The sequence below is a fragment of the Cetorhinus maximus genome, chromosome 4 (genome assembly GCF_964194155.1).
Source record: "Cetorhinus maximus chromosome 4, sCetMax3.hap1.1, whole genome shotgun sequence".
Taxonomy (NCBI): Eukaryota; Metazoa; Chordata; class Chondrichthyes; order Lamniformes; family Cetorhinidae; genus Cetorhinus; species Cetorhinus maximus.
In genome coordinates, this window is record NC_135882.1 from 49,864,112 (window position 1) to 50,007,707 (window position 143,596).

Sequence of the window (143,596 nt, forward strand, 5' to 3'; positions counted from 1 at the left end):
TCTGCTATCACAGGCTCCATCAGCTGCTGTCTTTGATGTGCTCACCAAATTGTGACATCAATTCGAACTGCGAGTGCATACCCATCTAGGTGAATGCATCTACACGGCAGAGGATGCAGGGGAAAGATGTGACAGTGTACCCTCTGAGGTTTCAACACCCTCTTCCTCAGAGGTGGACTGCAGGGTCACAGATGATGGAGCAGGCCAACCCTCCAGAACACAAAGGTTGTTCGAAGTGGCCCTACAAGGACATCTGCAGTGTACCCCATTAAAAGTCAGCATTCTTCCACAAGCCATGTTGCAGCCAACTGGGGTAGCATTGCAAAGGAGCACTTGGCCAGGCAAAGGCACACAGAAGACAGGCATTTGGAAATGCACAAGGGTTATCGTTGATTTTGTATGCAATATGGCATGATTTCAATTGTAATTTTGTTTTGGAATGTTTGTTTTGTGATGACTTAGTTTGCATTTTGACTGAACGGATATTGTATCCTGAACGGATATTGTATCCTCAGTAACAGAAATAAGATAAGGTGTGGGACTGTTAATGAATGGAGTATTGAGATTGTGGTTTCTGGTATCACAGTTGGACATGTCCGATCATGGACAGCCTGCCAGAAAGGGGCTGTGTTGGTTGCTACCTCCCTTTCCCTTCCTCCCCGCCCCCACCTACTGTTCCTCAGCTGCGCAAGAATGCCAGATTTCAAATGATTGCAACAATTTAAACTACAGGAGAAAGGGTGCTGATTGATTGGCAAGTCGACTCTGATTGGCCGAAGCATTACCATGGAGAAAGCAATGGGGAACTAAAGACTCTTCAAGCTCCCGGGTAATTCAGAAAAGGCACAAGGCTTGAACATATTCCTTTTGTTTGCAGAGAACGGGTCCCTGCATATGAATGTATGCCACTTCTAGCAAGTGTAAATGAGCCATGTTACAGCTCGGCTGATTATCTTAAATTGGTTGTTAGTGTAGCTGTTAGTGCCTGCAGATTGTTCAGCAAGTGCTGCCCAATTGCAGAATCACATCTAACAGTAGATTTTTTGGGGGAGTTTTGCAGACGCAGGATGGCTGACTGTAGTCCGTACTCACTGCCTATTACAAACAACCAGAGGAACTTGTTGTTTGATTCAGTCAGCCAATCGTTGGGATGTACGGCATACATATACCTGGCATCGCACCATCACACAACATTACTCAATTGTGTGATAGGCAGAACGTATTTTTGGACTGACGGCAGCATGCTGTTAGTAGAAAACACCACTTGCGTAGCTACTGCGTAGTCGCAGCGTGAAATGGCTTGTTTAACCTGTTCAAATTTTTTAGATACTTTGCCTTTCTAGGGTAATTTGAAGTAGACCGGGCACTTTTCAGGTCTGAAAGTGGCAGCCGTTTGGTCTATTTGCAAGTTTGCCCAATACACAGCAAACAATTGTCTGATCAGGTGTCATCGTCCTGCAGGATAACTTTGATGCGCTCTATTTCTGCATCAAGCTTGCAAGGTGAGCAGATGGCTAGGGCCCTATTTACAAAATTGATGATAAGGCCTTTCTTATAGCACATGGAGTTATATGAATTCCAATGTGGACATTGACCAGTGAAGGTAGGCTTGCGGTGGACAGTACTAGAGAATCCATTTTCTCTACTTGATTTCTCAACTAGCATGCCATTAGTCCTGACATGGATCATGACAACTGGATCTTCCCACTCCTGTTCCACCTTCCTTCCCAACCGCATTGACATACCTCTCACCCTAACACCAGGGACTTACGATTGTGGTTAGAGAAGATGCTGTCTATCCACCTAATTATTGAATCCCCTATAGCTACTATATATCTATTTTGCTCCTCCAGCCTTTGTGCAGCCCTTCCATGGTGCCTGAGTCAGCATTGTGGCTATCCTCCACGCAGTCTTTTTCCTTATTCTCACAAGCATCAAGTACACTATAGGATAGGACTAGCGTCTGTAGGATCTTCTCCTCTATCTCCCCTTGCTTTCCCCTACTCTGCTGACTGGAATAAGAACTTAAAAATAGGAGAAGAAGTAGGCCATACTGCCCATCTATGATTCAATAAGACCATCACTGAATTTCTACATCAATTCCACTTTCCTAACATATCCCCTATTCCTTGAATCCCTTAGTGTGCAAAGATCCATTGATGTCAGTCTTGAATATATTCATTGACTGAGCATCCACACTGTCCTGCTGATGAAAGGTAATTGACCTGAAACATAACTCTGTTTTTCTCTCTCTATAGATGATGCCTGACCTGCTGAGTATTTCCTGCATTTTATGTTTTTACAACCGCTCATCACATGCAGTCACTTTCCCTTTTATTCCTCAGCTTCCCACTAGGTTACTGTTAACTTTAAATTTCTGCACCGATGATGTAATCGAACTATTGGTAATCAGATTGCTGGTAAGCCTTTTATGTGGCACTTTATCAAACACTTTTTGGAAGTCCACATTACCACAACAACTGAATTACCCTCATCGGCCCCCATCAAAAAACCCTATCAACTTAGTTATACACAATTTGCATTTAACAAAACCTTGCTGGCTTTCCTTAATTAATCCACATTTGTGAAAGTGACAGGTAATTTTGTTCTTTATTATCATTTCTAAAAATTTTCCCATCACCAAGCTTAAACTGACTGGCTTGTAGTTGATGGGCTTATCTTTCCAACCTTCCTTGATCAAGGGCATAACATTTACAATTCTCCATTCAACTGGCAAAACTCCATGTCTAAGATTATGGTTGAACCTCCACAGTTTACACCCTTTTCTCAGCATCCTCCAATATATCCAATCCAGTCCTGGTGACTTATCAACTTGAAGTACAGCCAGCCTTTGTAATACTTCCTTTTTTATCAACTTTTAGTCTATCCAGTATCTCAACTACCTCTTCTTTTTAGTATTCATTTATATATTTGTTATTAATAATTTAATTCTGGACATAACAGAATCACTTGAAACCTTGATTATAATTTATTTTAGCTTGATTTTAGATTAGTTTGTAATCAATTAATTTTGCATTGTTTACTTACTTCTTTGCTTTAGTACCTCTTAAGTCTTATTCATAGTTTGTGCGCCAGACTTACAGTTAATGCAATTTAGATCCTTTTAACATTGGCTTGCTCTATTTAGTTCATTTTAATTTAATTCACTTTACTGATTATGCATTTACGTATTTATGTTGTTGCTGTCGGCCCTTGGTTTAAATCATTTAGCATTTCCTTCCCCCTCTGCATCAAATTCCACCCTCACTAAACCTGTGTTGTTACTCTGTTTAGCAAGCCACTCCATTTGGCAGATTCATCCAACTTTCACTCAGCTCTGTGATTAAAGCTCTTAATTAGGAGCCTAAATTAACACGCAGAAGTCACAGCCTGATTACTTCATCGGCGCCAGAAGTTAAACTTAATAGTAACCCACAGAGAGGCTGTGTGGTATTCCTGGCAGCAGATCTGAGGGGAGACGTGCCACCCCCACACCCTCCCCAACTCCTTAAAAGCATCAGGACTTCTGATTTTAGAAAGATTTTGCAACTGCAGCAGCACCCAGGAGGCTTTGGTTGGCTCCAATTTCCACATAAGATTTTTTAGTTGGACTATTGTCTTACAATATGCCTGTCTGTCCCCTCAGGTTCCTGTCTTGCCACTGTGGCTGGGAAGAACTGATTCTGTTGATTTGTTACATTGGTGAAAGTTTCCCTTTTTCTTTTCTCTCCATTCCCTATTAGGATAATTTGGGATATAGGAATTGTCCCTGGGGAGGTTTGGTGCTGATCTAGATAGTTCACTGTGTAGTGCCTGTTGTTAGAGTCATAGGCGAAACAATTAATGTAACCCACCCTCATCATCTTTCTCCCAGAATCAAGCCTATCTGCCTCAGAGTCTTGCAATGCTGGTATAAAACATTTTCAGACTTAGCTTAGTGATAGCAGCTCTCTCACCTCTGAGGCTTCAAATCATTCTCCAGGTACTTGAACACAAAATCTAGGCTGACAGTACAGTGTATTTGGGGAGTGCTGCACTCTGGGTGATGCTATCTCTTGGATGAGACAATCAATGAGGTGCCTTTGCCATGTCAGGTGGACGTAAAAAATCCCATAGCACTATATGAAGAAGATAGAGGTCATTGGCCCTGATGTCCTGGCCAATATTTAACCAGCAACTCACTGCACTAAAAAAAACAAATTACCAATTTATCAATATCATATTACAACTCATTGTTTGAAGTAAACAAAGAAAATGAAACAGGGAAACAGTCCAAAACTGATCAAGTGGGCTGCTTTGTCCTGGATGGTGTTGAGCTTCTTGAGTGTTGTTGCAGCTGCACTCATCCAGGGAAGTGGAGAGTATTCCAACACAGAACTGACTTGTGCTTTGTAGTTGGTGGACAGGTTTTGGGGAGCCAGGAGGTGAGTTACTCACTGCAGAATTCCCAGCCTCTGACATGCTCTTGTAGCCACAGTATTTATATGACTGGCCCAGTTAAGTTTCTGGTCAAAGTTAACCCCCAGAATATTTAGGTGGGAGATTCAGTAATGGCAATGCCATTGAACATCAAGGGGCGATGGTTAGATTCTCTCTTGTTAGAGATGGTCATTGTTTGGCACTTGTGTGGTGCGAAAGTCACTTGCCACTTACTAGTCCAGCCTGAATTTTTTTAATATATGTTCTTTCATGGGATGTGGGCATGACTGGCAAAGCCAGCATTTGTTGCCCATCCCTAATTGCCATTACAGAGAGTAGTTAAGAGCTAACCACATTGCTGTGGGTCTGGAGTCACATGTAGGCCAGACTTAAAGTACATTAGTGAACCAGATGAGTTTTTATGACAATCGATAATAGTTTCATGGTCACCATTACTGAGAATGGTTTTCAATTCCAAATTTATTAATTGGAACATCCAGATTCATTAAATAATGTTGTCCAGGTCTTGCTGCATGTGCGCATAGGTTGCTTCAGTATCAGAGGGGTTGCAAATGGTACTGAACCTTCTGCAAACATGAGAGAACATTCCCCTGTTCTGACCTTATGATGGAGGAAAGGTCACTGATGAAACAGCTGAATACAGTTCACCTGGGACACTACCCTTAGGAACTCCTGCAGTGACATGCTGGAGCTAAGATGATTAGCCACCAACAACAATAACCATCTTCCTTTGTACTAGGTATGACTCCAGTCAGTGGAGTTTTCCCTCTGATTCACATTGACTTCAGCTTGGTTTGGGCTCCATGAGGCTACACTCATTCAAATGCTGCCTTGATGTCAAGGGCAGTCACTCTTCCTTTACCTCTGGAATTCAGCTTTTATGGTCCATGTTTGGGTGAGTGGCCTTGGCAGAACCTAAACTGATCGGTGTGCAGTTTAGTAAGTACCTCTTGATAGCACTGTCGACAGCTTCCATTGCCCTGCTGATGATTGAATAGGCTGATGGGACAGTAATTGGCTGGATTGGATTTGCCTGCTTTATGTGGACAGTACATATTCAGGCAATTTTTCGGATTGTTGGGGAGATGCTTGTGTTGAGCTGAACTGGAACAGCTTGGCTAGGGACGTGGCTAGTTGTGGAGCACAACTCTTCAGTACAGGCAGTCCTCGACTTTACGATGTTCAAGTTATGACGAATGGCACTTACGACGTTTATGACACCCTCTTTTGACTTTCCCATGTCGGTTTTGACTTTACGTTGCCACGCCAGCAAACAAAGTTCAAACCTTCATACGTGCACATCAATGTTCTGTGCCGCCCATGTCCCTGACTCCACATGTTCCGATGCATTAGTACAGTACTGTACTATATTTCTATATGTAATTTTATCTTATTATGTGATTTTTTATGTCAAAACGATTGCTATTTACACCATAAATACATTAATGTTGATATATTACTCGTCTATAATTGATTGAATACAAAATTCTGGGATATTTTGGTTAAAATAGGGTATCAGACCTTGGTTCAGGAACCAATCCCCCATTTATAACATCGCTCTTAGGGGAAAATCAGTTCCGAGTTACAACGTTTTGAATTAAGGTGCTGTTTTCAGGAACCAATTGTGTCATTAGTCCAAGGACTGCCTGTACTACATCCCAGATGTTGTCAGAACCCATGGGCGGAATCGTCCCGGATTTGCACTAAGAGCGGTAGCGGGTGGGTAAAACGATGTTTTACCCGCCAGCTGCAATGGCAGCTTTTCACTTCGTGTTGTCCCAAACCTGCCGCATTAAACCCTAGGTCTAGCTAGGCGCTGACCAGCGATGGCTTGCTGTGGCTCTTCAGCAACATATATGGAACCACCAGCCATCCCTTCTTCCAAAGGGCGCTGCTCCTCCCTCTGCGCAGCCAGGTGCCTCAATCACTCTCTTCTCCATCGTCTTCGCTCTCTGTACGCCACGAGGCATACAGCTAGTTCAGCAGGCTCCATGATCTTGATGTACCCCTCCTGCAGGATGAAAGAGGGAGGCGCGTGGGTTAGCATGGGTGTACTAAGAACCTGCCTTGGTTAAACCTGAATGCCCTTTAATGCATCCCAGAGAGTGTTGGCCACCTCTTGGATGGCCAGAGATTAGTGTCCTATATGGCTGCCCGAAACCCCACCTTCCTCCGCCTCACTCCGCCTGACCAATTGGTGGCAGCTTTGCCCATTGGACTGCATGCTGTGCTCTCAGCTCAGGCACAGGCATTATCCTAACCCACCAGATACATTCTCCTAACCAGCAAGGCTGCACTGTTAACTTGAACCATGGGGGAGACTGGTCCAAATCGGGATGATGACATTACAAGGGGCTGAAAGCGCCTCCACCAGTGACTGCTCCCTGGCCAGCTTTAGCAAGGAGATTGTACAATGTGCCCAGTTGTCCAACTGTTCTGCAGTCCACTAAAATGCTCATTAGTTTGCAGTCTATGCCTGAGGGGTGAAAAGTTCAGGAGCATTTGGTGGCACTTTCATGCCTCTGCATTGCTTGAGTGGGTAGATAAGCTAGAGGCCCGACTCCAAGCATGTCAATGTGGCTGCGACTGAACTGTCTCAGCTGCAGAGGGATGGTCACTTTATACAGGTTTTCCTAATGCGTAGCCGCTTCCCTTGGCCCCAACCGCATGTGTTTGTGCGCTACCTTCAACCGCAGGGCAGCCTTTGCCTCCACCCCCCAAAGTCACCTCAACCGCAGGGCAATCTATGGCCCCCCCCCCACCCAGTGCGCCTCAACCTTGAAGTCCAACAGGCCTCCTTTGAGTGCGCTCCGCAACGTTACTGTGCGCTCACCTCCGAGTTCCCCTCAAAGTGCAGCCCGTGAAGTGTACGCCTTGAAACACGTCAGCTATGATTGCACGCCGACGTGGACAGACAAACCAGTGAAGGGTTCTAGCGGGTTGGGCTTATAATGATATGCTGATGTATTACAATGAGGTTCCTGACATCCAATGGCAGGAATCGCAGTCCGCCATCGACAAGCTGAGCGGACAATCACAAACTGGTTTCACAATGTTGTGAAACTGATTTTTGACCTTCTCACCATGTTGCCCGCTCATGGCACCAAACTTGCCTGACACCAATGGGCACAGACAATTCCGCCCCATATATTTGCTGTATCTGGTGCATTCAGCTGGTTCTTGATATCTTGTGGAGTGAATCAAATTGACCAAAGAATGGCACCTGTGAAGCTGGGGACATCATGAGGAAGCGGAGGTGGATCATCTGCTCCGCACTTCTGGCTGAAGATGGTTGCAAATGCGAAGTGCCTCAATAATGGCCACGTGATTTTCTCTGTTTCGAGTTCAAAGACAGCATTGCTTTCTCAGCAAGAGTCTTTATTGAACTGATTGTAAGACGGCAGCTTACAGAGCTTCCCTCGTGGCAGAGGTCACATGACTGCAACAAGCCAGGTAGGACACATAGTACTGTTGCATTTCAAAACCCAAACATCCCTTTTTCTTAATGAACAGAAGACACATTTGCATGCATGATCATGAACTGTGAGTTACACAAATTACCCAATATACACCCACTGTTAATGTATTAACAATTGTTTGCTCTGCTAGTTAGTCTCTGCTCCTGCATTGCACTCATGGTCTTTAAATTATGCAGCTCTCTTAATGATGGACGTGCGTGGTGTCATTGACTATTCGTCTCAGTGATGTCCCTTGTCTGGAGAGTCATTCCCGTGGTACTTGTTGCTATGGCAACTGTTGTTGTCCTATTGCCATTGGTAGGGACCCATGGACCTGAGATTGTACTCAGTACAACTGGTGAGATCCCTTCTCCTTGACCAGCCAACTGTAGCAAAGGAACAGCTTTGCTAGTTGTGCGTATATGCCTGCAGTTGCACTGGTATGTTTGGTCATTCACTTCCACTGTGTATGATTAAGGTGACAATTTCTCTGTGCATGTCCTAAGTTTCCACGAGGGCTGACTCCTGTTGTGAGTGTTGACGGTTTGTACCCTGACTGGCTCTCCAATGCTCAGCTCTGCCAATGGTTTGGCAGTCTTGTCAAAATGAAATTTGGCTTTCTGACATTTCACTTTGATTTTTTCACTCATGCCTGTTACTGCTTGTGGTTTCAGTAGCTTTTTTGCTATTAGAAGAATATTTTGGTGTTGCATGACATTAGTCTTTGGACTAAACTACATTCCATGCCTTCAGTCAGTGTGTTTCTCCACTCGAGGATTGCCTTGTATACATCTGTGCTAGATTTGCTCGATTTCTTGATGATTCCTTTGGCGATTTTCACTGCTGCTTCAGCCTGTCCATTTGACTGGGGATAGCTTGGAGATGATGTGTAGTTTTAAATTTCCCAATCCTTTGTGAATCGGCTGAATTCTTCACTCGTGAACTGAGGGCCATTGTCACTCATCATAATGTCTGGAATGCCCGAACAACTGAAGTGGGCTTTCAGGCATTCTACTATTTCTCTTGTCATCCTTGAAGTCAGCTGGTCTAACTTCCTGTAGTCAGAATAGTAGTCTGCAGCAACAAGACAATCAGTTTCTGCTACATTGAAAGAGTCTACTCCCAGCTTCATCCATGGTCTGTCTTGGATGTCATGTGTCATCAATGGCTCTCTAGCTTGCTTAGCTTGGTACTCATTACAAGCATTGCACTGGCCAATGTGGTCTTTAATTTCATTGCTCATGTTTGGCCAGTAGGGCACGGCTCTTGCGTTCCTTAGACTCAATTCAATTCCTTGATGGCTTACACGGATACGCTTCACCATCTCTCCTCTCATCTCCTTAGGGATAATGACTTTATTTCCTTAGTACACGATGCCATCTTGGACTGTCAATTCATCTGGTTATGCCCAATATGCTGTTGTGACCACAGGTGTGTCCTTGATGCTCTCAGGCCATCTTTCATCACTACTTCATGTAGCGCTTGGAGAGTTGCACCGTGTTGAGTAGTTCACTTGATTTGAGCAAGGCGCTTGTCTGTCAGATTCAATGTCCCTGCTGGGTTGATGACTTCCAGATCATGTCAAGCTGCTGCTTCACATTGAATCTGGAAGATTTTACATTCTGTTATAGCATCCTCAACTTTCTTCATGGGAGTGCTGCTCTCGACAGCATTTCTACGATGTACATCTGTTTCCCTTGCCTTTATGTCATGTCCAGATTATATCTCTGTAAATGAAGTAACATTCGTTGCAGGTACTTTGGAGCAGATAGTAGCAGTTTGAGAAAAATGTTTTGAAATGGTTTGTGGTCGGACTTCACTGTTACCTTGTCTCTCCCAAGCAGGCACTCTTTCTTGATCTGAGAGTAGCGTCATTCTGTTTGCGTTAGTGCCCTGGATGCAAATGTGACTGGTTGTCCTTGCTGCAATAGGGTCACTCCAAGGCCTGTCTCGCTGGCGTCAGACTGCAAGGTGACTTCCTCATTGACATCATAGCACTTCATCACTGGTGTCATCACTAGTTGCTTGAGTTTAGTGAATGCTGCTTCTTATTCTGTGCCCCAATACTACTGCACATCCTTGGACGAGAGCTTGCGTAATAGCTCACACTCTGACAACAAATTAGGCAAAAATTTTGCTAATAGTTCACAAATCCAACAAATCCTTGCACTGCTTTCACATCCATTGGTTGCTGCATCGCTGCTACAGCCCTCACCTTGTCAGGATCCAGGCAAAGACATTTCTCTGTCAGTGCATGACCTATCGACTTGACTTCAGGCATTTTCAGTTACAATTCTTTCTTGTTCAGCTTCAGGTTCACCTGGCGAGCTCTCTCTAGCAGTCATATTAAATTCTGATCATGGTCAGCTATGGCTTCTTCCATTGTGCCTCCACAACCATAGACTAGTAATTCATCCACTATGGCTTCCACTCCGGGAAGATCACTGACTGTCTCATGTCTGCATTGAAACTCTTCTGGGGCCGTGGAAATGCCAACCGGCATACGCAACATTCTGTATCTCCTGAACGGTATCCAGAATGTGGTTAGACAGCTGCTGCTTTCATCCAGCTTCACTTGCCAATAACCATCCTTCACATCTAGGGTAGTAAAGATCTTTGCCTTGGCAAATTGTGGAAAAATTCCTTCAATGGTTGGCATGGGATAGTGTGATCTCTTCTGTGGTTTGTTTAGATCCTTTGGATCTAGGCATACTCACAGCTTTCCAGGTTGTTTCACTGCCACCATGCTGCTAATTCAGTCTGCAGGAATTGTCACTTTCTCGATTACTCCCTTCTTTTCCAGCTCTTCTATCTTGTCTTTTAGGCTTGACTTGAGGGCAGCTGGAACTCTTCTTGGCAAATGCTGAATTGGTCTGACACTCTCATCTACTTCTAGATGATATTCTCCAGGCAGACATTCCAACCCTGTAAACACATCTTCGTTGTCCTCCAGGATCTGTTTGGCGGTCAATGCTGCAACACATTATAAACCTCTGTTGGCACGTTCAGGGTTACCAGTCCAAGCTTTAGACTTGCTTCAGCTGAGATGAGTGGCTGGTGCATTCCATCTATGGTTTGGAACTCTGGATCTTCATTCTTGCCATTGCATTGGGCTCTCAGACTAATTCGTCCTCTCAGTATGAGTATCATGCCATCATACAGCCTCAGCCTCACTTTCGAGGACTTCAGTTTTGGATTGTCATGTTGAGCCACTTCACACAGGTCTGTGAAGATCATGATGTTGCATGACGCACCTGTGTCTATCTGACACTTCTTGTTCGCTTGATACTCTCTTTCTGTGGTCATCATTGTAACAGTCACAAACCATTTGTCATCTATAGACTTGACTGAACCAACCTGTTGTATCGTGTATAGTTCTTCATCAGACCTGTCTGCTGATATCTCTCCAGTGGCCATCTATATAGGCTTGTTTTTCTCCTTTCTAGCCATACACATGTATGTGAAATGATTCAGCTTCTTGCAGTTAAAACACCGCTTTCCCCATGCTGGGAATTCCTTCTTTTCCTTTGTATGATGTCCCCTGCAGTATTTGCATCTTGTCCTTTGTCTGTGATTATTCTGCTATTTCAGCCTGGAATGTCTCTCAGCATAATGTATCTCCTGCTCTGTTCTGCTTGCTGTAGCTGATGTTTTACAAGTTCCACATTTCTACACATGTCTATCACTTTCCAAAATTCCATTTGCCTTCTTAATTACTTGCTGCACCTGCATGATAATCTTTTGTGTTTCATGCACCCAGATCCCTCTGTGCTGCACTTTTTTGGAGTGTCTCTCTATTTAAATAATAGTCTGCCTTTTGATTCTTCCTACCAAAGTGCATGACCACATACTTTCCTACATTAAACTCCATCTGCCAAGTTTTTGCCCAATCACTCAACCTGTCTATATCCCCTTGCAGATTCCTTATGACCTCATCACAACATGCCTCCCACCTATTTTTATATCATAAGAAAATCTGGATACATTACACTCTGCCCCCTCCTCCAAGTCATTAATATAGATCATGAATAATTGAGGCTCTAGGACTGATCCTTGTGGCATCCATTAGTTACGTCTTTCCAACCTGAAAAAGACTCATTAATCCTGGCTCTCTGGCTTACGATTATGAGCTGATCCATAAAACTAAACCTTTTTTTCAACACCCCCATAAATTTAAAAAGGATAGAAAGTGGGAGAGTGAAAGGAAGAAAGTAGCCAGGGCAAAGAATGGGTACCTGGGAATATCTTGAGATCTCCTCCCCAGATCAGGAAGGAAGATACTGAGGGTGGAGGTCAAACTCAATGGCCTATGTATTTCCATTGTAATAAAGAGAATCAGGATGAAGGTATGGAACTTGGGGAGAGGGACTGCGAGGTTCTTGAGCAAATTCCTCTCTGGCCAGGGGGGAGGTACCAGAGTACTGGAGAATAGCTAATGTGGTTCCGCTATTTAAGAAGGGTTGTAGAGATAAGCCAGGGAACTACAGACCAGTGAGTCTCATGTCAGTGGTAGGGAAACTATTGGAGAAAATTCTGAAGGAGAGAATCTATCTCCACTTGGAGAGGCAAGGTTTGATCAGGGATAGTCAGCATGGCTTTGTCAGAGGGAGGTCATGTCTAACAAATTTGATTGAATTTTTTGAGGAGGTGACCAGGTGTGTAGATGAGGGTAGTGCAGTTGATGTAGTTTATATGGATTTCAGCAAAGCCTTTGACAAGGTCCCAATGGGAGACTTATAAATAAGGCAAATGCACATGGGATGTAGGGTAATTTGATAAGGTGGGTTCAAAATTGGCTTAGTTGTAGGAGACAGAGGGTGATAACAGAAGGCTGCTTTAGTGACTGGAAGCCTGTGTCCAGTGGCGTACCACAGGGATCTGTGCTGGGTCCCCTATTATTCATCACTTATATAAACAACATAAATGAATATGTGGCGGGTAGGATTAGTAAGTTTGCAGATGACACAAAGATTGGCCAGGTGGTTAACAGTGAGGTTGAGTGTCTTGGGCTACAGGAAGATATAGACGGGATGGTCAAATGGGCAGATAAGTGGCAGATGGAATTTAACCCTGCAAAAGTGTGAGGTGATACACTTTGGAAGGAGTAATTTGACAAGGAAGTATTCAATGAACGGCATGACACTAGGAAGTTCTGAGGAACAAAGGGACCTTGGCGTGTGTATCCATAGATCTGTGAAGGTGGAGGGGCATGTTAGTGGGGTGGTGAAAAATGTATTTGGGACTGTTGCCTTTATCAATCGAGGCATAGATTACAAAAGTAGGGAGGTCATGTTGGAGTTGTATAGAACCTCGGTGAGGCCACAGCTGGAGTACTGTGTTCAGTTCTGGTCTCCACATTATAGGAAGGATGTGATTGCACTGGAGGGGGTGCAGGGGAGATTCACCAGGATGTTGCCTGGGATGAAACATTTAAGTTATGAAGAGAGGTTGGATAGACTTGGGTTGTTTTCGTTGGATCAGAGAAGACTGAGTGGTGACCTGATCAAGGTGTACAAGATTATGAGGGGCATGGGCAGGGTGTATAGGGAGCAGCTGTTCCCCTTAGTTGAAGGGTCAGTCATAAGGGGACACAAGTTCAAGGTGAGGGGCAGGAGGTTCAGGGGGGATGTGAGGAAAAACCTTTTTACCCAGAGGGTGGTGACGGTCTGGAATCTGCAGCCTGGGAGGGTGGTGGAGGCGGGTTGCCTCACATCCTTTAAAAAGTACCTGCTTGAGCACTTGGCACGTCATAACATTCAAGGCTATGGGCCAGGTGCTGGTAAATGGGATTAGGTAGGTAGGTCAGGTGTTTCTCACGTGTTGGTCCAGACTCAATGTGCCGAAGGGCCCCTTCTGCACTGTGTGATTCTGTAATTCTGTGAAAGTGGGACACATTCGTTTGGAATGCTTGAATAAGGGTGCTACATTGGCAGTTTTCCAATCCTCTAGGACTTTTCCAGAATCTAAGGATTCTTGGAAGATTACTACTAGTGCATTCACTATCTCTGCAGCTATTTCCTTTAATATCCCAGGATGCAACCCATCAGGTCCAGGTGACTTATCGGCCTTTAGACCCATTAGTTTCCCTCATACTTTTTCTCCAGTGATTATTATTGTATTAATTTCCTTCCCCCCCACCCCCCTTTTGCCCCATGATTAATTAGTATTTTGGAAGAGCTTGTACAAATATAAACATCTCCACACTAGGTTCTACTCTGGAAATAAGTCCTTCCTCACCTACTGGTGTCTCTTTTTTAGCTGCCAACATTTTCAGTTGGAATTCTCTCTCTCTCTCTCTTTTTCTCTTTCCTCCTTCTCTATCTACACAATTTCAATTCCTTTTCCTGTTTTCTTTCTCTCTCCTACCTTTCTACCTGTTCCCTTTTAAAAGCCATTTCTCTGTCCTTTGCTTCTAATTCAAGATTTTTCAGTTCCTTTGCTTGTTCAAATTCAAGGTCTTAATTTGTAACTGAAGTCTCGCTACCTCCATCTGTGACTCACTAGTGTCAGGTATCACTTCTCACTGTAGATGCTGTGCTACACTTATGATTATATCTGATTTCCTAGTCCCCACAGTAACCCCAATTTTAACTTATCTGCCAACTCTGTTAACTTACTTTTGGTTATTTGTTGCAACCCAATCAGAGTTATATCTTTTACTCCCAGACAAGTCTTGGCAATTGCCAAAGCCACCTTGCAGTCTCACCACTTCTAAAACACCTCACCAACTCCTGAATTCAAAGTGCTTCTCGTACTTGTAACTTAAGGTTTACCAATTCCAAACCAATCAAGGGATTATAAATTTTATCCCGCCAAGAACCCCCAATTGTTATAACACAGCAGTTTGTTAAGGCTGAGTTATTTAAAATCCCAGAAGGAAACTTTAAACAACTGTCATAACCTATACTTTCAATTGGTAAGTTTTGAATTGCAGCTCTAAATTCAGGAATAAGACCACCAGTTCTTGAGAGGTTTTTATATCAAACTAAATGAGACTTTATTAATTTACAACAAAGTAAACACATACACATGGCTACAAATTACTACTATCATAACTTTTAACAAATTCCCAAATTAATCTCCGCTAAGGCAACAATAACCAATAGGCTTAACCAGACACCAGGCAAAGCATTTTCACCTTACAAATTCAAAATGAGGTTCCTTTCAATTTGATTCCTTTGCAGACAGTTGTGGGCTTACAGGCTTTGATCTTACATGTCTCTGGCCTGTACGCTCCGTTCTGTTACACCCAGCCTTCCCTTTTGAATGTAAACTTTCATTGTATCACCAGGCCCTTTGAACCCCTTTCAGAGTACCAATTTTATTAGTAATATAAACATTGCTTGGTGTCTCCTAGCTAGATGCAAGATTTCATTCCCACTCTTGAATGCTCTATTGAACAAAATGCAAATATACTCTTTACCTTTCTGTTTACATCTCAAAACTACTATACATCAAAGCACCCAGACTAGCTGGCTTTATGCCAATTAACACACACACAGACTAAACCTCTTTTTTTTTAAAAAATCTAATAACTTTATATACATGAATATCTCTTTGTGACATACACACAGTTCCATGCCAAGTTGGTACTCACTCTTGGGAAGCACAGAAGATCATTGAACCATTTTCAGCACTGGATCCATGCGCAGCGCACAATATCATGCCCGCTCACCTGGGCAGCTACCTCCGTCCAGGTGTTCTTTGTATGGTGGGGTGGCCTCCTCTTGCCACCCCACGGAATGCCCAGCACTCACTGCTTCCACTAGAGCATACAGGTACTCGTCAAAGAAACGGGGGGCAGAATGCCCACTGGCATTGCCTTCCCCCATGGTGTGCCTACTGAGTGCTGAGGCTATCACTCCTGCCAAACATACGATCTTGCTCTCTTGTGTTGACAGCTCCCTGAGTCTCATCCTCAACTCCTGGCAGCCTTCAGGGAGCTGCCTGTGCTCTTTTAAATGCCCCCTCCAGGTCACCATTGCACCTGGCGCCTGCCATGCTCCCACTTCCACCGGCAGGTCCGAGCCAATGTCTGGGTGCATTTCACGCTGGCCAGCACTTAACTGGCCAACCAGCATGAAATTGCGACCAGGCTGCGATGACAGACAGGAACGAATAACACATCTGGGTCCAGGCCCACCGAATGCACAAGCACAATGTGCGTAAATTTCAGGGCCTGGTTTCTGTTATGATGTCACCATACAATTTGCCTGACTATCCCCTCCCTGTCCAGCCTCTGTGGCTGATAATAACTGATTCCGTTGATTTGATGTGTTGGTGTAAGTTTCCCTTTTTCTTTTCTCTCTGTTCCGTCTCAGGAAAATTTGGGATATAGGTATTGTCTGGGGGGAGGTTTGGTGCTGGTAGCTGACTGTGTACTTTCTGTTGTTAGAGTCACAGTTATACCCACCCTCATCGTCTTTCTCCCAGTATTGGGCCTATATCTGCCTCAGACTTTTGCAATCAAGGTTCAGATTACATGGGGACAGCAGGCGAATTCACCCTCGAAAGCCCCCAAATAGCCTGGGAAAATTCAATCACGGAGGAGGCCAATGAGAGAAAAGTCAACCCTGGTATGTGGAAGTGACAGAGGAGCTGCTCTTCCAATCACAGGTTGATTCTCTCCAGTGCTTGCTGCTGATAAGTTCACTAGTGAGATGCAATTGGTGGCACATGAGCCTGGGCACCAGGACAGCGACCTGGCCCGCCCCCCCTTTGCCCCACACAAAGTCCCACCTGCAGCACAGAAAGATTGGGTGTTGAAGCACCACATCTGCATCACAAGTAGAGCCACTAATGCCACACTGAAACACAGTAGTCAGATAGCTCCAGGTGATCCAGTTACAATGGTTAGGGTTAGAGGATATGGGGGCAGATGTGAGTTAGGTCATGGGTTTTTTTTAATTCATTCGTGGAATCCCTTAATTGCCGTTGAGAACTGAATGGCTTGCTAGGCCATTTCAGAGGGTATTTAAGAATTAACCACATTGTTGTGGGTCTGGAGTCACACGTAGGCCAGACCAGGTAAGGACGGCAGATTTCCTTCCCCAAAGGGCCTTGGTGAACTAGATATGTTTTTACGACAATGGTTTCATGGTCATCATTAGACTTTTAATTACAGGTTTTTTGTTTATTGAATTCAAATTTCACCATCTGCTGTGATGGGATTCGAACCTGGGTCCCAGGAGCATTACCTTGGGTCTCTGGATTAGTACGCCACCGCTTCCCTTGCAAGATTTTGTCTCTCATCAGCATTCAGGCCACCCCTCTGTCTGCAGGTTGGTATGGACCGCCAAGCTGTATATCGCTCTGAGGATGGAGTGGCTCCGCTGCAGTCACTCTGACAGGCAGCGCCTCCACATCCGTCCCGGGCTGATCCCATGTCTAACAGGCAGCGCCTCCACATCCGTCCCAGGCTAATCCCACGTCTGACAGGCAGCGCCTCCACATCCGTCCCGGGCTAATCCCACATCTGAGAGGCAGCGCCTCCACATCCATCCCGGGCTGATCCCACGTCTGACAGGCAGCGCCTCCGCATCCGTCCCGGGCTAATCCCACATCTGACGGGCAGCGCCTCTACATCCGTCCCGGCTGATTCCACATCTGAGAGGCAGTGCCTCCACATCCGTCCCGGGCTGATTCCACGTCTGACAGGCAGCGCTTCCACATCCGTCCCGGGCTGATCCCACGCCTGAGAGGCAGCACCTCCACATCCATCCTAGGCTGATCCCACGTCTGACAGGCAGCGCCTCCACATCTGTCCCAGACTGATCCCACGTCTGACAGGCAGCGCCTCCACATCCGTCCCGGGCTGATTCCACGTCTGAGAGGCAGCGCTTCCACATCCGTCCCGGGCTGATCCCACATCTGAGAGGCAGTGCCTCCACATCCATCCCGGGCTGATTCCACGTCTGACAGGCAGCGCTTCCACATCCGTCCCGGGCTGATCCCACGCCTGAGAGGCAGCGCCTCCACATCCATCCTAGGCTGATCCCATGTCTGACAGGCAGCGCCTCCACATCTGTCCCGGGCTGATCCCACGTCTGACAGGCAGCGCCTCCACATCCATCCCGGGCTGATTCCACGTCTGAGAGGCAGCGCTTCCATATCCATCCCGGGCTGATCCCACATCTGAGAGGCAGTGACTCCACATCCGTCCAGGGCTGATCCCACATCTGACAGGCAGAGCCTCCACATCCGCCCCGGGCTGATCCCACATCTGACAGGCAACGCCTCCACATCCGTCCCGGGCTGATCCCACATCTGAGAGGCAGCGCCTCCACAACCGTCCCAGGCTGATTCCACTTCTGACAGGCAGCGCCTCCACATCCGTCCCGGGCTGATCCCACGCCTGAGAGGCAGCGCCTCCACATCCATCCTAGGCTGATCCCACGTCTGACAGGCAGCGCCTCCACATCTGTCCCGGGTTGATCCCACGTCTGACAGGCAGCGCCTCCACATCCATCCCGGGCTGATTCCACGTCTGAGAGGCAGCGCTTCCATATCCATCCCGGGCTGATCCCACATCTGACAGGCAGCGACTCCACATCCGTCCTGGGCTGATCCCACATCTGACAGGCAGAGCCTCCACATCCGCCCCGGGCTGATCCCACATCTGACAGGCAACGCCTCCACATCCGTCCCGGGCTGATCCCACATCTGAGAGGCAGCGCCTCCACAACCGTCCCAGGCTGATTCCACTTCTGAGAGGCAGCGCCTCCACATCCGTCCCGGGCTGATTCCACTTCTGACAGGCAGCGCCTCCACATCTGCCCCGGGCTGATTCCACAGCTCTGATGTTCAATGTCTAAACGTTGTCAATCCATTTCTATCCCCCCCTCTCCCTAACCCCCTCTCTACCTGCCCACTTTCATTTTATATACATATATTAAAGAATACTGTTGACTTTATCTTCACCTCAGCTTATTTGTTACCCCTCATGTGTTTTCCGGATGGGGAGTTATTTTCTTTTTTTTAACAAAAAATTAATAAGTATCCAATCCACTGGAAGTTTATCTGTGGGAGAGATGTCTCAGGTAAATTGAGTTTCTTTTGATGCCCCCCTGCCCCCATACCTCCCCCGCAACCCCCCCACCCCCGCACCTTCACCCCTTGACTAACTGTAACTTGCTTAGTTCTCTTTTAATTTCTATCTGATTGAAGGCTCACAAATTTGTAAACAAAAATATATATTAAATTATTTATCATTTAATATATTTATCATTCCTGGCGTTGTTCTCAAATTCAACAATAGTGATTCCCTCCAGGTCATGCCAAAAAAACTGTGAATACTAAATTGGACTCTGTCCTGGTTTTTTATGTATTGACAAGTTTGTGCAACTTCAAATGGGTAAAAACTTTCATTTTGGAAATGGAGTATGGGAGATTTATTTATAATAAATTAATATAAAGTATCTTATTTATCATTCCAAACTAAAAGATTGAATAATTATATCTACACACAGTCTGCGGTATTTGTGCTACCTTATCTATCTAAAGAAGGAAACCAACATACTCAATCTAAAAAAAAATCATCATAAATTACAGAAGGTAATTTCTGAACTTCCTCAGAGTGGCAGTCAGAGTCTGATTGCCACTCAGTGCCCAATTACTTATGCAAAATGTTTTTTCGATACTATCTCGCCTGACCTACCGACTCAAGCTGGGCAAGATCCAGGCAGAGTAGCGCATCCTTGAGGCTCAGCGTCAAAGTGCAGGAGAGTTAAAGTGAAGAGGCCACATCATCTTTTTGATGGCACTAGCTGCCGCAAACCAGGTAAGTTTAAAGGTCCATTGAACTTGTTGGTCTTCCAGTGCAAAGAGTTGTCCCCGGCCGAGTGTTGCAGACTGGCACATTCCAAGATCCAGGACTATGTGCTGAGGGTCACAGTAAAGCTTGGTGCAGCCACCACAAATGCGCAATGGGGAAAGGTCGCTGTCTAAGACCTTTCTGCCATTGTGCACCGAGGGGCTGGGAAAGGTGTAGACCCCTCGGGCTGTACAGCTCACAAGGAATGTATGCATTGAATACTAATTGTATTATAATTGTATTGAACAACTTAATGTATTTTGATAACTCCAATATCACTGCACTGTCTGACTGTCTGTAATGACCATATTGAAATTACTGTAATATTCATTGATTGTATTGAAGCACCTCGTGATCCATGTGTAAAAGTTGAATCGGATTGCACTTTTTGTGATGGCGATTTAGAGATGTTTTGTAATGTTCTTCCAGATATTTTATGAATAAAGTATATATTTTTTAAAAAGTAAGTTTAAAGGTCTATTGAATTGACAGGTCATGGAGAAGTTAAGTGTCTAAGATAAGCAGGTAGAAATGGGAGGGTTGGTAGGAGTAATTGGGGGCTGCGGGATCGCAGGTTGGTGAGGTTGAAACTCAGAGGCGGATTTGAGGTCGAGGGTGGAGGTTTGGGCCTGCAGGGGTGGGGCAGGGTTCAGGATCAGGGTGCGGAAGTCAGGGAGGTGTCGCAGGTCATGGGGAGTGGTCAGACGTGGGAGGGGTTTTAGGTCGGGGGGATTGCAGGTCGGGGGAGATTGGGGGTGAAATCGGAGGTTGGGTGGGGATCTGAGGTTGGGAGGCATTGGAGGCCAGTGGGTTCGGAGGTCAGGGGTCAGAGGTCATGAGGTTAGAGGTCAGGATTGCAGGTTGGGAGGTCAGAGATCAGAGAAATTTGAGGTTAGGGGGTTGGAGGGATCGCAGGTTGGGGGGAGATCTGAGGGCTGGGGGGATTGGAGGCCGGGGGGTTTCAGAGGGCAGGAGGTTGCAGGTCGGAGGGGGTTCTGAGGTTGGGGAAAGCGCAGGTCGGGAGATGGGTCCAGGGTCTGGTTGTGCCTGTTGTGGGGGGGTGTAGTCAGGCCTTGGGGGCAGGAGGTGTTGGGCCTCGGGGGGAACGTGAGGGTGTCAGGCCTCAGTGGGGAGGCTGTTGAGCCTTGGGGATGGAGGGTGCCGGGCCTCAGGGGGTTTGGGCCTCGTGGAGAGGGTGTCAGTTCTCAGGGCAGGGGTCAAGCCACGGGGGATGGGGGTGAGGGTGTGGAGGTGGGGTTGGGCCTTGTTGGGGGAGGGGTGTCGGGCCTCAGGTAGGGTCAGCTCAGGTTGGGCCCACCATGGAGGGGAGGAGACCCTTGTGGGGGAAATCATGTGTGGGGGGAATTAGTGGGAGATTCCTGGGGGTTCAGGGGGTGGGGGATTCCCATCGGTGTGGCAGTCAGGGTGTGAGGGAGACCCCTGGAAAGTTCAGGGAGGATTGAGGGAGTCCCATGAGTAGGGTAGTCGGGGGTTGGGGAAGACCCCTGAGGTTGTCGGGGGTGGGGGGGAGGTGTGGGGACCCATGGGGGTTGCTCTGTGTCTGTACAATAGTTACCCAAAAGTTAGAAGTCGTTTTAATTCTTTTAACCTTTTCTGGGTAACTATTGATGTAACACAGGCGGAAACATCTGAAGTTTGCATTTTTGATGCTTCCCAATGCAGGGCAATTGCCCAGAGGAAGTTAGTGCTTCTGGACAATTATGTACAAACCTTACCTGGGAACTTCTGAAGGGGATTCCCCAGCGTATCTTCATGTACCCCGCCAATGAGACACTGGGGAGCTTGAAAATTAAGGCCCAATGTTACTACATGACTGCATCACCTAATAAAGGAGTTAGTGAGAATGAAAAAGGAACCCCTGAAAACCAAAAGAAGCCCATGAAAAGTTCAAAAGTAGACCTCAAGAAAGCCTCAGAAAAGCTGTCGAAAAAATAAATATCTTGACCGTGGCATTGCCTCCCTGGCGGTAGTGCCTTCCCTGGCCTCTGATTGGTCCCTGATCCAGGGGAAGGCCTGACACTGTCCAGTTAAGTGCCTGAGTAATTCTTAATTCGGCAGGCCTTCCCTAAGAGAGGTGATACGGGACTCTCGCCAGCTCTCCAGCCTCCATTAAACACTGCCCTTACTGAGGGAAGAATGGTCCTGGCTTGGAGGAATAGAAGGTTTCAGAATGTTTTATTATCCTACAGATTACCCAAACTGCTATGGGGTTTGTTGGTACCACATGGCAGCAGTGCTTGGTCTCATATATTTTTCCATGCGGCCTCTGTATTTTCCATATGGTATTGGGTGTAATAGAGGGCAAAATATGTCCCTGGTTTTCACTATCAACATAGAATTTCCATTTGTTATTTTTATGCTTGCCACACATTTGGTGGAATCTTGTTCCCTCCCCTGTGGCAAGTATAGTGGTGGTGGGGGTATTTAATCGGGCAGGAGGATGGTGGGTGGGGCCCCTGCCATCTTCCCGCCTCCACTCCAATTAAGTCTGGGGTGAAAAGGCCTACGCAAGGCCACAATTAATGCCCACTTAAGACCCTCATCCCATCGCTGTTGGTATTAACCCAGAGTGGGGCAGGAGGGCTTACCGTGCAGGGGGAGCACAATAAGCAAACCCTGGCGTATTTGCTTGGGAGCTTCTGGAGAGGAGGGAGGGGGTGGGGTCCCACGCTCAAAGGCATTCAGTGCCCAAACAAGGGACCCACCATCGGGAAAGGGGGTGGCTCGCTGAAAGCCAGACCCCTGCCTTTGCTGCCAATCCCCCTCACCCCTTTCCCCCCTCCTCAGCTACCCCCACCCTGCAACTCTCTTCCCACCATCACTCACCTGTGCCTGGGCCATTTCCTTGATCCAGGACCTCAGGTGGGTGTAGTACCGGCGGCAGCCACCACCTCCCTGGTGTCACTGCTGAGTACAGACAGATGGGACATCCGCCCCCCAGGGTTAAATGCCTGAGTGGCACAAGATGCTGCCAAGGGCCTTCCTGAAAAGGGGCACTGCGGGGTTTTCTCCAGCTCTCAAGCTGGCTGCCAACCAGCTGGTGCCCCCCCGTCACCTCCACAAGATCCCACCCATTGACTCTGTACTGTGCACAAGAGTTTGCTGATATCCAAATTAAGATATAAAGTAAAAGAAAAATAGGAAATTGCAAATGATATTGATAGATTAGTGTTGTTGACCAATAGGTGGCAGACACAGAGATATATCATTGGCGCAGTTTTGGAAACTAACAGGACTGTCCCCTAAATGGTGAGCGTGGAGGAAGAAAGAGAGTGAAGAAGTTATAATGATTTTGTCAAAAAGTACATTGATTAGGCCATAGTTATCGATTGTGTGCAGGTCGGGTACGCCATTTTAGAAATGACATTAAAGCTGCAGAAAGCACATTGCGCGATACATCAACAAGTTGGTGGGGTTTGAAACTACAGTTATGAGGAGAGACTTAAGATACTGCGACTATTTCCACTGGTGCAAGGTAAACTAAGAGGAGATTTAACATTTAAAATTAATCTTGGTATTGATAAATAAAGAAGAACTTGCATTTATACAGAACCTCTCACAACCCCCAGACGTCTTAAAGAATTTCACAGCCAATGTGGTAGTTGTAATATAAGAAACACAGCTGCCAAGTTGCACATAGCAGTGCCCACAAACAGCAATGTGACAATCGTTAGACAATTTGGTTTTGTGATGTTGGCCAGGATAAACCCCTGCTTTTTCTGAAAATAGGGGTATGGGATTTTTTAAAAACTTTTTTTACATCCACCTGAGAAGGCAGTCAGGGCCCTCAGTTTAATGTCCCATCTGGAAGGCAGCATGAACAGTGCAGCATCCCCTGAGTACTGCACTAGGCCGTAAGCCCTGATTTTTTTTTGCTCAACCTCTGAAGTGGAACTTGAACCTTCTGACTCAGAGGCAAGTGTGCTAGTGTGCTACTAACTGAACCACGGTTGACACTAGATTGATCAGTTGAAATGTGAACAACTAATTCTTCTGCTCGAGGCGGAAGTAACCACAATGGAGTGATTTAAAGCCTTAACCAAGATCGTAAAGGGAAAGCTTAGGACAAAATACCATCATGCAGAGGATCCTTGGAACATGGAGAATTTTTCCATAGAGAGTGCTTGAGGTAGATACAGGAGCCTCAACCACAGTGTTGGGACAGCACACATTTAAGTACATCTATGAATGTACCTAGTCATTGGAGCAAACCATGGCTCAGCTGAAGACAAACACTGTAGAATCCATATAGGTAAAGGGCATCGCCACAGTACCTGTGTCTTATAGGCAACAGACAGCCCAGCTTCCAGTGATCATAGTGACAGGTGAAAGACCTTGTATCCTGGGCTCAGACTGGTTACAAAAAATTAAGCCCAACTGGTCTGAAACATTTCAAGTGAGAACAGGAGGAATTCCTGAACTGCTAAGAAAACACAACAGTGCATTTTGTGACAAATTAGGATAGTTAAAAGGCTTGCAAGCAAAAATATATGTGGATTCTCAGGCGAAAGCCCATTTCTTTAAGGCCAGACCTGTGCCTTATGCCCTAAAGGAGAAGGTGGAAGCAGAATTGTGCTGGTTACAAAGCTGGGCATCATCCAGCCAGTCCAATGTTCGGAATGGGCAGCGCCCATAGTCTCAGTGGTGAAACCTGAACAAACTATACGCATTTATGGGGACTGTAAATTGACCATGAACAAGGCAGTCAAACTAGATAAATATCCTATCCCAAGGATAGACGACTTATATGCAAAGCTAGCTGGAGGCAAATCCTATACCAAATTGGAAATGAGCCATGCACACCAACAGTTAGAGCTGGATAGCATGTCTAGAGCGTATGTAACCATCAACACGCACAAGGGCCTGTATCAATATATTCACCTGCCCTTTGGAGTATCATCTGCATGTGCTATCTTCCAAAGGACCATGGAACGTCTTTTGCAAGGGCTTCCCCGAGTAGTAGTGTACCTAGATGATCACAGGGTCAACTGAAGCCAAACATTTGGCCAACCTGGAAGAGGTGTTAAGAAGATTTTTGGAACCCGGTGTACGATTGAAGAAAGAGAAATGTACATACCAAGCGCCAGAAGTTACTTAAATAAAAACAGAAAATGCTGGAAAAACTCAGCAGGCCTGGCAGCATCCGTGGAGAGAGAAACAGGTTAATGTTTCGAGCCCGTATGACTCTTCTTCAGGGCCAGAAGCTACTTATCTGGGTCACCGGGTAGATGCCATGGGTTTGAATCCAGTAGAAGAGAAAGTTAGGGCAATAAAAGAGGCGCCCTCTCCGTCCAATGTAACTGAGCTCAAACCTTTTTTGGGTATGATCAACTATTATAGCTGCTTCTTGCCAAACTTGTCAACTGTGTTAGCACTTGTTGTTTAAAAAGACTCATCATTGGTCATGGAATTCACAACATGAAGAAGCCTTTGTGAAAGTTAAGAAGTCATCATGTTTACTGGTACATTACGACCTGTCAAAAGAATTGGTATTAACATGTGATGCGTCTCCTTATGGCGTGGGAGCTATGATATCACATAGGGTGGAAGATGGATCAGAAAGGCCAATTGGCTATGTCCTCAGAACCCTACCTGCAGCAGAGAAAGTTTATTCCCAAATAGAAAAGGAAGGTTTATCAGTGGTATTTGGAGTGAAGAAATTCCACCAGTACCTGCATTGATGACATTTCACTATTGTGTTGGACCATAAACCAGTAATGGGTTTATTCAGTGAGGATAAAGTCTTTCCACCAATAGCATCAGCAAGAATTCAACATTGGGCTTTGATGTTATCTCCGTATGAGTATACTTTTATGCACCACCCTGGCTTACATATTGCAAATGTGGACGCACTCAGTTATCTCCTGTGACCAGATAGCATTGTATATGCCCCAGTGCCACAAGAAGTTGTGCTTGTACTGAATTTCTTGGATTCTTCACCTGTGTGTGTGAAGAAAATTAGAAATTGGGCGAACGGAGATCCAATTTTGTGGAAAGTCCAAGACCTTGTATTGCAAAGGTGATCAAATTCACCAGTGTCTGAGGAGGTGAGACCATTCCATGCCCAAAAAACAGAGTTAAGTTGTCAAGACGGAATCTTGTTATGGGAATCAAGAGTCCTTGTCCCTTCACAAGGTAGAGAACCAATCTTGACAGAGCTTCACAGTGCGCAGCCAGGCATATCAAAGGTGAAAATGCTTGTGCAAAGCTATGTCAGGTGGCCAGGCATTGACAGTAACATTGAAATCATGGTCAAGCACTGTCTCCATTGTCAGCAACAACAGAGGTTGCCTGTTTCAGCTCCACTGCATCCGTGGTAGTGGCCTGGTTGACCCTGGGTTAGACGACATATTGATTATGTAGGATCATTCTTAGGTACCATGTTTTTATTGATCATAGATGTGCATTCTAAATGGATGGATGTATATGAAGTCAAATCACAAACATCGAGCCCAACTATTGAAAATCTGCGTCAATGTTTTGCTATACATGGCCTACTGGAAGTCATCGTATCGGGTAATGGTAGAGTCTTTACTGGTGCAGAATTCCAGAGATTCATGAGTTTAATGGAATCAGACATATTAAAACAGTCCCATGCTGCCCCTCATCAAATGGTTTAGCTGAAAGAGCAGTGAAAACTTTCAAATCTGGAATGAAGAGGTTATCTGAAGGTACTCTAGAAACTCGACTTTCCCGCTTTCTTCTTAATTATTGTACAACGCCTCATTCAACTACGGGTTCAAAACCGTCTGAATTATTGATGAAACTCCGCCTACATACAAAGTTAAGTCTGGTATTTCCAAACTTAGAGGGGACGGTAGAGAAGAATCAGAGTAATCAAAAATTGAAGCACGATATTCATAGCAAAGATCGAAGATTCAATGTAGGGGATACAGTTTTTGTGCGGAATTTTGGAAGTGGACCTTATTGGGTTCCTGGTACAATTGTCTCAGAAACTGGTCCCTTGCCTTTCCAGGTGGAAGTGGAAGACAGAATTGTTCCAAAACATGTACATAATCTTAGGAATAGAGAGCCATTCCAACAACCTGCTATTCCGCCTGTGATTAACGTCGAACCATTAATCCCTGAAGTGACAGATCGGCCTAGAATAGACATACCTGATGTCTCTGTAGAGTTGCCAAACCCTGAACTGCCACTGGTTCAAGCATGTAGCTTCTGAAAAGCTCTCTGTAATAAAGTTATCTGTTTCAAGTAGAAACCTATCCGGCACATCAAGTCATTCCAGTTAAATTAAGAGAAAAGGTTGCATAAATTTGGCTTTTATTCTTATGAGTTTGATGATTGAGGGGTGAAATAATTAAGATGTTTAAAATTATAAAAATATTCACAGGAGTAGATACAGAGACACTTGGGCCTGAACGTCTGTGGAGAGGCAATCAGAGGCTGGATTGCCATTCCGCTTCTAGTTTCCTATCTGGAAATCCAGCTGATCCTTTCTCACCCAACCTTCCGACTCATGCCGGACGAGGACTATGTAGGGTGGTACGCTCCTGAGGCCTGTAGTTGAGGGCTGCAGAGTTGGAGGTAAGGAAGCCAAGCCCCCACTCGCTGCCGTAATGCAAGTAAGTTTAAAGGTCCAGCTACTTTCAGCAGCTAAGGCGAAGGTAAGTTTGTAAGGTAAGTGGGTAGGATTGGGGAGTGAGGGGTCAGTTTGGTGGGGGGATCAGGGTGGGGCCAATTAGTCGGGTGGCTGGTTGATTGGTGGGGGGTGGTCAGTTGGGAGGGGTGGTCGGTCAGGGGGGTCAGTTGGTCAGGGAGTTCAATCGGGGGGTCAGTTGGTTGGCGTGGTCAGTTGGTTGGTGGGGATCAGTTGGTCAGTTGGGGGGCTTGGTTGGTTGGTGGGTGTCGGTTGGTCAGTGGGGGTGAGTCAGGGGTTTGGTCGGTTGGTGGGGTTTGGTTGGTCGGTGGAGGTTGGGTGGTCAGTGGGTGTTGGCGGGTGGTTCTTCAATTTGTGGACTCTAGACGTAGGACTTGGTTAGTAGACACACTGTAGTCATATTCTGGTGCCTGCTTTGTACTAGTTTATTAGTACTACATCGAAACAGGTTACAGAGTAGGCATGTAGCTCCTAAGCATGATTCCAATTTCTCTCTCTCTCTCTCTCTCAAGTCTAACACATGACTGACTGGTGTCAGTAGTACATCATCATCTACATCAAACATTAGCATATTCCACCTGTGAAACAAGGGTGTGAATGCTGCTCAGCTGTGAGAAGCAAGCTGACTCCTCTAAAAGGACAACAGAGTCTTCATATCTTAAGTCTATCAACTGGAAAGACAAATCATCCTCTAGGACCTCATCCTCCAATAGGTTACTCAGTACTTTCTTCTTTCTAGGAACAGCCAATTCAGGTCCAGCAGGTCTCCATGGAGATGTTCACCGTTTGCTGCAATGCCTTCTGTATCCATTGCCTCTGGCCTTACTTCATGAAGAACTGAGAGATCCATAACTTCAATCTATGCCCAGGGTCTAGTGGATGGTGTCGCTGTGAAAAAAGGGAACTTACTGCTGATTGTATAAACTTCCTCAGTTCTGAAGGCTGAAGTTCCACTGATTCTAAATACAAGGTTGAAGATTGTTGCATGAAAGTCAGTGAGTCATTCAAATGGTGGGTATCATCTAGTTTTTCTAGGATTCCTTGAAGTATGCCAACAGTGTCACTCAATAGGGATGTACGTTGATTGTAAAGAACATAGAGAGAATCAATGATCTGTTACTCTTGTTGTGAAGAGGAGCAATAATCCAGCCTTTGATTGGAAGGTCTAGCCTGGACTTTGTAATTTGAAATCTGCTGGATGAAGGGTCATTGGCTGAAACCAGTCGAGGTCATGTTAATATATTAACAGCAGCTCCAGTATCAATTTTAAAGATGGTATCGAAGCTTTGAGCTTGCACTGTAACTGATCAATAGTCTGGACTAAGACTATCAACTTCCTCTAGGAACCCTGTAATTTCGTCTTTATCTTGATTTCCTATTTCTTGAATGGAGTGCGTTTCATAAATATTTTCTTGTTTTCTACTTCGATTAAAATTGTTGGATTTGCAGAAACACTTGAAATGTACATTTTTTAACTGCACTGGAAGCATTCCACGCCCCCTGCTGGGCAGTCTTAGTATCTATGTTGGTTTTTCATGCCGCAACTCAAGCATCTCAAAAATTCGGCCTGCCTCGCATACCGGACTGCTTGATCCAAAGTAAGGTCACCTTTGGTCTGCAGAAAGTCAGAAGGTTTTTCATCTCGAGCACCCATGACTTTGCGATCACGGATTAACTCGTCCTTCAGTGCCCTGTATCCGTGAGGACTAGCTAGGTGAAATAACTCAATCGATTCCCTTGGTCATTGCAACCACTGGAAGTCTAGGTAAAGTAAGCCTTTAGCTCAGTGGTAGTGCTCTTGCCTTTGAGTCAAGGAAGGTGTAGGGTTCAACCCTCACTCTGGAAATTCCTGCTGAGCGGAGACCTCCAGCCCTGATTTCTGCATTGACATCCTGCTTGTGTCCACTGAGTGTGGGTAGACCTTCTCTTTCTATGGGCTTGTGGAATCCCATCACACTGTAGAGGATGAACCATCCTATTGGCTGGTATAAAGACAGCCATCACCATGGAAGTAGCACTCATGGCCTGTCAGAGTGTTGCAGCATAAGAATCTTTCTACTATTCCATTTCAAGTGGAAGAATATGAAGATAGGACAACAGCAGCAACTCGATGTCCAGAGACAGGCTTTCTCTCAAATTAGTAGTTCTCTATATGGTATGTTGATCTATTGTACTGCAGTTGCTTTCGTTTGTATAGTGCCTTTTTTAATCTCAGGACATTCCAAGTATTCCGCAGCATTTTTGAAGAGCTGTCAAATGCTGTAAAGTTTCAGTATAGTGTTCATTTAGAATTTATCAGGTGTGTTTTCCCAATTTTTAAAATTTAAAGCCAATACTTTCAGTTTAAAGTTCATTCTCAGGCAGTAGATATTGCTGACAAGGTCAGTATTTTTTCCCATCCATCTTATTGAGTCACTGATGATATCACGCATGTGATAGCGGCTTGCTACAAGTATTTAACCAGCCTGATTGTCATGTCAGGCTTTCCGTAGTCATGTGACTATACCATGAGGCTGCCTCTGGGGACCGACATCTTAAGGCCAGTCCAATAAATACATTTCACTGAGTACACACTGAAGACGATTGCTTGAAACATGGTGTACAGAATTACTGGCTGCAGAGAAAAAGGACAAAGGAAACAGACAGCGGCGGCAAGTAAAAAATACTAAAAGAGTAAACAATGGCTGCAGTAATTTTTCCGATCCCATCTCCAGTCCAATTGAAAAATGATGCATGGCAAAACTGGCAGTTTTTTCCACTCACAATGGCAAAACTATGAGTTAGCAACAGACTTAATGAACAAGCCTGAACCAATAAGAGTAGGCCCACTGATAACACTGCTGAGGAAGGACTGCTACAAAGTGTATACCACTCTGAGTCTAACAGACGAGGAAAGAAAAAAGATCAGAGGTTTTGAAAGCCTTGAATGCATATTTTGAACCCTGAGTAAATGTTACATGTGAATGTTATGTCTTCAATGTGAGAGTTCAGAGTGAAACCATTGAACGATACATGATGGCAGTAATGCAGCTGGCAGAATCATATGAATTTGGACAGCTAAAAGATGAACTGATTAAAGATAGATTGATCAGGGATGTGAGAGACCCCTTGATGGGAGCAAGGCTACTAAAAGATGAGAAACTGACACTAAAGAAAGTGGCGTGTATCGAAATGCAGAAGCTGTGAAATGTCAGCCAGAGCACATGTATGTAAGAGCAGACCAAGCGATACATTATGCTGAGAGACAGTCCAAACCACAAGAGCTGAGCAATCGTAGAAAAGGGGTAGGATGCAAATACTGTGGAGGGCAGCATGCACAGGAAAAGAAGGATTGCCCAGCACAGGGAAAGCAGTGTTTTAACTGCAAGAAGCAAAATCATTTTGCACACAAGTGCTTGGCCAGCAAAAAGAGAAACAAGCTCATCCAGATGGCCAATGGAGAGATTTCAGCAGATGAGTCTGATAAAGAATTATCCACGATACAGTAGGTTGGTTCAGTCAAGTCTATAGGTGATAAATGGTTTGTGACTGTTAGAATGATGACCACAGAAGGAGAGTATCAAGCGAACAAGAAGTGTCAGAGATACACTCATGTGTCATGCAACATCATGACCTTCACAGACCTGTGCAAAGTAGATCAACATGTGATCTGAAAATTAAGCCCTCGAAAGTAAAGATTGAGGCTATATGTTGGCACAATACTCAAACCGGGAGGACAAATTAGGCTGACAGCTACTCATCTCAGCTGGAGCAAGTCTAAAGCTTGGGCTGGTAACCTTGAACATGCCAATACAGAAAGAGCAACAACAGACCCCTGGAAAAGGGCAGAAAAAGACCCCAGAGAGTGGGAAACAAAATACTCCAGAGAGTGGGAGACAGAGACCACAGAGCGAGGGAGACAATATTCAAGTAAACAAGCAGATGGTTGTTGACCACATCAGTACAATGAAATGCACGAGCAGAAGGTAAATGTTCCACAGGAAAATGTTCACCTCAGAGTTGAACTGGAAGAGTTGAAGAGCAAGATTCCATCTAAGTATATACCTTTAAAATCCCACGATAAACTGAAGTCTTCAATGAACCAAGCTGCACGAGATCTGACCAAACAAACTTTAGGGACAACACAAAGGTACCAGGAGGAAAGAATGACCCACAATTCCATAGTTGGCAACTCAAAGTGGGAGTTGAAGAAACTCAACCAGATATACAAGTGAAACAGCAGGCATATATGCACAACAAGCAAAGCTGCTCCTTCACAGCAACTAGGCAGTCGGGGAGAAGAGATCTCACCATCTACACTGAGTACAGAACTACCATCAATCCCAGAGTCCCCAACAACTGCAATGGAACAACAACAGTCACCAAGTGTTATGATATGGCAGGTGGTAATTGCCGGGCTGACCAAATCCCAAAGGGAAACTTGGCCAAGCTATCACAATGATTTGCAGTTCATATTTTTATGATGGAAAGGTATGTGTGCTGAAGTCAGAAATAAAGATTCCGCTATCAGTTTTGGAGATTTTAAATATTGAATTAAAACATTTATTAACAAAAGAAAAGAAAACTTAAAGACATAAGATTACAGTTACAGAGTTAAATTTAGTCTTACAACATTTTCCAAAAGATGTCTACTTGGCTAGAACCCACCCTTTTCCAGGCAACAGTCCCTATAGATTCTTAATCTATAAAACATCCAGTAATATTACTGCAAAGCACCCACTGTTGTTATAGGGGTGGTATTTCATAGGGCTTATTTCTTCCTTTCACTCAACAATGGAAATCTAATGCTTGTAACAAAACCTTGTTTTCTGGAACAGCCAGACATTCCTCTGGGGTGGCTAAAGGCTGCTTCCTTCACAGGTCTACCTTCGCACAGCGCACTCTTCAAGATCTCACTTGGCCACGCCTGTACAGCTTTCAATCCTTTCTTAATTTTTTTTTGTCTTTCATCTTTAAACCCATTGTTCTTAACTTTATTTGGAAGTTACCTTTCCCAGAATATAAAAATCTTTCATGTTGTCTTTATGGCCATTACTTTTGGGAAACATAAACTTAATAACTTTGCTTTATTCATTTATAATCTCTGCTAGTCGTAAAACTTCCTTTTTTCTCTCTTTGAAATTCAACAGCTAAAAATTCAGCTCCTCATTTATCTCCTATTGCAAATTCCCATTCATGTTGTATTTACTTGTATCCCATCTTAGCCTGCCCATTTCCACTTCAAAATACCCGCTTTTACACCTAACCCTTTGATGATTTAAACCTTGCAGTCTGACTGTTTCAGTTTAATTAAATTAGTCTCACACACATACACGAAACATGCACACAGCCCCCACAAGCCTGCTTCACAGTATCCCACAGTAAAATATGAAAAATTATATTTTCTTTACACCAAGGCAACAAGGACCACAGGAACAACACTCTCTGGACAAGGAACATCACCCTGACATACAGCCAATGGCAATGTGCACATGGACCATTAAGTGACTGACTAGTAAAACAAACAGCTGTTACTGCATGAGAGCAGTGGGTGTGTAGCGGGTAACAGGATCGTGTATGTAAATGTGTCTTTTGTTCACCAAGAAAAGGGGGATGTTTGTATCTTTAGTTCAATATAAAAGGGGGGATGTTTGGGTTTTGAAATGTAACCAGTCTGCTTGTCACCTCAGGCTTTCCATAGTCATGTGACTATACCATGAGGCTGCCTCTGGAGGCAGACATCTTAAGATCAGTTCAATAAACACCTCTCACTGAGTACACACTGCAGAAGACTGACGACCTTATACTTGAAATAACAACTGAGTGTCTTGGCTAGGCCACTTTAAAGAGTGAAACCTGTTCGTGCAGGATTGGAATCACATACCGGCCAGATTTGATTAAGGAGAGCAGTTTTCATGCCCTAAAGAACATTAGGCCTTTATGACAATCTGTTGCTTCATGACCACTTATTGATTTTTTTTTACTGCTAGGTTTCATTTTTAAACTGAATTAAATTCTCAAGCTGCCATGTAATTTGAACCAGTATTCTCTGGATTTGTACTCCAATGGCAATACCACTAAACTACTGCAGTTGTCAGATAGGGATTTGCATCTTTTGTGTCATGGGTTAATTTTTTCTGCCGGTTTTGATAATGCCCACGAGGGAATAGATGATATTGGAATCATTTGATCATTCTACAGATTATCCAAACTGCTGTGGCAAACCAGAGTCTGACTATTGGGTTTGCCGATTTCATGTATGCAGCAACAGTCTCAACACATGTTTCCAGACAGTCAATATATTCTACATTGCATGGGTGTAATAGAGGGCAAAATGTGTTATGGGTTTTCTTTATCAATGTAGAGTTTCCATTAGTTGTTATGCGTACCATGCAGTGATTCTGGTCATTCCACTGGAGCAATGCTTAACAGGAGATTAAATAGAGGTTTTTAAAATTAATCATGGTTGTGATAGGGTAAAGAGAGAAAGACTGTTTCTTTAGTCTTTAAGAGGATAGTAACCAAGATTTATCAATTTAAAATCTGTGATAAAATCTAAGATTGCAAGGGGAAAGGTTCGGAAAAAATGTCTTCATGCAGAGGGTTATTGGAACATGAAATAATTTTCCATAAGAGTGGTTGAGACAGAGATCATTGCATCTTTTAAGCAAAAACAGGATATATTTTTGAAGTCAAGCCAGATACAGAACTATAGAGAAAGGTGTTTAAAATTTTAAAGCCATTCAATATTGTATATATAGAGTAAATATTTCCTCTGGTGGGATAACCCAGAATAAGGGGGCATAATTTTGATATTCCAGCCAGGTAATTCAGGCCTGAAATCAGGAAGCATTTCTTCACACAAATGGTAGTGGAAATCTGGAACATTCTCCTCCAAAAGGCTCTGGCTTCTGGGACAATTGGAGCTTCCAAGGTCAGATAAACACAAGCTAGCTTTTAACTGCAATTAATTCCAAGCTTGTTTACTTCAGGGTTGCTTATCAGTTTCTCAATCAGATGCCCCCATTTTTCTACTTATAACTTATATTCTAAAACATATAAACCATGAATTAGACTTTTGCAACACCTCCCCCCCCAGGAAGAAAATGAAAATGGGTCACCAATGTTATTGCTTTTTCATTAATCCCCGTTAAAATATCACAGTATCTATCTTAGGTGGTACACAGTGCAGCCACTGTGCACCGGTGGTGGAGGGAGTAAAGGTTTTTAAGGCAGTGCATGGAGTGCCAATCAAGAGGATGTTTTGTTCTGGATGGTGTCGAGCTCCTTGAGTGTTGCTGGAGCTGCCCTCATCCAGGCAAGCGGAGAATATTCCATTGCACTCTTGACTTGTGCCTTGTAAATGGTGGACAGCCTTTGGGGAGTCAGGGAGTGAGTTACTCGCTACAGGATTCCCAGCCTCTGACTGCTATTTATAGTCTAGTTCAGTTCTGATAAATGTAACCACCAGGATTTTGATAGTGGATTCAACAATAGTAATACCATTGAGTGTTAAGGGGAGGTAGTTAGATTTTCTCTTGTTGGAGAGGGTCATTACCTAGCACTTGTGTTGCACAAATGTTACTTCACAGCCCAAGCTTGAACGTTATCCAGGTCTTGCTGCATTTTGATTCACGAATGCTGGACGTTGTGCAACCATTCCCACTACTGACCTTATGATGGAAGGAAGGTCATTGATGAAGCAGCTGAAGATGGTTGGGCCTAGGACACTACCCTGAGGAACTTCTGTCCTGGTACTGTGATGATTGGCCTCCAACAACCACAACCTTTGTGTTAGGTATGACTCCAACCAGCAGAGAATTTTCCCTCTAATTCCCATTGACTGCAGTTTTGCTGGGGCTCCTTGATGCCACACTTGGTCAAATGTGGCCTTGATGTTAAGGGCGGTCACTCTCACCTCACCTCAGCAGCTCAGCTCTTTTGTCCATGTTTGAACCAAGGCTGTAATGAGGTCAGGGGCTGAGTGACCCTGGTGGAACCCAAACTGAGCGTCAGTGAGCAGGTTATTGCTGAGTAAGTGCTGTTAGATAGATCTGTCGACGACACCTTCCATCACTTTGCCTATGATCAAGAGTAGATTGATGTGGCGGTAATTGGTAGGATTGGACTCATCCTGCCCTCTGTGGACAGGACATACCTGGACAATTTTTACACATTGTTGGGCAGATGCTAGTGTTGTAGTTGTACTGGAACAACTTGGCAGGGCACATATAGTTCTGGAGCATAAGTCTTCAATATTACTGCTTGGGTCAGGGCTTTGCAGTATCCAGTTGCCTTCAGCTGTTTCTTGGTATCATGTGAAGTGAATTGATTTGGCCAAAGATCCACGTTTGTGACGCTGGAGACTTCAGGAGGAGGCCGAGATGGGTCATCCACCTAGCAATTCTGGCTTAAGATGGTTGAAAATGCTGATGTGCTGGGCTCCCCCATCATTGAGGATGGAGATATTTGTGGAGCCTCCTCCTCCAGTGAGTTGTTTAATTCTCCACCACCATTCATGTCTGGATGTGGCAGGACTGCAGAACTTTGATCTGATCCTGCTGTGGGATTGCTTAGCTCTGTCTGTCGCATGCTCCTGCCACTATTTGGCATGCATGCAGTCCTGTGTTGTAGCCTTACCAGGTTGCCACTCATTGGTATGCCTGGTGCTGCTCCAAGTTGATCCCCACCTTGTAATGTTAGAGTGAGGGATATGTTAGGTCATGAGATTACAGATTATGGTTGAATAAAATTCTGCTGCTGATGGCTCAGAGATGCACACAGATACCCATTTTCTGCCACTAGATTTGTTTTGAATCCCCCATTTAGTGCAGTGGTAGTGCCACATAACACGATGGAGGGTATCCTCAGCATGAAGGCAGGACTTAGTCTCCACAGGACTGTGTGATGGTCACTCTTACCAATACTATAATGGACAGATGCATCTGTGATAGGTAGATTAGTGAAGGCGTGGTCCTGTTGGTATCTGCCTCTTGTTGGTTCCCTCACAACCTGCCACAGGCCCAGTCTGGCAGTTATGTCTTTCAGGACTAGCCCACCACAGTGCCTAGATTGATGCCGGGTGGTCCATTCAGTTTTGTTCCTTTTGGATGGTGGTTTGGTGCTACCGAGTCTCTCTTGGTGATGGACATTGAAGTCCCTGACCCTTGCCACCTTCAGTGCTTCTTCCAAGTGAGGTTCAACATGGAGGAGAACTGATTCATCAATTGAGGGAGAGCAGTGTGTGGTAATCAGCAGGAGGTTTCCTTCCCTGAGGCTGGACCTGAACCCATGAGACTTTGTGGAGTTCAGAGTCATTATTGAGAACTCCCAGCGCAACTCCCTCCTGACTATATATCGCTTTGCTGCCACCATCTCTGCTGGGTCTGTCCTGGGATGGTGATGGAGGAGTCTGGGACATTGGCTGTAAGGTATGATTCAGTGAGTGTGACAATGTCAGGCTATTGCTTGATTAGTCTGTGTCCCAGGTGTTAGTGAAATGTTAGTAAGGAACTTTTTGCAGGGTCAACTGGGCAGGGTGTGCCATTGTCATTTCCGGTGCCTAGATTGATGCCGGGTGGTCTCTCCAGTTTTCTTCCTTTTTGATGGCCGTTTGGTACAACTGAACGGCTTGCTAGGCCATTTCAGAAGGCAGCTAAGAGCTGCCACAATGGGATTTGAACCCATGTCGCCAGAGCATTAGCCTGCAGGGCTTCTGGATTACATGTCCAGTAACATTACCACTACACCACCATCCCAACTCAAACCCCCTCTTACAAAGACATTATTTTCTCAAGTTATCTCTGTCAAGTCTCTGAATGAAATCACCAACTTTGTTCCAATTAACGATGAATTTTGTGCAGTGATAGGACTGGGGATAATGCTTACCAAAGTTATCACATAGTCACAGTCGTCAAAGGAGAGGATTACAGCCAATCAGGCTCTGCTGGAATTGTATTCAGTCCCCAGAGGTGAAAGGGCATTGTGTTAACTATTTAAACCAATTCTCTCATTGCTAAGTCTGGTTGGTTTTGATTCTGTAATATTTATTTCTCCAAATTGAGTGGCAAGAATTAGCATCTCAAAACTAGAGATAATTGCATAGTAGGAACTGTTTGCATAACTGAACTCACCATGAGTAGATCAGTACAGGAGTTCTGTCACAAACAGGACAGATCCGCAGCCAGTGAACATCACAATGTATGAGTCAGTAATGTCGACTTCCATACAAGTGAAACAGCTGATAACAATGGCACCTGACCTTGCTCTAAGAATGGATGGAGCAATATTTAAACTGAATGTGCAGATGGGAAGCAAGTTTTGGTTGCCAAGGTAATTTCATTTCAATTTTGACCAGTCACTCTGCAAAATCATCGAATCAGGACAAATGGAGGTCATTGTATAAGGGGTTAATTCCAATGCTGTGATATGCTAATGAGGCATTGCATGATCTTGCTCTCTCTCGTAGACCTCGTGGCAAGGAAAACATAGTAAGAGATGTTCCAATAAAGTTAATGTTTTCCTTACCTCAGCAGATTCTGTAAATATTCTGTGTTGACCAAGAATTCAGCTTATCCATCTGTTCCAGCTCTCTGAAAGGACAATTCATTTAGACACCCTCCCCTGCACTTTTAACAGATATAAAGCAACTTCCTTTTTAAAATCTATTATGAATTCTGCTTTTGTTACTCTTTCAAGCAAGATATTCTGGGGTAGAATTTAATTTTCACTGTTGGGAAGTAAAATGGTGGTGGTGGATTGGCTGCTGTTATGGGCCCGTTATTGGCTTCAATGGAAATAAGAAAATAAAAATTCTCTGAGTGGTTTAAAAAAGTAATGTAGGCATGGTCAATGTTATCTCCTGGACTGAGTTGGCACGCCTGAGGGAGCGGGAGAGGAATTTTTTTTGAATGTCTTAATTCCACCGAGAAATGGAGCAGTTTGCTATTTTTATCATTCTGCATCAAACATTTCCAGGTCAGGTGTATGATGAGTCTCAGCCTCCACAGCTGGCTATATGTTCCATCATATCTTGTCAAGATTGTCACAGTGGCAGTGTGCTGCTTACCACACCTCAGGCTGAGCCCCTACTCTTCTGGCACACTCTCCCCCTTTGAGCATCTCACCATGTTCCACCCCTCTCACCTCTCATTTAAAATCATAGTTCTCTACTGCACTCCCACATACGATAAAAATTTTATCATTGAGACATCTTCACTGCTTTCCTCCCTCAGCCTCTACACCCAATGACTCTCATCCTTGGTGATTTCAGCCTCATCGTGGTCTCTCTCCACTGGGTTCACTGCCCTCTTACCCTTCTGAAATCTCTCCCTCCATGTAAACTCCCCAACATATTTTCACTACCACCCCTTTAACCTTGCCATCTCACGTGGACTTGCTAGTCCCATTCTGTCAAGCCCAAGGCATTTTTGATAACTGGTTTGTATCATTCTCCATCCACATCCCTCATTCGCCCCCCAACTCTACCTCTTTCTGTATCTGCCCCTAGAAAAAAGCTGCACTTTCAAAATCCCAGCAGTCTAGCCTTTGGTCCATTGGTCCCTCATTGGGCACAATATTTCTTCAGCTACTGATTTACTCAACTGCATCCTCACCGTTGATATCCTAGTCAGGAAGAAAACCATTGCTCTCTCTCTCACCCTGGCCATTCCCCCAGTGCAGCCCTTATCTCTGCTCTCTCAAGTCCAAAGGAGCAGACTTGATAGGATACGGTGGGCAACTGGTTTAGCCATCCACCACCAGATCATCGTGGAATGCAAAGATAACCCCCAGCTTCTTTTCTCTACTGCAAACAGCCTTCTTAAATCCCTCTCTCCTGTCCCCTCCACCCCCACCTTCAACAAAAAGTGTTATCACTGAGTCTGAGACCATCCGATCAGCTGCTTTGTCCATTCCCCCCCTTCTATTATCCCACTGGGCCCAACTTCCTCTAAAGCTCCCCCTGCCCTAGCCCTAGCCCTGTACTCACATCTTTCTCTACTTTCCTATATCCCCTCACGCCCTCTCCAAGCTCCGCTACCTCGATCCTATTCTCGCTAAACTGCTGATCATCTGGTCCTGGTTTCGTTTGTAGTCGATATTGTTAACAGTTCTCTCTCTTCAGGTGCTTTCCCTCTATCCTTCAAATCTGTCATCATCCCTGTCCTCAAAATACAATCCCTGACTCCACCACCTTTGCAAACTACCATTCCATCGCCAACCTTCTTTTCCTCTCCAAAGTCCTTAAATGTGTTGTCACCTCCTAAATCTGTGCCCAGCTTTTCCGGAACTCCATGTTTGAACCACTCCAATCCAGTTTATGGCCCTGCCACAGTACCAAAATGACCCTTACTAAAGTCACAATTGATATCCTATTTGACTGTGACAAAAACTATTCCTCCCTGTCCTTCTCAGCCTGTCTGCAGCCTTTGGTCCAGCTGACAACACCAACCTTGTCCAATATTGCTCCACTATTATCCAGCTGGATGGGACTGTTTCACCTGGTTCCATTCTTATCTATTTAATCATAGCCCGTAAATCACTTGCAATGGTTTCTCTTCCTGGTCCTACAATGTTGTCTCTGGTGTCCCCCAAGGGTCTAACCTTGGCCCCCTCATCAAAAGCTGTCACTCAGTGACATCATCAAAAAGCACAGCATTAGTTTCCACATGTGCGCTGACAACACCCAGCTCTACCTCAGCACCACCTCTCTCAACTCCTCCACTATTGCTAAATGATGAGATTGCTTATCTGACATCCAGTTCGGGGTGAGCAGACATTTTCTCTAATTAAATATTGAAAAGCTGTTGGTTTCAGTTCCCACTAGCAACTCCAGTCTCTTGCACCAATTCTGTATTTCTTGCCAGCAACAGTCAGAGACTAAACCAGTCTTGTTGCAACCTTGGTGTCATATTGACTCTGAGATGAGCTTCTGACCACATATTTGTGCCATTATTAAGTCCACCTATACACAGCTCCTGTAAAATTGCCTGACTTTACCCGTCTCATCTCACTTGCTGCTGAAACTTTCATTCATGCCTTTGTTACCTCGGGACTTGACTATCCCAATGCACTCCTGGCTGCTCTCCCACATTCTACCATAAACTTGAGGTTATCCAAAACTCTGCTGCCCCTGTCTTTACTGAGGTTGCCCAAGTCATGTTCACCTATCACCCCTGTACTCGCTAATCCACATTAGCTCCTAGTCAAGTAACATCTTGATTATAAAATTCTCATCCTTGTTTTCAAATTCTTCCATGGTCTCATTCCTGTCTACCTCTATAATCTCCTCAAGCCCTGTAACCCTCCGAGATATCTGAGCTCATCTAATTCTGGCCACCTGAGAATTGCCAAATTTAATCGCTCTGCCATTGGTGCTGTACCTTCAGCTGCCTAGTCCTATGCTCTAAAATTCCCTTCATATACTTCACCGACCCTCTACCTCACTTCCTTCTTCAAATCTACATCTTTGACCAAGTTTTTTGTTATCTGACCTAATACCTCCCTATAACGTTAGGTATCTTATTTTGTTTTATAATTCTCCTGTGAAGCATCTTGGGATGGTTTTGTCACATTAAAGGCACTGTACAAATGTAAATTATTGTTGCTGACCCTGGATTCTGCCATTCCCAGAATATTACATGACTGTGGAGTGGGGGTTTTGGTCCAGTCATGATGCTCCAAGCACGATGAGTATGGGGAAGGATTGATGAGCCAAATGTTCTTTGCCTGTCTGTATATTAGTTATTTTAGTTACTGACTTATTGACTGGTGGAGATCACATCCCCATTTACTTTACCACAAACCCTCATAATTTAGAACCTCATCTATCAGATCACCTCTCTTCTTTGTTCTAGTGAAGAGTCCACAGTTTCCCTCATCTCTTTGCATGACTAAAGCCTTCCATCCTTGGTATCATCTTAGTAAATCTCCCTTTCTATGAGCTAAGATTCTTCTTAAGATAGGGTACCCAAAACAGGGTTACATTCCCAGCTTCCTTGCTCACTACTGCTGCCTAAATCCCAGCATTAATTTAGTTTTCTTCCTTTGTACCTCTCCAAAAGACAGGGTACTATTAGTATGCAGATTGGAATTAAACATGTTCTTCAGCTGGGGCCAAACCTCATTCTATGTAGCTCACCATTGTCCCTGGCTTTTACTCTCCATGCATTTACCATAGAATGACATGGGACATACAGCACAGAAATGGGCCATTTGGCACAACCATTCCATGCCAATGTTTATGCTCCATTCAAGCCTCTTCCCTTCCTTCCTCATTGAACTCCATCAGCAAGACGCTCTATTATCTTCTCCCTCATATGCTTATCTAACTTTCCCTTAAATCAGGGTGGCCAAACCCTTTGGCCAGAAAGGTCACATCTGAGTATGGAAATTGTATGGAGGGGGCTGGTCTTAAACATTCAAGAAATGAACAATTATAATAAAGATAAATTTTGGTACAAATAAACACAAATTCTTTATTATAATAATATTCTGATAATAATACCATCATAGTGATGCATTATATACAATAACAAAACCAAACCAGGCTGCTTTTTCATGCCCTCTTGGCTTAATGTGAATAATCTTTACAATGGCATCAAAGTCCGGTGTCACCCTTCTCTCTCTCTCCACACATGCTGCCTGACCTGTTGAATACTTCCAGCATTTTCTGTTTTTATTTCAGATTTCCAGTATCTGCAGTATTTTATATTTGTCTTGCCAATATAAATACCACTTTGCTGTGCAACAATATCGGAGTTGCAAGAACCATCAAGGGATAACCAGAAAACGTGGAGAGAAGGAAAGGCATCTCGGAGGCAGTCACCACATCTTGTGGGGAGTACAATGATCTATATCCTCTCTGCCTCTAATTCCTAGAGCTGGGACTTAAAAATCTAACAGCACATTTTAAAAGAGCTGTTACCAAGTGAATCTATAATTAGTTCCTCATCTGTTAGGGAACAAGTTCCTCATTTTCAATTTTATCAAAACACAAAACCATAACTTAAAACCACGTACTGCTGACTTTCTATTAAATTCATTACCCTTCTTTTAAATATGTAAACCATAGCTGTACCTCTGGCAGAAACAGAAGATACTTTTTCAACTCTAATTTTCAGAAGTGCATAAACAAACTAATCACTGAGTTGTATATCTCAAAGTGTTAAATGGGATTGCTAATGGAGACCTTCAGCCATACATATCTTGGGACTCGTTGCAGCCAGCAGTATCTATACTTCAATATTTCAATCCCTTGTCCGCCAGCAGAATTGTAGATCAAGTTTTTGCTGGATCTACAAATCTGCTAGCCTCTGGTTCTTTTGCTAAGTACCTTAATTCTATGTCCTTTGGTTATCGGCTCTTCTGCTACCAGAAATAGTTTCCCCTTTTTTATTTGATCAATATCCTTCATAATTTTGGACACCTCTATCAGAGTGACCCTTAACTTTCTCTGCTTTAATGAGAACAGCGAATTTTCTCATCTCCCCACTTGACTGAAGTTCCGCATCCTTGGTACCATTGTAAATGTGGCTATAGGAATTTAGAACTTAAAAAGTTGACAGGATGTACACACAGATGCAAGGTTATTTAACAGGTTTTAGACATATAACCATTCTAGTGGATGAAGGCACTCTTCAGTGTATTACCAATGCAGATTCAAATCCGGACTGCCAGCACCCATGGCACCAGACCTCAGCAGGAAACAGTGCCTTCAGTGAGGGAATGAAAAAATAGGGAATCAAAACTATATGAGAGTTCACGTGGCTTTTCATAAGCAGTGTTCAAACCCAAGTGTAAAATAAGCTGAAGTTTTGAAATTACAGTTTAAATACGTGCAAAACCAAAAAGCAAATCAAGAACTGCAGCGGTTCAAGGCAGCAGCTCACTACCACCTCCTCAAGGGCAATTAGAGATGGGCAATAAATGCTGGCCTAGCCAGTGATGCCCACATCTCATGAATGAATAAAAGAAAACTACAGTACTCTAATAAGTAATCTTACATGTACACTTAGCTTGTGCTCACTGCTTCTGACTGCTTTTCCATGTGCGTTCACGCCTTTAACGTGGCAGCTGCATACTATGGCGATGGTTTGATTGACAGACACAATGACCAAAGGGCAGGCTGAGCAGGGGGTTTGGCGGGGGGAGCTAATGGGTGGGGAGGCGGGAGCGGAACCCAAGTTCGGCCTCAGTCATTAGGTTGTCCTGAACCAAGATACTTTTTTGAAAAAGCACTGAGGCGGGCGGCCTCATTGGGATTCAGGGGACGTATGGCTGGGGATGTGTTTATGGGTGTAGTACAGCCTTCCTCACCCCCCCTCCACTACCCCCCTTAACAGGTTAGTTTGAGGCTCTCAGGTGAACCTCACTCTGGGATGGTGGTGCTGAAGGCGGGCCCAGGATTGGAGGGTGAGAGGGAGGGAGGCGGAGACCTCTCCACAAAGAGGATGAAGAGAGAGGCAGAACATTCCAGCATCCTGACCTTCATTTCCTTAAATAAACCGAGTAAAAGCACCACCATGCTGCTTCTTGTTTATTTATGGCCGCTGCCTAATCTGTTGCCTGCAATGATGTAATGGAGTAAAATACTAGAACTGTGCATAGATGACACTGGCAACAAACACAGCCTTTTATTTTCACTGTTCCTGATGTCGATCAAGCAGGAGAAGTTATGGACTGTACTGGATGCACACTGCGTTCACTGGGGCTGCAGCTACACACCGTAGTTTGCCCACATTTGCCTTAAATGCATCTATACTATTTGCCTCATCCACACCCTGTGGCAGTGTATTTCACATTCTTACCACTCTCCGGATGAAGAAGTTTCTTCTACATTTTCTATTTTATTTCATGGTGACTATCTTCTATTGCTGGTGGTGGAGGAAGGGGAGAGTGCAGGGAAGAGGTGGGGGCTGTTAGCTCAGTTGGCTAGATGGCTAGCGCATGGTTCAGAATAACACCATCAGCATGGGTTTGATTTCCATTCCAGCTGAGGTGGACTTGGGACCTGCTTCCTTACCCTGATTCTGAAGGCAATGGCAAACCACCACTGACAACTGCTAAACAAACAGCTCAGAATGAAATATCAGCAGACAACAAGCCAATGATCTGCCTTGACTTTTGTGCTCACACCCTGCAGTGGGACTGGAACCTGGAACTTTGCAATTGAGTGCTGCCAACTGAGACACAGCTGACACCAAGGACCTGCATTTGGGCAAAGCACTCATCCACAAATGATTAATCTTAAATTGATGGGCTCTAGTTTTGTTCTCCCCTCGAGTGTCTGCTCCATCAAAACTTTTCACAATTTTAAAGACCTCACCCCTTAAACTTCTCTTTTTGACAGAAAATAGAATTATTTATTGTTAGGTATAATGTCCAGTTTTGGCATCATCCTTGTAAATCTTTTGTGCTTCTATATCCTTTTTATAATATGGTTATCAAAACTGCTCACAGCACTCCAAGTGTGGCTTAGTCATGGGTCGATATAAGTTTAGAACATCTTTTCTACTTTTCAATTCTATCCCTCTAAATAAACCCTACTGTTTGGGTTGCTTTTTTCAATAGCCTGATTGACCTATTTTGCTAGTTTTAGTGAATTATGTATTTGTACTCCCAGATCCTTTGCTTCTTGACCCCATGTAGATGCTTATTTTTGAAGTAATATATGATCTCCTTATTTTTCTTACCAAATGTAATATCTCACGCTTATCCATCTATATTGAAATTCATTTACCAATTATATGCCCATCCTGTAAGTTTATTATTAATATAAACTAAGATCCTCTTTATCTTCTTTACCACTGTCACATACCGTGCTGGTCAGTTCAATGATATATTCATCAGTATCCCAGATGTGTTGTATCCTTCTCCTATTCCCTTTCCTAAATTTCCATCAAACAACATCTGCCACTTGTCAGCCCATTCCCCTAATCCATACAAATCTCCTGCTTTGTTTCACTTGGTTCATGTTATCTTCAGCTTCCTCTTTCCAGTCATTAGAACGTAGAGACCATTTCAAATCCTAACTTCATCACTAAACCATTACATAACCAATAATAAGTCCACACTAATCCCCCCTCACCATCCTCAAACTGCTCCATCCACAATTACTTTTTGCTTCCTCTAATTAATTCAATTTCTGATGCACGCCACGTTTCCCACACCACTCCACCAGCTTATGGACCGCATTCTCTCACATCATTGTGTGAAAATTTGTGCTAAAATCTACATGTAGAGGGGGAAATTTTTAACCTCAGCCAAAGAATGAGGTCAGCAATATGAAGATGGCTCTCCTTTAGCTGGAAGTTTTGCTGCATCCAGAAATTCTACTGGATATGGAGAGAGTGGCAGCAAACCTACGGTTAACAGAAGAGCCAGAACCACGTGTTATCAGCATGTGCAGTGAAAGCTGACTTCATGCTTCCCAGGTGATGCATATAAAAGATGAGTGGGGCACTGGTAAGATGGACTTGGTAGGAGTGGTACAATGAAAGCGTAATAACAAGGAAGTGCAATATGGTGGAGAGATGTTTATGGAGGATTAAATGGTTGATTTCATCAAAAACAGCAGGGCATTCAAGGAGATGTCTCTCAAGGCCTAGTCGTAGCCTGGCAGGATGTTGCTGGTGACATTGGTCAGTATGGCCGGTTGAGATTGGCAGCAGGATTGTACAGCAGGGGCATAGCTTTGTAGTCTAAAGGCACCTGGAAAACCTACCTGATATAATCCTTATTAAGCAAATATCAAACTAATTGCCCTACCTTGCACAATTTTTTTTTAACTCATTCACAGGATATGGGCTTTGCTGGCTGGGCCAGCATTTATTGCCCATCCCTAGTTGCCCTTGAGGTGGTGGTGATCTGCCGTCTTGAACCGCTGTAGTCCATGTAGTATAGGTACACCAACTGTGCTGTTAGGGAGTTCCAGGATTTTGACCCAGCGACAGTGAAGGAACGGCAATATATTTCCAAGTCAGGACGATGAGTGACTTGGAGGGGAACTTCCAGGTGGTGGTGTTCCCATCTATATGCTGCCCTTGTCCTTCTAGGTGGTAGTGGTCATGGGTTTGGAAGGTGCTGTCTAAGGAGCCTTGGTGAGTTCCTGCAGTGCATCTTGTAGATGGTACACACTGCTACTACTGTGCGTCGATGGTGGAGGGATGTGAATGATGTGGAAACAATGACAAGTTCAGTGGCTGCTAAGTGATATCCAAAAAATATTTTCCTGGAGCTTGTGATGGAATAATAGTCATGAGCCTGCCAAAGTAATAGCCAGCATTGCTATGGATTGCACCACTTGAAGATGATTTGAAGCCTAAAATTAGACTCACTGCTTTATGAGTGTGCTTGGCATTTAAAAAAAATACTTTCTCCCCCAGTCCAGTACTTGGGTGGCTTCATAATCGAACACTGCAGCACTTCTATTTTGTGCAATAGTGGGTTTCCCCATGGGAATAAAAGGAGCAAGTAAGAGAGAAATAAAGGACTGCCTACCGCATGAATTTTCAGCAGAAATGTGGCCTCCATGACTGAAATGAAGCAATTTGTTTTGTTTTTGTCCAGTAGCTCTCTATTGTGTTTAAATGAAAGGAACAGTTTCAAAAGTAACTTCTCTCATCTTACCTCAAACCATGTTGCAAAGTTTGTCAGTATTGGCTCAGATTTTGCAGTAGTGATGATGGCAAAACTGTCAGCATTTGTCATATTTACTTTGAACTTAAAGTAACTTATGAGGTTTGTTCATGAGCAATTAAACACAGAAATCTATATGTTTTCTGTCAGTGATTCTATGCTCCTCCAGAGGTTGCTATGTTGAGACATCCCCAGAATGCAATTATTGGGAAATCTCTGAATTGACCAGAACTTTCACTCTTGTCACTGTAAAAACTCAAAAAAAACCCTTGTTGAATGAGGCGCAACTGGGATTTTCACAGCATACTGTCACAATTATGCCAAACAGCTTCTAACTTAATCCTATGTGGATGTTCCAATCATTTATTTTTCTATCTGCAAATTTTAACATTAAGTGAAGGAATTCAATAGTTTTTACTTCCTGGTTTGCTGTCTGTGAGAATACTTTTATGTGACCGGCTGCTACTGTTTTTTATGCCATCGCTCTGCTGGGCCCTTGGGGACCCTCCCCACTCCCACAACTAAACAGCGGATTCAAATTGATGTTGAGAAAGGAAAGAGATTGATGGATCTTTGATGATAGCTTTTTTCAAGGTCAGTGGTGAATGCCATTTCTTCATTGTTGAACAGGAATTTCAATGTTTCCATGATAACAGCCTTAATAGAGTAGAGAGACTTTGTGATTGGTTCAGTTATGGATATAACAAGCAGTAATAAGCCTCTGCTATTTTGTGGAATGAAGAGAAGAGTGATTTGACTGAGGCTAAGTCAAACTGATTGAAATCTCCACAGAAAGACAGCTTAGCTCATGTAGTTAGTAGCAAATGCAAGAAAATAATTTCATAAATAAAAGAACAGTTTAACATATAGATTATGAGCTTTGACATATTTCCTTGAAAGGAGAAAGTAACAGTTGTACTGTAAATCTAGAACTTTAAACAAATTTAAAGGCTTCTAATTCCTGCCTCATCATTTAGTGGCAGAACTAACAGCTAGACACTCAAGTATGACAATACCTTCTATTCATTTAACACCTGGTAAGCAGTCTTCCTAACACTTTTCCTTGAATAGTGTCATGGGAATTTTTAACATCCATCTGAGGCTCGATGGGGCCTCGGTTTAACATCTCATCTCAAGTCAGTTCCTCTGGTGGTCAGGAATGTCAGTATTCAGGAAGATCAGATTAGATTATCCATTCAAATTTCTATAGTGGAGCTTGAAGGAACAATCTTCTGAATGCTACCACTGAGCCAAATACTTTAATGGGAGGTTTATTTGTGGTTCCTGCTACTCTTGAATCTGCATCGGCAGATCGGTCGGCATCAATGACTATATATGACAGTATTCAAGGAAAAGCAGAGTAGTTCTCCCAGTACCCTGACAACATTACACCCTCAACCAATACTACCAAAATCAGATTGCTTGGGTTATGCCACAGTGCCACTTGCATTAGGAAGACTGCTTACCAGTTGTTAAATTAACAGAAGGTATTGTTATACTTGAATATCTAGCTGTTAGTTCTGCCATTAATTGTAGTAATTGTAGGGTAAAAGAAAGGGATGCAGGCATCCATTCCAGCATGCCCCATGCAGTCCACTGTGTAAAAAAGGCACCATTGATAGCTGAAATTTGGAGACCAAAAAATTTGAGGTTTAAGTCCCCATCTGTACTGAGTTAGGTCGCCATTGGGGCAATGGCAAGGACATTATATTTGGTTTAAATGCCCAAGATTAGGGAGGAGAAAAGCTCACTACAGTTCCAATTCCTGCTGCACCACTATCCCCTTGGCTGTCAAGTGCATGTGTGTGGATGGCAAATTAAGAATAGGATCAGGCTTAGATCTAATAACACTAATGGTCTATTTACCTGTCAGAACTCACCTTTAAGTCTGCTTGATGGAGGACAGCCAGCATCCATTTAATCATGCCCTAACAAGGAGTCAACGTCTTAAGAAGAAAATTCACAAAGAATGAGCTCTATTAACCCAGACAAAATATTGGTATCCTCTTCAGTCAAACTTTGGCAATAGATAGCACCTCAGCTGGACTGTTAGGTATCATACTGGGAATAGGACTCAAGAATTTCTAATGAAATTTGATGATCCTTAAAGATGTCATCTAGCACCCATGTCTAGAGCCCATTCTACCACAGTCATTTTGCTGTGTTGCCTTTGTGGATTAAACTGCTGTAACCCTCTTATGCTATAGGGCAGTTATGTCATCAGCAAAGTCCAAATCGGTAAATTGACCATCATTGATCCATTTCAATCCAAGATTATCCTCTAGTCAATGGCGACAACAAAAAGAGGGGAAAGGATACAACCTTGCCTGACCCCAGATAGCTCATGGAACTAGTCACTATCACCATACTCTGTCCTAACACAGCATCTGGAATTCTCAGATCTCAATCAGCAATCAAGCTGACAGAGTAGGACTCACCATAAACACCAAGAAAACAAAAAATATGATGACATGAATCCACCAAACAACAGATGTTTATGTTAATCAAAACAAAGCTGACATCATGTAGGACTTCACCGATGTGGGCAGTCCAATTAATATCCAGAGAGCCGTAGACAAAGAACTCAATGAGAGATAAGGTAAAAAGCTTTCCATGAAAATAAAATTATTACTCTGTTTCGGTTGGACATGTTGACTGTGAGGTCTACTAAATACTCCTTAACGCAACATTTACCTGTTTCAACAGCATTCATGGCATTCAGTGTATCACCTATTTTTCCCTCTCCAATATGTAGCACTTCACACTTGCCCACATTATATTCCATCTGCCAATACATTGTTTATACATTTTACTCAATTAATTTTCTAATTCTCAGGCTGCCTCCTCAGATTCAGGCATTCTAGTTTAGTATTGTCTGTAAATTAGATAAGCTTGTATTGAGACTCTTAAATCCAAGTTGTTAACATACATGAGAAACATGTACTGGTGATAGACTGTCCACCAATATTCATTACAAGCCTACCAACTCCCACAGCTACCTCGACTACAGCTCCTCACACCCCGCTTCCTGTAAGGACTCCATCCCATTCTTTCAGTTCCTTCGCTTCCGTCACGTCTGTTCTGATGATGCCACTTTCAAAAACAGTTCCTCTGACATGTCTTCCTTCTTCCTTAACCGAGGTTTACAACCTTCTGTGGTTGACAGGACCCTCAACTGTGTCCTGCCCATCTCCCGCACATCCGCCCTCACACCTTCCTCTCCCTCCCAGAACCATGATAGGGTGCCCCTTATCCTCACTTATCACCCCACCAGCCTCCGCATTCAAAGGATCATCCTCCGCCATTTCCGCCAACTCCAGCATGATGCCACCACCAAACACATCTTCCCTTCGCCCCCCCCGGCAGCATTCCGCAGGGATCGTTCCCTCCTTGACACCCTGGTCCACTCCTCCATCACCTCCTACACCTCAACCCCCTCCCACGGCACCTTCCCATGCAACCGCAGGACGTGCAACACCTGCCCCTTTACTTCCCCTCTCCTCACCGTCCAAGGGCCCAAACACTCCTTTCAAGTGAAGCAGCATTTCACTTGCACTTCCCTCAATTAGGTCTACTGCATTCGTTGCTCGCAATGCAGTTTCCTCTACATTGGAGAGACCAAACGCTGACTGGGTGACCGCTTTGCAGAACACCTTCGGTCTGTTCGCAAGCATGACCCAGACCTCCCTGTCGCTTGTCATTTCAACGCTCCACCCTGCTCTCATGCCCACATGTCCATCCTTGGCCTGCCGCATTGTTCCAGTGAAGCTCAACGCAAACTGGAGGAACAACACCTCATCTTCCGACTAGGCACCTTACAGCCTTCTGGACTGAATATTGAGTTCCAACACTTTTAGATCATGAACTCTCTCCTCCATCCCCACCCCCTTTCCGATCCCCTGCTTTTTTTCCCAATAATTTATATAGATTTTTCTTTTCCTACCTATTTCCATTATTTTTAAATGTATTTCCATCCATTGTTTTATCTCTACCTTTTAGCCTATTTTGATCCCTTCCCTTCCCCCCACCCCACCCCCACTAGGGCTATCTGTATCTTGCTTGTCCTGCTTTCTACCCTTAATTAGCACATTCCTTAGATAATATCACCACCTTCAACACCTCTTTGTCCTTTTGTCTATGACATCTTTTGGTTATCTCCACCTATCACTGCCCCTCTATCCAGCTCTACCTGTCCCACCCCCACCTTAAACCAGCTTATATTTCACCTCTTTTCTATTTTTACTTAGTTCTGTTGAAGAGTCATACGGACTCAAAACGTTAACTGTGTTCCTCTCCGCAGATGCTGCCAGACCTGCTGAGTTTTTCCAGGTATTTTTATTTTTGTTTTGGATTTCCAGCATCCGCAGTTTTTTGCTTTTATCTGAGAAACACTCAACATTGAGGCACTTCATTCAGCACTTTGCCCGTTCCATTACTTGATGTAACTCCTCCATTGCCTGTCTCTTCCTACCCTAACGTTTTACCCAAGACTCCACGACTTTAAACATAACGTAGCAGTCTGTGAAAAATCATTTTTGGAGATCTACGCCATGTCTAGTTGAGATGTCAGGAAAGTTAGGCACAATCCTTACATTCAAAGTCCACGTCGACTGCTGTTGACTAGGTTACCATGTAAGTAATCTTAAAGTTTGTGCCAGATAATGGGTTCTATTTTAGCTGGGATTGATAGATACGGTTTGCACTTCTGTTACTTGTATCTGTTTTGTTTCTCAACAGGATTTCCAGAATGGCTGTTAATGATGTAGCTTTCTAAATGCGTTTAGTCTCAAACTGAACCTACCAGCATCATGAAGCAAACTTCATTAAACTGCTAAATGATTTCACGAGGCATCTGATGCTGAATAATGTAACCAAAGGCTAAAGTGAAGAACACATAGGACATCCCTTTATTAGTTTTTTCTGAATTTAAATGAAAACTTTTGACATTGATGTATTTTTTCAGTGAAAAATTGCACCAGTTTTCTAAGAATTAAGGCTAAAACAATATTTTTTTCTACATATGAACACTGAAACTTAAACCATAGTTGTCGCATCATATAATGCAATACTGCTAAAAATGTAAGTGAGACAGTAGCTTTAATATTGCTCATTCTTAAAGAATTACTGTTAAATAGACACTGCAACCAGGTTATGAGTGTAGCGAGAGACTTTAATTGCATCACTGCTGTTATAGGTTAAGATAACGCTTTTTCTGTACGTAAACAATCGCAGGAATACTAAGTTTTAATATTCAATTATTGCTGTTTCAAAAACTGAAAAGACTCGAATACTGGGAAGTGTTACAGTGTAAGAATGGTATAGCTATTTGTTGCATAATTCACAAAATGGTAAAGCTGATCAGATGTCCTAAATGAAATGATTAAAATCTTTTGTCTATAAATGCATCATACTTTCACTTATAAAATAGCCCAGTAAGCCCTTTTGTTTAAAACTACAGAATAAATTGAGTGCTCTGTGAGGCCCATTGCACAAATTAAAACATACAATAACAAAAGGCAACAAAGCAGGCTGCATACATTTACATTAAAGACTCACATATGGTTAGTGATACAGTATTTCAGGGAAACAATTCTCTTCAATGGAGATCGTATTTTAACTATTTTTGTGACTAATTTCCGGATTTTTCAATGAGATTACACTCAAATAATTAGTGTTGGTTTTGTTATTCTCTTCCTGTACAATGCTCTCGTGAGAGTCCATTTCGTGTTCTGACTTCTCGTACATGATAGTAATAAGTAATTCTGTTATTTCTTCTATCTAGCACGATCAACTTTTCAAGAGAACACTAATCATGGAATAGTGTTTTGATGAGGATGAAATTAAATAGCTGGGCACTTGCACATTAAGAGAAACTGTATATTTTTTCAACTGTAGTTAGCTATAAGTATAATCACAGATTAACTTAAGTCTTTGTTCTTTTGTTTCCTATGCTTTTTCCCTAGAAACATTCAAGTTCCAAATAGCAAATCAAAATGACAAGGATGTTACTTCCTACCATGATAAAATATTATATAAAAAATAATTTTAAACCTTGGGTACAACAACAAAGTCAAAGCATACAATCTGAACAAACATTAGTTTTAAACAGATACACATACTACTGTGGAAAGCACTCCTTAGTTCGTTTGTTGAACTGAATCTTAAACAATTAACTGTAACTCATAAATGCCAAGGCACCACCATTACTAGTTGGTGAATGTGTGCTCCTTTCACATAAAAGATAGGACCGCTTTTATATCTTATATTCAAATAAAATAACCATTGGATGGTTCAAGTACGCCTGTAACAAAACAACTAAGTTTTACCTCTTCAGATGAAAAACTGCATGCTATTTTACAAGCTGAAGATCAATACACAGGTCAGGGCTATTGCAATCTACTTGATAATTGTACAGCAATGCAAAAATAAAAACAAGAAATTATTTAGTGCAAAACTTCCCCTTCCAAATAGAACTCAAATTCAGCAAGCACCCAGTGAACATGAAGCTGCTGCCTGATTTAATTTGTATCAAAAGGAACAGCCACGGTTAAGTGATTGGTTTGGTTAAAGAGAATGATCCATCTGCCACTTCAAACCATGGCGTCCTTGTTGCCACTTCACGACAATGTCCAAGTATCGACTGCAAAAACAGAATAATGGGCAGTTTGAAATCTGCTTCATATTCTATCCTTGTTATATTGTTATATTTGTTGAACAGTGGTAAAATTAGCTCTCATTTTCAGCTCAGCAGTCCATTTTCACTTTCTCTAATGAATTGCTTATTTTTCCCAAAGTTTTTTTGATGCGTAACGCAGTGAGCCGTGCAGAGGGATTTTGGTACCAACACTCCTTCATCAGCTTGGCAAGAGCAGACAGGGTCTGAAACAAATGAATGAGAATTGTATTATATAATACAGCTGTCCTTTTACCACAAAACTAAGATGCAAACCATTTTTCAATAAAACTAAAGCTTAGTCTAAATTTGCAGTACGTATACATATGACATTGTTATGTGCATCGAAACAGTGTCAGTTTTCACAACGACTTCACGTGGAAAGTTAAAAAGATTCTCATTTGTTGGTCTTGTCTGTGTTTTTTTCTGCGTACCCGAACGGAGAGTCGGGGGAAGGGGGTCTGTGTACCCGGACGGAGAGCGGGAGGGGTCTGAGTACCAAACAGAGAGCAGGGGGGCCAAATAAGCTTGGTAGCAGTCTACAGAAGTGCTTGGAGTAGAGAGGAGCACTCTTGCTCCTCTATATTGTGCCAAAAGTACAAAAAACTGATGCAAAGTAATTGACCTGAAATGTTAACTCTGTTTCTATCACCACAGATGCTGCCAGTGCTGCTGGGTATTTCCAATATTTTCTATTTTTAACATTTATCATCATAAAAAAACTTTCTGTACCATTTCTTTAGTGGTCTCCAGCAATCTGTTTAAGGTCTGCTGTAGTACGGGAAAAATTAACCGGAACATGCTAGGCGCATGTTCCACCTAGATTTTGCAAACGAGTCCAAAACAGGGACATGTTCCCTTTTTGCAAATTAAATTGATCCAACATTAATTTCAAATGGCTGCCAAGGATGGCACAGGAGGTCAAAGGTAGCTGAATCAAGGGAACCAAAGCTGATCAGTAGGAGGATCAAAACAAACCTTACTGAATGCACTTCCTTTGGAGTAGAAGTTGAAATATAGGAGGCCATTTGGAAGAATCAGAAAGAAGGGAAACTTCGGTTTCAGTGAGATTCCATAAATGATAATGAGAAAGCAAAAGATGAAAGAGAACATCACTGAAACTCGAGAGGAAATTATGAATAGTGCATGTGGCTGCCCTCCATCTCGTAAGATTATGGTTTGCACCTTGGTGGCCAAGTCTGTGTTAAGCATTAACTGGTGTGGCTCAAGAGCCCAACTGTGGTATGGCAGCCTCTGTTGCATTTTGCTGGTCTCTGTTTTCTCTGTAGTCTCTTCTCAGTCAGCTGAGCTTTTTGTTTCTGCTCACCTCTTCTACTGCCCTTCCAAACAGTCAGCTTCCAGAGGTCACGGCCAACAGTGACAGTCTCCCTGTTGTCAGTGTCAATGTTGCCATCTTCATACCTTGTTTGCAGGTGTCCTTGTAGCAGAGGTATGGAAGCCCAGGAGATCATGACCCAGTGGTCAATTCACCTTACAGCTGGTCTTTAGATATACAGCCGTCATCTATCCAATGAGCATCGACGAGCCAGTGCAGAAGTCATTGGCTTAGCAATGGGTGATGGAATTAGCATGCTCCAGGACCTCTGATTTGGTGACCATATCCTGCCAAGAGTTGCCGAGGGTACATCTGAGATAGCAAAAGTGGAAACTGTTCAGCCTTTTCTCCTGCTTAGCATATATTGTTCAGGTCTCACCACTGTAGAGGGATCTGCTGAGGATGCAAGCTTGGTAAACTCAGTTTGGTGTTCTCAGTCAGGTTGCTGTTGTTCGGCACTCTCTTACTCACCTTGGCCATAACAGATGCATTGCAAAGCTACAGGTGTTGATTTCAGCATCAGTGACAGATTGCTGGTGATTTTGGAGTCTAGCTATGTGAAGCTATTAACAACCTCCAGTGTCACGTTGTCAATGTTGATGGATGGTAGTATGAAAATATCCTGGTCAATTTGTCGTCCTGATGTTGATAGCTAAGATTCTGTCCATTTGCCACTGAAGGTGTCTCTCAGTATGGAATTCTAGTGCAGCATCATTTGCGTAGAGCAACTCAGATGAGGGCTTGGCACACCGTTGTCTTGGATTTCAGGCAAACAAGACTGAACAGCTTTCTATCAGTTCTGGTGTGTTAAGTAGACACCCTCTGTAGATGACCTGAAGGCATATGACGGCAGCAAAGAGAAGAATATCCCTGTTTGATCCCACTGCGGATCTCAAAGGGTTCCGATGGCGCCCTGTCACAGCTGATCTTAACCATCATGTTGTCATGGAAAGAGGAGATCCCATTGAGCAGCATCAGAGGGCAGCCAATTTTCTCCTGCATCTTAAATAGACCACCTCTGCTTACATGGTTGAATGCCTTGGCGAGATCAATGAAGGCAATATATAGTGGTCTCCTTTGTTCATGGCATTTCTCTTGCAGCTGCCAGACTAAGAAAGTCATGTCAATTGTAGGCCATCCTGTTCTGAAACCACACTGGGATTCAAAGTAGATGCATTCAGCTCAGCTCTGCAGTCTGGCAAGGGCAACATGGGAAAATACTTTTCCCACAATGCTCAGCAGGCATATGCCTTGATAGTTGTTGCAACTGCTGAGATCGCCCTTGTTCTTGTACAGGGGAGAAGCTACTGCAGCTTTGCTGCAAAGCATTACCAAAACACTGGAAACAGCATCTATGAGTGATAAGCCCAACTCGAGCAGCACAGGGATGTGTGTTATGGGCTGTCTTCGATGGTGGGAGGGAATGTTGTGTCTCACTAGTCAGCTGGGACACCATAGAAAGCCTGCCTGTCATGGCGGAGCTGGATATTGAACCAACAGCAAAGCTACTGATTTGGTTGCCATGGGCAAAGCTCCAGGTGTTGATGCTATACCGCCTGAACTCATCAAGCATGGGAAACCAGTGCTTCCTCAGCATCTACACAGCAGGGAGGGCACAGTGCCCCAGGATGTGCTTGAATAGTGCATATTGACGTGAGAAGAGGATACGACAGAGTTGGCAGGTACAGCATGATCAAGAACTCTGGAATGAAATGGTAAATTAATAAATTATATTACACGATAAAGGGTATTGAACTCACAGGGTCCGAGAACCATCTATTGGGGATATTTGGTCTTTGCTGTTCCACACATACAATCTTTCGCATATCTTCAAAACTAGGGTCATTCGGTACCAGATCATAGAATGGAGGCTTATATTCTTCCGCAATACCTGAAAAAGCAGGAAGAATTAAACTTCTAAGCACATCTAATTTGGATGACACAGTGCAAAACTATCTTAAATAAATGTGACAACACAAAAAGGATCAAGATGGGTGATGTCCAATGCTGTGCAGTTCTCAAGGTGGGCGTTGCTCCTGGTTCCCGGGGTTCTCAAGTTAGGTGAGGCGCCAGGATCTTTTGGTGGGTGAGGGGCGAGGCCCCAGGGTTCTGCCGGTGGGTGAGGCTGCTGATCCCGGGGTTCTCAAGGTGGGCAAGGCTGCTGTTCCTGGGGTTCTCAGGGTAGGTGAGGCCCATGGGTTTTCCCAGTGGGCGAGGCACCAGGGTTCTCCCGGTGGGTGAGGCCCCAGGTCCTGGGGTTCTCAGGGTGGGTGAGACCCCAGGTCCTGGGGTTGATAAGGGTGGGCGAGGCCCCAGCCTTCTAAAGGCAGGTGATGCACCAGGCATCTGACCCCAGGGTTCTCAGCGGGCGAAATCCTGGGGTTCTCAAGGCAGGCAGTGCCCTTGACTCCGGGGTTCTCAAAAGGGGTGACGCTCCTGGCCTCAGGGTTCTCAAGGCAGGTGATGTTGTGGTCTCAGGACTTTTTGCCGGACATTGCTTTGTTTAAAGCTGTGCCCAAGAAATTTCTGTACCACTTCTTGTGGTGATAATGGTTAAGCAAAAACTCTTAAATATTTGTATATTTTAATCATATACCAGCAGACAATGTCATGCTATTGGCATGTTTGAACATTTGGAAATTAAAATATTCCTGAGTCAAAGGTTCTTAGTCACTCAGTTCATCTGCACCAATACAGCAAGTTCAAATAGACTTATGAAGAGGTACATGCTAGAGCTAGAGTTCCCAATTTGGGTGAGAGGGGATTCATTCTGTTTAACATGCTCTTTGATGATGTTGAGCCTCACCAACAACAGTTGCAGAAAAGTCCACAGTCTAGTTAAGAGTTATTCTCTAATGTTTTGTGAAGGGTTTCAGTCTGAAGCAACACCATGTTTTTTCTAAGCCATTCTAAAGAATTGTCCAAAGATGTTGCATCACAAAGCTGAACAGGTTGAGCCTACAGCCATTGGGGTTTAGAAGAATGAGAGGTGATCTTACTGAAACATACAAAATCCTGAGAGGACTTGATAGGGTCAATACCAGGAGGATGTTTCTGTTTGTGGGGGAGACTAGAACTAGAGGACACAGTTCAAAAATAAGAGGTCTCCCTTTTAAAATAGAGATGAGAAGAAACTTTTTTCTCTGAGGGTCGTTAGTCTGTGGAGTTCTCTTCCCCAGAAAGCAGTGGAGACTGGGTCATTGAACTTATTCAAAGCTGAGTTAGGTAGATTTTTGATAGACAAGCGAGACAGGTAAATGGAGTTGAGGCCACCATCAGATCAGCCATGATCTTATTGAATGGCGCAGCAGGCTTGAAGGACCAAATGACCTACTCCTAAGTCCTATGTTCCTAAGTTGGCACCACTTATTTAAATATATGGACAGCTGCCAAGTGAAGAACAGGCACTTCCATACAGCTCTCTAAATGACTTAGTGAGTTTAATCATTGAGTGGCTGTTCTGCTCAGCATAATCATACAAAACCAAATTTGATTTGAATTCTGTGCTGAGTTAGTTGATCTCACCAGGGCTATGTTAGGAATATTAAAATTGAACTTGGATAGGAAGAAAATTGGGCCAGTATTTCAACTGCTGACTCCAACTAGAAATGAACAAGTAGGGACAAATAAAGTTTGGGCTCCAGGATTCCCATTTCTGACCTCTGTATTTTAGGCTCACTTTTGTCCTGGCCAATATTTAACTCTCAACCAACATTATTAAGACAGTTTATCTGGTCATTATCACATTACTGTTTGTGGGACCTTGCTAGGCATAAAATGGCTGTTGTATTTTCTACGTTACAACAGTAGCTACACTTGAAATGTAATTCACTAAGCTATAAAGCACTTTGGGATATCCTGAAGATATGAAAAATGCTACATAAATGAGAGTTTTTCTGCATTCAGTCTTCAATTAAATGCCTATCCATGCAGTCTGCAGATGTGCACATCTTTGTAGCCCTTGCTTTGCATTTGTAGATGCATATTCCTGAACTTAGGGTAGCAGAGTCATTTGAGACCTTGGGATGGTACCTCCTTCTCTTTTCACCACAGGCCCAGATAAGGGTCTCATACTCAGGGTTACGAGCCATGGCCAATGGTTGAACCAGCTGAATTTTCAGTGGTGATGGCAGAAGAGCCAGAACCTTGAGGGACAATGCTGCTTACAAGCAGAGAATCCTCTGGGAAGAGGATATTTTTAGACTCGATTCTAAGTCTACCAGAAACAGCTTGCCAGTAAGATTTTACAATATTGAGCAGGCTACTAAATATACTGCAACTCTGGGAACTATATAAAGGTTAAGCTTCAACAATTTTTAAACATGAGATTATTTGATTTACTTAAGGCAAAAAGTTATTTCAACTAATTTACTTTTCTTGAATTCAACTTGATATAGAGGTCTAGTCTTATAATAGAAAAAGGGACTTGCAAGAATAATAGATATAGTAATGCTCACCATTACTGAATGTCCTCCTAGTTACTTCCCACAATACAAGCCCAAATGCCCAGATGTCTACACGTTTGTAGGCATCAAAACAGTCAACCTGAATAGATTCTTCAAGTACTTCCGGCGCCATATATCGTTTCGTGCCCACTTTAGGGTTATTCCCAACATCTAGCTGATTGTTTGTTTGTGAGTGCATCACTGCTAACCCTACAAAAACAGACATTAATTAATACAGCATTTTTGCCAAATTGTTCTTTTCTTTTAAAGTGAAGACTGTGCAGGACTAATACTCACCAAGATCAGCGATGCAACAATGCAGGTTCTTTTTCACTAAAATATTTTTGCTTTTCAGGTCTCTGTGTGCAATTGCAGGCTTTCCCTCAGTTCCAAAAATTTCATTGTGGATATGCACCAAACCATTGGCTATAGACAAGGCAAAATTCAGGCAAACTACAGTGTCCACTGCATTTCGTTGCAGATAGTCATAGAGTGAACCGTTCTCATGGTAATGAGTGATAAGCCAAAGCTGAGTGCTAGAATTCCTTGACGTCATGTCTGAAGCAATGAAACCTAAAAAACAAAAGTCAAAATTGATAACTGTGATTGCATTACAACACACACATTACTTTCCCAACTCTTGGAGAAAGGTGCAACGAGGGATGTAGAACAATATATGCAAGTCATTAATGTGAAAGGTATCGAAAGAAACAAAAAGCACATAGACCAATGTAGAGTACCTTATTGCATCCCTATGCTCAGAACACTTCTTTAGTTATTTGGCAGCAAAACAAAGATGGCAAAATGCAAAGTCTTCTTGCTTTCCTCATTTGCATTTGTTTAGTTGGATATTTCATCTCTTCTGTGGCATTTATTTTCTTTTTATAATTTCTCATTGTATCTCTATACCTGTCCTCTATCGCTTTTTTTTAAACTGACTCCCAGCCTGGTTTCCAATTCATGTACCGTGACAGTGAAAATAGCAGTATTAACTTAATGAAGTAATTTACATAAGTAGTATCATTACTATACAAAGGGCCTATATATGATATATAAAGATCAAAATGTTAACTGAAGATTCTGTTCTCTTCTCATCCTATTTTTCTCTTTATCCATGCTACTTATTTTAATTTCACTCAATTCTCACATCCTTCGCATTTTTCCTTCCATCAAAAAAAGCAAATTTTTCTAACTTGGAAGATTGCCATATTGTAGGTGTTGAGGTTAATCCTTGATGCATATTTACACATCAAGACCAGACCATGTCAGTATAATAAATATTAACACTCTGAGCCAAGCAGTGACCAGATAGATAAAATCAACTGTTGCACTTGATTTTTTTTTATTACTCTTTAATTGTCAGAATGCTCCCTTCTAATATGATACATGTCATTTGTGTTGCACACTTGTTTTTGCCCCCCTTCAACTGTTTTCAGCGAGATGAACATGGAACATCAGTGACTGCACTTTCCATCTCTTTGAAGATTATGCATGTTCGAGGAAGGTTCTAAACAGTGTCATCTGGAAGTGACCTCTCTCCATCCTTACCTCTACTCATACACCTGTGCTGGTGGCTGCAGCCTTTGCTCATATCCTTCCATGTACAGAGCATTTTAATTTACCTTAGATTCATTTATTACCCTTCCCTATTTCAAGCTTTGGAAACACTATGGGAAACAAAAGTACTGCTTTACAAGTGCTTATAGAAGGCTTGTTGATTACAATGAAGCCACACAATGCTAAAGGAAATATGGCAGATTGTCTAGGGAATTTGGTTAAAGGATAGAACACAAATTAGTGCTGAATGCATGATTTTTTTTTGGGCTGAAAAGATGCAAATAGTGGAGTTTAGTGTTGGATTCATTATTGCTCTCTTCTGTCTAATATATATTCTCCTTTGGTTTTATAATGGTAGGTTTTAAGATATGGTTTGCCCTGTTGCATTTTTATTGCTCTAAGTACTTGCACACAGAGTGCTGTTGCTTTGTCTTTCCAAAATTTCTACAGTGTTATTATGTGCTTATTTTTATGTCTTTATCTTTTTTTTATTCATTCATGGGATGTGGGCATCGCTGGCTAGGAGCAGCATTTATTACCCATCCGTAATTGCCCTTGTTCAGAGGGCAGTTAAAAGTCAGCCACATTGCTGTGGGCTTGGAGTCACATGTAGGCCAGACCAGGTAAGGACAGCAGGTTTCTTTCCCTAAAGTTGAAGTTTTCTGTGAAACCAGAGTGAACCAGATGGGTTTTTACAACAATCGACAATGGTTTCATGGTCACCATTAAACTTTTATTTCCAGATATTTTTACTGAATTCAAATTCCATCATCTGCCGTGGTGGGATTTGAACCCAGGTCCCCAGAGCATTACCCTGGGTCTCTGGATTTTTAATCTAGCAACAATACCACGATGATCGCCTCCCCATCTGCTTACTGGTATGTTTCTTTTTAGGCAGAGGTTCTTTTGTGGTGTGGTGGGATAGGTATAGGTCAAAGTTTTCATGCTTTGTGCACAGAAAAATTAAATTTTAAGAGATGGGGTTGCACGAATATCCTGTGCTGCATACTGTATTCTGTTGAATGCCTGCAGAACCTTGAGGATATTTCTTCTACTACAGCCTGTGCTCAGGACCACGGTGTACCAGCTGGCCTACTACTAAACTACCAAAGTTTTGCCTTTGTTTTATTGTGTGCAGGATTGCCATTATGTTTAACAGCACACCATTGTTGTGATTGTGACACCTTTTGGTTTCCACTGTTTAATGACACCTGCACTGTGGCTTAGATTTCAATGACTTCAGCTGCAACAGATGCAAACATGCCTCCAGTACTCTTCACAGATGCTGCCTGACCTGCTGAGCATTTACAGCATTTTCTGTGTTTTATTTTTTTCCAAATGGAAGTAACTACCTAGTAGGTGTTCTTACAGGTTGGTGGCCAGGTAGGTGTCATTTCTCCATGGATATCCATCCAAAACAACAGACATCTCTCCTCCAGTTTTGCTTGTTGCCTTACTAAATTTTACACGGACTATCATGAAAACCAATTTGGATTCACATTTTTCATTAAAATCAAAGGTCTATATAAACAATTTCTCACCTAATATATTCTCGTGACGAAGAAGAACAGTATTATAAATTTCAGTCTCCCTAAACCAAGATTTCTCGTCTCGCGATGAGAAGATTTTCACTGCAACATTTTCTCCTTGCCATTGACCTCTCCAAACTTCTCCATAGCGACCCTTTCCTGTTTCAGATGGGAAACAAGGAAACTTTAGTCTTTTGGATATATTTTGTGATGCTGAAATTTGGCTTGTGTTTGGATAAGAATCATACTTCCTTTGAGCTCCTTAGACTGAATCAACAATTTAAGGTGAAGATGTTAAATCAAAAAATTACAGCTATTTTTTCATAGAAATGTTGTGAACTTGCCAATTCACCACACACTTTTCTTGTTCTTAGCTGAGCTCAATTATGCTAGAAATAAAGCTCAATTCCACAAAACATCTAGATGATCAGAATAGCAGATACTGAGTAAAGCAAATAGCATGTTTAAATATGGGAGAGCAAGTGCAAAATGGATACAAGGCAGTGGAGCTCCAATCTTTATTTGAGAAAAGAAACAAGCAAATTGGTCGCCAGAGATATTTGCATTGTAGCAGTTTCTCAAATTTGGCACAGCTGTTTTACCATATCTGCAACTTATACACCTATTGTACCATACCTAGACCTATTACACACACAATATGATACACAAACTTGTTGCCAAATCTAAGCATGATTTATGTATTTTACCACGTAAAGATCCTTTTAAGGTTCTGGACCACTCTGGTATATTTCACCCTGCTTCATGATATTATGCTTTAGTGTTGTTAACTGTTCACCTCCACTGAAGATTTCTTTTGAGATGTGGTTTTTTAAGAATTAGAAATTTGCAACTTCTGGCTTCACAAGCATTTTGCATTGGCTATCTGGTGGCACCCTTAGCTTTGATTATATATATTACCATTATAGTTTTCACAATGCACGATCAATTTTTGTCTTTGTTGCTGTGTTTTCTAACAGGCTCTTCAACGATTCATGATTTGGGGATATGCGGGGAAAAAAGCTTCCAGTTTTATTTCAGTGCATTACAGACTCACCTAGTAAGTAGGCTGTTAAAATATTTACAGTTCAAGCTTTATTATTTTAGCTTTGAGCAAACCTTGCAGTTTGCTTGCTCAACTGCTCTGCCCACAAGATTCTTCCGTACTGGGCAAGGAAACCTTAGTGTAAATAGTTGTCTGCTAGGTGTTTTACTTTACTATCTGCATTATATCATTTGGCTTTTCAATGGTTAATGTGTTAAAAGTTGTTTCATGTGTGTAAGCACACATTTCCCTTTCCAATTTGATATTTTTGGATTTATTCTCATCAGATAAAAGTTTCTTATAAGAATGGCATGCTAAACTAAAATTAGACATTTCTGCAAACGTTTGGTTGTCTTATGATGATAAATGAAACCTTCAGACATGGTTTGTTAGGGGAAATTCCTGTCTCCCGGGTTGGTCAGTTGTGTAGGTTTTCAGCTGACCTATTGTAAAATTAACCTTTTACAACTCGGCTTAAAATTAATCTTTTACAATGGCAGCTTAAAAAAAGTGGACAAAAGCCAGCTTTCTCATTAGTCAAATGCCCACAATATGCCCTGCCAAGGCAATCTGGTGAAATGGGCTGCTGATGGGCAAGTACATCATCAACAATCTCCAAAAAGACAATACAGCTTTCCTAGGGCTAATTCCAGCAGATAGATTGAAACATCCACATTCTTGTTTGCTTGGTCACCATTGTCAAATCACCTATTTCAAGTAAACATAGTTCAAGTTTTGTTTTCCTTTACCCACCTACACATTCCATCAATGTGATCTGTCTTGCGACTGTGCGTTGTACTAAAAACGGCAAACCTGACCCACTGCCTGATGTACGGGAGTGATCAAGCAAATCCTAAGAATGAAGAACACAAAACATGATTAATGTAGAATGTTATGTGCTGGTTCTTTCAATGGGAATATTGTTCATAGACCACCATGATGTAGTCACCAAAAGAGATAATTGAATGGAAAATATGATTTCTTCCTAAAACTAGATACTTGCTTGATCCTCCTATTCCACCTTGTCAAAAGTGATGCAGGAATTATATGGCACCACTAATCTCGGCACCTTAATTAGCTGATTTTGCAGGAACGTTGAGTACAGTTTAGTTTACCAGTTTACAGGTAAGTGTGCAAGGTGTGAAATGTATGGGTCTTCATCAAATTCCAGTCAATGCAGATTAGAAAACTAGTATTAGGTTACATTATTCTAATTTAGAATACCAGTTATTAATAACAAAGATATTTAACACCTAGCTGTCTCACCAGACTAGGTGAAAAGTCAGGTGAAAGAGCTAAGTGCAAAGTGACAGCTGTAAGTGGAAACTATACAGTATGTAAGAACTTGGAAGGCAAAGCACTGTAGATTTCTTGGAAACATCTTAAAAATCCACAATTTTTCTAAATAAATCTACTTATTTAATCAATTTTAAAATGCTGTTTTTAAAAATATTATATTGAGATAGTGTTGCCTCCAAACCCTAGACAGACCTGTCACAGAAACTACATTATTGTGCTGCAGAAGCTGGCCTTGAGATCTGCAGAATTCCAGCCACCTGGGGTAATGGTTGGTTCATTATTAATGCCAAAGGTCACGACCTTCCTGGCTGACACAAAATCAACAGAGTTAATTGTCAAGTGAGGAATTTAAAGCTACGGAGTTCATTAGATTATTTTCCCATTGCATTTTCTTAGAGATGTAATGGAAGAACTTTCTAGTAGAGAAAGTTGATACAGCTGCTATGTGACTGTGCTCTAAGCTTTAATTGAGCTTTCCAAAGTGAAATGTACTTAGTTTAGCATTTTTGGGATTTACTGCACAGTTCCAAATTATTAGCCAATAGTTCCTGATGGTCAGTGATTGCATACCCATGCTCATAGTCAGGGACTGTAGCCCCCATTTGTGCCTTTGCTATGAACTGAAAAGTCACATAGTTTCAGCACTGGGCTGAATTGGTATGAACTGAAAAGTCACATAGTTTCAGCACTGGGCTGAATTGCTATGCTTTGAGGAACAACTTCAACCAGATCCAGAAATGCTGATTTCAAAGCCATGACACGGGAAGACAGAAAAACCACTCACTCAAAAAGACAGCATCTGAAAAGTATGCCACTGTGTAATAACTCGATCATTCATGAACCATTTGCTAGCAATAGATTTTTCTGAAGTTCTACACTGGAGACTGGGCCCCACAGATCGTGATCCTTCTTAGCTGGAAATCTGAGAAACTGAGCGTATATTATAAATGCAGTTTAGTTATTCCTTTTTGCCATAGACCCAGAATTTCAATCTCAAGGAACTGAACATTACTGCACTAAACAGCATTTCCAGTATTCAAAAGAACAGAAGGTTCAGTGTGTACAGTTTTAATAAAGAATTCAGAATAAATCACCATCTTGATTATTAGACCTTTGAGCAAGGTCCACTCCATATTGAATGGGACATAGCCACCTCATGATTCCTTGGAATAAAGTTTTATTTAAGAGTTTATTTACAGCAGTTTCTCAGAATGGTGGTTTGGAACCTGGGTCTGGCTCTTGCAGCCATTGTATTAATGCAGATGCTGATGAGTACATGAACAATTATGTAGATTTAGCCTCCAAGTTGTTGTTTTGGTCCTGTCAAAACCTGGTATCTGGCACCATGCTGACTCGGGCTATTATTTTGAAGGCTTAGGGCCTTACTCTGCCCAGTGACAAAACCTTTGGTTATCACTTTCCATTGTTGCAAACTCTCAGTCAGAGATTAAGTACATTGAAAAGGTGCTTGTGTTGAATCCTGGTGCTGAAAATGCTTGCCAATACTTAGAACAGTGTTTGATCCAGATAATTACCCATGATCCCAGTAAACTTCGACTGCATAAGAAATGGGATGAATGCTAGCAAAAATAAATTTACTGAATCTGCTTGACTAATGTGGAAAATTTCATAGAGAACAGTAGCTAAATCAGACAGTGGAAAAAGAATAAACTATTACAGGAAGTAGAACCTTTGACATACAATCTGAGAAAGCTACATTGGTGGCATTTCAAGGCCACCTGTATTCAGAAACATGTTCAAAAGATATCTCCAAGAGGCCCTTTCCAGTGGTGATCAGGATTTAAGCAGCAGGTATCACACAATCACAGAATCTTAACAGAAGGAGGCCAATTGGGCCATCATGTCTGCACCGGCTCTCCAAATGAGCATTATGATCTAGTGCCATTGCCCTGCCTTTTCCCCATACTCCTGCACCTTGTTTCTATTCAAATAATCACCTAATGCCCTCCTGATTTCCTCTGTTGAACCTGCCTCCACCACACTTCGAGGCAGTGCATTCCAGTCCCGGACCACTTGTTGTGTGAAAAAGATTTTTCTCACGTCACATTTGCTTCTTTTGCAAATCACTTTAAATCTGTTACACATGGACGAAGGGGCCATGGCTGAGGTATTAAATGAATACTTTGCATCCGTCTTTACCAAGGAGGTAGATGCTACCTAGGCCATGGTGACAGATGAGAAAACTCTGTCACTAGAAGGATTCAAAATTGATAAGGAGGAAGTGTTGAATAGACTGTTGGCACTTAAAGTTGACAAGTTGAAATGCATCCAAGGAAATTGAAGGAAGTGAGAGTAGAAATTGCAGGGGCAATGGCCATAACCTTTCAGTCTTCTGTAGACTCAGGGGTGGTGCCAGAGGACTGGAGAATTGCAATCATTACACGCTTGTTCAAAAAAGGTTGTAAGGATAAGCCCAGTAATTACAGACCAGTCAGTTTAACTTCAGTGGTGGGCAAGATTCTAGAAACAATTATTTGGGACAGAATTAGTAATCACATGGAAAAATGTGGGTTGATAAGGAAGAGCCAGCATGGATTTCTAAAGGGGAAATCGTGTTTAGCTAACTTGCTGGAGTTTTTTGAAGAGGTAGCAGAAAAGTTCGATGAGGGTAATGCTGTTGATGTGGTGTACATGGACTTTGAAAAGGCATTTGACACAGTGCCACACAACCAACTTGTGAGAAAAGTTATTGCTCATGGAATAAAAAGGTACAGTAGCAACATGGATACAAAATTGGCTGAAAAATAGGAAGTAGAGAGTAACAGTCAATGATGTTTTTTGGGCTGGAGGAAGGTTTGTAATGGAGTTCCCCAGGGGTTGGTATTGGGACCATTGCTTTTCCTGATATATATTAATGATCTAGATCTTGGTGTGTAGGGGACAATTTCAAAGTTTGCGGATGATACGAAGCTTGGGAGTGTTGTGAACTGTGAAGAGGACAGTGTGGAACTTCAAGAGGACATAGACAAGTTGGTAAGTGGGCAGATAGGTGGCAGATGAAGTTCAATGTGGAGAAGTGTGAGGTGATGCATTTGGTTAGGAGGAACATGGGCAGATAATATAAAATAAGGGGTGAAATTTTGAAGGGGATGCAGGAGCAGAAAGACTTGGGTGTATATGTGCATAGATCATTGAAGGTGGCAGGACAGGTGGAGAGAGCAGTTAATAAACATATAGTATCCTGGGCTTTATTAATAGGGTCATAGAGTACAAGAGCAGGGAAGTTATGCTGAGTTTATATGAGACCCTCGTTAGACCTCAGCTGGAATACTGTATACAGTTCTGGGCACCATATTATATGAAGGATGTGAGCACTTTTGAGAGAATGCAGAAGAGATTTAGAAATGGTTCCAGGGATGAGAAACTTCAGCTATGAGGATAGAATGGAGAAGTTGTGACTGTTTTCCTTGGAGAGGAGAAGACTGTGCCTTCTGGTTCTCAATCCTTCCACCAATGGGAACAGTTTCTCCCTATCTACTCTGTTCAGACCCTCAATTTTGAATGCCTCTATCAAATCTCCTCTCAACCTTCTCTTCTGCAAAGAAAACAGACCCAACTTTGCCAATCTTTCCACGTAACTGAAGTTCCTCATCCCTGGAATCACTCTTGTGAATCTTTTCTGCATCCTCTCTAATGCCTTCACATCCCTGCTAAAGTGTGTGCCCAGAACTGGATGCAATGCTCCAGTTGAGGTTTTATACAGATTTAACATATGCTATTGTACTCTATACCCCTATTGATAAAGCTCAGGATGGCATATGCTTTATTAACCATTCTCTCAACCTGTCCTGCCATCTTCAATGATTTGTGCACACATACACCAGGTTCCTCTGCTCCTATACCCACTTTAGAATTGTACCTTATATTTTATATTGTCTCCCTGCATTCTTCCTAACAAAATGAATCACTTCACACTCCTCTGCATTACATTTCATCTGCCACTTGTCCACCCATTCCACTAACCCTATGTCCTTCTGAAGTTCTATACTATCCTCCACATGGTTCACAATACTTCCAGCCTTTGTCGTTTTGAAATTTTGAAATTGTGCCCTGAGCCAATTTTGTATCCATGTTGTTACTGTCCCTTTTATTCCAAGAGCTCTAACTAACTTTGCTCACAAGTCTGTTATGCGGCACCTTATCAAATGCCTTTTGGAAGTACACCATTCAACTTCATTACCTTCATCAGCCCTCTCTGCTAAAAAAACTCAAGTTAGTTAAACAGGTCTTAACAAATCTGTGCTGGCTTTCCTTATTTAACCTGCATTTTCCCATATGACTATTAATTTGTCCCGAATTATCGTTTCTAAAAGTTTCCCCAACATCAAGGTTAAACCGACTGGCCTGCACTTACTGGGTTTACCTTTACACCCTTTTTAAACAAGGGTGTAATATTTGCAATTCTTCTGTCCTCTAGCCCCCACCCCGAATTGCATCCTATTCTGGTAAATTTTGCGACAAACCAGGACAGCAACGACAGACAAAACAACCAGCACTATCACTGGGCTAACTACAAAAATGATTAGTGTCTCCACACTGTAGTCGATTGGAAAATTGTGGCCACTGCCTCCACAATTTCCACTTTCACTTCCCTCAGTATCCTTGCATGCATCTAATCTGGACCTGGTGTCTTATCAATTTTTAAGTACAGACAGCATATCCAATACCACCTCCTTATCAATTTTACACCTTTAAGTGTCTGAAACTACCTCCTCTTTCACCATGACCTGGGCAGCATCTTCTTCCTTGCTGAAGACAGGTGCAAAGTATTCATTAAGTATCTCAGCCATGCCCCCTGCCTCCATGCGTAAATCCCCTTTTTGGTCCCTAATCAGCCCCACACTTCCTCTTACCACCCTTTTATTATTTATGTGTCTATGAACACAATTAAACCTAAGGATTTCATTTTACAAAAAGAAAATGAAGCTTGTTATGCTCTTTGAAGCTTATTTCGAAAGCATTTGACATTAAACACTGCCTCACCCATATTTCCCGTATTGAAGTTTATAAAAACAAACTTTGTTCTATGCTGTATTCCAAGGAGCTAATTGTATACTTTCGTAGTTAACAGCATTCTATCCTGCAGCTGCAATCTATACACTCCTCACATTTAAACAACACCCATTTGTTTCAAAGAATTCCAACAATTGATTGGAAAAAATTGATTACCGCAAGTGTGCTATCTCCCACATTGGAAGCTATAAGGCCATCAATTGCTCCATTTTCAGTATCACGGGCATGTAACCGTTGCATCCTATTCTGGTGAATTTTGCGACAAATCAGGACAGCAACGACAGACAAAACAACCAGCACTATCACTGGACTAACTACAAAAATGATTAATGTCTCCACACTGTAGTCGATTGGCTCTTCTTCTGGCGCTGAAACAAAAAATAAACAAAATTAATGAAATAATCCACTTCATTCTGTCACAGTTTGCAGGTAGCTTTAATGTTTTTCTTAAAAGAAAGAAAATTTCTCTCAAAGAGCAGACACACATTCACATACATATGAGGAGATAATTTTATGTTTCAATAATGCTTTAGAGAAGTTCCTTGAGGGATTTGCAACAAATGAGGAAGTGTTAGAGTTAACTGCAATCATGGTGTAAGAAAACGAAAAGCAAGGATGAAGGAATGGGATCTGGGCTAGGGTTCAAGATGGGTTGTATCAGACTGGTTACTGTCTACTTTATTTTATCTTCTCATAGAAAGTGGGCATCGCCAGCAAAGTCAGCATTTGTTGCCCATAAGATAAAAATAAAAAACTACTGCGGATGCTGGAAATCCAAAACAAAAACAGAATTACCTGGAAAAACTCAGCAGGTCTGGCAGCATCGGCGGAGAAGAAAAGAGTTGATGTTTCGAGTCCTCATGACCCTTCAACAGGGTCTGTTGAAGGGTCATGAGGACTCGAAACATCAACTCTTTTCTTCTCCGCCGATGCTGCCAGACCTGCTGAGTTTTTCCAGGTAATTCTGTTTTTGATTTGTTGCCCATCCCTCATTGCCCTTGAATTGAGTGGCTTGCATGGCCATTTCAGAGAGCAGTTAAGAGTCAACCACATTGCTGTGGGTTTGGAGTCACAGACAGGACAGACTGGATAAGGGCAGCAGATTGCCTTCCCCATAGGACATTAGAGAACCAGATGGGTTTTTATGACAATCGATAGTTTCATGGTCACCACTTTACTGAGACTAGTTTTCAATTTCAGATTCATTAATTGAATTTAAATTCCACCAGCTGCTGTGCTGGGATTTGAACCCATGTCCCCAGAGCATTAGCTTGGGTCTCTGGATTACTAGTCCAGTGATATTACTACTATGCCACCATATTACTGTGAACCCAAGTGTAACTAGTAATGTTTCAAAGTTCATCCCAAACCAGGATAACATACATGATTTATGGACCAGTATTTGAATCATCAGCACACAACATATTATGAAGTTGAATCCAGTTGAGCATTAGACATATTGAACATACAGGTCCAGAACATAGGCACAGGAAGAAGCCAATAAGCCTTTTGAGCTTGTTCCACCTTTCAGTTAGATCATGGTTGATCTGTACCTCAGTTCCATTTAACTGCCTTTGATCCATGTTTCTTGATACAAATCTGCCAAAATGAAACCTCAGAATCAACTGCTCTTCAAATAATTCTCCAGTTTCCCCACAACATAATCCACGTGACCCACTTCTGCTACTTCTTGAAGCATGCCCATCCCACAAAATTATCACCTTCTGTAGAAAGCAGTTAAACCTAAATTGTGCACTTTCCCTCTTCTAAGCTGAAGCCCACATCCAACAGTTCTCGAGTTTGCTTATCTGTTATGCCTACTCTGTAATAAGCTACAGCAAATTTCTCAAATAGAAGGAATGATTTCTTACCTAGCGGTACCTTTTCCATTCTTTGATTGAAGACATCTTCAATCATGTAAACACACTACTAGAGTAGGCTGGCACTGACAGTCAGGTCCTGTCTACTCTCAGTGTGTGTGGAGTATGCCAGAGAATGAAGAAATGAAAAATACTGCTTTGGACTATAAGACAGTTTTTAATAATTTTATAGATAGGTTAAAAATATGCATATATAGAAAATCACACTTACAAAAGGAACAGAGGGGAAAGACAAAAAAGGCAAGTCCAAGTCTTATAAATGTTTTTGCCATTATAACATGGCCAGGCGCATGAATATGGCATGAAAACTTACCAGTTCAGATTTTAATTTTCACCAGTAGTCTAAACACATCCATGCAATAGAGCCATAAGCTTAGTTATATGTAACCTTGGCTTAGTTGGTAGCAATGTTGCCTCCAAGTCAGATGGTTGTTATTATTCCAAGTTGACATGTCAGTGCAGAGCTGTTGGGAATGCACTACTTGTTGGGAGTGCAGCATTGCCTTGTGGATGAGTCCTTAGATCAAGGTCTCACCTGCCTGTTCAAGTCACCATCAATGCTCTCATGGCAGATTAAGAGTATGGAGTTCTCCTAGTGTCTTGGCCAACATGGCCAACTCAACCAACATCAGCAAAGATTCGGCATTCATCGCAGTTGCTGCTTGTGAGATCTTGCGTTAGGCAAGCTGGGGGCAAGTTGGCTGCCACATTCACCAAATAACTGCACTTCAAATGTCATTATTTGGATATATTTGTTGCTTCCAACAGTAAACAGAAAAATAAATTAAATAGAATACAAAGTTTTTTTTTACATTGGAGTTCAACTTTTTTCTTTAATTGTCTGTCCTCTATAATTTAAAACATAAGAAATGTGCACTAGGAATTGTTCTTACTACATATTCTTCACAAAAATATTAAATGTATATTATTTATGTGAAAAAAGTTAACAAATTAATAAATGATCAGATTCAAACAATTACAATTAATAGGTATTAAAATTTAACCAGCCAGTAAGTTGTAGTATGTAGGACAGAAAATTCCCAAAGACCAAAGCAGCCAATTTTGCAAAGCTTGCCAAGTTAAAGGGAAACGTACTGGAGTATTAGAAGAAAACTAATGTGATCACAATCGAAGCACACACAGACAGAGTATGATCGCAACCAAAATGCATTATACCCTGCTAACCTCTCTGCAGTATTTAATTTGGTTGACCGAACCACCCTCATTCAATGCCACTCAGCATTCTTCTCCAGCAATGGCTTCTTTTACCCATTACCCACCATTGCCCCTGAAGATGCCAAGGAAGCCTACTTGCTTTTTTCCTTTTTCCAATTCCTTGTTGCTCAGTGGCTACATAATTCGCAGAGGATCTTCTTCCACATGTAATCAGGTGACAACAGTTCTACACCTACAACTTTCTGTGCCTCTGTAGATTCCAGTTCTTTCCCTGGCCACTGCTTCAAGCTAAACCAGACTGTTTGTAGTCTCAATAGCCTATTTAACTCAGAACTGAGGTTCTGACTCCATGTAATTCTCTTCACAAAGACACTGTACTTCGATCTCTGTACCATTGCCTGTCATAATGCCTGCTTGAGCAAATCTGCTGCTGTTCATCCATGACCTCATCTCCAGACTCAACGATTTGATGGCTCTCCTGGATGACCTCCCATTCACCACCCTCTGTATATTTCAGCTCATCCAAAACTCCGCTGCTTGTAACCTATATTTGCCAATTTAATTGACAGCTCTATCACTATTAATCCTTTAATAATCTCTTTGAGCTATTGATCAAACTGTGAATTTACAACCCTGCAATGTGATGATTATATGTTGTGGAAAGCAGCCAAACACTAATAATGCCTTAATGATAGCACTTCAGGTTATGTAAACAAACAGTTATCGAAACTGCAAGAACAGATTTTTTTCCCCAATTCTTGCACCGAGGCAGGCAGCTTTCTTTTCAATGTTTAAAGGGCCTGGCAGTTAAATAACTTGACAGTTCTACAGACCTTATCCGCCCTACAAGAACATTTACAGCCTCTCTGAAGATTCGTAACTCCCACAGTGCAGGATAAGGCCTTTGCTCCAGGGAAAATGGGGCCTGTTTTGACTCAGCATTGAGTTCAAATGGCCCTGCTGAGTTTGAGTTTCCCACATGTGGAAGTCATGCCATGCTCCCTTTCCCCCACTGGCAAAATGGGGGTGGGAATTCCAGATCTGGGTCCTGCCTACCATTTTTAAAAATCTCTGGCGTCTCCACTACTCTGCGAAAATGTGCCTAGTGTGTCGGTCTACAAATAACTTATGGCAAAAGTGAAAGCTTGTGGGATCTAAAATAAAATTAATTGGGATTAATCAGCTGTGTAATATGTAGTTAACAATTAGTTCTAAGTGAACATGTGTGACCAGTAGAGATAATCAAGTATCAGTCTTGAAATTCTTGCTACAAAAATAGAAAGTGCTTGAAATACACAGCAGGTCCGGCAGTGTCTGTGGAGAGTTAACATTTTAAGTTGAATATGACTCTTCAGAACCTAAGGTAGAAATGTGATGGGTTTTATGCCATGGAAAAGGGGAAGGGGAGGAAGAACTAAAGAAAGGTCTTGGATAGGGCAGAGGGCAGGAGAGATTAAGTGACAAAGATGTCATGGAACAAAAGGCAAATGAAGTGATAATGGTTGTAGTAAAGAAACAAAGCATTGTGAATGGCAGAATGATGAGCAGCTCTGTCAAAAAGCAAAACCATGAAAAACAAGATGCAAACCAGCACATGGCAAAAAAGGGAATCAAAATGGGTGACAGAGTTCATGGTCTGAAATTGTTGAACTCAATGTTGAGCTCAGGAGGCTGCGAAGTGCCTAATTGGAAGATGAGGTGCTGTCCCTCGAGCTTGCATTGAGCTTCACTGGAACACTGCAACAGGTTGAGAGTGGAAAAGCGAACGTGAGAGCGTCTGAAATTCCAGCTGTTCATAATTTGAGATTCTGAGAAATTGCAAGTAGAAGATCTAAACCTTCAGTGATTTGATACTATGGCTTTTGCACATGCCCTCACCTGCACTTCTCTAGTCTTCCACAACTGATAACTACTCCAGTTAGACACAGTTAGTGTAAAATCGAGATAGTTGCTCATTTTGCAGAATGTCACTGAGCAGTATAGTAATTCCTGACTATCTTTTTAATGTTTCCTATAACCTATCCAACAATAAAATTATGCTACACAATTGTGAATGTTCATTCTTGATTTTTCCTTTCTGGTCAGTCTTCAGCTGTAAAACTGACCTGTAGCTTAATTGGGGTTATGAATACAAATGTTTTTTTTTAATAAGAGATTAAGTACTTTAGGGGACCAAATGTATTGAATGGGCTTTCATGAATAGGAGTGTTTGCTTATTACAGTGAAAGCTATAATATTTAGATCTTTATTTTATATCATCTCAACTTGGCTCCAGAGGTCAGCCTGTATGGGAGAGTTGGCATGGGGGTGTAAGGGCAAAGGGTGATGGGTCATAGTTTGTCACTAAGTTGGCATAGAGACTGTAAGGGCCAGGGGGATGGGTAGGGGATCACAGGTTAGCATGAGTTGGCATAGGGGTTAAGGGCCATGGGTTGGTATAGAGGTGTGAAGAGTTGTTGGGAGTCATGGGTTTGCATGTAGAGTATGAAAGGCATTGGGGTGGTGGATTGGGTTGGCATAAGTTGGCATGTATGGGCACAGGGAGTGAGTGGGGGTTGAGAGGTATGAGGGGTAGAGAGCATAACGTTTAACAAAACAACTGGGATGAAGTTGCAGAGGCAGGCGTTTTAAACAGCCTGCCTTGGCACCCCGTGGCTGCCTCCAAAGGCTGCGGGCCTGACTCCATCCTGCACCTGCTTCCTCTGGAGCTAAAATCATGCCATTTGGGGCACTTTTTGCCAAGGCAGGTATGCCAAGGGGGAAACTTCCCGACTTGAACTACCCACGTTGGGAGTGAAAATCCTGCCTGTTATCTTTTAAAGAATAAGTGGCTGCAAAATTCCAAAAGCACCACTCCCGTAGATGGTACTATAGGTCACATTATGTGTCCAGATCTTTCTTCCCCCACCTTCCCCCAAAAGTTGACGTGCGTAGTTAATTACAGCAAGTTTCAGGCTGTGCAAACGCCTAAAACTTCTGAGGCAACTGACAAAATTAGAATAATGCATGAAGTCGGGATGTGAGATTACTAAAATGAGAGAAGTTCCAGAGGTACTGTGATACAAGTCTCACGAAGTAGAATGTCATCTTTTCCACCACCTCTACCCACTTCCAAGATATTTTTTATTCATTTATGGGATGTAAATGTCGCCAGCAAGGTTACATTTGTTGCCAATGCCTAATTACCTATGAGAAGGTGGTGGCGAACCACCTTCATGAACTGCTGCAGTCAGGTGATTAAGGTACATCCACAGTGCTATTAAGAATCCTGTTCCAGAATTCTGACCCAGTGATAATGAGGGTGCAGTGATATAGTTCCAAATCAGGGGGACTTTCAGGTGGTGAAATTCCGATAAGCCTGCTGCTCTTGTCTTTCTAGGCATAGAGGTCGCGGGTTTAGAAGTTGCTGTTGAAGGAGGCTTGATGAATTTCTGCAATGTATCTTGTAGATAGTACACACTGCTGCCATTGTGCGCCAATGATGGAGGGACTGAATGTTTAAAGTGGTGGATGGAATGTCAATCAAGCAGGATGCTTTGTCCTGGATGGTGTTGAGCTTCTTGAGTGTTGCTGGAGTTCGACTCATCCAGGAAAGTGGAGAGTATTCCATGCTGACTTGTGCCTTGTAGATGGTGGACAGGCTTTGGGGAGTCAGGTGGTGAGTTATTTGCTGCAGAATTCCCAGCATCTGAACTGCTCTTCTAGCCACAATACTTACAAGGCTGATCTAGTTATGTTTCTGGTCAATAGTCCTGGACCAGACCCCAAGTTCTTGGTACGATCCAGTTAGGCTCCCAGCCCGCACATACGCAAAACTCCCGATGCCTGTTGGGACTAGTTTCCGGCCCCGCTCCATGAGATGATGTTGGATCTTGTGACATCATCCCCTTGGGAGAAAGAAAGCTTCACCATAGTGAAGGTTTCTTAACAATGGCTTTACAATTTCTTTACAAGTACTAATCATATATTTCTAACAAATACCTTATCGCACACCATACAGATAAGCTTTTCATTTTGTTCCACAATTACATATATCGTATTATAATGGTACAAAGGTTTAACCAAAACAAAAGCCAGTACATGTAACAAGTAGGATTATCAGGGTTTTATCATAGAATCATTACACAGAATCTGCCTTTTCTCCTACACCCTTTCTTTAAACTCTGAACAGAATACCAATAATTATATGGCGTTTTTCCCCATAATCTTTTCATGGTTGATCAAAGGTAGTGAGGATACATTAAAGTTTTCTTTAGAGACATCTTCATCACAGCCAGCGTGTATTTCTATTCTGTACCATGGATTGTCAAGTTTTCTGGTGTAACTGTAAACCAATACAGTGGCGGTCTTCCCCACTTCACATATGGATGCATATTAGTCACGTTATTTGATACAAATGATTTTTGCATAGGTTTCTCAACTTTAAAACAGAAATACATGGGGGTCTTCTTCTTCTCTTCTGTTGATGGAAACATGCCTTCAATGAATCCTTTAAGTTTGCTACAGAAAGCATCTATGTCTGATTGGCAACTACCTTCCAAATTATTTTCCTCGCCCACTCCCTCCATAACGGATTTTGTTATTTCATTTCACACCAGAAGAATAAACCTGCAGAGGGCGATTTCCTCTCTTTACTCAAGTCATTTTCTAGTTTATCCAAGAAATGTGCCACAGCCTTCCGCACGTGTTCATATTTTTCTCGCTGATGCTTATTTTTTACAATTTCATCCGAATATTTCCATTCAGCTCAGTAACTGCTGTGGTGAGTTCAGTTAACTTCATTTCAGAGTTGTCTGCGGAACCCTTATATAAGTTTAACAACTTCACATTCCGTTCATTTCAGAATCTTTCCTCCATGGTTACTAACTGCTCCTTAAACTTTTTCAATTCACTCATTAGATCCTTAAGCTGTTTCTTCAAATTTCCCTAATCTGCTTTTAAGCTCTGGATCTACTTTTCCATACTGCACATCTTATCCTTTTTGTTCTTCAGATTGCGTTGAAGTTCAAGAATTTCATCGCTCTTTTCACAACGAAGTTCATCAGTCTTGATTTTTAATTCTGCATTCAACCTGCTGCTCTGATTCCTGGGAAAGCCGGCCAGAACAACCGGAAACCCTCTTCTAAAGGTCATAGTCAGCTGACCTAGTGGTCAATCTCGCAAAAAGCGAGTTCGCTAAGGCTCAGATAGTCTACCTAGGACATGGTGGGTCAAGGACAAGTGCTTCCCAGAGCTGCAAAGGTACAGCAAATTTTCCCATCCCCGCAACAAAACAGGAAATAATGAGATTCCTAGGGATATGCAGTTTCTACCACAAGTTCATCCCTAACTTCAGTACTACAGCTGTCCCACTAACAGACCTCTTACAGAAAAAAAGCAGAGGTAATGTGGACAGAGAGATGCCAAATAACCTTTGAGAAGTTGAAAGCCATTCTATCAAACGAACCAGTGTTAGCAGTTCCAGGCTTCAACAAAGCATTTAAAGTAGCCATTGATGCTAGTGACCTTGAGGTAAGGACTGTCCTATTCCAAGAGGATGAATTAGGTATACCAACATATCCAGCTATTGGGATTTTCTGGGCTAGCCTCAATATTTCCCCTTGGTACTTAGTGGCACCACTACCTGGTGGATCACTGCCCACTCTTCGTCTGCAGGTCTATGAGGTGGTTTCCACTTCTTCATCAGCACCCAATTTTTAAAATAATAGCACTATATGATTCCCTCCGTACTGCTTCGGTTTGGGCAGTCTGTGCTAACTTCTTTAGCGCTGGGCCGGCTTGCTGAGCCACAACCAAGAAAAACCTAGTAATTACATCTTTTGGGTCTTGTAAACTTCCGAAAAAGGTTTTGGATAACCAGATAGCGGGGTCATCTGCCTGCAGCGCTTGTTTGGCTTCTTCTGGTGGGGCTGTTTGGCCATAGACTGGGTTACTAAGCAGTCACGAAAAATGCCAGGAACTTTCTCCTGCAGCTGCTCTGTCATCCTGATTTTGTTTGGCTTCTCTAACACTAACTCTAACTACCATGTTTGATCCCGCCAGGTCATTGCCAAGGAGCAGGTTGACCCTGTCCACGGGTGACAAAACTCCCACGATCACCGGTCATGAAATAAGGTCATACTCCAAGTGCATCCTGTATAAAGGTATGGGCACATACTCTCTCCCCCCCTTGATATCCTTTACCAGTACTTTGGCCTGTATCACTCTCTGGTTGAAAGGTCATGCCTCTCCTCAGCAGTAGAGATTGGCTGGCCCCAGTATCCCTCTGTATGACTGTGGGCTTACTCGCCTCACTCTGGGGAAATGGGGACACCTTTCCTGCTGACCACAATATCTTTGTAGCTCTCAGGGACTCAGCTAAACTCAATAACACTCACAGAGGCGTATTTACAGGGACTTGCTGCTGCAGTCAGAGCCATAACCTGGTCTGCTATGCTCTCTTCCTGACTCTGCATAGGGCCTATATGCCCCAATAAATCCTATGACCTTTCCCCTTAACCTCCAGCAATCAGCACGAAGGTGTCTGACATTATTGCAATGGAAAAACACAGGCTTCTGGGCCTCGTTCCTTTTCTCAGCACATCCTTTTTCACCTGAGATGGGGTTCCTGTGTTTCCATCTGTCCCCTCTCTCCCAAGGGTGCTCTGCTTCCTATCACTTTCCCACTTCTCATCCTTCTCAGGTTGTTGGGGTGATTACGGAGGCCTTTGGACAAGTTCATCATCATCAGTCAGGGTCACTCCCTGCCTTGACCTTTTAGTTCCCTCGGGTCCCTTCATAGAACCATAGAAAAGTTATGGCACAGAAAGAGGCTATTCAGTGTCTGTGCCTGCCATTAAAAGAGAAAAAAGCCAGTCGCTCATTTTTAATCCCACTTTCCCGTACATGGTCTGTAGCTTTGTAGGTTACAGCACTTCAGGTGCATGTCCAGGTACCTTTTAAATGGGCTGAGCGTTTCAGCCTCAACCACTAATTTAGGCAGTGAATTACAGATGCCCACCACCCTCTCAGTGAAAAAGTTTTTCCTCATGTCCCCTCTAATCCTTCTACCAATCACCTTAAATCTATGCCCCTGGTAATTGACCCCTCAGCTCTAAAGAAGTCACACAGACTCGAAACGTTAACTGTTTCTCTCTCCACAGATGCTGCCAGACCTGCTGAGCTTTTCCAGCATTTTCTATTTTCATTCTCATTTATTGAGTATTCCCTTGCTTTGCTTGGCCTCCCCAAATGCATTACCTCACAATTTTCTGGATTAAATTCCATTTGCCACTTTTTCGCCCACTCATTGATATAATTCTGGAGACAACAGCTATCCTCTTCACTATCAACTACGTGGCCAATTTTTGCGTCATCTGCAAATTTCCAATCATGCCTCCCACATTTAAGTCCAAATCATTAATATATCCGACAAACAAGGAGCCCAACACTGAGCCCTGTGGAACGCCACTAGAAACCGTTCTCCATTCGCGCAAACATCCATCGGCCATTACCCTTTGTTTCCTGTCACTGAGCCAATTTTGGATCCAACTCACCACCTTCCCCTGTATCCCATGGGATCTCACTTTTCTGACCAGTCTACCATGTGGGACCTTGTCAAATGCCTTACTAAAATCCATGCAAACAACATCCACTGCACTACCCTCATCAATCTTCCTTGTTACTTCCTCACAAAATTATATTAAGTTAGTAAAACACAATCTTCCCTAACTATCCCAGATCAATTGGTGCCTTTCTAAGTGACTGTTTGTCCTGTGTCTAGAATTGATTCCAATCAGTCAGACTGACTGGCCTACAATTTTCTGGCCTATCCCTTGCACCTTTTTAAATATTGGTACAATGTTCACAGACCTCCAATCCTCTGATGCCTCGCCTGTATCTAGTGAGGATTTGAAAATGATGCTCAGAGCATCCAATTTTTCCTCCCTGGCTTCCTTTAACAACCTGGGATATAATTGATCCAGGCCAGGTGATTTATCCACCTTCAAGGATGCCAGTACCTCCAGTACTTCCTCTCTCATTATGCTTATTATATCTAATATTTCGCGCTCTCTCTTTTTAACTAGAATATCTGCATCAACCCCCTCCTTAGTGAAGACAGAGACAAAGCACTCATTGAGAACCCTGCCTACAATTTCAGCATCAACGCACAAGTTACCATGTGCATCTCTGATAGGCCCTACCCTTTCCTTAGTTATCCTCTAGCCCTTAATGTACTGGTAAAACATCTTAGGGTTTTCTTTGATTTTACCTGCCAATATCTTTTTGTATCCTCTCTTTGCTGTCCAAATTTCCTTTTTTACTTCACCCCTGTACTTTCTATACTCCTCTCGGTTTTCTACAATATTAAGCTTTTTGTGACTATCATAATCTATCTTTTTCTGCTTTAACTTACCCTGTATGCTTCTGGATAACCAGGGAGCTCTAGATTTGGCAGTACCACCCTTTTCCTTTGTGGGGACATGTCTACACTGTGCCTGTCAAATTTTGAATACCTCCCACTGATTTGACACTCTTTTCCCTTTTAGGAGCTGTATCCAGTCCACTTTCACCAGTGCACCTCAACTTTCTAAAATTTGTCTTCTCCCAATTGTCATGAAGATATTAATGTATATATTACTGGAAATTATTTTAAATGGGACTTGTAGTAGGATCTGTGTCTGTGGGTGAGAGCGTGTGTAGTTTAATTGGATTAAAGCCAGCTAGTCTGGGTGCTTTGATGTATAGTAGTTTTGAGGTGTTAAACAGTAAGGAAGTTATGGTCGAGTGCATTTGCATTTTGTTGAACAAACTATTCAAAGACTCTGGGTAAAGCCTTGCACCTAGCTAGGAGACACCAAGCAATATGTTTATATTACTTATAAAATTGGTACTATGAAATGGGTTTAAGTGTTAGAAGGGGTGGAGTTCAAAGGGCCTGGTGATACAATGAGAATTTGCTTTCAAAGGGAAGGCTAGGTATATACAGAAAAGTGTTTTGTGTGTGGGTTAGAGGCATGCTGCCTGTAAGCCTACAACTATGTGAAGGAACCAAATTGAAAGGAACCTCATTTTGAATTCGTACAGTAAAATGTGCTTTGCCTGGTGTCTGTTTAAGTCTATGGGTTATTGTTGCCTTGGGGAAGATTACCTGGGAAGTGATTAATTTGGGGATTTGTTTAATAGTTATAATGGTAGTAATTTGTAGACATGTGTATGTGTTAAATTAATAAATGTTTAATTTAATTTATATTAAAAAATCTCTTGCGGCTTGGTAGTTTTCATTTCTGAATTCAGAGCTGCATCTCAAACATACCAATTGAAAATATAGGTTTTGATAGTTGTTTAAAGGGATTTTAAATAACTCAGCCTTTTACCAACTGCTGTGTCAGAACGCAATTTAGAACTTTTACTCCTTTTATCTTTATCCTTTTCCATAATGATGCTAAATCTAACTGTATTATGGTCGCTATCTCCAAAACGGTCCCCCACTGCTACTTCATCCACTTCTCCAGCTTCATTTCCTAAGACTAAATCTAGAATTGTGCCCCTCTCATTGGGCTTGTTACATGCTGGCTGAAAAAGTTCTCTTGAATGCAGTTCAAGAATTTTGTGTCCTCTGTGCCCTTCGCACTGTTCGTATCCCAACTGATATTAAGGTACTTGAAGTTTCCAACTATTATTGCCCAGCTCTGAAGAGTCACACAGACTCGAAATGTTAACGCTGTTTCTCTCTCCACAGATGCTGTCAGACCTGCTGAGTTTTTCCATCATTTTCTGTTTTTATTACTGCTCTATTGTTTTTGCACTCAGAAATTTGCCTACATATTTGCTCTTCTAACTCCCTTCTACTATTTGGGGGGGTCTATAGTACATTCCTAGAAGGTGGCTACTCCTTTTTTATTTCTGAGCTCAACCCATATGGCTTCATTTGATGCTTCATTTAGTATATCATTCCTTCTCACAGCTGTAATTGTTTCTTTAACCAATAATGCTACGCCCTCACCTTTTTATATCCCCCTCTCTATCGTGCCTGAAAACTCTATATCGAGGGATGTTGAGCTGCCATTTTTGCCCCTCTTTAAACCAAGTTTCCATTATATCGATGATATCATGCTGCCACATATCTATTTGTACCCTCGGCTAATCAATTTTATTTGTTATACTCCTTGCTTTTACATATACACCATTTAACACTGCCAAATTCCTGTGCTGTACACTTTTTAACCTGTGCTTCTTCTGTCTTTCAGAGTCAGTCACTAACTATCCATCACCCGTTCCCTGCTCTGAATTTGCCCTCAGGTTCTCAGCCCTCCTGCCAATCTAGTTTAAACCCCACCACTCCCCAAATTGCACCAGCAAATCTCCCTGCAAGGATATTCATCCCAGTCCTGTTCAGATGCAGACAGTCCAGCTTGTACAGGTCCCACCTTCCTCAGAACCGATCCCAATGCCTCAGAAATCTGATGCTCTCCCTCCTACACCTAGCCACGTGTTCAATCAGCCAATTCACCTATTTCTATACTCACTTGCATGTGGGACTGGGAGTAACCCTGAGATTACTGCTTTAGAGGTCCTGCTTTTCAATCTCCTTCTTAGCTCCCTACAGTCTGCTTCCAGGGTCTCATCCTCTTTCTTACCCAAGTCAATGGTACCAGCGTGGACCACAACCTCTGGCTGATCACTCTTTCCCCAGATGAATGTCCTGCAGCTGCTCCTTGACCGTGACAACAGGGAGGCAACATACCATCCTGGAGTCACGTCTACAGCCACAGAAATGCCTGTTTGTTCCGCTAACTAACAAATCCCCTATCACTACTGCTCTTCCGCTCTTCTTCCTCCCCTCTGTACAGCAGAACCACCTGTGGTGCCACAAACTTTGCCCTGACTGTAATCCTCTGAGGAACCAATGCCCTCACCAGTACCGAAAACACAAAACCGATTGGTGAGCGGGACTCCTGCACTACCTGCCTAATTCCCTTGGACTGCCTAGCGGTCGCCCATCCCCTTTCTGCCTCCAGGCTCCTAAATTATGATGTGACCACTTCTCTGGATGTGCTCGTCACGTAGCTCTCAGCCTTGCAGATGCATCACAGTTACTCCAGCTGCCACTCAAGTTCTGAAGCCCGGAGCTCAGGGTTCTGCAGATGGTGACACTTGCTGCACATGTGGCCACCTAGGGCACCAGTAGCGTCCATGACTTCCCACATATTATAGGTTATGCATTCCACATGACTGAGCTGTCCTGCCATTGCTTCAATTTACTTCCCTTATGTTAACTCTATTTAACTTTGGTTTACTTATGCTACTTTATTTCACCTGGCCTTAACTTTACTTTCCTGTTGCTTGTGTTTCTTACTGAAATCTGAGTAGCTCCTTCTGTTAAGAACATGTGTTTTTGTGTTCTTCCAGTGATGTCACTCTTGGAAGTTTCCAAAACTCAGCCCTTTCCTGCAGCTTTTCAACTTCTGGTCTCCTGCAGGCTGAGAAAGATAGGGAAAGAAAAAGAAAAGAGCACCTCTCTCCCCTCCTCACCAAACTCTCAGCAATTCCACTCTGTAACAGTGTACTCCATGACAGGGCACTTAAACCTTTCTTATTTATATTTCTGAGATTCGAGCCAGATTGGGCCAGTTCTTTAATTTGCTGCTTTTGTTTTTGTTTTGGATTTCCAGCATTCGCAGTTTTTTGCTTTTATCAGTTCTTTAATTTGCTGCTTTCACCTGCTCTCCAGCAGAGGGCTTGATTTGCTTGACTAACCCTGCCCAAGCCTCTAAGAAACTTAAACTTAAAAAATAGTAAATTTAAGTAAAATGCCGAATAGCAAGCAAGCAGATTTTATAAAAGATTAACCCTTAAAATTTAAAATTTCACTCCCTTCTCACCAAACTCACAGCAATTCCACTCTGCAACAGTGCACTCCTATCCTGACTCTTTTTACTGCTACTGGCCGGGCTTTGGCCTTTTCAAATTCAAGTAGCTTTTCCCTAGCCACTTCGACCCTTAGGGTTCTATCGCCCCCCCTGTAGGGCCCCGGAACCTCTCTAGGTTCTCTGTGGCTCTGCAGATCTCTGCTGGCATTCTCCAGCCTTTTCAAGCACTCTGGACTATCTTGGACTTTTTTGGGGGTATTCCCCTCCAGCCTGCCTCGGCTACCTCTACCTCCCCATGCAGTGCATGTATTCTTTACTCCCTTTCTTGCTCTCTTCTTTGGAAAGCTTCCTCTTTCCACTTTTCTTTCTTCACCTCTCTCCCTTGCTTGAAAGCTCCAGCCCTCTCTATTTTAGCTGTAATTTCGTTAAAGCTAGGCTGCCTGTTGCAATTTCTCCAGGATCACAATCTAATTGTTTGGCCAAGAGTTTTAAAATTTCAGATTTCCTGGCTTTTGGGTGAAACTCTAACTTCTTAGCTACACTTTTCTACTCCTCGAGGGACAGAACCTTTAAATTATCAAAAGTAATCTCCACCTGTTCTAGAAAGGTACTGGCTTCGAATGTGGACATTTTAGCACTTTAATATTGTAAACTCAAGAAAACCTCCATAGCAGTTTTTTCTTTAATTGCACCTAGGGAACAATTTACTTTCCTCACTCCAATTCTTATATGTCTGTGGGTTCAATCTCAGACTCAAGCCCCCAGATTTGTGTTGCGATCATTTGGGGGGGGTGGGGGGTGAAATGACTCCCCTATTCTCCCTTCTAGGTCTGACCATAAAAGGGTTTTTTTGTGAATTTATAAAGGGTGCGCTTGTCGATACTGCAGGACTCCCACTATGTACACTTGCAGATTATAAAGAGTTAGTCAGACATGTTTTATTAGGTTAAACAAGGAAAAAGGTAAGTTCACTGAAACCATCTCCCAAATTAAAAAAAAACTAGGTAAAGTGCAACTACCATTCATACACTTCGCCTGGGCTCTCACACACACACACACACACACACACTAGTACAGATGGCAGAACAAGAGGATGGGCTTAGGATTTTATTTTAAACAGTTCATGAAGATGATTAAACAAAGGAGTATATGGTTAGCAGTTCTTTGGCTGGTCACAATGCGGTAATTCCATGTTGCAGCCCTTTTTAGTTATCTTCCTCGGTGTTGTACGGAGTAGATTTCCATGTTTTATTGCCAAAAGAACTTGGCTGGCAGGTTTCTCTTCTCAGGCTTGTTACTTTGCAAATCCAGGCACAATGCTTGCGAGATAGAGAGAGAGGGCAAATAGCTTCAGCTGCCTGTTTCAGTACAGCATTCTTGATCTCTTTCCTGCTTGATAAAAAATTCTCTGTTGGCTGTACATTCCAGAGAAATTCTATTAATCCATATCTGCTGCAGCCATTGTTTTAGAACATGTAATTGCAGTTTGATGTCTTATCTCAGAAACGTTTGCAAATATGGTGCCTTTCACCCTCCCCAGTGGGTTGTGTCCTTTTTTTCATTCCACTTGATGGAATGTAAGATGGTTTCAGTTTTACTTTTAAAAGTCCAATCAGAAGAAAAGTTAGAAATTGCATCTTTAAAAAAAAAAATACATCCTTGTAACACCACCTTTTCAAATGAGATAACTCTCAATGAATGAGATATCTTTCAACTCTGTCTTCAGTGAATTTAGGCACTCTGTAAAGACTCTTTGTTACATCAAAGCTCTGAGTGAGACTCAACTCCTCACCTGAACTACTAAACTCTCTTTCACCCTGTAATTTAAGCTTTCCTTTCGCCAGTTCATGCTTTGAGTTCTTTCTCTTTTTCCTCCCTTGCTAACTCCTCCCTCTGGAGTTCAGGTTCAAACTTTCACATTTCTCTTCCTTTTTCCAGTTCAAGCTTTTATATTTCTCTTCCTTTTTCCTCTTTTTCTCTTCCTATCACAAGCTGCTTTATCTGAAACTGAATCCTAGCTAATTCAAGCTATATATACCTGTGTCAGGTTTTTCTTCTTCTAATTCCAAATGCCATGCTATCACCTCAATTATTCAGTTTTCTTAACCCTTCTTTAAACGTATCTTCAACTTTTCTGCTAATGCAATTCAACTAGCCTTGGTTAATTGTTACAAATCACTCATAGATAAATCCCCCCTCTCCAGAAAATTCATAGCAATTGACAATGCCATTCTGCTTTTTAATCAGTATAATAAAATTGACCATGGAAATCTTATCAACCTTAACCTCAGCAATTACCAGCACTTGGATTTGCCTGTGGACTTGAAATCCCGAACAAACCCCCAATTTAAGTTATGATGCTAGACCAGACCCCCGAGGCCTAGGTGTGTTCCAGTTAGGGATCAATAACATTTTGTTTAAAGGAAACAAAGTTTACAATGCAAGACACTTGCTCAGAGAATAAAGCTACAAGATTCCATGGGTTTTGAACGAACAAAAATAAACTTCACTATACAAGGTCAGAAAAGTAAAAACATTTACAATATCTTTCTTATACTTCAACATTCAGGGTTAATATGAGGTACATGTGAATTAAAAGGCAAACTGTAGTGGAACATACCACACTGCACAATAAACGGCAGATACGACCAAGACAGACTTCACAGATTGCTCAACAACCCATCCAGATGTCAGTAAACACTGTGAATCAACCAATCTCGCTGAAATGCTATCTCTCTCACGAGACATTCCAGTCTTTAACTTCGAAGATTTATCCTTGGGATTCCCTCCAAAAGTTGCTCCAACTCAGGCAGTGTCAACGACGGCCCAACTTGTGGGGTTTCAATTTTGTCTCCCAAGACTCTGTTCCTTTGAATTCCTGAGTTTGCATTTCAGCACTAACTCACAAGCACAATTTCAACTCTTTGGCCATGCCGAGCAGAATACTAGTGCTCCAAAGGGTTACCTTCGCTTCAACAGCCCACAACATGGAGTCACCAACCTACTGCTGCTATCTTTGATCGCCAGGGCTTCTCCTGAGCCCTTGTCAATTGCCAGAGCTTCTCCTGAGCACTCTCCACTTATGGTCTGCCAATCATGGCCTTGCTTGAAGCCTCTTTCTCTGTTCTTTTTTCTTAACTGGGACTTCTCCCTGGGACTCTTTCCGCTTGTGATGCCCCGCTCCTCATCACAGCACCGAGGTTTTCGTGCCTTTTTATTGTGCAGACACTCGGGACCCGTCCTCAGCCGAAGTAGTACAAAAACGCCAGAATGCGCATGCGCCGCCTACAACCAGCCCGCACATGTGCGAACCTCCCAAGGCCTTATGGAACTTGGGAGCTCCTGGTCCCCACCCCATGAGAAGATGAGTTGGATCTCGTAACAATGGTGTATGGCTGGCATGTAATGCCATTGAACATCAAAGCGAAATGTTCAGATTCTCTCATGATGGAGATGGTCATTGCCTGGTGCTTGTATGGTGCAAATGTTACTTGCCAGTTAACAGTCGAAGCTTGAATGTTATCTAGAAAATGCTGCATGTGGGCACGCACAGCTTCAGAATTTGAGTTGCGAATGGTACTGAACATTATGTAATCATCAAGGAACATCCCCACCTCTGACATTATGTTGCAGGGAAGGTCAATGATGAAACAGCTGAAGATGTTTGGGCTAGGGCACTACCCTGGGAAACTCCTGCAGTGATGTCCTGGGGCTGAGATATTGGCCTCTAACAACAACAATCATCTTTCTTTGTGTTAAGCATGACTCCAACTACTGGAGATTTTTCTCTGATTCCCAATGACTTCAGTTTTGCTAGGGCTCCTTGATGCCAAATTGCTGCCTTGATGTCCATGGCAAACAGTATCACCTCACCTCTGGAATTCAGCTTTTTTGTCCATGTTTGGACCAGCGTGGTAATGAAGTCTAGAGCCAAGTAGCTCTGGGAGGAACCCAAACAGAGCATGAGTGAGCAGGTTATTGAGAAGTAAGTGTTGCCTGATACATCCCCATAACCTGATGACCTGCATCCTAGGGTCTTACAAGAAGTGGCTGCGGAAATAGCGGATGCATTGGTAGCTACAGAATTCTCTAGATTCTGATTAAATCCCAGTAATTTGAAAAATTGCAAATGCAACACCTCTGTTCAAGAAAGGAGTGAGACAGGGCACAGGAAACTATAGGCTAGTTAGCCTAACATCTGTCATTGGGAAAATGCTGGAATCCATTATTAAAGAAGTGCTAGCTGGACATTTAGAAAAGCATTATACAAGCAAGATCAACATGGTTTTGTGAAAGGGAGATCATGTTTGATAAATTTAATAGAGTTTCTTGAGGGCGCAACAAGCAAGACAATGGGGAACCACCAGATATAGTAAATCTGGATTCCCAAAAGGCATTCGATAAACTGCCACATAAAAGGTTACTACACAACATAAGTGCTTATGGTGGGGGGTAATATATTAACATGGACAAAGGATTGTTTAACTCACAGAGTGTTGGGATAAATGCGTCATTTTCAGGTAGACATATTGTAACTAGAGGGATGCCACAGGGATCAGTGCTGGGACCTCAACTATTTACAATCTATATTGATAACTTGGATGATTTAGCCAAATTTGCTGATGATACAAAGATAGGTAGGAAAGCAAGTTGTGAGGAGGGCACAGAGAGCACTAAAGGACATAGGCAGGTGGGCAAAAATTTGGCAGAGGGAGCATAATGTACAAAAATGTGAGGTTGTCTGCTTTTACAGGAAGAATAGAAAAGCCGAATGGAGAGAGTGCAGAACGCTGCTGTACAGAGGGATATGGGTGTGCTTGTAAATGAATCGCTCAAAATCAGCACGTAGGTACAGAAAATAATTAAGAGAGGCAAATGGAATGTTGACATTAACTGCAAAGGCGATTAAGTATAAAAGTAGGGAAGTCTTGATCCAACAGACTGCATTGGTGATACCACACCTAGAGGACTATGTGCAGTTTTGGTCTCCTTATTTAAGGAGGGGTGTACTTCCATTGGAGGTAGTTCAAAGAAGGTTCACCCTGTTGATTCCTGGGACAAAGGTGTTGTCTTATGAAGGAAGGTTGAGCATGATGGGCCTATACTCATTGGAGTTTAGAAGAATAAGAGGTGATCTAATATAAACACACAAAATTCTGAGAGGGGCTTGACAGGGTAGAAGTTGAGAAAATGGTTCCCCTTGTGGGGAATCTAGGATCAGGGGCCACAGTTCCAAAATAATAGGTCTTCCATTTAAAATGGAGATGAGGAGGAATTTTTTTCTCTTAAAGGGTTATTAATCTTTGGAATTCTCTAACCCAGAGAGGAGTGGAGGCTGGATCATTGAATATACTCGAGGCAGATTTAGACAGATATTTGATCTGCAAGGGAATCAAGGGTTATAGGGGCATGCAGGAAAGTGGAATCAGACCACAATCAGATCAGCCATGATTTTATTGAATGGCAGAGCAAGCTCAAGGGGCCAAATGGCCTAATCCTTCTTCTATTTCTTATGTTCTTATATGCTAGCCACGAGTGTCCGGGTATCATTCTGGTAATTCTAATCTGCATTTCCTCCAAGACCAACACTTCTTTCCCATCTTTGTCAATCTCTCCTTTGCCCCCATCTATCGATGGCCTTCTATCCAGCTTCACCTGCTCCACCCCCCTTAAACAGTATAAATTTCATCACGTTTTTATTTCTCTTTAGCTGTGGAGAAGAGTCATTCGGACTTGAAACGTTAATTCTGTTTTTCCCTCTACAGATGCTGTTAGACCTGCTGAGTTTTTCCAGCATTTTCTGTTTTTGTTTCAGATTTCCAGCATCCACGGTATTTTGCTTTTATCTTTCATAAGGTGTGATGCCCAGAATTGCTAACAATACTCCACAAGTGGTCTAACCAGTGCTTTGCAAAGAGGAAGCATGGCCTCTAACAACTTGTATTCTAGTCCTTTAGATATAAAGGCCAGCATTTCATTAGCCTTTTTAATTACTTTCTTTACCTGCTCATGTCATTTTAAGAATTTATGTATCTGGACTTCAAACTCTCTTTAGATAACTATTCCTAAATTGCCAACCTTTAGAAAGTACCCTGCTCTATTCTTCATAGGATCAAAATGGATAACCTCACATTAGCTTACATTGAAATCCAATTGCCACAGCTTTGCCCATTAACTTGATCTATCAGTAACAATTTGTAATTTTACGTTTCCATCCACATTGCTTACAATGAAGCCTATATGTGTATCATCGGCAAACTTGGATGTGACTGTCTACCCCATCATCTAAATCATTAATAAATATGGTGAATATTGAGGCCTAAACACACTCCTGTAGGCTGACCAGTAACGTCCTGCCAATTAGAGTACCTGCCTGCCATACCCACTTTGTCTCCTGCCACTTAGCCAATTTCCTAATCAGGTCAATAGTTTGCTGTGAATTCTCCTAGCCACTACTTTGGTCACCTTTTCAAAAAATTCAATCAGATTCATCAGGCATGGCCTGCCCTTTGCAAATACAAAATTTTGTCAAATATAAGTACATTAAAAAAAAACAGCAGTTTTTTCATTTCTACTTCACTCCTAAAATATCACATGTAAGCAAGTAAAAATGTCTTTGCCCAAAATAAACAAGAGTACTTAAGACGCTATATGTGAAAACTTTTAACTTAACGTCAATGCAAATGGCTAATTGTCATCATGTTTTGACCAATATAATCAACTGCCTACTTCAAAAGTGGGCATCAAGTAATGGGGACTTCAGAACTTTTTGGCAGAAAATTGCAATTCGTTTTCAGAACTCTTGATGTCTAAAGGCTTTACTAGCAAACTTTACTGATGTTTGTTTGAGTTAGAGATAATCCAAAATTTGAACACGCTTCAATTATGAAGAAACTACTTAACACATTTTTCTGTTCCTCTACATCTTTATCCAAATTATTCCTCTAGGGTCTATGAGGTCTTCAATACACGTCTACTGCTAACATAGCTACATATGTCCTTAGATACTGAGGTTCTCAGCAATCTGTCCTTCTATCGCTCTCGTCACTTTTAATACTTATTCAGATATTTTCAAGGGTTATTTTGCAGATTAAAAAAACATTTGCTTTTTAAATTAGTTTATCTTACTTAACAATTGTGATCAAATTTAAGGGGAGGTGGTGGCATAGTAGTATTGTCACTAATATTCCAGAGGCCCAGGGTAATGTTCTGGGGACCTGGGTTCAAATCCCAGCAAGGCAAATAGTGAAATTTGAATTCAATTTTTAAAAAACCATCTAGTTCACTAATGTCCTTTACAAGGAAATTTGTCGTCCTTACCTGGTCTGGCCTACATGTCACTCTAGAGCCACAGCTATGTGGTTGACTCTTATATGCCCTCTGAAATGGACCAGCAAGCCATTCAGTTCTCAAGGGCAATTAAGGATGGGCAATAAATGCTGGCCTAGATCTATCTATTTTGTCAAGAGACAGGTCTAAATTTCCAGTCAGATTACACCAAAAATGCAAAAATGTTGTATAACCCAAAGGGAAAGTCAAGGTAACCAATATCGCTGGAGCAGAGCGAGGGCAAAAATAGAATAGACTGGTTCCCACATCCTGGCAGTCCCGAAATTTTCCACTGAAAGCTAGTGATGCTATTTAGAATATATAGCAGAAAAACAAGTAATTCAGCCCGACTAGTCTGTGTTCATGTTCATATAGCGCACACTAACCTTCTACCATTCAATTTATCTATCTCAGCCATTCAGCAGATCCTTAGATTCCTTTTCCTCTCATGTGCTGGTCTATTTTCCTTCTGAAAGCATCTAAGCTATTTGCCTCAACCACTTCCGCTAATAGATTCCAACCACACTCAGAGTAAAGACATTTCTCAACATTCCCCTATAGGATTTATATCTTGTATTTTTGGCCTCTTTTTGGAATTTTTCCATATTTTCTTCAGATCTATCCTGTCCAGTCATTCATAATTTTTAAAACCTCTATCAGGTCACCTCTAAGTCTCTTCTCTAAAGAATAAAGCCTCAACTTATTAAATCTTACCTAATATTAAATGTAATTATGAAACAATCACTACAGCTCATGGCTATATAACTCAACTTACTTTATCAGCCATGGTGTGCAGCTTAGTGCACTACTCCATAGGCTGTTAGACAATTCTACTTTTTTGCTCAAAGTATTTCCACCTGTCTTAAAGAGATACACATCACCTCTTGTAACATATCAGTAGTGTGGAGTGGTCACATGTGTTCCATTTCCTTTGATGAGGGCCAACCTTTCAAGATTGACCTGTACCACATGGGCTCCCAGGCTGCACGAAAGTTGCAGCACGACTGAAACATGTTTGCCCTCCCAGTAATATATCATTGCTGCAGTGGAGAGTTTGCTGACATTTAAACCATGTCTAATAATCTCCATGTGGAGGCTCAATTAATCATTACACTCTGCCCCCTCCTCCAAGTCATTAATATAGGTAGTAAATACTTGAGGCCCTAGGACTGATCCTTGTGGCACTCCACTAGTTTGAAAGGGAAGGATGTAGTCAAGGGTGTAAAGCTTTTCAGCCTAACAAAAATGTAAGCATTGTACAGTACAATAAAATTTATACATTCTATCTCAGCAGTAGGGCACTTCTGTAATTTTGCAGTTCAAATCAGAGGCAGTTAAAATGATTTTAGAACATGCATAGATTACAATTAACCTCAGTAATGCAGGCAGCAAAAAGATAAAGATCCACTATTTATTTGATTTACTCATTTTTGTTAGGCTGAAAAGCTTTACACCCTTGACTTCGTCTTTTCCTTTCAAGCTGGTGGAGTGCCACAAGGATCAGTCCTAGGGCCTCAAGTATTTACTATCTATATTAACAACTTGGAGGAGGGGGCAGAGTGTAATGTATCCAAATTTGCTGACGATACAAAAATAGGGCATGTTGTGATGAGGCCATAAGGAATCTGCAAGGGGATGTAGATAGGTTGAGTGAGTGGGCAAAATCTCAGCAGATGGAGTTTAATGTAGGAAAGTGTGAGGTCATGCACTTTCGTAGGAAAAATTGAAAGGCAAACTATTATTTAAATGGAGAGACACTCCAAAAAAGTGCAGCGTAGAGGGATCTGGGTGTTCTTGTGCATGAAACACAAAAGGTTAGCATGCAGGTGCAGCAAGTAATTAAGAAGGCAAATGGAATTTTGGCCTGTATTGCTAGGAGGTGGGAGTTTAAAAACAGGGAAGTCTTGTTACAACTGTACAGGGTGTTGGTGAGGCCACACCTGGAGTACTGTGTACAGTTTTGGTCCCCATATTTAAGAAAGGATATACTGGCATTGGAGGCAGTTCAAAAGAGATTCACTCGGCCAATTCCTGGGATGAAGGGGTTGACTTATCAAGAACGGCTAAACAGGTTAGGCCTTTATTCATTAGAGTTTAGAAGAATGAGGGGTGATCTTATTGAAACGTATAAGATTCTGAGGGGGCTTGACAGGGTAGATGTTGAGAAGATGTTTCCATTAGTGGGGAAATCTCAAATTAGGGGACATAGTTACAGAATAAGGGGACGCTCATTTAAAACTGAGATGTGAAGGAATTTCTTCTCTCAGAAGGTAGCGAATGTCTGGAATTCTCTACCTCAGAGAGTTGTGGAGGCTTGATCACCGAAAGTATTTAAAGAGGTAGATAGATTTTTAAAATATCGGGGAGTTGAGGGCCATGAGAAGCTGGCACGAAAGAGTCATCAAGGCCTGGGGCAGATCAGCCATGATCTTATTGAGTGGCGGGGGAGGCTTGAGGGGCCAAATGGCCTACTCCTGTTCCTATTTCTTATGTTCTTATGTGAACTTACGTTAGTCAGATTTGTAGGAAAATGTACCAACTATTCAAAAAAGGGCAAATAACACATTCTGAGAAAACTTATCAGATACAGAGTTAGGGAAATATGTTATGTTTTACAGGCAATGCACCTGAGGAATAGTAAGTAACAAACAGTTACTGGGCAATTCCCTGCCTGCTCTGCCAATACCATATAGGTATGGAGTATCCTATCTTTAAAGAACAACAGTAAATAAATTACCTCAATGTTTGCCCCACAGTGTCAGAAATCACATTCAGCTACCATCTTAGCAACGTTCCAAGAGTTTTAAAAGGTCATATGAAGTGACTGCCACTGATTCCAGACTCATATATTGTTACTACTCATTTAATTAATTAATCTAATCTTGGTTACATGAAGGAAAAAGCTCAAAGTTTAAAAATGGCTGTAAAACCAGACATTTCAACCTTCAAAATATTTGTAAACACTTGGGCACAAGTATTGCAATTTACACAAATTTTTCCTGGTAGCTTAGGGAGTTTTAAACTGTTAAAACACTCCTCCAATCATTGCAGGTTGATGCAGGCTTTGAAACATATTGGGTATTGGGTAATTGTATTGCAGTTCATTGTTCAAAAAATCTGATATTCTTTGAGGTGCTGCCAACAAACTATATGTTTGAAGTCTCATTTCATCAGCCTGAGGCTGCAACAGAAAGAAATGACAGGGGAGTATTGACAAGTAATGACTAGGGGAGATGGTGGCATAGCGGTATTGTCAATGGACTAGTAATCCAGAGGTATGGGATATGGGGCCTACGAACTGCTTTGCAAGTACGCCACCACTCCAAGCCACCAGTCTGGTATTTTTTGGAATAAGTTGATGTTCTCAGGCAAACAGCAATATATATATTTGCCCCATCGAAAACGAAAACAAAAATACCTGGAAAAACTCAGCAGGTCTGGCAGCATCTGTGGAAGGGAGCACAGTTGACGTTTCGAGTCCGCATGACTCAAATGTTCTGTTGAAGAGTCATGCGGACTCGAAACGTTAACTGTGCTCCCTTCCACAGATGCTGCCAGACCTGCTGAGTTTTTCCAGGTATTTTTGTTTTTGTTTTCGATTTCCAGCATCCGCAGTTTTTTGCTTTTATATTTGCCCCATGTTTGCTACAGAGGAATCAAGACATCCTAATTCTTACCTTGGGAAAGAAGGGGCATTGCTGTAATGTTCCTGTTACAAAGGTTTTCATTGCAGCACCGTACAACAGAACGTTCTGAGGGTGAGATCTTGCAGGACATTTCAACCTGTTCGTGGGTAGCGAAACAACCTTTCTGGAACACAGGAACTTCTCCATTTTGTGTGACTGAAGCAAAACACCGTAGGCCCTTGCACAGAGGCTCTGTCCCACATGTGATGCCCTCACAGATGCACTGAAGGCTTGAGCTGTCTTCTTCTACAAACATACAAAAATGATAGAGAAAAAAAAATTTGCACAATGTTAGAATGACCACAGGCAACTTTTTTTAGACACTTCATTAAATTCAACATTTCAAACTTTTTTGTGCATAAATAAACTTAGAAGTATGATTTTACAATTTTAGCCCATTCACTGAAATTGGTCAGACTTACCTGCTGGGGAAGAGGCTGCAGAGATGAATCAAATACACCTTTCCCTGCTCATGCAGACCTAGCAAAGCAGCCTTAGTCAAATAAAAGACTAATTGCATGCTCCTATGATCCCACATTGGTGGGCTGAAACTGCAACATCATCCACAACCAGCATATTTAACAGTCACCTTTTACAATTCCAGCCAGCAAAGTCTTCCAATGACGTCTTCCTTTGTTTCTATTTGGGTGAAGTATTTTCATGTTGTTTCAGGAAGTCATTCTAACATTCTATTCATATCTTCGTTTAGCTCTTCCACAAGAAGTTTAGCTTTTCACTCACACGGTGACCAAGTTGGACACAGTTCATAAGTACTAATGGGTGTCCAGTGCAAATTAGGACGACGATGGTATAAATGCAACATTCAAAGCTGGCATTTAAAGTTAAAATTTTTCAAATAAGAAACTGAGCCATTCAGCACAAGGCACAGCAGCCTAGTGGTTACAGGTACCTGACCAGCAAACCAGTAGTTGCAATTTAAAATCTAATTGAATGCAACAAATTAAGTAAATTGTGGGTGATCACAAAAGGTGATAATGAAAGCTACCAAATTAAATAACTGCTTCACTAATGCCCTTCGGAGGTAGGAATCTGTCACCCCTACTTGATCTACACATGACTACAGTTTGCTCTCCACTGTGGTTGACTCTTTCCACTAACTAGGGATGGGGTAATATTTTCTTTCCAGTGTCTCACACATCGAAAGAACAAATAAATACACACAAGAATATAACTAATAATTTCTTCCCTCTCCTGAAGAATTTACAGTTCACTCCAGCTGTGCTTCCCAGTTTCTTTATTTTGCTCTCAATTGTTTGTGAATGTCCAAACATTGAGTATACTCCAAACAGAGATCGGTAAGATTTTTGGATATCAAAGGATATGGGGAGAGTGCAGGAAGGTGGAATTGAGTTCAGGAGACCAGCCACGGTCTTTCTGAATAGCAAAGCAAACTTAAAGGACTGAAATGGCCTAGTCCTGTTCCTATTTCTTATGTTATGATGTCAATTCGATTTTTGTTGCAGGTTTTCCCTCTCTCTCCATGGAACAACTGTATATAGTTGAGTAGCATACAAAATTAGAATTTCATAAAGCAGGCAATATAAAGGGAGGGCAGTATTTTTAAATTGTTAGGGCCCTGTTCGAGACAATGTTAAAAATAGAAACCATAGCATATTTTAAAGGAGATACTTTTTATGAAATATAATTATTAAATAAAAGAAAAATACAATTTAAAATGTATCAGAATGGTGTGAGAGATCCAAGTGGATAGCTCTTTCAGAGTTGGCCACAGGTACAATGAGCAAAATGCTTCCTCCTATGTTTTAAAATCCTGGAATTTTAGGATTAAGAGCTTTGAAATCTTTAGAAAATCCTTTGAATTTATGATTCCAAAAACATACAGGTTTTTGAAATTTAAGGCAAGATACAGGACCATGATGTAAGAACTGTCAGATAATTCTATTTCATTCTCGTTATTGTAATTAGAGGAGGAAAATATAGAAGAGGGCAAAAAAAAATTTAAATTAATGCCAGGAGATCACCTTCTCGAAGTGGCTTTACGCAATATAGGGGTATAATTATTAGACCAGGAAACTATGTGAATTAGAAAGCTGTGAGAGATCAATTTGCTACAACTTGAGCACTGTGGAGCCAATGTATGGGTGAGAAGGTAAATATCCCACATGGAATGACAGATACTCAACCAATCCAACCAGAATACCCAGGCCTGTGAGTACATGTCTGTATAGCTAAACAGAACACCGGACAGGGTTGACAAACAAGAAAAATTAAAAGCTAGCATATAAATGCAGTAAAACACGACAAAAAGCAAATCATTAAAGACAAGGCTGCTGAGTGGACAAGTGACCCTTAATATAGACAACCACAGTTCTTAAATTGCAGGCAGGAGATGGTTTGTGTAATGCAATGTATAACCTGATTGTACAAACAACAGCTACATACTTTAATGTTAAAAAATCTCAAGGTGTTTTACAGCTTCGGGTATGGAAAAGGGAAGTGAGCCAAGAAAGGAGGGATGAGGTAAAGTGACTAAAAGCTCGGTTAAAGAGATGGGCAATATGATGATTGTCACTTTAAGGCCAGCTTTACTGAGTAAGGGTTACGTGGTCAGAATAGCCAATCAACACCGAGAGTGGGACAGTTTATAAGGGGTGGAGTTTTCCTAGTCTGGAGTGTGCACTGTAGCCTTGTTAGAGGACTGCAGCTAATCCAGCAGCTCTGTAAATAAAGTTTGTTGTTCAACTAAAGAAGCCTCTCAGTAATACATCTCTACATCTGGCGACAAGGATAAATGATCCTGGCACTGCCTCTTGTCCCACAACTGAGAGTATCTCATTTTAAAGAAAGAAAAAAATGTATACACTCACCAGGATGCCTCTCTTTGGGAGGATCGACCCATTTTGACTCCTTCACGGAGGACTGGGCTCAATACATACACAGCCTTGGTTTTATTCCCAGGCCAATGAAATAGAGGAGGAGGCAAAGCGTAAAAAAATTCTCTTGAGCATCTGTGGAAGTCAAACTTACAACCTTATTCGCAGTCTCATAGCCCCAAGCGTGCCCAACTCCAAATCATTCAGTGAGCTCGCGGATTTAGTGAAGGGCCATTTTCAGCCCAAACCGTCAGTTATTACGCAAAGATTCAAATTTAATATGAGGGGGAGGGCCCCAGACGAATCGATCACAACTTATATTACTAAGTTGAAGCAATTGTCAGAGCATTGTGATTTTGGAGCAACCTTGAACAACATGTTACGGGATCGGTTAGTTTGTGGTGTGCACAACGACGCCATTCAGCATCGATTGCTGGCAGAAGTCAATATAAATTTTAAACGAGCAATGGAGATAGCGCTGGCCATGAAAAGCACTGAAAAAGATTCGCAGGAGCTACAGAGCTTGCAAAATGGTGCCGTTTACCAGTTAAGGCAGGAACCTGCAGCTAGGCATGGTGCCAAAACTGCAGAAGCATCCGAGAAGTGGGAATCATTCCCAATCACCCAGAAATCAAAAAATATACCGGAGGCACTCAGACAGCGATCCTGAAGTTGAAATGTTACTAATGTTGGGGTAACCACACTCCTGAAACATGTAGACTTAAGGAGGCCGAGTGCTATTCCTGTTGCAAAAACAATGATAAAGCAATGCAGAGCTAAGTCCAGACTGCCAAGTAAACAGCCAGCAAAGATGTTAGAAGTACATAATGTGGAAGAGACTGAAATAACTGATTCTGACATTCGCTCTCTTTTTAATCTTAAAGCAGTCAAGGCAAATCCTATTACTGTCACACTCCACATAAACGGGAAGCCTCTAGTTATGGAGGTGGATACAGGGGCATCAGCCACAGTGATGGGTAAGCGCACATTTCAGTACCTGAGAGAAGGTACCCAACCCTTAATCCTGGAGAGAATTTCTGCCCAGTTGAAGACTTACACGAGAGAAGCCATAAAAGTAAAAGGTACCACAATGGCACCTGTGAGCTATGGGCAGCAGTCAGCCCAGTTCCCAGTAATAATAGTGACTGGGGAAGGACCAAGCCATCTGGGCCATGATTGGCTAAAAGAAATCAAGTTAAATTGGTCTGAAGTTTTTCAAGTGCGGGCAGGAGGACTGCTAGAATTTTTTAAAAATATGACAGCGTCTTTCGCAATGAATTAGGAAAAATCAGAAAGTTTGCAAGCCTAGATTTATGTTAATCCAGAGGCAACTCCCCGATTTTTTTAGGGCAAGACCGGTACCATATGCCTTAAGAGAAAAAGTGGATGCTGAGTTAACCAGGTTGGTGGTCTTCTTATCGTGTCCACGGACAGTCTATACATGGCCCAGCCAGAACTCGACACATTTCTGCGCCTTGTTGTTGAATTTGGCAAGATCTGCAACAATGCAGGGTTCCTCTAGCGATAGGCATTGCAGGAGATGTTGCATGGTCTGTGGCTCAGTTCCACATTCACAAGTTGTCGGGTTGGTTGTATATCCCCATTTGCTTAGTGACACCTTTGAACGACCTACACCAGTCCTAAGTCTGTTAAGGCACTTCCAGGTTGCCCAGTTGCAATTAGCTCCTGGGGGAAGGCTTTCATCGGGTAGAATTTCCATCGCTGGGGGTTGTTCGAGACTGGCGAGCTGGTCTTTCCACAAGGCGATGCGGGCTTCAGATGGGGTTGACTGTAATGGAACAACACTGTTCACGAAGCTCTTCCTTGACTTTAGGCGGCTGGGTGTAGGTGTATGACCATGTAGAGGGTGCCTCTCATCTGATGTTTGACGGAGTCGCTCTTTCTTGCTGGCTACCTTCTTATATCGGGGGAGCGATACCCGCCAGGATATATAGGCTGTTGGTGTTTGTTGGTTTTAAACAACCTGTGATAAGTCGGCAGCTTGCATTCAGAACAGCATCCATCTTCTTAGCATGTGTAGATCTTTCCCATGCAGGGCAGGCGTATTCGGCAGTGGAATAGCAAAGAGCAAGTGCACTGGTTCGCAATGTTTTCGAGCTTGCTCCCCATTTTGTGTTAGTGAGCTTATTCAGGATGTTGTTTCGTGCAGTCATTTTTGCCTTTGTCTTTTCAATGTGGTTCTTGAAGGTGAGGCATCTGTCAAGGGTGACTCTTAAGTAGATAGGGTGCTCGCAATGCATCAGTGTTGCTCCACACCAGGTTACTTTAAGCTGGCGTTTGGCTTCACGGTTTCTGAGGTGGAATGCACAAACTTGTGTCTTTGATGGGTTTGCACCAGGTTGGTGGAACTAGGCATCATATAGCCGGTTCAATTTTCGGAACAGGCAGCACCTATCGTCCCAATACGGAAACTGGATAAGACCATCTGCATTTGTGGTGATTATAAACTGACAGTTAATCGGGCCGCCAAGTTGGATAAATATCCAATTCCAAGAATTGAAGACTTGTACGCAAAGCTGGCAGGAGGTCAATCCTACACTAAGTTGGATATGAGTCACAAGTACCAGCAACTTGAGTTAGAAAACACACCCTGGGGGTATGTCATAATAAACACACACAAAGGCTTATTCCAGTATATGCACCTACCTGTTGGCGTGTCCTCGGCATGTGCAATATTTCAAAGGACGATGGAGAGTTTGTTACAGGGATTACCACAGTTTGTAGTATACCTTGGCGATGTCCTCATAACTGGAATGTCAGAGGCCGAGCATTTAGCAAATTTAGAGGAGGTATTAAAAAAATTTCTGGAAGCTGCAATCCGCCTAAAAAAGAAATGCACTTTTCAAACCACCGAGGTTACCTATTTGGGGCACTGTGTAGACGCACAAGGATTACACCCCGTGGAAGAAAAGGTTAAGGCAATAAAGGAGGCACCTTCCACCACAAATATCACCAAACTCAAATCATTGTTAGGGATGGTAAACTACTACGGGTGATTTTTACCCAACTTATCGACTGTACTGGCCCCCTTGCATATACTGCTGAAGAAATACCATCGTTGGTCCTGGAAGACTCCACAGGAGGCACCCTTCAACAAAGTAAAACAACTGCTGCACTCCTCAACTTTGTTAGTGCACTTCAACCCTTCTAAAGAATTGATATTGACCTGCGACGCCTCTCCATATGGCATTGGTGCAGTATTGTCCATTGAATGGATAATGGTGCTTTGAGGCCAATAGGTTATGTATCAAGAACCCTCTCAGTGGCCAAAAAAGGTTACTCACAGATCAGAAAGGAAGGACTGTTAATAGCCCTTGGAATTAAAAAGCAATTCCATCAGTGCTTACATGACAGGCACTTTACTAGCGTCTCCGATCATAAACCGCTTTTGGGCTATCCCGCTGACAGCCTCAGCAAGAATTCAGCGATGGGCATTAATTCTGTCCACCTATGAATACACTTTCAAGCACCGACCTGGGATACACATAGTGAACGCAGACACCCTTAGCCGCCTAGCCGTGCAAGAAGCGTACTCCTGTACCTCAAGAAATCATCCTTACATTGAATTTTTTAGATACATTGCCATCTGTGTGAAGCAGATCAGGAACTAGACCAATCAAAATCTGCTTCTGTCCAAAGTGAGAGACCAGGTATTTATAGGAATATTAAATGAGCCCGTCTCCGAGGAAATGAAATAATGTTTTACCCGCAAGTACAATTGAGTTGTCAGGATGGCATCATACTTTAGGGAGCAAGAATAGTCATTCTTATACCAGGCAGGAAACTGCTCCTAACCGAATTACACAGCACTCATCCTGGCATTTCTAAAATGAAAATGCTTGCCAGGAGTTAAGTGTGGTGGCCTGGTATAGATGCAGATAGAGAAATTAGTCAAGCACTGTCAGTGCCAAGTGCAACAAAGGTTGCTAGCCGCAGCCCCACTACACCCTTAGGAAAGGCCTGGCTGACCATGGGTGCGGATCCATATAGAATATGTGGGTCCATTCCTAGACACATTGTTTTTTCTCATATTCGATGCACACTCAAAATGGATGGAGATTTTTGAGGTGAAATCACCTACATCGCATGCTACCATCAAAAGGTTACACCAATGCTTTTCGACTCATGGACTGCCCGAAGTCATTGTATCAGACAATAGAGCCATATTTACAAGTGCTGAATTTCAGAACGTCACCAATCTAAACAGCATTAGACACATGCAAACTGCACCTTACCACCCAGCATCAAACGGGCTGGCCGAGAGAGCTAACCAAACTTTCAAGTCAGGACTAAAAAATTGTCGGGAGGAACCTTGGAAACCAAAATCTCAAACTTCCTTCTTAGCTACGGCACAACTCCGCATACAATGGGAATTCCACCAGCAGAACTGCTTATGAGGTGTCATTTCAGGACAAGACCGAGCCTTGTATTTTCATATTTGCCAGGGAGGATAGGGAAGAACCAAGGTAATCAGAAAACAAGCCACGATTTGCATAGTAGAGCCTGGAAATTTATAGTAGATAAAGCAGTATATGTAAGAAACTTTGGCAGTGATCCAAGTTGGAGCCCAGGAATTATTGTCTGCGAGACCAGACCCCTTTCATACCAAGTAGACATGGAAGGCCAGATCGTTCGTAAACACGTGGATCACCAGAGGAGCAGGGAGACGCTTCTACAGTCAGTGTTGTCACCAAGGAATGTTATTGAACCCATAAGCACCAAAGTACCTGATCTACCTGTTATAGACATAACTGATGTCTCCATTGAATCAAATAGTGATGAACTGCTTGTGCCAAAAGAGGTATCTGTTATCACAGTTCCTGTTAGTGTCGATTCTGTAGGAAAGCCTCAAACTATAGAATTACGCCGCTCTACCCGGAACAGAAAACCCCCTCAATGACTTGATCTGTAATTACTGGACCTATGTATATAAGTGTATAATCTGAATTCACAACAAAGTGCCAGTGTGATTATTTTTCTATTTATCTATAAAGTAATTTGTGTAAATAAGGAATATAAAACAAGAAATTAAAAGGGGAGGGATGTGGTGTTTGTTGCTTTACAGCCAGCCTTACTGAGCAAGGGTCACGTGGTCAGAACAACCAAACAACACTGAGCATGGGGAAGTTTACAAGGGGCAGAGTTTTTCTAGTTTAGAATGTGTATTGTAGCCTTGCTAGAGAACTGCAGCTAATCCAGCAGCTCTGTAAATAAAGTTTGTTATTCAACTAAAGAAGCCTCTTGGTAGTACATCTCCAGAGGCTTTGACAAGATCTTTCAAAAGGAGCATGAGACAGAAAAGCAGAAAGGTTTAGGGAACAGTTTCAGAGCAAGTCCCAGGCAGCTGACTACCAACAGCCAGGTGGAAGAGCATGAGGGATTATACATAAAAGGCTACAGTTAAAGAAATGGTGCGTCCAGGGCAGTCAGTTTTACCTCACCTCCGGAATTCAGCTCTTTTGTCCATGTTTGGACCAAGGCTGTTATGAAGTCTGGACTAGAGTAGCTCTGGGGTGAACCCAAACTGAGCATCGGTGAGCAGGTTATTGACAAGTAAATATTTCCTAATAGCAATGGGACTAAAGGCTGACACAGCCCCTGAACCAGATGGCCTGCATCCTGGGGTCTTAAAAGTAGCAGCTGCAGAAATAGTGGACGCATTGATTATAATCTCCCAAAATTCCCGAGATTCTGACAAGATCCCAGTGGATTGGAAAACTGCAAATGCAACACCTCTGTTCAAGAAAGGAGGGAGACAGGAAGAAGGAAACTATAGACTAGTTAGCCTAACAGTTGTCATTGGAATACGTTATGAAGGAAGTAGTAGCAGGACATTTAGAAAAACATTATACAAGCAGAGTCAACACGGTTTTGTGAAAGGGAAATCGTGTTTGACAAATTTAATAAAAGTTCCTTGAGTCACCAACAAGCAGGGTGGATAAAGGGAAACCAGTAGACATAGTGAATCTGGGCATAAAAGGGCATATAAAGGATTACTACACAATATAAGAGTTTATGGTGTTGGTAATATATTAACATGGATAGAGGATTGGTTAGCTAACAGGAAACAGAGTTGGGATAAATGGGACATTTTCAGATTGGCATACTGTAACTAGTGGGGTGCCACAGGGATCAGTTCTAGGGCCTCAACTATTTACAATCTATATTGATAACTTGGACGATGAGACAGTATTGTAGCCAAATTTGCTGATGATACAAAGATAGGTAGGAAAGCAAACTGTGAGAAGGGCACAGGGTCTACAAAAGGTTACAGGCAGGTGGGAAAAAATTTGGAAGATGGAGCATAATATGTGAAAATGTGAGGTTGTCCACTTTTGCAGGAAGAATAGTAAATCAGAATACCATTTCAATGGAGAGAGAGTGCAGAATGATGCTGTACAGAGGGATGTGGGTGCCCCAGTACACGAATCTCCAAAAAAAATCAGCATATAGGTACAGCTAGTAATTAGGAAGCAAATAGAATATTGACCTTAATTGCAAGAGGGATGTGACAGGGATCAGTGCTGGGACATCAACTATTTACAATCTATGTTGATAACTTGGCCAAATTTGCTGATGATACAAAGATAGGTAGAATAGCAAGTTGTGAGGAGGGCACAGAGAGCACTAAAGGACATAGGCAGGTGGGCAAAAATTTGGCAGAGGGAGCATAATGTGCAAAAATGTGAGATTGTCTGCTTTTACAGGAAGAATAGAAAAGCCGAATGGAGAGAGTGCAGAACGCTGCTGTACAGAGGGATATGGGTGTACTTGTAAATGAATCGCTCAAAATCAGCATGTAGGTACAGAAAATAATTGAGGTGCAAATGAATGTTGACCTTAATTGCAAGGGGGATTAAGTATAAAAGTAGGGAAGTCACAAAATTTCACAGAATCAGAATCACAGAATTGTTACGGTGCAGAATGAGGCCATTCAGCCCATCGTGCCTGCACCAGCTCGCCGAATGAGCATTATGACTCAGTGCCATTCTCCTGCCTTTTCCCATGACTCTGCGCATTGTTTCTATTTAAATAATCATCTAATGCTCTCTTGAATGCCTTGATTGAACCTGACTCCACCACACTTCCAGGCAGTGCGTTTCCAGATCTAGATCACTCACTGTGTGAAAAAGTTTTTTCTTACATCGCATTTGCTTCTTTTGCAAATCATTTTAAATCTGTGCTCTCTCTCTCATTCTTGCTCCTTTTATGAGCGGGAACAATTTCTCCCTATCTCCCTATGAGCCCCCTCATGATTTTGAATACCTCTTTCAAATCTCCTCTTAGCCTTCTCCCCTCCAAGAAGAACAGTCCCAAATTCTCCAATCTATCTTCATAACTGAAGTTTCTCATCCCTCAAAGCATTTTTGTAAAGCTCTTCTACATTCTCTCCAATGCATCCACATTCTTTCTAAAGTGTGGCATCCAGAACTGTACACAATGCTCCAGCTGAGGCCTAACTAGTGTCTTATACAAGTTCAGCATAACCTCCTAGTTCTTGTACTCTATGCTCCTATTAATAAAGCCTAGGATACTGTATGCTTTATTAACTGCTCTCTCCGCCGGTCCTGCCACCTTTAATGATTTATGCACATATACACATATCTGCTCCTGCATTCCCTTCAGAGTTGTACCCCTTATTTTAAATTGTCTCGCCATGTTCTTCCTACCAAAATGAATCACCTCAAACTTCTCTGCATTGAAATTCATCTGCCACCTATCTGCCTAATCCAACAACTGGTCTATGTCCTTTTAAAGTTCTACACTGTCCTCCTCACAGTTTACAATGCTTCCAAGTTTTGGATCATCCACAGACTTTGAAATTGTCCCCTGCACACCAAGATCTAGGTCATTAATATATATCATAAAAGTAAGGGGTCCAGTAATGACCCCTGGGGAAGCCCACCACAAACCTTCATCCAGCCCAAAAATTATCCATTGACCATGAGCCTATGTTTCCAATTACTCAACCAAATGTGTATCCATGTTGCTACGTTCCTTTTATTTCATGAGCTCTAACTTTTCTCACAAGTCTGTTGTGTGGCACTATATCAAATGCCTGTTGGAAGTCCACGTACACCACATCAACAGCATTACTGTCATCAACCCTCTCTGTTACCTTTTCAAAAAACTCCATCAAGTTAGTTAAACATGATTTTCCCTTAAGAAATCCATGCTGGCTCTTTCCAATCAATGTGTCAATTAATTCCATCCTGAACAATTGTTTCTAGAATCTTCTCCAACATCGAAGTTAAATTGACTGGTCTAATTGTTGGGCTTATCCTTACGACCTTTTTTGAACAAGGGCATAATGTTTGAAATTCTCCAGTCTTCTGGCACCTCCCCCAAGTCTAGAGGAGACTGAAAGTTTATGGCTAGTGCCCCTGCAATTTCCACCCTCACTTTCTTCAATATTCTTCGATGCATCTCATAAGGTCGCGGTGCCTTGTAAACTTTAAATACCGATAGTTTATCCAATAGCTCCTCCTTATCAATTTTGAGCCCTTTTAGTGACAGTTTCATCCTACTTTTACTATGGCCTGGGTAGCATCTGCTTCCTGGGAAAGCCAGGTGCAAAGTATTCATTTAACACCTCAGCTACACGCTCTGCCTCCATGTGTAAATCCCCTTTGTGGTACCTAATCAGCCATACTCCTTTTACCATCCTTTTACTATTCATGTGCCTATAGAAGACTGGGACTCCCCTTTATGTTGGCTGCGTCTTTTCTCATAATCCTGCTTCGCTTCTCTTATTTGCTTATTCACCTCTCATCTGAACCTTCTGTATTCAGCTTAGTTCTCAATTGTATTTTGTACCTGACACCTGTCATAAGCTCACTTTTTCTTCTTTATCTTAATTTCTATCCTTTTTCATCCAGGGAGCGCTGGATTTGTTTGCCCTACCTTTCCCTTTTGAGGGAATATACCTTGACTGTGCCCAAACCACTTCTTCTTTTAAGGTAGCCCATTGTTCAGCTACAGTTTCTCCTGCCAACCTTTGGTTTCAGTCTATCCGGCCCAGCTCTGCTCTTGCCCCATTGAAGTCGGCTCTCCCCCAGTTAATTATTCTTACTCTGGATTTCCCATTGTCTTTTTCTACCACCATTCTAAACCTTATGATACAATGATCATTGTCTCCTAAATGTTCCCCCACTGACACTTGATCTATTTGGCCCACCTCATTTCCAAGAACCAGGTCTAGCAGTGCCTCATTTTCCTGTTGTACTGGACACATACTGCTGTAGAAAATTCTCTTGAACACATTCTAGGAACTCTTGCCCCTCTCTGCCCTTTAATTACCCAACTGTAGACTGGGATAGTGGTAGTGTAGAGTACCCCATTATAACTACTTAATAATGTTTCCACCTCTCTATAATTTCCCTGCAAATTTGTTCCTCTATATCCTTCCCGCTAGTTGATGGCTTATAGACCACCCCAAGCAATGTAATTGCATTCTTTTTGTTCCTTAGCTCTAGCTACATTGATTCTGTCCTCTGGGGTGTCCTCTTCTCCAGCACTGCAATGCTCTCCTCAACCAATACGGCCACCATCCCTCCTCTTTTTTGTTAAATATAAATATATTTTTTAAAAATTCAGCAGCTTTTCATGTGTACTTCATTCCTAAAATACCACAGGTAAGCAAGGAAAGTTGTTTTTGTCCAAAAAGAACAAGACTACTTAAGACGTTATGCGTGAACACTTTAAAATTAATGTTAACATAAACGACTGTTTGTTATCATGTTTTGAACAATATAATCAACTGCCTATTTCAAATGTGGGCATCAAGTAGTGGGGACTTTACTCAGAACTTTTAGGCAAAAAAAATTGTTGATGTCCAAGGGCTGTGCTAACAAACTTTACTGATGTTTCTTTGGGTTGGAGATTCCGGAGAAAAGTGATAATGCAAAATTTGAACACGCTTCAATTATGAAGAAATTACTTAACACATTTCCGGTTCCTCCACATCTTTTTCCAAATTATTCCTCAAGGGTCTATTGTTACAACTGCAGCTCATGTTATTCACTGAGCAAGCCAAATCCCAGAGGGAAACTTGTCTAACTGATCATAACTTTCTCTGTTTTGTATTTTGAAAATGAGGGGAAAACTACTGATCCCAAAAGCATAGAATCCCAGTAACGCTTTTAGAATTTTAAAGTTAAAAGATTTATTAATCATAAGAAAAAAGAACTTAAACACACAAATTAAAATTATACAGTTGAAACAGTCTTACAAACATTCACCCCCCCAAAAAAAAACACTTGGTCAGAACACACAAGTATACTACTTGGCAACAACTCCCTTATAGACTTTTAACTATAAAAATCCAGCTTTACTGCACAAGGCAAAAACTGCTACTTTATTAAAGTATACCACACAACTTCTCCCTCTCTTCTACTGCTGTGGAAATCCAGAAGGAAGTTCAGAAACAGACTGCGTTCTGGAAGCAAAGACTTTTCCGGCTTGAAACTGGATGGCTGCTTCAAATTCACAACTTTTCTCAGCACAGGGCTGGTCTCAAGACATCTCTCTCACAAGGCCACCTTAACTCAACTAAACATCTTCCTTAAATATCGTTTTTCCCTTTCATCCTAGATTCCATTGCCCTAAGCACCTCTTTGAACTCAACTTTCCCAAAATTTAAAAATCTATCATGTCTTCCTATTGCCTCCACTTTCAGGACAAATAAAATTTAATAAACTTCCTTTCTTTACTTATGAAACCTAAGTTGTAGAAGTCCCTTAACTCCCTTTGAAATTTAACAGCTGAAAAGTCAAGTCCTTACCTATCATCTAATACAAATCTTGAAACCCAACCCATTTACTTGTAATTCCAATTTCACCATAGCCTCTCATTACAAATGCATGCATCTAGCTCTTTACACATTTCTCAGTTCCCACAGACAAGCTGTCTTTACTAGCCTTCCTCTAATTTAATTATGGACACAGCCTTCTTTACAGAATACACCAGTATTCCCGAAAATATTAAAATAATAGAATCCATCTTCACACCTCCCTCAATAGAAAAAAATGAAACATCATATTTCAAAAAGATGTTTTCATTTTCTCAACCCATTATATGTATTAATTATTACACTTAACTGTATGCAAAAAATCTATTACATTATGGTGAACATTCATCAAATATGAATGTATATATAATTCTCTTGTAAGAATAAAGTTTATTTCAGTCCATTCTCAATTCCCTAATATACAAGTCCTTATGAATTTAAGCTCTTGACAAAGCATCTGCAATTAAATTCTCTCATCCAGCCACATGTATAATTTTTAAATTGAACGGTTGCAATAACAAACTCCACCGGAACAGTCTGGCGTTTTTATCTTGAAACTTTTCCAGAAACTTCAAAGGATTGTGGTCCATACATACAACTGTCTGTGAAGAGTTGTTTACAACATACCTTTGCAGCATTTTGAAGTGTAAAACCAAACTTAAAGTCTATTTTTCTATCGTTGAATATTTCTTCTGATGCACATTCAACTTCTGTGAGAAATACCCCACCGGATTCTCAAGTCCCAGTTCATCTTCCTGCAGCAATACAGCACCAACACTCATTACTGACGTTAACAGCCATTTTAAACTGCTTTGTATAATCAAGTGCTGCTACAACAGGTGTAGTGGTTAGTGCAGCTTTCAAGCTGTCAAATGCAGTCTGACACTCCTGTGTCCATTGGAATCTCCTGTTCTTTCTCAATAATCCAGTCAGTGGAGCAACTATGCAGATGAAATTTGACACGAATTTCTGATAAAATCCACTCATGCCTAGAAATTTCAAAACTTCCTGTTTTGTTGCGGGCACTGGGAACTCTACAAAAGCTTTTACTTTTGCATCTTGTGGGGTCGCTTGACCATGTCCAACAACATGGCCTAAATATATAACTTTTGCTTTCGCAAATTCACTTTTAGCCAAATTTACAACCGAATTGGCTTCTTGTTGTCGGTCAAACAGTTCCTTTAAATGTCATAGGTGTTCCTCCCAGGTTTGACTGAATACCACTAAGTCATCAATATAGACAGCACAGTTGCTTAGTCCTTCAATCACTTTGTTTGTTAGTCTCTGAAATGTTGCTGGTGCATTTTTCATACCAAAGGGCATCACTTTGCATTGACTTAAACCATCTGGTGTCACAAAAGCTGATATCTTTTTTGCCCCTTCTGATAAGTGTACTTGCCAATATCCTCACAGCAAGTCAATTTTTGTGATGAACGCTGACTGTCCCTACTTTTTCGATACAATCCTCCAATTGTGGAATAGGATACGAGTCCGCCCTTATTACTGTGTTCACTTTGTGGTAATCAATACACAGTCTTTGTGATCCATCTGGTTTGGCGCCATTACAATGGGTGAACTCCAATTCCTGTGACTGGGCTCTATGATGTCACTTTCAAGCATAAATTCAATTTATTTCCGCACTTGAGCCAGTTTTACTGGGTTTAATCTATATGGGTGTTGCCTTATTGAAACTGAATCCTCCCACATCAACATCATGCAAAGCCAAATTTGTCTTCTCTGGTCTATTTCCACAAACTGCTTTGTGTGATTGCAACAGCTCTCGTAAATCACTAGAACAGTTTTCTGGAAGGTAACTTAATAACATATTTAGATTCTTAAGTGCTTCCTCATTGTCCAATTTAATCAGAGGAAGATCAATTTCAGAATCTTTAATTTCTGTTTTCTCCTCCTTGCCTACCACAACCAGTATCTCCTTCCGTTTATCCTCTCTCTCAAAGTATAACTGTTTTAATTCTGGCTCTTCAGTTGTAACTCCATTAATTTCAATGAACTAAACAAAGATTGATCCAGCCAACTGAGGTTCAATATCCTCCCCCATCTTTCAGATTCTTCCTCTTCCTGCTTAAGTTTGTGTGCCTGTGGCCTCGTCACCACACAATCCAGAAATAATCCAGGATGCTCTTTCTGTAAAACCTCTATTGATTGCATCTCACCAGGTTTCTCTACTACAGTAGGCACAGTCAATATTTGCAATCCAGCTATATCGTTCCCTAGAATAAACTGAACCCCTGCAATGGGCAATTTCTCCACCACTCCAACAATCACCTCTCCTGTTTTCAAATCACTCTTTAAGTTTATTTTATATAATGAAATAGCCTTGAACCCGCCTTGAATTCCATTAACTAACACTTCCTCTTGCAATAACACTTCTGGACAGCAGATGGCACTTTCTAATAACATCAATGACTGGCTAGCCGCTATATCTCAAGATCTTTCCCGGTGTTGCTGGAACACATAGATATACTTTCCATTTGCATATAAAATCTTCAAACATCTCTACAACCTGCCCTTCAGAAGTTCCTTGAGTAGGTTGTGAACACATTCCCACCTCTCTGGCCAATACTGACTCTTACTTTTTCACTTGTACAAAGGCTACTGGTTTGTCTTGCACCTGGGTGTCTCAACCCACAGCACTTTTACTTACAGAACCCTCCGAGTTCCTATCACTGCAATTGGTTTCCCATTTAACCTCCAACAATTCAATTTTGTATATCCAGCCTTGTTACAATGGTAACATACTACTTTTCTTCCTTCACCTCTGCCTTCTACCTTCCCATCTTTAATAGACTGGTGTCCTTCAACTGGCTCCTTGTTACAGCTACTTCTACCATCACTAGGTTTTCTATACCTCCAACAGGAAGAGGAAGAATCTAAAAGATGGGGGAGGATACTCAACCTCAATTGACTGGATCAATCTTTGAAAAGGTTACTCAGGAAGAGGAGATTAGAGAGGATGAGGTTGAGGTGGGATCAATGGTTTAGCGCATTAAAGTTAGACAAGACTTATAGGAGTTAGCAAGGGAATTGGACTATGTCTGATTAGGTCTCTTTCTTACAGTCCTAAACTTAACTGATAAGCTTTAGGGACAAGCTCATAAGCATTTAGTATTGCCTTCTTTTACTACCTCGTAGTCTGCAGATTGCTCCTCTGCTAAGCTAATATACACATTCATTGCTGCACCTGACAAAACACTTAACATTATAGTCCAAACATCTCCTGCGCATTCAATTTTAAATGAAGTGAAATATCTTCCAACTCCATCCTCCATAAATTTAGGCACTAATTGAAGATTCTTAGTTATATCAAATTCCTCAAAGGAATCAAAGTCACCATCTGAATTACTATCTCTCCTCTCCTCCTTTATTCTAAGCTTCACTTTAGAAAATTCCTGTCTGGCTTCTTTCTCTTTCTGAATATCTCTATCTCGTTCCTTCTCTCTTTCCTCGCTTGCTAACTTCTCTCACTGAAGTTGAAGTTCAAGCTTTTACATTTCTATTTCTTGCAATATTTTGTTTTCCTTTTCTTGCTACTCCTTTTCCCATTGAGGCTTTTTTATTTCTATTTCCTTTAATCTGTCCTTTTCTTTTTCAAGGTTTATTCATTTTTCTTTCGATTCAGGTCTTTTCAGTTCCATTCCTTTTTCAAGTTCAAACTTCTGCCTTTTTCTGTTGCTTTCCACATCAAGCTGCTTCATTTGCAACCAAAGTCTTACACACTAAGTTCAGGTGTCTCCTCCTCTAACTTTAAATGCTGAGTATTTAGACCATATCAGCCTTACAAAAGTCTTTTATTTCTACCTGCACTTCATCTGCTAAATCTCTCTCTGAGTCTTAGTCAAAGATTTCAAATACTCCACAGTCACATCTTCCACTCCCAAAAAAGTCTTAGCAATTGTCAAAGCCATGTTGCAGTCCAACCACGTTAAAATCCAACACACAACTCCTGAGTTCAGTACTCCCCTCATATTCATATCCTTTAAATTCACAATTCAATCAAGGAATTTTAAATCCTGCAAAGAGCCCCCAAATTAGTTATGGCCACAGCGAATGTTATTCACTGAGCAGAGGGAAACTTGTTTTACTGATCATAACTTTTTTTTTTGTATTTTGAAAAAAGGGGAGAACTACTGATCCCAGAAGCATAGAATCCCAGTAACACTTATAGGATTTTAAAGTTAAAAGATTTATTAACACGAAAAAAAAAGAACTTAAGAACACAAGGTTAAAATTACACAGTTGGAACAGTCTTACAAACATTCCCCCCCAAAAAACACTTGGTCAGGACACACAAGGCAAAGACTGCTGCTACCTTAATAAAGTACACAACATGACTTTTCACTCGGCTGTGGAAATCCGAAGGAAGTTCAGAAACAGACAGCTTTCTGGAAACAAAGACTTTTCCTGCTTGTAGCTGGATGGCTGCTTCAAATTCACAACTTTTCTCAGCACAGAGCTGGTGTCAGGACATCTCCCTCATACAGCCACCTCAACTAAACATCTTCTTTTCCCTTTCATCCTAGACTCCATTGTCCTAATCACCTCTTTGAACTTAGGTTTTCCAAAATATAAAAATCTTTCATGTCTTCCTATTGCCTCCACTTTTTGGTTGAATAAAATTTAATAACCTTCCCTTGTTTACTAATGAAACCGTTCTAAGTTGTAAAAGTCCCTTAAGCTCCCTTTGAAATTTAACAGCTGTAAAGTCAAGTCCTTACCTATCACCTAATGCAAATCTTAAAACCCAACCTATTTACTTTTAATTCTAACTTCACCACAGCCTCTCATTACAAATGCATGTATCTAACTCTTTACCTTTCATCTCTCAGTTCCCACAGACAAGCTGTGCTTACTAACCTTTCCCCAGTTTAATTATGGACACACACACACACACACACACAGCCTTCTTTACAGAATACCATATTCCCAAAAATATTAAAATAATAACACCCATCTTCACAGTATGTGGTCTTCAACATACGTCTACTACTAACATACTTACATATGTTCTTGAATCCCTGTGGTTCTCACAAGTCTGTCCTTCTATTGCTCTCTTGTCACTTTTAATATTTATTCAGGATTTTTCAAGGGTTTTTTGCAGATTAAAAAAAAATCTGTTCAGAGTTTAAATTACTTTATCTTATTTAACAGTTGTGATCAAATTCCTGCTAGGTATGTCTTTTTTGTCAAGAGACAGATCCAAATTTCCAGTCAGGTTACACCAAAATGGTCATATAACCTAATGGAAAACGCGAGGTAACCAGTATAACCTGGGTAGGGTGAGGGCATATATAGTATAGACTGGGTCCCACAACCTGGCAGTGCTGCTCAAATTTTCTACTGGAAGTTAGTGATACTACACAGGATATACAGCAGAAAAACAAGCCATTCAGTCCCACTAGTCTGTGTTCATGTTCATATAGTCCACACTCACCTCCTACCATTCCACTTATCTACTTCATCTCAGCTATTCAGCATATGCTTGTATTACCTTTTCTCTCATGTGCTGGTCTATTTTCCTTCTGAAAGCATCTAAGCTATTTGCCTCAACTATGTCCTCTAGTAGTGAATTCCAGGTTCCAACGATTCTCAGTAAAGAAATTTCTCAACATTTCCCTATAGGATTTATGAGCAGCTATCTCCTATTTTTGGTCTGTATCCATTTTTGGATTTTCCCATATTTTCTTCAGGTCTATCCTATCCAGTCATTCATAATGTTTAAGACCCCTATCAGGTCACCTCTAAGTCTCTTCTCTAAAGAATAAAGCCTCAATCTATTGGATCTTACCTAATATTAAATCATTAGAGCTCATGGCTATATAACTCAACTTACTTATCAACCATGGTGTGCAGCTTAGTGCACTACTCCATAGGCTGTTAGACAATTCTACTTTTTTGTTCAAAGTATTTCCACCTGTCTTAAAGAGATACGCATCGCCTCTTGTAACCTATCAGTAGTGCGGAGTGGTCACATGTGTTCCTTTTCCTTTGATGAGGGCCAACCTTTCAAGATTGACCTGTACCATACTGGCTCCCAGGCTGCACGAAAGTTGCAGCACAACTAAAACATGTTTGCCCTCCCAGTAATATATCACTGCAGCAATGGAGAGTTTGCTGACATTTAAACCATGTCTAATAATCTCCATGCGGAGGCTCAACTAATCAAGCAGAATGTGTGCATTGTACAATACAATAAAATTTATACATTCTTGCTTAGCAGTAGGGCGCTTCTGTAATTTTTCAGTTCAAATCAGAGGCAATTAAAATGATTTTAGGGCATGCATAGATTACAATTAACCTCAGTAATGCAGGCAGCAAAAAGATAAAGGCTCACTATTTATTTGATTTATTCATTTTTGTTAGGCTGAAAAGCTTTACACCCCTGACTTCATCTTTCCCTTTATGTGAACTTATGTTAGTCAGATTTGTAGGAAAATGTACCAACCATTCAAAAAAGGGCAAATAACACATTCTGAGAAAACTTATCAGATACAGAGTAAGGGAAATATGTTATGCTTTACAGGCAATGCACCTGAGGAATAGTAAGTAACAAACAGTTACTGGGCAATTCCCTGCCTGCTCTGCCAATACCATATAGGTATGGAGTATCCTATCTTTAAAGAACAACAGTAAATAAATTACCTCAATGTTTGCCCCACAGTGTCAGAAATCGCATTCAGCTACCATCTTAGCAACGTTCCAAGAGTTTTAAAAGGTCATATGAATTGACTGCAACTGATTCCACACTCATATATTGTTACTACTCATTTAATTAATTAATCTAATCTTGGTTACATGAAGGAAAAAGCTCAAAGTTTAAAAATGGCTGTAAAACCAGACATTTCAACCTTCAAAATGTGTGTGAATTCAATGATCTTGGGCACAAGTATAGCGACTTACACAAATTTCTTTTTGTAGCATTTCAGGGAGTTTTAAACTGTTACTCACGCCTCCAATCTTCGCAGGTTGATGCAGAGTTTCAAATGAATCAGGTATTGGGTAAATGTATGCAGTTCATTGTTCAAAAAATCTGATTTTCCTTGAGGTCTCACCAGCTAAATGTATTTCTGAAGTCTTATTTCATCAGCCTAAGGCTAAGAGGAATCAAGACATCCTGATTCTTACCTTGAGAAAGAAGTGGCGTTACGGTAATATTCCTGTTACACAGGTTTTCATTGCAGCACCGCACTACAGAACGTTCTGAGGGTGAGATCTTGCAGGATATTTCAACCTGCTCAATGGTAGCGAAACAACCTTTCTGGAACACCTGAACTTCTCCATTTTGTGTGACTGAAGCAAAACACCGCACACCGTTGCATACAGGCTCTACCCCACATGTAATGCCCTCACAGATGCACTGAAGACTTGAGTTGTCTTCTTCTGCACACAAAAAAATGGACAAAATTTGCACAATGTTCGAATGACTAGAGGCAACCTTTTAAAGCACTTTATTAAATTCAACTTTCCAAACCCTTTTGTGCGTAAGTAAACTTAAAAAGTGTGAAATCATACATCTATCACACTCACTGAAATTGGTCAAACTTACCTGCTGGGAAAATGGTTGCAGAGATGATTTTAATACACCTCTCCCTGCCCACGCAGACCTAGCTAAGCATTCTTATTCAAATAAAAGACTAGTGGTACGCTCGTAGGATATCCCACATCGGTGGGTTGAAACCCCAACATCATCCGTGAGCAGCATATTTAACAGTCACCTTTTACAATTCCAGCCAACAAAGTCTTCCAGCGAAGTCTTCATTTGTTTCTATTTAAGTAAAGTACTTTCTTGTTGTTTCATTCATGTTAAGTCATTCTAACACTATTCATATCTACACTTAGCTCTTCCACAAGAAATTTAGCTTTTCAGTGACACAGTGACCACGTTGGACACAGTTCATAAGTACCAATGGGTGTCCGGTGCAAATTAGGACAACGATGGAATAAATGTAACATTCAAAACTTGTATTTCTCAAATAAAAAACTGACCCATTCAGCACAGGGCACAGCAGCCTAGTGGTTATAGATGCCTGACCAGCAGCCCAGTAGTTGCAAAACTGAATGTAACGGATTAAGTAAATTGTGGGTGATCACAAAAGGTGAAAACTGCCAAATCATAAAACTGCTTCACTAATGCCCTTCAGAGGCAGGAATCTGTCATCCCTACTAGGTCTGACCTACACGTGACTACAGTTCCCCCCCCCCAACTGTGGTTGACTCTGTACACCTTAGGGTAACTAGGGATGGGGTAATGTTTCCTTGCCAGTGTCTCACACATCAAAAGAACAAATAAACACACACAAGAATATAACTAATAATTTCTTCCGTCTTCTGAAGAATTTACTGTCCACTCTAGCTGTGCTCTTCAGTTTGTGTACTTTGCGCTCAATTTTTTGTGAACGTTAAGACATTGAATATATTCCACACAGAGATGGATAAGGTTTTTGGATATCAAGGAATATAGGGATAATGAAGGAACGTGGAATTGAGGTGGGAGACCAGCCATGGTCTTACTGAATGGCGAGGCAAACTTAAAGGGCCGAAACGGCCTAGTCCTATTTCTACTTCTTAAGTTATGATTTCAATTCGATTTTCATTGCAGATTTTCCCCCTCTCTCCATGGAACAACTGTATGTAGTTGAGAAGCATACAAAATCAGAATTTCATAAAGCAGGCAATATTGAGGGAGGGCAGTATTTTTAAATTATAAGGATTTGTCAGGGCCCTGTTGGAAACAATGTTAAAAATAGAAACCACAGCATTTTTAAAAAGGGTGCTTTTTATGAAATATAATTATTAAATAAAAAATAAATATGAAAGAAATGGATCTAAGTGGGTAGCTCTTTCAGAGAGTTGGGCACAGGTATAATGAGCCAAATGGATTCTATGGAAAAATTATATTTTTCCTATGGGGAAAATATACAGACTGTAAAGAAATGCATCAATTAATGCAAAGGATCACCTTCTGGAAGTGACTTTACACAAAATAGGGGTACAATTGTGAATCATAAAGCTGTGAGAGATCAATTCGCAAATATTGTGGAGCCAATGTATAGGTGGGAAGGTAAATATCCCATAAGGAGTAACAGATAATCATCCATTCCAACCAGAATAGCCCAGGCCTGTGAGCACATGTCTGTATTGCTAAACAGAACACTGGATGGGATTGGCGAGCAAGGAAAATTAAATAGCTGGTATATAAATGCAGTAAAACACGACAAAAAGCAAATAATTGCTATTTGACAAGGATTCCAATGCATTATCGGAAAGACAGTGTGCCAACAGAAGACACAAGACCGCTGGGTGCAAAAGTGGCCCTGAATACAGACAGCCTATTGCTGTACTTATATGCAATCACAGTTCTTAAATTACAGGCGGGTGTAATGCAACGTACAATCTGATCGTACAAACAACAGCTACAAACTTTAATGCTAAAAAAAATTCCAAGGTGATTCACAGCTACAGGCATGCAAAAGGGAAGTGAGCCAAGAAAGGAGGGATGAGGTCGAGTGACTAAAAGCTCAGTTAAAGAGATGGGCTTTGACAAGATTATTTTTTAAAAGGAGCATGAAATGAAAAAACAAAGGTTTAAGGAGCAATTTCAGAGAATAATTCCCAGGCAGCTAACTACCAACCGTCAGGTGGTAGAGGATATGGGAAGATACATAAAATGCAAGAGTTAGAGGAATGGCATGTTTGGGCTAAGCAGAGATATAGGGCTGGAAGCAATTGTAGAGATAGGGTGTAGTGAAGACATGGAGGGATTTGAAGGCAAGAATATTAAATTGGATGCACTCGGGGGGTGGAGAGCTAGTGTAGGTCTACAAGGATAGGTATGATGGAACAGGATGTGATGAATTTTGGACGAGTTTAAACCTATGGAGTCTGGAGGAAGGCAAAGAAAGCACTGGAGTATTCAAGTCTGGAGATGATAAGGGGACATATTAGGGTTTCAACACCCAAAAGGTCATGACAGATACTGGCTATGTTACAGACGTGGAGCTAAGCAGTCTTTGTGACGGAGAACACAAAGAGTCCAAAAACATTGTTCAGGGTTTAACAGATCAAGACTGCACTGTTTGTCTGAGCCCCATACTGTGTACAGTGAACAGGACTGAATTGATGATGAGGAAATAGGGTTTGTGCGAACAATCATCTTCAGCTGAAGCAAATTATGATTCACCCAAGACTGAATGTTAGACCAGAAGTCTGACAAAACAGAGGCAGCTGAAGGAGATGGTGTGGACGTAGAGGCCGAGGCATACAAATCTGTATATGCTAATTGCTCAATATCAAAGACAGAAGTGCCATTGATCAGTTATTTTTAAAGAGAATGGTAAATGCATTGCAGGGAGTAAAATTAGAAGCTTCAGCACGTGACATTTGATGTTGTATTATGTAGTTATTTAAATGACATGAAGATTGTCCTTGATTGATTGTCCAACAAGGCTTAGGTCAGGGCTGGAACTTGAGCTAATCCTATGCAAAACAAAAAGTTCACTGCAAATGCTACCATCAAAGTTTTGTTGTGGTGGAATCTTTAAGGTTGGGTGGCTATGAATACAGTGGAAACATGTGGAGCGGCAAGTTACTCCACACAAAGCTGTCGAGGGGAGATTAGGATAGTCTGAAGAGACAAAGCACGATCATCTTACTTAGAAAACTGATTTCAGCATTGTTGATCTCTCAGGGTCATTACATTTAAGGGTCATGTAATTGATTAACCAGATACACCTGAGGTGGAACAGCAATAGTTCAAGTACTACACCCTGACTGCAAGGTGTCAGCTGTGGTTCAGTTCATAGCACCCTCGCCTTGGAGTCAGAAGGTTGTGGGTTCATGTCCCACTCCCGGAAAAAAAAAAGTCAAGAACTGTGAATGTACTCGAAAGAGTTACACCCTGACTGCAGCGAGGCAGACTTGTGTGTCACATGCTTCCACCATCTACAATGAACACTTTACCAAGGGACATAAAAGATATGAGTCTGCAGAAGGTTTAAAAAAGGGCAGAAATCTAGCAAGAGAAAGGGAGGAAGAGAACAGTGATGAAAGGTCCCCTGAAAAAACTTATCTATTTCTTCAGAGATCGTGTATATTTTCTAATATACATAACTGCACACTGTTAAAATACTTCAGTTTTCATTGTTTATTTGCTTGAGTGTAAATGCACCAAGCACACAGGGGCCTTCATATCAGGGAAGGCTTTAATCATATATCATGCAAGAAAATCCAGCCATGGTAAACAATATGTGTTTGATCTTCACAAACGAAAAACTGTGCCAAAAAGCTAAATAAACCATTGTACTGGTCAACTCATTTGTACCACAGGCAAATTCTATTTATATTTAAATAGGCATCTGCTAGAACTGAGCTTTCATCAGAGCTCCTATAATTGAAAGAGTTCTATTTTAGATATAATGCACAACCAGTCAAGGTGTGTCTAGTGTATGCAGGCAGGTGAAGTCACCCAATTTTTAAATAGCACCAAAGTAAAAGATAAACAACTTAACCCATTCATAAGCGAATGACAAACCCAGCATAGCAAGACAATATGAAGCAAAGGTTCAATAAATAGTTAGCTGTTTTTCAGAAACGTACAACATACCTTCAGCTCCACATCGAAAGATCTTTGGGACCAAAAACAGGAGTACAAGGATGCTGCATTGGGCCATCAGGAAAAGGTTACTGCAAAACAAGAACAGAGTGTTTCAGGTCTGGGCGCTCCAATTCTCCCTATGCCTCCTTCTTATTGTACATCATATTTTATTCTTTCCATTCTTCTTAGGCTCCCTGGCAAAACTACATTTGTTCGCCACTACGTCGCCCTGGTGCTGTGTTTCTATCCTTTTGCTAATTGCACTCAACTGACTGCACAGGGATGCATCAGAGTTGCACTGTGCAGATCAGCAAACTTTCAACATGAGTCTCTACTCAGCATTTCCCTCCCTTGCTCAAGTACAGAGCTCACCGGAAAGGATCAGATATGTTCAAATGCCTCCCAGCACAAAGTTGATGCTCTGCCATGTACAATTACCTGTTAACGAATGAATCATTATTGTTGTCTATATATCCAGCACAGATTCAGAGATTACATTGACTGAAACATTCAGATGTTTCCAGGAGTTAGCCTCTTGGATATATACTACAACAACTTATATCTATATAGCGCCTTTAACGTAATGAAACATCCTAAGGTGCTTCACAGGGGCATTACAAAACAAAATCTCATAGCGAGTCACATAAGGAGAATTAGGTCAGATGACTAAAAGCTTGGACAAAGAGTTTTGAGGGGTGTCTTAAAGGAGGAAAATGAGGTAGAGAAGCTGCGAGTTTAGGAAGGGTATCACAGAGCATGGGGCCTAGGAAACTGAAGGCACAGCAATTAACAGTGGAGCAATTAGTATCGGAGATGCACAGGAGACCAGAATTAAAAGAATGCAGATATATTGAAGGGCTGTGGAGCTGGAAGAAATTACAGACATAGGCAGGGGTGAGGCAAGGTTTATTGGGGACTAAGACATCACCTCTACAATCTATCAAGACTAAATGTGAAGACAAAAACACACTACATCCTGATCAGAGAATTCCTCTACCATGACAACACTGCACTAATTGCCCACACAGCAACTCAGGTACAAAAACTAACGGATTGTGTCTCTCATGCCTGTAACTTGTTCTTCCTGACTGTAAGAGTCATGAAAACCACAGTCATGGGACAAGGTGTTGCATCTCTTCCTCTGATCACAATAAATAACACCCCACTGGAAGTTGTTAGCAAATTCTGCTACCTCAGGTCCACAGTGGCAGACAATCTGTCTTTTGATGCTGAGCTCGATACACAGATAGGGAAAGCAGCATCTTTGGTCAACTCGTGAAAAGTGAACAGGAAAACACCACACTGACCCTTAGGCCTTATAAACCATTAGCTTGGTCCTCTGTTTTCGGCACCTTGTTTTATGGCTTTGAAACATGGGTGACTTCAGCCACCAGGAAAAGAAACTTAATCATTTCTACCTTCGCTCGTTGTGGCACATTATGGGTGTATGCTGGCAGGACAGAATCATGAATGTGGCAGTCCTCTCAAAGGCAGAGTTCCTAGTGCATTGGCACTAATCAAACAGGCGGCTTCAGTGGCTTAGGCACATCCACAACATAAAAGATGGGCACAAATCCAAGGACCTTCTGCAGGGTGAGGTAGCCAGAGCCAGATGACCAGTGTCTCCACTTCAACGATGCTTGCAAGTGTGACATGAATACCCTAAACACCGATTATCGTATTGGGAATCACTAGCTGGGGAGAGAGGGAAATGGTGACACCTCCCGTGGGCTGGCATGCACTACCACAATGACCAGTGGCTACTGCAGCTTGGCAACAGGTGCTAATGCCAAAAACAATGCTACTTGGCAGTTTCATGTGAGGTACTTGTGGCAGAACCTGCCTCTCAAGGATTGGCCTCTTTAGCCAACAGCAAAAAACCACCAAAGACAACCCGCCTAAATGGATTATTTGCTGCATGTCCATCATCTAATAGATGGAAGGATGCCAACACAGCATCCAGGATATCGAAGGTGGAGATGAAACTGCAGCTGAGTAAATCAGTAGCTGCTGAAACGTGTCAGATGGCAGGTGTCAAAGGCTAGACAGTTGGGATTTTGAAAGTGCAATTGTAAAACTTGAAAAGGGAAAATTTACAGCACTGTAGGAAAAGAGCAGGGTAGTGGACTAATTGTATAACTCCTTCAAAGAACTGGCACTGACTGGTATGATGGGCCAAGTGGCCTCCTTCTACGCTGTATATTTTTGGTTCACATGACACCGACATTTGAATACTATTGTAACTCAAGTTCCAGAAAGATGCATTGTAACTTAATCAGTAAAATACTTATCTACTATTCAACAAAAGCAATTGAGCACAAATGGAAAATATTAAGGCTCCCCATATGCTAACATCGTATGACAGACTGAAAGTATAAAATTAAAAGTTTATGACTTCTAGTAATTGCATATATATGGTTCATTTTCTAATCTAAAACAGTCTACTTAAGATACTAAAACTAAACACATTCCATGTGCTAATGAACACATGCCTGAAAGGAATAAACTGGTGATTTGCTTAGGGAGCCAAAAATAAGAGCAAATAGTGACACCCAACAATTTTACCAACATGTCCTGACCAATGACTGCAACCATCCTTTTCTTCCTACCAAGACATTCAGCATTCCACTCACTTCGACACTATTTTTCAATCAAAGATAACTGTATTCAAAACAAGATCTTACCAACATGGGGACTTAATCTATGCCATTGCAGTTCATCCCACACGACATAAACCTTTCCATCATGGCATCAGTTACATTTTCTGTTTTATGCTCAATACTGTCCTTAATTGCACTCAGCAGATGTTCTTAGTGGACCTCATACCTCATCCCACAACAAACCTAATGTGTAAAAGTAGTGCTCAAACTGAGAACCCTCATTACAATGCTCTGGTTACTGGAATAAGATCACTATCACCACATGATCTCATCTTTCAGTAGGTGTAAGAATATACCTTAAGACAGTGCACACACTATTTGCAGTTGATATAAATTTGATTTGTAACCACCCTGGAATGTCAAAACAAACAGACACTTGTCCTACACACTAGCTCTCCAAATGAAAACAGCTCTGAATGTGGTTTATCTGCTGCAACAGGGTATCTGACTAACTCCACCGTGGCTGACTTCAGTCTAAATGTTGTTTTTGTGCAATGTTTATTTTTACCAATTTATAGTTCTTTTGAAGATATCACTGGATGTTTATACAGCGCCTTTAATACAGCAAAAGATCCCAAGGCACTTCAGAAGCATAACTAGACTTTAAAAAAAAACATCGAGCCAGAGAAAGAAATATAAGCAGGTGATCAAAAGTTTGGTCAAATAGACAGATTTAGAAGAAGTGGGCTTCGCTGGCTGGGCCAGCATTTATTGCCCATCCCTAATTGCCCTTGAGAAGGTGGCAGTGAGCTGCCTTCTTGAACCACTGCAGTCCATGTGGTGTAGGTACACCCACAGTGCTGTTAGAGAGGGAGTCCCAGGATCTTGACCCAGCAACAATGAAGAAACGGCGATATATTTCCAAGTCAGGCTTGGAGGGGAACTTCCAGGTGGTGGTGTTTCCATCTACCTGCTGCCCTTGTCCTTCTAGATGATAGTGGTTGTGGGTTGGGAAGGTGTTGTCTCAGGAGCCTTGGTGAATTCCTGCAGTGCATCTTGTAAATGGTACACACTGCTGCTACTGTGTGTCGGCGATGGAGGGAGTGAATGCGGATGTGGTGCCAATCAAGTGGGCTGCTTTGGCCTGGATGGCGTCAAGCTTCTTGAGTGTTGTGGGAGCTGCACTCATCCAGGCAAGTGGGGGGTATTCCATCACGCTCCTGACTTGTGCCTTGTAGATGGTGGACAGGCTTTGGGGAGTCAGGAGGCAAGTTACTCGTCGCACGGTTCCTAGCCTCTGACCTGCTCTTGTAGCCACAGTATTTATTTGGATAGTCAAGTTCAGTCTCTGGTCAATGGCAACCCCGGGATGTTGATAGTGGGGGGATTCAGTGATGGTAATGCCATTGAACATCAAGGGGCGATTCCCTCTTGTTGGAGATGATCATTGCCTGACACTTGTGTGGTGCAAATGTTACTTGCCACTTGTCGGCCCAAGCCTGGATATTGTCCAGATCTTGCTGCATTTGGAAATGGACTACTTCAGTATCTGAGGAGTTGCGAATGGTGCTGAACATTGTTCGCTGATGACTGCACGTCCCCACTTCTGACCTTATGATGGAAGGAAGGTCATTGATCAAGCAGTTGAAGATGGTTGGGCTGAGGACACTACCAAGGAGCTCCTGCAGTGACATCCTGGAGCTGAGATGACTGACCTCCAACAACCACAACCATCTTCCTTTCTGCGAGGTTATGACTCCAACCAGTTTTCCCCTGATTCCCATTGACTCCTGTTTTCCTTGGGCTCCTTGATGCCATACTCGGTCAAATGCAGCCTTGATGTCAAGGGCAGTCATTCTCACTTCACCTCGGGAGTTCAGCTCTTTTCTCCATGTTTGAACCAAGGCTGTAATGAGGTCAGGAGCCGATTGGCCCTGGCAGAACCCAAACTGGGCGTCTGTGAGCAAGTTATTGCTAAGCAAGTGCTGCTTAATAGCATTGTTTATGACCCCTTCTGTGACTTTGCTGATGATGGAGAGTAACTGATGGGGCGGTAATTGGTCAGGTTGGATTTGTCCTGCTTTTTGTGTAGAGGACATACCTGGGCAATTTTCCATATAGCTGGGTAGATACCAGTGTTGTAGCTGTACTGGAACAGCTTGACTAGGGGCACAGCAAGTTCTGGAACACAAGTCTTCAGTACTATTGTTGGAATTTTGTCAGGGCCCATAGCTTTTGCAGCATCCAGTGCCTTCAGGGTTTCTTGACATCATAGAGTGAATCGAATTGGCTGAAGACTGGCATCTGTGATGCTGGGGACCTCCAGAGGAGGCCAAAATGGATCATCCACTCGGCACTTCTGGCTGAAGATTGTAGCAAATGCTTCAGCCTTATCTTTTGCACTGTGCTGGGCTCCTCCATCATTGGGGATATTTGTGCAGCCTCCTCCTCCAGGAGGCTTTCACGACTGAAAGGCAGGACTGCAGAGCTTAGATCTGATCCGTTGATTGTGGGATCGTTTTGCTATGTCTATCACTTGCTGCTTATGCTGTTTGGCATGCAAGTAGTCCTGTGTTATAGCTTCACCAGGTTGACACCTCATTTTTAGGTATGCCTGGTGCTGCTCCTGACATGCCCTCCTGCATTCTTCATTCAACCAGGGTTGATCCCCTGGCTTGATGGCAATGGTAGAGTGGGGGATATGCTGGGCCATCAGGTTACAGATTGTGTTCGAGTGTAATTCTGCTGCTGCTGATGGCCCACGGTGCCTCATGGATGCCCAGCCTCGAGTTGCTAGATCCATTCGAAATCTATCCCGTTTAGCATGGTGGTAGCGCCACACAACACGATGGAGGGTATCCTCAATGTGAAGGCGGGACTTCATCTCCACAACGACTGTGCCATGGTTACTCCTACCGATACTGCCATGGACAAATACATCTGTGGCAGGCAGGTTGGTGAGAATGAGGTCAAGTATGTTTTTCCTCTTGTTGGTCCCCTCACTGCTGCAGCCCCACTCTAGCGGCTATGTCATTTTGGACTCAGCCAGCTCAGTCAGTAGTGGTGCTACCGATCCACTCTTGGTAGCACCCAGAGTACATTCTGCGCCCTTGCCACCCTCAGTGCTTCCTCCAAGTGGTGTTCAACATGGAGGAGCACTGATTCATCAGCTGAGGGAGGGCGCTACGTGGTAATCAGCAGGAGGTTTCTTTGCCCATGTTTGACATGATGCCATGAGACTTCATGGGGTCTGGAATCGATGCTGAGGACTCTCAGGGCAACTCCCTCCCAACTGTATACCACTCTGCTGGGTCGGTCCTGTTGGTGGGACATGGTGGTGTCTGGGACGTTATCTGTAAAGTACAATTCCTTGAGGATGACTATGTCAGGCTGTTGCTTGAGGCAGCTCTTCCAATTTTGGCACGAGCCAGATGTTAGTAAGGAGGACTCTGCAAGGTCAACAGATTGCGCCATTGTCATTTCCAGCAGTCTGTGACTTTTTAGCAGTTTGATACAACTACATGGCTTGCTAGGCCATTTCAGAGGGCATTTAAGAGTCAACCACATTACTGTGGGTCTGGAGCCACGCGTAGGCCAGGCAAAGATGATTTCCTTCCCTAAAGGACATTACTGAACCAGAAGAGTTTTTACAAAAATCGATAATGGTTTCATGGTCATGTTTAGACTTTCAACTCCAGATTTTTATTGAATTCAAATTCCACCATCTGTCATGGCAGGATTCGAACCCAGGTCCCCAGAACATTACCCTGGGTCTCTGGATTTCTAGTCCAGCGACAATACCACTATGCCATCACCTCCACCTTTTAACTGTCTAAGTTCTAGGAATACAACCCTTCTTTATGAAATCTTTGCTTTTAAGTTAACTCTTGGAGCTCAAGTAACATCCTAGAAAATCTGTACTGCACTAAAAGCTCAATATATTTTTTCCTAAACTATGGTGCCCAGAACTGCTCTCAATACTCTAGGTGCAGTCTAAACAGGGCTTTGTATAGCTGAAGGATGACTTCTACTCCCTTGTATTTTAGACCTCTAGAAATAAAGGCCAGTATTCCATCAGCCTTTTTGATTATTTAATGTTCATAGCATTTTAATGATCAATGTACCTGGACCCCAAAGTCATAGGAACATAAGAAATAGGAACAGGAGTAGACAAGTCAGCCCCTCGAGCCTCCTCCACCATTCAATAAGATCTTGGCTGATCTTCTTGTGTTTTGATTTACACATTCCTATCTAACCCCGATAACTTTTGATTCCCTTGCCTAACAAGAATCTATCTACCTCTGCCTTAAAAATATTCAATGACCCTACCTCCACCACCTTCTGGGGCAGAGAATTCCAAAGTCGCACAAGCCTCAGAAAAAATTTCTCCTCATCTCTGTCCTAAAAGGGCGACCCCTAATTTTAAAACAGTGCCCCCTAGTTCTGCACTCACCCACAAAAGGAAACATCCTTTCAACATCCACATTGTCAAGGCTGTTCAGGATCTTGTATACTTCAATCAAATCAACCCTCACTCTTCTGAACTCCAGTGGAAACAAGCACAGTCTGTCCAACCTTTCCTCATAAGACAGCCCACTCATTCCAGGTATCAATCTAGTAAACATCCTTTGAACCGCCTCCAATGCACTTACATCCTTCCTTAAATAAGGAGACCAAAACTGCACACAGTATTCGAGGTGCGGTCTCACCAATGCCCTGTATAATTGAAGCATAACATCCTTACTTTTACGTTCAACTCCACTCATAATAAAGGATAGCCTTCTTAATTACTTGCTGTACCTGCATACTAACTTTTTGTGACTCATGTACTAGAATACCTGGGTCCCTCTGCACCTCAGAATTATGCAGCCATTCTCCATTTAAGTAATACTCTGCTTTTTTGTTCTTCCTGCCAAAGTGAACAACTTCACATTTTCCGACATTAAACTCAATTTTCCAGATCTTTGCCCATTCACTTAACCTAAATATATCCATCTGCAACTTCATGTCCTCTTGCAAACATACTTTCCTACCTTCGTGTCATCTGCAAATTTAGCTATCATATCTTCACTCCCCTCATCTAAGTCATTGATGTAAATCATAAGAAGTTGAGGCCCCAATACAGAACCCTGTGGGACACCACTCGTCACATCCTGCCAGTCAGAAAAAGACCCATTTATGAATACTCTCTGCTTTCTGCCAGCCAGCCAATCTTCTATCCATGCTAATATGTTACCCACTACACCATGTGCTTTTAGTTTCCGTAATATTCTTTGATGTGGCAACTTATCAAATGCCTTCTAGAAATCCAAGTACAGCACGTCGACAGCCTCCCCTTCATCCACGACGCATGTTACCCCTTCAAAAAACTCCAAAAATTGGTTAAACATGATTTTCCTTTCACAAAACTATGCTGACTCTTCCCTATTGCCTTGAGCTCTTCTAAGTGCCCAGCTATAACCTCCTTAATGATCGATTCTAATAACTTCCCCACGATAGTCATCAAGCTAACTGGCCTATAGTTTCCTGTTTTCTGCCTCCCTCCCTTCTTGAATAGAGGGGTTATATTTGCTACTTTCCAATCTGATGGAACCATTCCAGAATCTAGCAAATTTTGGAAAATTAACACCAGCGCATTGACTACCTCATTAACCACCTCTTTTAAAAGCCTAGGATGTAGTCCATCGGGACCCAGAGACTTGCCAGCCTGCAGCTCCATCAATTTGCTCAGTAATGTTTCCCTAGTGATTTTAATTTCACCAAGTCCTTTCTCCCGTTCACCTCCTTATTTGCAGCTATTACTAGAATGTTTTTTGTATCCCCTATAGTGAACACAGAAGCAAAATATTTGTTCGTTTCTTCCACCATTTCCTTATTATCTACTATTAACTCCCCACTGTCACTCTCTAGAGGACCTTACTTACTCTTTTCCTTTTTAAGTACCTGTAGAAATTCTTGCCACCCTTTTTTACATTTCTAGCTAGCTTCCTCTCATACTCTAATTTCTTTCTCCTGACTAACCTTTTGGTCATTCTCTGTCATTCTTTATTTTCTGTCCAATCATCTGTCCTGCCACTCATCTTTGCAGAAGTTTACGCTTTTTCCTTAAGTTTGATGCTTTCCTTAACATCTTTAGTTAACCATGGATGGTGGGCCCTCCCCTTAGAATCTGTCCTTATAGTAGCAATGTACTTAATCTGAATACTCTGAAATATCTCCTTAAATGTCTGCCACTGCTTCTCTATTGATCTATCCTTTAGCCTAGTTTCCCAGTTCACTTCAGCTAGCTCAGCTTTCATCCCTACATAGTTGCCCTTATTTAAGTTTATGATGCTAGTCTTAGACCCACTCTTCTCCCTTTCAAACTGGATATAAAATTCAATCATATTGTGGTCACTGCTACCTACGGGTGCCTTTACTTTGAGGTCATTAATTAATCCTGTCACGTTACACGATACCAAATCTAATATAACTTGCTCCCTGGTTGGTTCCAGAACATACTGCTCTAAGAAACTATTTCAAAAGCATTCTAAGAACTCCTCATCCAGGCTACTACTACCAATCCGATTTTTCCAGTTCATGAGTAGATTAAAATCACCCATCCCTTTATCACAAGCACACAATATTTTCTCTTGAATACTTTGTTCCACACTGTGGCTACTGTTAGGGGGCCTGTAGACCACTCCCACTAATGACTTTTCCCCCCTACTAATCCTCATCTCCACCCAAACTGATTCTACATCCCCGATCTCCTGAACCAAGGTCATCTTGAACTATTGCACCAATGCCCTCTTTGATTAACAGTGCTACCCCTCCACCTTTACTGAGCTTCCTATTCTTCTTGAATGTCATGTACCATTCAATATTAAGGACCCAATCTTTGTCGTCCTGCAGCCACGTCATCGTAATCGCTATCAGATTATATTTGTTTACTTCAATGTGGACAATCAATTAATTTACTTTGTTATGAATGCTACTTGCATTCAGATAAAGAAGCCTTCAGTTTTGTCCTTTTGTTACCTTTGTAACATCTAGTCATAACTGTTGACGTATTCTTAGGTTTTTTTCCTGTCTGTCCCTTCCTGCCATTCTCTGACCCTCATTTCTCATATGACTATTTTGCTCTCCTGTCTTGACTCTACACCTTGAATTGCTACCTCTACCCAAGCGTGATCCCTCACCCCTCGTTTAGTTTAAAGCCCTCTCTAATTCCCTAGTTACGCGATTTACGAGGACACTCATCCCAGCATGGTCCAGGTGTAAACCGTCCCAACGGTACAGCCCCCGCTTTCCCCAGTACTGATGCCAGTGCCCCACAAACCAGAACCCACTTCTCCCACACCAGTCTTTGAGCCACGCATTCGTCTCTCTAATCTTATTTGCCCTATGTCAATTTGCACGTGGCTCAGGTAATAACCCAGAGGTCATTACCTTTGAGGTTCTGCTTCTTAATTTGGTACCTAGCTCTTCACACTGACTTTTCAGAACCTCTTTCCTAGTTCTACCTATATCATTGGTACCTACATGGACCACGACAACTGGATCCTCCCCCTCCCACTGCAAGTTCCTCTCCAGTCCTGAGCAGATGTCCCAAACTAATCAATTCAGCCAACCCGAATTTTACAAATTCATTGCCTGGAGCTAGGGCAATTGGGGTGGATTTGACTGTCTGCAGCTCGTATTGTAACTGGTCCTGCCTGGCTCTGGGAAATTGAGCTGAAATTGTTAGGCAAGCAACAAAGCCATCCGGGCTCTCGCTCTTTGCTGCAAAGAACAGTGTCAATCCCCCTCACTATACTATCCCCTACTACCACTACATTCCTTTTTGCTCCCCCTGCTTGAACGGCTTCCTGTACTCACAGTGCCAGCCAGCTCATCCACCTTGCAGACTTCGCTTTCATCCACACAGGTTATAAGCACCTCAAATCTGTTTGACAATTGCAAAGTCTGAGGCTCTTCCCCTACTGTCTGCTCGGTCCCATTACCTGCCTCACTGACAGTCACATCCTCCTGTCCCTCAGTGCTGACCAAAACAGATGACCCTCTTGTAAGAGGTGTGACTGTCTTGTGGGATGAAGTATTCAGGTCTTTCTCCCCCTCCCTTATGTTGCACAGTGTCTGCATTTCGGCTTCCAGATCAATAGTCCTGATCCGGAATTCCTCAAGCTGCTTACACTTCCTGCAGACATGTTTGTCACAGATTGCCTTGGCGTCCAAAAGCTCCCACATCTCACAGCTGCAACATAACAACTGTCTCGCCATTCCAACTTATGTTAATTTACTTTAATTACTTTCTTCCTATGTTTGCTACAATTTACTGTGTTTATTGAATGCTAGTACCACTGACAACTAAAGTGTCATTAGAACCATTTCTAGCTTTTCCCACTTAGGAAGTAACCAATTCTATACTTTTTAGGTCCAAAGTGGGTGACCTCACTACACTGAAATCCATTTGCCACAGTTTTGCACATTCACTTAATTTCATGCTTCCATTTCATATTCAGATTGAGAGTGAGAAATGCAGGTCCTTAACTTGTGTCTTAAACTTAAACAAAGGCAATTACAAGATAAATGTTCATACACCATTATGCTGTAAACTAAATCTGGTTCATTACTAAATCTAAAATGGCATGTGCCCTAGTTGGTTTTCAGGCAAATTGTTGCAGAACACTAGCCCAGACCAACGCCGAAAAGTCACTACCTTTCTGACATGTCTGCTTATCCCAATTTACATGCAAAGCAGAATTACAGCATTAAAACCATTAATTCTAATGAAGGGTCAACAACCTCACCTGTAACATTAACTCTGTTTCTCTCTCTCCACAAATGCTGTCTGACCTGCTGAGTCTTTCCAGCATTTTGAGTTTTTATTCCATTAAAACCACTCTGCCTTTTGGAAATCTCTGCATTTATACGATCTACTTAATAGGTTGCTACTGCTACCAGGGGACTTATGCACAACTTGCACAACAATCTTCAATCCTTTTCTATGTAATTTTACTGGTAAAGTCTCCAATGCCCACTTACTTCATTGCATCCTCTCTTATCGTTGAAGTGATTTCATCCTTAATCATGAAGCCTACTCCTCCCCCTTCGACCATTTTCCCTATGTTTCCTGTTAGACCTATAACTTGGTATATTTTATTTCCAGTCGTACAAGACTCAATGTAACCATTACTCAATAATGGCTACCATGCCATACCTTCCAAGTTGAAATTGCACCTGCAATTCATTCAATTTGTCCCTTACACTCTTTCTGTTTATATAAGAACGCTTATTTGGGTCACAGGCCCTAGCCTGTCCTTCAGCTCTCATGGTTTACTCATGTTTCTTATTTCTCTGTTCTGGTTTAATCACTTCACATCATAGACTTTCCCTTTACCTTTAGTGCATAAAGCACAATTTCTGACTGTTACTCTGTTCTTGTCCAGTTTTCCACCTGAGCTAGATGCTAGACAACAGCCTGTTCTTTTCAGTCTACACAGCAACACAACAGATAGCTACTGCATTGCTCCTCAATGTGCATCATTAATATAAAAATATACAACTTAGATCGGGTGACAGTTTTTACATGTAAAATTGGAACAATTTCAAATTCCTCTGCAATACAATGCCTGGCTTCCTGCATACATCTACAAAGAGTCTTCTGTTGCCTTGGGATCAGAATTTTACAATACAGAATGAGTGAGCCATCATGCTTCTGAGTTGGAAGGTTATAGGTTCGAGTCCCTCTTGAGCACAATCTAGACTTCAGTGTAGTACTGAGGAAGAACCGTATTATTTGGAGTGTGCTGTTTTTCAGTGATTGTCCATTGTTCCGGAGAACTGACATGCACACTTTCAACATCTGGAACATCCATTTCAATGAGAAGTGCCTGTCTCAGCTCAGTAGTGGCACGATCACCCAAATAAGAAAGACAGGGGTTTAAGTCCCACTCCTGACCTTGAGCACAAAATCTAGGTTGACACTTAGAAGTGTGCGGTGATGCATTGTGGCAGAAGGGATAAAGAGAGGCAATACAGATTTAATGGTACAATTCTAAAGAATGTACAGGAACAGAGGGACCTGGTGGTTCAAGTGTATAGATCTTTCAAGGTGGCAGGACATATGGGAGTGTGGTTAGCAAAACATTTAGGTTCTTGGGTTTTATAAATAAGAGACATTGAGCACAAAAGCAGGGGAGTTATGCTCAATCTTTACTTAGCTCTGGTTAGACCACAACTAGAGTATTGCATCCAGTTGTGGGCAGCACACTTCAGAAAGGGTGTGAAAATCCTTAAGAGGCTACAGGGATTTATTAGAATGGTTCCAGGGATGAGAGAAGTTATCCACAAGGTTAGGTTGGAGAAGCTGGTGCTGTTTTCCTTCGCGTAAAGGAGATTGAGGGGAGATTTGATAGTGGTGTATAAGATGACAGGTTTAAGATAAGGTAGGCAAAAAAAGCTGTTCCTATTAGCTGATGGTACAAGGACTAGGGCACACAGATTTAAAGCAGTGGGCAACAGATCTGAGAAACATAATGAGGGGCAGTGACTTCGAACGTGCTACCTACGAGGGTGACAGATGCAGAGATGATCAATGATTTCAAAAAGAAATTTGATTGGCACTTGAGGGAATAAACTTGCAACACTACTGAGATGGGGGAAATGGGACTGACTGAATTGCTCTACAGAGAGCCAGCATGACCTCAATGGGCTGAATGGCCTTCTGTGTCACTGGAAGATATTCAAGATGAACAGCCTTTAAGCAAATGCAGAGTCAGGGGGAAAAAAAGAGGGAATGGGCAAAGAACAATGGCTTTGGTCTTCCTAATATTTAAGCGGAGGAAACTTTGGCTCATTCAGAACTGGATGTCAGATAAGCAGTCTGGCAACACAGAGGCAATGGACACTTCAGGAGAGGTGGTGATATATAATCAGGTGTAGTCAGCGTGCACTTGAAATCTGACATGCTTTCGGGTGATGTTGCAGAGAGGCAGCATATAGATGAGAAAAAGGTCAAAGATGGATCCTTAAGGGACTCCAGAGATAACAAGATGAGGGCAAGAAGAGAAGCCATTGCAGGAAATTCTCTGGTTAGATAAGAGTGGAATCTGATGAAGACTGTCCCACTCAGCTGAACAACTGAAGAGGGGTGTTGAGGAGCACGCTGTGGTCAACCATGTCAAAGGCTGCAGACAGGTTGAAAAAGGATAGTGCACTATGATCACAGTCAAAAAGGATATCATTTGTGATTCTGGTTAGAGCCATTTCAATGCTGTGTCAAAGGCGCAATTCTGGCCAGGCACTCAGATACGAGAGAGTTCTCTGTTTTTCTTTCAAGCTCCATCTCACTGCAGACTTGCATTTGGGAGAGAGAGAATGCTGAAGGAGTGAGAAAAGAGAGAGCACTTTACATAAGAAACAGGAGCAGGAGTAGGCCATTCGGCCCTTCAAGCACTGCCATTCAATAGGATCATGGCTGATCTGCCAAAGCTCTCAACTCCTCTTTCATGCCAGCTCCCCATAGCCCTCAACTCCCTGATATTTCAAAAATTTAGCAGCCAATTACAGCCAAGAAAGGAATTTGAAGTGTAGTCGCTGTGCAGTAAGGAGTTATGAAGGGATTCCAGAATGTAGTTCCTACACAGCTGAAGGCCCAGCCTCCAAAGGTGGGGTGAAGAAACGTGGAAATGCACAAAATTTCAAAGTTAGAGGATTGGAGAGTTCATGGCTAGGAGTTTGTAGAGTTGGAAATGTTAGAGATATGGAGGGTCGAGATCATGAAAGGATTTAAACATGTGGAAGAAGCTTTCAAATTGGGCAAATGGGAGATCAGGAGCCATTGTAAATCAGCAAAAATAGGGGTGATAGGTGAGTGGCACGGGATAGGTTATAAGTGGCCAAATTATAGATGAGCGGAGGTTTACGTAGGATGTGAATAGGAGGCTGGACAGGAGTTCATTGGAATATTTGACTTAGGAGGTGGCAAAGAATGACAGTTTCTGCAGCAGGCTGGGGTTAGAAGTGTAGGTGGATGATGTTATAGACATGAAAACAGGTTGTCTTAATGGCAGAGTGCCTTTGGATCAAAAATTAAGCTTGGGGTGAAATAGCATCCGTGAGTGGATATTGGAAAAGCAGTCTCCTAACACAGAGGTAGTGGTGGTTTAGAGCAATGAGGACAGGTAATTGGATTTCATCAACATAATCTGGAAATTACCCCTAATGTCTGCAGGTGTCGCCAAGGAATATCATATTGATAAGGCCAAGAATGAATCCTCGGGGGATTCCAAAGGTAACAGTGCAAGGAAGGTAACAGAAGCTTTTTACTGGAGATGCTGTGACTATGATCAGGTAGGTTAAAAGTGGAATTGAGCAAGGGAAATCCCATTTAGCTGCACAACGGAGGAAAGGCTGGACAAGGCTGATCGATCAATCATATCAAAGGCTGCAAAGAAGTCAAGGAAGCAAAATCACTATGGACAAGGTGACAGAAGATGTCATATGTGACATTGGTTAGGGCCATTTCAGTGCTGACAGGACAAACTATTGTGTGCTAGGGTTAGACAACTGATTGAGATTCAAACATGGAGTTGCAGGAAAGACGAGCACAGTTTTGGGAAGTGCCATGTCCTTTGGTGAAGCTAGGAAGGCTGGTGATGAGGTGGTAGCTTGCAAGAACAGCGGGGTTGCGGATGGCTTTTTTGAGCAGAGTTGGGTGAAGGCAGTTTTAAACAGTATCTGAGAGGTGGCAATCACTTAAAAGTCAGCTACCACGTGGGCTAGGAAAGGAAATTAAACAGGCAGCAGTTCCACAAGAATAGGATAAAAGGAAAAAGAAGTGGCTCACGTGGACAAGGTGAACTTGGATAAGCCATGGGGTGGGATAGGAGTGAACATGGATAAAGATGTGAGATGCAGGATTTAGGCAGAGGAAAGCATGCAGGGAGTTATGACTTAGTGGGCAGGGAAAAGGTAAAGTAACAGAGGCAACTAAATGGATGGCCTCAGTCCAAAGCTTCTCACACCTGTTACTGGAGGTGAAGCTGGAGTGATCAAGAAGAGGTGTTCAAGGAGGTGGTACTGCAAAAAAAAAAGTCAAGGGTTATCTTTCCTCTTCAGGATGTTCCTGGAACAGTGAGCAGCTTTGGCAGGGAAAGGTGTGGGCTAACACTGCTTGATGTGGACCATCCAGATCTTGAGATGAAAGGCTAAAGCCAGCTACGTGCCCGATACACATGCACCTTGGAATTGTGGCAGTGAAGATGCAAGCCACACTGGCAAAAAATGACACTGATTTTTACATCCACAGAGCATCACCTCATTTTTCATTCAAATGATAATTTATATCCAACTCTCAACCTATTTGTAGTTTCTTGGTCACGACATGGCCCAAGGACTCCGGTCAAGCAATAAGTAACAAAGTAAAAGAACAGGATATTCTGACAAGCCAGCATGATTCAGCCTTTGTTCTACCCATACTCAATGTAGCTTGTTCTTGCCTTACACAAGAAATGTAACAGTAATTAACCTGTATTCCCTGGTTTCTCCAATTTTCTCCCTTATACCCATAGGTCCCTGAAGATTAATTTTAGGGAATGGTTCCTCAGACACCAACATAGGTATCTCACCCAAGGAACCATTTTATTCCAATTACATCAACAGGCAACATATTAATCAACAATGGCAGGGCAGTGTGAAGTACACTTGGGCAAAGGCAAAAGGGAGAGAGAAGGATATAAGTGTTGGAAAGAAGAGGCCCAGAGAATGTGGAAAAGAATGAGAGCAAGATCACATGCTTCGATATGAGACAGTAAGGCAAAGGGCACAATGTGGGAGACAAGCACAGAGTGTAGGCAAAGTACAAGTTGGGGACAGGAGGGGAAAGGGGACAACAGTGGGTGGGGGATGGTTGACAGGAATAGGGAGAGTAATAAAAAATGATTTGCAGTTTAGGAAAAGAACAGATTCATGGGGGAGGTGGAGGTGTAAATAAGGGGAATCAAGTGACACAGTGAGAGTGCTCAGAGAATGAGAGCTGTGATTATAGGAGAGAACAAGAGTGCCAACAAACCAGAAATGAGTGGGTTGGAATGAAAAGATGAAAGAGATTATTTGCAGATTTTATACATCCCACTGTGTCCCTGAATATTAACTAGATACTCATGACTTTCCCTCATTTTGGCTCGCATGTCACACTCTGTTCCCCTCAACACAAGTTTTATTTCTTACCGCCTACCTCTCCACCCTGCGTGGACCCCTCTCCCTCCAACCTCACTCCAATTCTGACCGTGTCTCTGGCCTCCCTCTCCGACTCACACGCAACCTTTCACTTACTGTCTCTAGCTTTCTTCCCAGTCTCTCCCTCCCTCCCTCGTTTGCTCTCCCCGACTCACTCTCACAGTCTCCCTCGCTCCCCCACTCACTCATTGACCCTCCCCCCATTACACTCACTCACTCCCCCTCCCCGACTCATTCACTCTCCCTCCCTCTCCCCGACTTACTCACTCTCCCTCCCTCCCTATCCCCGACTCACTCAATCGCTCTTCCTCCCTCTCCCCGACTCAACTCACTCGTTCTCCTTCCCTCTCCACGACTCACTCACTCGCTCTCCCAGACTCTCACTCGCTCTCCCTCCCACTCCCCATTCTCTCTCCCTGCCCCCCTCCCCATTCTCTCCCTCCCTCCCTCTCCCCATTCTCTCTCTCCCTCCCTCTCCCCATTCTCTCTCTCCCTCCCTCTCCCCATTCTCTCTCTCCCTCCCTCTCCCCATTCTCTCTCTCCCTCCCTCTCCCCATTCTCTCTCCCTCCCTCTCCCCATTCTCTCTCTCCCTCCTTCTCCCCATTCTCTCTCTCTCTCTCCCCATTCTCTCCCACCCTCCCTCTCCCCATTCTCTCTCTCCCTCCCTCTCCCCATTCTCTCTCTCCTCCCTCTCCCCATTCTCTCTCCCTCACTCTCCCCATTCTCTCTCTCCCTCCCTCTCCCCATTCTCTCTCTCCCTCCCTCTCCCCATTCTCTCTCTCCCTCCCTCTCCCCATTCTCTCTCTCCCTCCCTCTCCCCATTCTCTCTCTCCCTCCCTCTCCCCATTCTCTCTCTCCCTCCCTCTCCCCATTCTCTCTCTCTCCCCATTCTCTCTCCCTCCCTCCCTCTCCCCATTCATCCAATCTCTCTTTCTGCCTCTCCCCCATTCTCTCTCTCCCTGCCTCTCCCCCACTCTCCCTCTCCCCCATTCTCTTGCTCTCTTCTTTCCTCTCCCCCATTCTCTTGCTCTCTCCCTCCCTCTCCCCTTATCTCTCTCTCCTTCCTTCCCATTCTCTCGCTCCCTCCCTCTCCCCATCGACTCACTCTCGCTCCCCTTTCCACATTGACAATCACTCGCCCCCTCCCTCTCCATCCACTCTCTCTCTCCCCCTCCCTCTCACCCTCCCGTGCACACACTCCCTCCCTCCTCGCTCGCTCTCCCTCCCTATTTCTCACTCTCTCTCCGTCCCGCCCCCTCCCCACTCCCTCTTCCTCTCCCCCAATCGCTCCCTCCCTTTCCCTCCCGCAATCACTCACTCCCTCCCTCTCCCAAATCAATCCTTCCCTCCCTCTCCCTCCCCCAATCACTCCTTCCCTCCCTCTCCTGCCCTCCCAATCACTCAGTCTCCCTCCCCATCACTCCCTTCCTCCCCTCCCCTCAATCACTCCCTCCTTCCCTCTCCCCCAATCACTCCTCCCATTCCCCACTCCCACTCCCCTCACTCTCCCTCCCCCTCACTCTCCCTCCCCCTCACTCTCCCTCCCCCCTCACTCTCCCTCCCCCCTCACTCTCCCTCCCCCCATCCCCATTCACTCTCCCTCCGCCTCCCCATTCACTCTCCCTCACCCTCCCTACTCACTCTCCCTCACCCTCCCCACTCATTCTCCGTCCCGTCCCCTCACCACTTACTCTCCCTCCCGCCCTCTCCCCACTCACTCCCACTCCCCCTCCCTCCCCACTCTCTCCCCCACTCCCCATTCGCTCCCCCCGCCGCACTCGCTCCCCCCGCCCCACTCGCACGCGCTCCCCCCGCCCCACTCGCACGCGCTCCCCCCGCCCCACTCGCACGCGCTCCCCCCGCCCCACTCGCACGCGCTCCCCCCGCCCCACTCGCACGCGCTCCCCCCGCCCCACTCGCACGCGCTCCCCCCGCCCCACTCGCACGCGCTCCCCCCGCCCCACTCGCACGCGCTCCCCCCGCCCCACTCGCACGCGCTCCCCCCGCCCCACTCGCACGCGCTCCCCCCGCCCCACTCGCACTCGCCCCCTCCGCCCCACTCGCACTCGCCCCCTCCGCCCCACTCGCACTCGCCCCCTCCGCCCCACTCGCACTCGCCCCCTCCGCCCCACTCGCACTCGCCCCCTCCGCCCCACTCGCACTCGCCCCCTCCGCCCACTCGCACTCTCCCCCTCCGCCCCACTCGCACTCGCCCCCTCCGCCCCACTCGCACTCGCCCCCTCCGCCCCACTCGCACTCGCCCTCTCCGCCCCCCACTCACTCGCTCCCCCTCCCCCACTCACGCGCTCCCCCTCCCCCACTCACGCGCTCCCCCTCCCCACTCACGCGCTCCCCCTCCCCCACTCACGCACTCCCCCTCCCCCAATCACTCACTCCCCCTCCCCCAATCACTCACTCCCCCTCCCCCAATCACTCACTCCCCCTCCCCCAATCACTCACTCTCCCTCCCCACTTGCCCCACTATCTCGCCCTCCGCCCCCAGTTTCTCACGTTCCTCCAACACTCACTCGCTCCCTCTCCATCCCCTACTCACTCTCGCCCTCTACCCGTCACTCGTTCTCTACCCCCCAAGTCATTCTCTCTCTTCCTCACCCTCTCTCTCTCTCCCCCACCCTCTCCCTCTCTCTCTCCCCCACCCTCTCCCTCTCTTTCTCCCCCACCGTCTCTCTCTCTCTCCCCCCCACCGTCTCTCTCTCTCTCCCCCACCGTCTCTCTCTCTCTCTCCCCCAGTCTCTCTCTCTCTCCCCCACCGTCTCTCTCTCTCTCTCCCCCACCGTCTCTCTCTCTCTCTCTCTCCCCCACCGTCTCTCTCTCTCTCTCTCTCCCCCACCGTCTCTCTCTCTCTCTCTCCCCCACCGTCTCTCTCTCTCTCTCTCCCCCACCGTCTCTCTCTCTCTCTCTCTCCCCCACCGTCTCTCTCTCACTCTCCTTCCCCCAGTTTCTCGCTCTCTCCTTCCCCCAGTCTCTCGCTCTCTCCTTCCCCCAGTCTCTCGCTCTCTCCTTCCCCCAGTCTCTCGCTCTCTCCTTCCCCAGTCTCTCGCTCTCTCCTTCCCCCAGTCTCTCGCTCTCTCCTTCCCCCAGTCTCTCGCTCTCTCCTTCCCCCAGTCTCTCGCTCTCTCCTTCCCCCAGTCTCTCGCTCTCTCCTTCCCCCAGTCTCTCGCTCTCTCCTTCCCCCAGTCTCTCGCTCTCTCCTTCCCCAGTCTCTCGCTCTCTCCTTCCCCCAGTCTCTCGCTCTCTCCTTCCCCCAGTCTCTCGCTCTCTCCTTCCCCCAGTCTCTCGCTCTCTCCTTCCCCCAGTCTCTCGCTCTCTCCTTCCCCCAGTCTCTCGCTCTCTCCTTCCCCCAGTCTCTCGCTCTCTCCTTCCCCCAGTCTCTCGCTCTCTCCTTCCCCCAGTCTCTCGCTCTCTCCTTCCCCCAGTCTCTCGCTCTCTCCTTCCCCCAGTCTCTCGCTCTCTCCTTCCCCCAGTCTCTCGCTCTCTCCTTCCCCCAGTCTCTCGCTCTCTCCTTCCCCAGTCTCTCGCTCTCTCCTTCCCCCAGTCTCTCGCTCTCTCCTTCCCCCAGTCTCTCGCTCTCTCCTTCCCCCAGTCTCTCGCTCTCTCCTTCCCCCAGTCTCTCGCTCTCTCCTTCCCCCAGTCTCTCGCTCTCTCCTTCCCCCAGTCTCTCGCTCTCTCCTTCCCCCAGTCTCTCGCTCTCTCCTTCCCCCAGTCTCTCGCTCTCTCCTACCCCCAGTCTGTCTCTCTCTCCTACCCCCAGTCGCTCTCTCTCCCTCTCCTCCCCCAGTCGCACTCTCTCCCTCTCCCCCACAGTCGCACTTTCTCCCTCTACCCCCCAGTCGCACTTTCACTCGCACCCCTAGTCTCTCTCTCTCTCCCCAGTCGCTCTCTCTCTCTCTCCCCAGTCGCTCTCTCTCTCTCTCCCCAGTCGCCCTCTCTCTCTCCCCAGTCGCTCGCTCTCTCTCTCCCCAGTCGCTCTCTCTCTCTCTCCCCAGTCGCTCTCTCTCTCTCTCTCTCCCCAGTCGCTCGCTCTCTCTCTCTCCCCAGTCGCTCTCTCTCTCTCTCTCCCCAGTCGCTCTCTCTCTCCTCTCTCCCCAGTCGCTCTCTCTCTCTCTCTCCCCAGTCGCTCTCTCTCTCTCTCTCTCCCCAGTCGCTCTCTCTCTCTCTCCCCAGTCGCTCTCTCTCTCTCTCCCCAGTCGCTCTCTCTCTCTCTCCCCAGTCGCTCTCTCTCTCTCTCCCCAGTCGCCCTCTCTCTCTCTCCCCAGTCGCCCTCTCTCTCTCCCCAGTCGCTCGCTCTCTCTCTCCCCAGTCGCTCGCTCTCTCTCCCCAGTCGCTCGCTCGCTCTCTCCCCAGTCGCTCGCTCTCTCTCTCCCCAGTCGCTCGCTCTCTCTCTCCCCAGTCGCTCTCTCTCTCTCCCCAGTCGCTCTCTCTCTCTCTCCCCTAGTCAATCTCTCTCTCTCCCCCGAGTCACTCACTCTCTCTTTTTCCCCCAGTGTCTCTCTCTCTTTCCCCCAGACTCTCTCTCTCTTTCCCCCCAGTCTCTCTCTCTCTCTTTCCCCTAGTCTCTCTCTCTCTTTCCCCCAGTCTCTCTCTCTCTCTCTCTTTCCCCCAGTCTCTCTCTCTCTCTCTTTCCCCTAGTCGCTCCCGCTCTCTCCCCCCAGTCGCTCCCGCTCTCTCTCCCCCCAGTCGCTCTCGCTCTCTCTCCCCCAGTCGCTCTCCCTCCTCCAGTCGCTCTCGCTCTCTCTCCCCAAGTCGCTCTCGCTCTCTCCCCCAGTCGCGCTCTCTCTCTCTCTCCCACAGTTGCTCTCTCTCTCTCTTTCCCCCAGTCGCTCTCTCTCTCTACCCCAGTCGCACTCTCTCTTTCCCCAGTCGCGCTCTCTTTCCCCCAGTCGCGCTCTCTCTCTCTCTCTCTCCCCCAGTCGCGCGCTCTCTCTCTCCCACAGTTGCTCTCTCTCTCTCCCCACAGTCACTCTCTCTCTCTCTCTCTCCCCACAGTCGCTCTCTCTCTTTCCCCCAGTCGCTCTCGCTCTCTCCCTCTCCCCCAGTCGCTCTCTCTCTCCCCCAGTCGCGCTCTCTTCCCCCAGTCGCTCTCGCTCTCTCCCCCCAGTCGCTCTCGCTCTCTCCCCCAGTCGCTCTCGCTCTCTCCCCCAGTCGCTCTCGCTCTCTCCCCAGTCGCTCTCGCTCTCTCCCCCAGTCGCTCTCGCTCTCTCCCCCAGTCGCGCTCTCTCTCCCCCAGTCGCGCTCTCTCTCTCCCCCAGTCGCTCTCTCTCTCTCCCCCAGTCGCTCTCTCTCTCCCCAGTCGCTCTCTCTCTCCCCCAGTCGCTCTCTCTCTCCCCCAGTCGCTCTCTCTCTCCCCCAGTCGCTCTCTCTCTCTTTTTTACCATTTTCGGCTTCATCTGCTGGTGCACTCTTACAACTGTATGCTCTGTCCCTCCCTGTCACACTCTGAAACGCTGCCCTGCTGCAATACTTTGTTGTTTCCCTCTACTTTACTATATCTCCTCTCACATGATCCTCCCCCACGCCTCCCCCACCACCCCCACTATATAGTTTAAAGCTCTATCGACCTAGTTAAACAATTCTCCAGAACACTGATCATTGGAGAAGCTGGGAATACTCTCCTTGAAGAAGAGAAGATCGAGAGGAGATCTGATCGAGGTGTTCAAAATCATGAGGGTTC

General features: G+C 43.1%; 1 protein-coding gene across 3 annotated transcripts; it reads right to left on the minus strand.

The window, feature by feature from the left end:
* Positions 1 to 51,850: 51,850 nt before the first annotated feature.
* acvr1l (activin A receptor, type 1 like) lies at positions 51,851 to 121,218 on the minus strand. Of its 3 annotated transcripts, XM_078540146.1 has the most exons (10): positions 121,090 to 121,165; positions 116,613 to 116,867; positions 95,796 to 96,050; positions 70,038 to 70,249; positions 64,302 to 64,401; positions 62,519 to 62,665; positions 59,718 to 59,993; positions 59,433 to 59,630; positions 56,736 to 56,866; positions 51,851 to 53,845 (listed from the first exon to the last, which is right to left on the minus strand). In XM_078540146.1, exons 1-10 carry the CDS (start codon positions 121,154 to 121,156, stop codon positions 53,711 to 53,713), a joined length of 1,776 nt encoding a protein of 591 aa, XP_078396272.1. In that variant the 5' UTR covers positions 121,157 to 121,165; the 3' UTR covers positions 51,851 to 53,710. The 3 variants fall into 3 exon arrangements, with proteins under 3 accessions (XP_078396272.1, XP_078396273.1, XP_078396274.1); XM_078540147.1 differs by lacking the exon at positions 116,613 to 116,867 and having other exon boundaries at positions 121,090 to 121,218; XM_078540148.1 differs by lacking the exons at positions 70,038 to 70,249; positions 121,090 to 121,165 and having other exon boundaries at positions 116,613 to 116,752.
* Between the last annotated feature and the right edge of the window lie 22,378 nt (positions 121,219 to 143,596).

Bases quoted from the DNA above. Each gene is read 5' to 3' on its own strand.
- acvr1l (XM_078540146.1), bottom strand. From the start codon at position 121,156: ATGGCCCAATGCAGCATCCTTGTACTCCTGTTTTTGGTCCCAAAGATC. The intron at 70,250-95,795 runs GTAAGAATTAGG...TTTTTGTTTCAG, and splicing joins AATGCCCCTTCTTTCCCAAG to CGCCAGAAGAAGAGCCAATC. The intron at 53,846-56,735 runs GTGAGTTCAATA...CATTTGTTTCAG, and splicing joins ATAGATGGTTCTCGGACCCT to ACCCTGTCTGCTCTTGCCAA.